The sequence below is a fragment of the Opisthocomus hoazin genome, chromosome 2, assembly GCF_030867145.1.
Source record: "Opisthocomus hoazin isolate bOpiHoa1 chromosome 2, bOpiHoa1.hap1, whole genome shotgun sequence".
Classification (NCBI taxonomy): Eukaryota; Metazoa; Chordata; class Aves; order Opisthocomiformes; family Opisthocomidae; genus Opisthocomus; species Opisthocomus hoazin.
This window is the reverse complement of record NC_134415.1, coordinates 27,012,305-27,156,483: the sequence shown is the minus strand read 5'-3', so window position 1 is coordinate 27,156,483 and position 144,179 is coordinate 27,012,305. Positions and strand designations below refer to the sequence as shown.

At 41.0% G+C, this 144,179-nt stretch overlaps 3 protein-coding genes across 10 annotated transcripts; 1 reads left to right on the top strand and 2 right to left on the bottom strand.

The window, feature by feature from the left end:
- Positions 1–55,353: 55,353 nt before the first annotated feature.
- NENF (neudesin neurotrophic factor) lies at positions 55,354–62,445 on the bottom strand. Of its 4 annotated transcripts, XM_075412967.1 has the most exons (6): positions 62,000–62,445; positions 61,755–61,885; positions 60,914–61,518; positions 58,926–58,986; positions 57,760–57,863; positions 55,354–57,050 (listed from the first exon to the last, which is right to left on the bottom strand). In XM_075412967.1, exons 3-6 carry the CDS (start codon positions 60,992–60,994, stop codon positions 56,874–56,876), a joined length of 423 nt encoding a protein of 140 aa, XP_075269082.1. In that variant the 5' UTR covers positions 60,995–61,518; positions 61,755–61,885; positions 62,000–62,445; the 3' UTR covers positions 55,354–56,873. The 4 variants fall into 4 exon arrangements, with proteins under 4 accessions (XP_075269082.1, XP_075269081.1, XP_075269083.1 ...); XM_075412966.1 differs by having other exon boundaries at positions 60,914–61,885; XM_075412968.1 differs by lacking the exon at positions 61,755–61,885.
- Positions 62,446–62,572: 127 nt separating this feature from the next.
- On the top strand, positions 62,573–84,902 carry PACC1 (proton activated chloride channel 1). 4 transcript variants are annotated; one of them, XM_075412959.1, is made up of 8 exons: positions 62,573–62,692; positions 66,369–66,465; positions 68,193–68,294; positions 70,329–70,483; positions 71,981–72,123; positions 78,015–78,159; positions 81,263–81,367; positions 83,151–84,902. In XM_075412959.1, the coding sequence occupies exons 1-8, from the start codon at positions 62,657–62,659 to the stop codon at positions 83,310–83,312; spliced, it is 945 nt and encodes a 314-aa protein (XP_075269074.1). In that variant the 5' UTR covers positions 62,573–62,656; the 3' UTR covers positions 83,313–84,902. The 4 variants fall into 4 exon arrangements, with proteins under 4 accessions (XP_075269074.1, XP_075269072.1, XP_075269073.1 ...); XM_075412957.1 differs by having other exon boundaries at positions 68,085–68,294; XM_075412958.1 differs by having other exon boundaries at positions 62,615–62,692; positions 66,306–66,465; positions 68,085–68,294.
- Positions 84,903–84,952: 50 nt separating this feature from the next.
- PPP2R5A (protein phosphatase 2 regulatory subunit B'alpha) lies at positions 84,953–134,029 on the bottom strand. Of its 2 annotated transcripts, XM_009932835.2 has the most exons (13): positions 133,078–134,027; positions 113,542–113,738; positions 108,053–108,154; positions 101,388–101,480; positions 98,970–99,100; positions 98,698–98,757; positions 97,368–97,476; positions 94,886–94,939; positions 90,886–90,936; positions 89,930–90,049; positions 89,721–89,848; positions 86,855–86,956; positions 84,953–86,167 (listed from the first exon to the last, which is right to left on the bottom strand). In XM_009932835.2, the coding sequence occupies exons 1-13, from the start codon at positions 133,226–133,228 to the stop codon at positions 86,035–86,037; spliced, it is 1,431 nt and encodes a 476-aa protein (XP_009931137.2). In that variant the 5' UTR covers positions 133,229–134,027; the 3' UTR covers positions 84,953–86,034. The 2 variants fall into 2 exon arrangements, with proteins under 2 accessions (XP_009931137.2, XP_075269068.1); XM_075412953.1 differs by lacking the exon at positions 94,886–94,939 and having other exon boundaries at positions 133,078–134,029.
- Positions 134,030–144,179: the final 10,150 nt, after the last annotated feature.

Genomic DNA, 144,179 nt, shown 5'->3' with positions numbered 1-144,179 from the left:
CAGCCTCTACACCTCTCCACGTTTGCCACAAGGCAACACAGTGGAGGTAAACATAGCACGTGCTTGCTTAAAAAGCTTCAGAAGTTACTAGAGATACACTAACAGGATTATTTTTCTCTTGAATCTTTGTCCCATCTTCTGTTTCTGACAAGAGGAATGCCTGGTGAAGAATCACAGGATTATATAGAATCATAGAATGCTTTGGGTTGGAAGGGATCTTTAGAGGTCATCTAGTCCAACCCCCCTGCAGTGAGCAGGGACATCTTCAACTAGACCAGGTTGCTCAGAGCCCCGTTCAACCTGGCCTTGAATGTTTCCAGGCATGGGGCCTTCACTACCTCTCTGGGCAACCTGTTCCAGTGTTTTACCACCCTTATGGTAAAAAATTTCTTCCTTATATCCAGTCTAAATCTACCCTCCCTTAGTTTAAAGCCACTACTCCTTGTCCTATTGCAGCAAGCCCTGCTGAAAATATTTTCCCCATCTCTCCTATAGGCCCCCTTCAGGTACTGGAAGGCTGCAATCAGGTCTCCCGGCCGCCTTCGCTTCTCCAGGCTGAACAACCCCAACTCTCTCAGCCTTTCTTCACAGGAGAGTTGTTCCAGCCCTCGAATCATTTTTGTGGTCCTCCTCTGGACCTGCTCCAACAGCTCCATGTCCTCCTTGTGCTGGGGGCTCCAGAGCTGGACGCAGGACTCCAGATGAGGTCTCACCAGAGCAGAGTAGAGGGGCAGAATCACCTCCCTCGACCTTCTGTCCACGCTGCTTTTGATACAGCGCAGGACACGGTTGGCCTTCTGGACTGTGAGCGCACCTTGGTGGCTCATGTCAAGCTTTTCATCCACCAGTACCCCCAAGTCCTCCTCCGCAGAGCTGCTCTCAATCCCTTTATCCCCCAGCCTGTATTGATACTGGGAGTTGCCGTGACCCATGTGCAGGACCTTGTGCTTGGCCTTGTTGAACCTTATGAGGTTCACACAGGCCCACTTCTCGAGCTTGTCCAGGTCCCTCTGGATGGCATCCCATCCTTCTGGTGTGTCAACTGCACCACTCGGCTTCCAATACAGATTGGAAGGGATCTCTGGAGATTATCTGATTCAAACCACCACTGAAAGCACAGCCTACTTAGATTAGTTTGCTCAAGGCCTTGTCCAGTCAGATACTGAGCATTTCCAAGGATACAAACTCTACATCTTCTGTCAGTAACTTGTTCCAAGGTTTGACTGTCTTCATGGTGAATAATTTCTGAATATCTGATCAAAATTTCCCTTGTTGCACCTTGCATCTGTTGCCTCATCTAATGCGCGTTTCTGGAGAAGTTTGACTTTGTCTTCTCTAACACGCTTCTATTAGGTCATGGAAGACAGCAATAGGACTCCTCGTGACCTTCTCTTCTTAAAGCTGTGCAAGCCTGTTGCTCACAAGAGTTCTGCTTTGGTGCTTTTTAAACTCTCCTCTGTAAGGTTGAAGGTACATGTCTTATCTTTGGACAAGAGAAGGTTTGTTCTGTCTTCAAGGCATTTTTGTAAGATTTCCAGAGCAGTAGCTGAGGGATCACTAAAAAGCCTCAAGACAGGAAAATATATTAGGATATCTCAGATAAAAGTGTCTGACCTTTACAACAGGGAATAAGAAGAAGACCCAAGGCTTGATGCTTTCCACAAACAAGACTGGTCCTGTTTGTCATTACAGCCAGACATAAGGACATAAAAAAATTGCTTGAAACTCTACACATCCACCCATCCACCTCACCTTTTGTTAATCTCTAGGACCCTTCTGGTGCCACCCCTAGGACCTTTCTGGTGCCACCCCTGCTAAAGATTTATGTCACAGCATTTGCTCTATGTAAGAAAATTTTTTTCTTACTTCCATTGTCTCCCTTGTTGTGTATCAAAGTATTCTTCCTGCTCCTGAGAGCTTGAGCATGTTCTTACCTGAGTATTCCTTTCCCTCCTTTGTTTCCAGTGCCACCACAGATTGAAGTGTAGGCTAGAAAGCTGATGTTATTTTTCTTTGAGGCAGGTGTCCGCATTGGCGTTGCAATATCTACTGATGTTAGAAGCAGCATTAAACTGGCAGCACCATCCTATTTTTACTCCTCTTCATATAGTCTCACCTGTGCCAGTAAACTGCCCACAGCTAAATTCCAGATGTGCTGGAAACACTACATGAGGTAGATCCAGGAGCAGTTCTCACGTTTTCTCTGCCATTCTCTATCCTTCCTCTGAGCTGGATACATGTTTTTTTGAGGTAGAGGGAACAGAACAGGATAAGATAAAAGACTGGCTATTACTCTAGATTGTGCTCTGGAGAATTGCCATTACAGGTACCTCTGCCTGCTACAGAACAAGGGTGGCTGCTGGGGGCTGCAGTTCTGCCACTCCAGCCCCGCAGTGCACACCGTATTCAGACCGTATCTCCAGGGAAAGGAAGATGCCAAAATGGTGGCTTTGGGCATTGTTCCTTACTCTGCATTAATGAGAAAGATCGTCTCCTTCGCTACTACTTCATAGGAAGCTTCATGCTCTTCTCTCCCCAGGAACACTTACTTTCAGTAGCTCTCCCCAGCAGCTATTAACTGCTTCACAGAAGCTTGGTGTTGCAATCAACTTGCTGAGCTGGGCCCAAAGCAACTTAAAAAACAGAAAAGGCTGCTGCTTTAAGAGATTTTCTGCTGGAGACTGATACCTGCTACCCCTTTTTTTCCTCCCAGATGCACAATTCCTGGTTTGTGAACTGCTAATCTGAACTGCTGGTCCAGATTATATCCAAGAAATTTATTTCCACAGCAGCGAATATATAGGCCATGGAGCCAGAGACAGGTCCATGGAACTTGTAGCAGCAGTCCTCTTTTCCATGGCCTAATGTGGGTTGTACCTATTCCTTTCTGTAGATAGTCCTACTTTACTAGTTTTTTTAAAGAAGGGTCATCTCTTCCGTCGTCTCCAAGGACTGTAGTCAGCTCTGTGTCTCATTTGTGCAGGGTTACCTTCCATATGTGAGCAGGTGTCTTACAAGGTAGAGTTTAGAAAACTTACCATCGTGTAGTCTGCTCATAGTATTTTCTCATCATCATGGGGTGAAATCCTGAAATAGTCTTTTGCTACATCAGGTGATGTTGACAGTTGCTAAAGGGTTACAGACGCATTGGAACTTCAAGATGTCTCAATGGCTAGTCTTCAGCCGCTGGCGCTAGGTAAGGTCAGGTCTATTTGGCAGTGGTCTGATTACTGTGGAAGACCTCATTCACTCTTAATAACTCCAAACTAATGTGCTTATCGCTAGTACCAGGGCCTTTTTTTTCTTGTCTCTTTTTTCAAGGGCAAAGACCTTTGAGGTTTTATCCAAATTTTTGACAAAAACATGTATTCGCTTCATTGATATTATTTATCTTCCATTTTCATGACCGAGCTTCATAGGCATAGGGGAGAGGGAAAGTTTACAGCCTCAACTGTTTGTCCAACCCTCTGTGTTATTCTAAACTGAAGCCTTGGCATTATTCTTTTTTTCCATGCATAGAAAAAATAAAATGTATGCCTGCCTATCCATAGATACTTTCTAACAAATATTTGCTGGATAGTATTCTCTTAATGAGGAGCTAAAATGTCAGCTTGTAAGTTTTTAGATTACCTTACCATTACATTAGCTAGATTACCTTACAATTTCTAAATAGCACATGTGATATAGTAGGGGAGTCAACTTTTTTTGTAATTCTGCAAACTAATTACTTGGTCACCCATTTGTGTCATTGCAGAGTACTGTCACTTTGAGGGCTGATGCAGACTTGGTAATGTTCATGTCTTCCAAATAGACTGTGAGTCTCAGGATCTGTGAAGTAACTTGTGGAAGTCCTATAAGAAGAATTATAAACACAAGCAAAGTATCAGTTATTGTTTTTTAGAATTGCCTGTTCTGTGAGGTGTGTTCTGCCTTTTCTTCCGTTACACTATGCATATCCATCAATAATTTCACATGACAGAATGGAAGACAGGTCAGAGTGGTATCTACTCTGGTCAAAAGCACAAAAAAGTGCTCGTTCCACTCAGTGTCAAGAAAAATATCTCTAGTGCCCAGGAGATGCCTGAACCAAGAGCAGAAGAGATGTATCTACTCTGAGAACAATATATGAAAAGGTTAGTAACCATTTTTCCCTACCACATACTACACATCCCTGGCCGTATAATGTTCCTCACAATGGAAATTATTGCTGTCTTTGAGAATAGTATACAGCTAAAAGTCAGTATAACAAACCATGACATTGCTTTTTAAATATAAATGTGCATCCGCTTGGGGGGATGGGCTACTTCTTCTGTAGTAGCAATACTTATTATTTCTTTGATTAATGTCGCTGTTGTCTTCCAGCCTAGGAAAAGAAATGTACTGAAGTAGATTATAGAGCGTATTTTTGTTCTGTGCGGTAATGTTGCTTTATGTCTTTATAAGAGACAATAAGATAACAAAGCACATCTTAGAATATTGTAGTGACATCTTTACTCACAGATTAAGTTTCTCAAAGGAAAATTTTCTGATGGAACTTCTTTAATCTTCTTAGATATTTGTGTTTTTCTTGATTAAAGTCTCCTGCCCTACCCAAGAAAAAAGAAATGGGTAATAACTGTAACAGGAAAAAAAACCCCCACGTTCTTTTAGTAACATGTAGTGATTGTGTACTGATTCTACATTTAGGAGCCATTTTTTGGTTTGCCTTACCCCATATGCAGATATCAGGGGACAAGAGAGCAAAAAGGTCTGTCCTCCTCTCTGTACACTGGCTCTCTGTTCTCCTCATAGCCACTATAGTGTCCTGCCTCTGCATTTCTGGCCCCTCTACACAGTCTGAACAGAGAAGTCCTTCGACAGGAGGGAGCAATCAGGATGCTTTTGTGTGCAGGTAGGCAGCTTTCTTTGTAGTAACTTCACAGGGACTACATCAAGAGCACAACTTGGGGAATCTGGAGAACTGCCCTAAGTTGTGCTGATGACTGTGCATGACCCTGACCCTCACTGAGGAAGGTGGAAGCCACCTTGCTTACATCTTTGTGCCATCACTGGCATAAGAACAGGGCCGAATCTGAGCTGATGTGGACAATCTGCAGGTACTGTGAGAAACCACACAGTAAGGACAGCCACTGTGAATTTGTTGTCTCCAGACAACGGGCTTTTTTTTCCTGCTGTATAACTCATATCCTCACGTTAGCCTAAACAGGGACCACGATGCCAAGTGACGTGTGAGATAATATGTCCATACAAGAAATCCACTTCTTTTTTTAGTGTGCTAGGGTGAATTCAAGTGCATATTCCCTGGATTCTTCTCTTACAGTGGATTTTGCTGCTCTCTGAATTATTAGTGAATCGTTTGTTCTGGAGACGTGGTAGTAATTGTGAACATCTGTGAAGTGCAAGTAGCATATGAGCATTGTGAGCAAGTATCCACGCTATGAAGTGGTGGTGTGAGCAACTGATGAGATGCATAAATTGACCTTTACCTGTCCTTTAATTTTCCAGTGCTGTATCAAGCTAGGGATTTTTATATATAGATAGGACTTAAATTAAGGTCAATATTTAACTTGCAACTTGAGCTAAGATTACAGCAAAACCAAATCTAATATCAAATTTCAAAGCAGTGTGCAGGAGTGGTTCTTAGATCAAAAAGTAATAGTTGATCTGACGTGCCAGTCCCATTCATGTATGAGCCTTTTGAAGAATGAAAGGATTCTTAATTCCTATAAACATAAAGGCAAAACCTGGGGAAGTGAAGGCACTTTTCATCCAAGCACGTAGACAGAATTAAAGACTATGAGGAGGCATAGTTATAAATTTGATTAGCAAATCTTATGTAAGAATTACAAACTGTATTGCTATTATGAAGCTTTCAGTTCCATTGAGCTCCTGACTGCCCGAAGTAGACCCTTTTGCTAGCCATTGCTGAGCTCCGTGCTGCCCAGCCTAGATCGCTACGAGTATCCCAGCAACTTATTCTGAAGCTAGAGCAGGCATGTCTAGATCATACTGCAGCCAATGTTATGACTGCGTTTTTAATTACTGTGAGCTAACATAATTTTTTCTTTATGAGGACAACTTTTGGAGACACTCCTCTTTCTCTTTGATTTTATTGTTTCTGTTGGTCTAAGATAAAAGCCACTCCGACTAAAGGAGTATAGAAGTTCTTTTTCTTAGGGAAAAACAACACATGCCAGTATGAACACATCTTACATGAAAAAGGTAGTATGTCAGTTGCACTTCACACTTTTAAAATTCTAAGCAATGATATACACGAGAGGTTTTAAAGTAACTTTAAACAGGACCTTATGATGCATACATCTTGGGTAATTCTGCACCTTTTGAAAGCAAATATTGTGTTACAGAATTATTTTTGCACATATGCTGATTTAGTCATGTGTAGATCAACTATAGATAGCTATGTAGATGTTTTGTGGTAGAGAAGTGACGTAGCAAGTGGTATAGAATGTAAAACTGAAATGGGCCATATTGAATTAATCTTCAGTGTTTGACTTAAATTCATAAAGGATTTAGTTAAATCTGTAAATTCACTCATTCTCAACAGGTGAGAATTAGAACATTGCTATTTATGGTGGCAAAAAATGGCTTGCTAGAATACGAAATGACCTGAAGTTTTCTAGTCTAAATGTCGTTTAATCTAAATATACCTATTGGTGACTCAAAGAAGTTTTGTGTTAAATAAAACCACATACTCAAAAAGCACTTGACTGAGATACAATGTATTTAGCGAATAGCCAATTTAAGACCAGTATGAACAACCACCAAAAGAATTGTTTAATGAGGACAGCAGTTCTGCTTTATAAGAATGCTCTTCTGGGAGCTAGTGGTACACTGAATTTACATTAATTGCCCACATTAAAGTGACTTTTCTCTTCACTTCATAGCTGCACATCAATATCCACTGTCTTCTTCATGAATTTTTGTTTACCTGTTGGCTGCATGCGCTGAGAGGTCCCATTGGCGTAAGCGGAATATAACCATGCCCTGGAAAAACAGGATTTCTGGATTTTTTTGTTTGTTCCCTGTACTGGATGTGCAGTGCCTGTTCTTTCATTGCTCTGAAAGCTGAGCAGGCATTGCGCTCAAATATTAATCCTGCATAGATAACTCTTCCTCCTAGGTCAGCAGGACTGTTCATGGAAAGGCTCGATACAGTTCCACGTTTCCATTTTCAGTTGCTGTTGAAATTGCCATCTCTTTTACCAGATGATGTGATTTTTTTCACAAAAAATCAGGCAACTCTGTTCCATTTGATGTTACCAGTTTAGAATTGAATTATTTTTCTTAATGCAATTCCATATATGCTATTGATAATTAAAAAGTATGGTTACTTAATTAATGAAGTACATTTCAAAATACGTACAGGACTGTTCAGGATAACCATCCAGTAACTCCTCATGTGTGCCTGTACTAATCTATAACCTTATCTCTGCTGCCAAGTTTTTCACAAAGTATTGTCAAAGTCACTATATTTTTGCATAACAAGTTATTTGGTTTATTAGGGCATAAAATGTGGCTAGCATTGTGTTGATGTATATATGAATGTGACTCTCCATATGACAGGGGGATATCAGTGGGAGTGCTGTTTTTAGAATGGGATCAGACGCTCTGTTCTGTATGCTAGATACAATATCTGTATTTCAAACAGGTTGCGTACAAATTGCAGATTATAATCTCTATGTTTCAGTGTACATATATCTTATTATACCTTGGTATACAAACCACTATTCATATATGTTCTTCACCAACCTGGTATCCTAGACGAGCACCAATCATACAGTTTGGTAACAAGTAATTTATTTTATGCATATGTATAAATACATATAAAAATACAATTTATATCTAACTATAATTTACTGCTATTCCAATGGATTTTATGTGTTTAACTTTTTTATTGTCTGTAAATTATATTAATTTCTCCAGTTTAATGTTTTCTGTATGACTTTCTAATCAAGAGCTGTATCATGCAGAAAAAGAAACCAAGGAAAGTTACTAAAACCTGCCTGGCACAGGTGATGTATTTAGATTTTCTTGTAGTGAATGTTGCCCCATATTGTCACATGCAAATGAAACCTTTTTACAACTGATTAATTATTAGAATTGCAGAGTATGTTGCAAAAAGAACAGTAATTTACAATATATCTTTAGTTTTCAGTCTTGTGTTCTAGTAAGACTGTCTGGAAAGAAACCAAGTGTTGGGATTTTATGTGACTCACTATGGTAGGTAATTCTTAATCTGTGAAGAATATATGTTCTACAGTCCATGGAAAGTACACTGTTGATTGTATAGGAGTTATTATTTGAACTGCTTAATGTGTTACCAAACACTTGATTAGTAAATAATACTTTACCTAAGTGAATTTTGCTTACAGAGAAATTCCATGCTGGGTACAATACACCACAGACTTAAAAGTAAATGAGAACATGTTTTGTATTTCTCAAATCTGTGATCTAGAATGACAGCATAGGAGGGAGCTATGCTGAGCCAGGAGCTCTTGGTAAAATCCAAAACCCACACAAAACACCTCTAGTTTCATGTTTTGTTATGTACCCTGGATATGAACAAGACTCATCCATGCTTGCAAATCTTTAAAAAAGGTGTTATTATTATTACTAATATGGATGTCTAGAAAATGTGTGCTAACTAATGTACACAAAAATGTAGAATACGTATTTGTGATGTTGAATTAGTACAGAGTTAATGCAATTGCATGGTCTTGCAGCAAGACTGGGAAAAATGTAATTATTCAGAGGCAGGGTTGTGAATGATTTTGGTTGTTTTTTGGCATAAAACTTGGTGAAGTTAATTTTGTTTCGTGAAGCAGTAAGTCTGTTTTCGGAATTACATATATGCTAGATTTTGTAAACTTGTTCACAGTATTTCCTCTCACTACCAATCATCCTTATACCGTATGTTCTAAACTAAACAGTCCAGATTCCAGGTGAAAGTTGATGTCAACAGTACAAACATCTGTTTTATCATCCTTTAGTACTGGTGAGTTATTTCCTCTCTTCAACTCTTGTCTATAGAAAAAGCATCCATATATTAATTAATCAGGTCCCATTATCCCCAGTTACTCTGGCTTCAGCACAGTTCTTCACCACATAAGATTCAGTGTGGGTATTATTTTAAACTGGGCCTTGCTCTGTTAATAGCGTTTGAAGTTGCTACTGCTCTTTACAGAAATGTTTTAAGTTTTTCATTGGTGAATATACTAAGCAGGTTTTTATAACCTACCTTACCTAATTTAACTTTTTTTTTTTTAAATTTGCTATGTTTTTGACTTATCTGGGTTATTCCTTCTCCTCCTATAATCCTATGTATTTGAAAGTTAGCTGTAGAAACCTTTGCTAAACTTCTCATAGCATGGCTTTCTTTGTGGAAGTCCCATCTCATATTTAGTTGCTCACTTCATTGGGCTTACTTGCTTAAATGCTCTGCTCTGTCAGGGTTTAAGGATTTAGTCCTTTACTACACTTAAGTATTGCATCACGTATTTAAGATTTAAAAAGCCAGTGACCAGGCTGGATAATGCTAGGAACCCAGTTTCTGTATAATCTGGTGAGAACTGTAAGTTAACAGTAGTCCTTCTCAGATAAGTTGATTTTTCCTCTCTGTTTCATTTCTGGTTTGAGACTTAGAGAGTTTGGATTTTTCTGAAAGGCGCTGAAAACTGGGGGTGTTCTCTGAGGTGCATGAAGAAGGAAGGATCAAGGTCTGTAGAAAAGTTCTGCACAGAATCAAAACCAAGAGTTTTACTGGAATATTTATTGCAGTTTTGTATTACAGTTGTGAGATTAAATTCACTCTATCAAATAACAAACAAATTACAGTCTCTTTCATGCAAGGATCTGTCATCCTTATATAAGCATAGATGCAGGTTTTCCTCTAAATCCATATCCAGTTGTTTTTATCACGCTTTTTGAATATCTGTCACGAAGGTTATCATTACACAGGCTTTCCAAAAGATTTCCATGTTGGCAATGAGCTTGCTGCCAGACCTCCAGCCAGATTCAGGAAATGTGTTCAGCCATATTTATTAATTCAATAGAATGATATCAGCGATACTGGCTGAGCAAAGTAAAGTCTAACGCTCAAGACATTAACATTTCTCTGCCTACAGTGTCTTAATTTTTAATGAAGCCATACTGTTTATTCCAAAACTTCAAGGAATGTCCTCAGGATTCTTTTGAAATTTCCAACTGAGTGTGATGATATATGAAAGATCTGGTTTCTGTCAAGTTTATTTGATTTTACTTTACATATCTTAGCCCTCTGGAGTATTTCTAGGTGGTCAAGCAAACAAAATCAGAAGCCTTCACTTAGAAAAATAGGGGCTTGTGTTTTGGGGTGAAGGAATAATGAAAGGCAAGGGAAGTTCTAGTTGGTGAAATGGGTGGAATTAGGATTGGTCAAATGAGGTTTCTGGTAGGATTTTTTTGTTGTCAAAAAATAGGATTGTTCAAATGTAAAATGTTTTCTTAAAATGAAAAGAATTTTCATCATGTTGTTGAGAAACAGATGAGCTGCTCCATTTTATCTGTGTTTTCCAGCCAAGCAAGCAGGAGCCTGGGGGAAGCATGGAGAGAGATACACAGTTATTTTATTTGCTAAAACTCAACTATTATTTCTTTATTTTCAAGGCTTCCTTGTGCCGGAAGCTTCCAGATCTGAAGATCGACATTCACTGCTTCACATATCCCAAACTGAATGATACTCCGCACGCGAAGTCTTGTAACATCTTGCAGTAAGACACTGGGAACCAATTTACACATTGCTCCATATGCAGGCTTTCATTTTGCCACTGTACTGTGGAAAGAACTACTGCCATCAGACAAGCTCTGTTTGCATTGGGAAGGCTTGCAGAAATACATCTAGCTGCTCGCAGTGCAGTCAAAGAATTGTGGAGCTGTATACCTTGGTCAATCAGCATTCTCCTATTCCAGTCTTTTTTTTTTTTTTTTTAATCTCTCCTAACACAAATGGCTTTATGTGGACTGGTTTACCAGTAAGAGTCAGTTACTTCAGACATGTTTCATAAGTCCCATTATTGTTTACTATTGGAAGTGACTCACTTCTGACTTCTTGAGTGAAATGAATAGCATTGTTGAAAAATGCAGACTCCCTCTGGTTTCATGATCATGATGACACTTACAGTTTATTAATCTCCAGCAATTTGAGCAAGGAGTTCTGAGGCTTGGTATGTTGGAAACTTAAATTATTCCTTTCTTGGTCCTTTTAGATGTAAGCAGTTTGTCTTTCACACATCTACTACTGCTTAAGGATGGCTTGTTAATTATATGGAGTTGAAAGTTCAGAGCATTATGTAATTTCTTCCTGTTTCAGCATTTCACAGTATGGTAGTAATATACAGACTATTGATGGAAAACTTTTAGTAAGTTAACAGTACAATTAATCCTTAATGTATATGTTTCCAGGAGTTGAAAAGAACAAATAACAGTCTATCAGCCTCACGCTTGAAATAGGTGCATGATGCGTGTGATTAACTGATATGGCTCACACAGTTTTTATCACTGTGCCTTAATTTTTATCACATTTTGTGAGTCAGGGTCCACTAGGTTCAGTAAAAACTTGGATTAGAAACATCCACTGACCATGTCCGCGTTCTAGGAATCGGTATTAAAAATTCAATATTTGGTATGCAACCTTTGAGTAAGGTGTAGTGGAATGTTGTGATACAAAGGTGTCTTTTGGAAAGAAGCCATTTGTGGTCAGTAAAGATTCTTTTCAAGGTTTCTAACCTCTGTATCCTTACATTAATTTGTGTAGCTGCCTAAATTATTTCTGCAGTTTCAGTTGGAATATATTCCCCAACCAAAACAATTGTGTAACATGGCTGTTACCTTTTGCACCATAGATTCCTACCTTTCAGATATGGCTGAAGTAATCTCTGGGTAACTTCTGAGATAGTTGCACTGGTTAAAATTTTTCATATGCATGTGTTTGAATATTAATTCGGTTGCTAGGGTTATTAACATTATTATTACTGTATCTTGTCAAGACATAAGACTGTCATCCAGAAAGTCTGTCTGTTGACTTACAATCTTGCCTAAGGAATATTGGCTTGACAACTGTTTTGTTAGAATTTGGAGTGTATTTGTTGCTAAAACGTTTAATTCTGTAGTATAAGTGCACTGGAAGGCTATGATAGATGCATGGATTTCTATTAGAAATACTTAAATTTCAGTCTCTTTTTTAAAATGAATGCATGTTATGTGCAACTGAAGATACATAATCATGCCTCGTTCTATGTCATTTTCTCTTGACAGTGCTGTATATTTTCTTCCTCTCTTACCAGTCTCAGTTTCTACATCAGAATGACATGTTCATATTTGAAAAGTTTTTCACTAGAGACTCGCGTCTTTTTCAGAATACTGATATCTTACCTGGAACTTGTCTGGTAGCTCCAGAGAACAGTAGTGTGTGAGCTAAGACAGCACGCTACAGTTTAAATCTTTCCAAAGTCCATGTTCCTCACTGAGGATCCATGTCATGATGAAGTATTTTGAGGTTAGTGTGAAACACCAAACTGGGAGGAGTGGTGGATACACCAGAAGGCTGTGCTGCCATTCAGCGTGACCTGGATAGGCTGGAAAGTTGGGCAGAGAGGAACCTGATGAGGTTCAACAAAGGCAAATGCAGGGTCCTGCACATGGGGAGGAACAACCCCATGCACCAGTACAGGCTTGGGGCGGACCTGCTGGCGAGCAGCTCTGCGGAGAGGGACCTGGGTGTCCTAGTGGACGACAGGTTAACCATGAGCCAGCAGTGTGCCCTGGCTGCCAAGAAGGCCAATGGCATTCTGGGATGCATCAAGAGGAGTGTGGCCAGCAGGTCGAGGGAGGTTCTCCTTCCCCTCTATACTGCCCTAGTGAGGCCTCATCTGGAGTACTCTGTCCAGTTCTGGGCTCCCCAATTCAAGAAAGATGAAGAGCTACTGGAGAGAGTCCAGCGGACGGCTACGAGGATGGTGAGGGGACTGGAGCATCTCTCCTATGAGGAGAGGCTGAGGGAGCTGGGCTTGTTCAGCCTGAAGAAGAGAAGGCTGCGAGGGGACCTTATAAATGCTTACAAATATCTGAAGGGTGGGTGTCAGGAGGATGGGGCCAAGCTCTTTTCAGTGGTGCCCAGTGACAGGACAAGGGGCAATGGGCACAAACTGAAGCAGAGGAAGTTCCGTCTGAACATGAGGAAGAATTTCTTCCCTCTGAGGGTGACGGAGCACTGGAACAGGCTGCCCAGGGAGGTTGTGGAGTCTCCTTCTCTGGAGATATTCAAGACCTGCCTGGACAAGGTCCTCTACAGCCTGCTGTAGGTGACCCTGCTTCGGCAGGAGGGTTGGACTAGATGACCCACAGAGGTCCCTTCCAACCCCTACCATTCTGTGATTCTGTGATTCTGTGAAACCTGAAGATAGATTTTTCTGACAAATGCCAGGTCCAGATTTGTACAGCGAATCTCCCTCTCATAGAAATCTGGGTCAGCTCATCTTGTCTGTCGTTTTGCTGTTATCACAACCCAGGCATAAGAGACCAGGGACTGATTTTTATCATGCAAGAAACATATGAATTAGGGTAATATCATTTAGCTTCTCCAAATAGATGTGCTTTAGGGGAGGGACTTGAGAGAACAATGATAGAAGTTTCCTGTTGAATACAAGAGAAGATAAGTGCTTAACTAAGTGCCCAAGGCAAAAGCATAAGAAAATAAGGGGCACTTCATTTTCCTAAAGCTCATATTAGCTTTTTAAGAGCAATTTCCAAACTCTGAACAACTGTAGTTTGTGTACTGTCACACTGACATTTTGTACTGCCCACAATGAGATGAACGGCTACAGCTACCCGTCCCGTGTTTTATCTAAATCTACCTATCCTGGAAGTGTCCTGTTGTAGTCTTTTTCTCATGTGGGAAAGTAAGTCAGTCTTAATTTTGGCACTCTAGGTAGGCTGCCTATCCTTTCACAGTCATATTGATAGTGGACAACGCTTGAGTTTTCCATGGGTGTGACTATAGGTGATGCTTCTGGAAGGTGTAACATCTGTGGGACTGGAAGGTGTTCACCATCTTGCCTGAGGCAATAGTGAGGCGGTTACATTACGTCAATGTGCACTGTGCATACCGTTTTTCCATATCCCTGATCCAAACTTCATAATGTAGCCAGACTCTTTTTTAAGCTGCATAAGTAAGAGCATTTCTGCAGTGTGCATTTTTAAGTTCTCTTCTAATGGAGAGTTATTTTGTCCTTTGCTAGGCCTTTTTACTTTAATGGTTGCAGAGGTTAATGGGATGTCTTGTCTTGATTTTAATGCTACCTTTGTATGGCTGCAGAAAATAGCTTAGTGATACAACCTTTATCTTTGTAAGCCTGAGGATCCCTGGAAGTATAGGTCAGTTGCAGTATATTAAGACTCTTCTTCACTCAGAGCCACTAAAATTTTAACCCTTTTTACGTTTGCATGCAAATAATCATGTACTGTTAGAGTTGAACAATTCCCAACTTCTCCCCCGCCCCCCAAGCCTTGTTATGATGTTCTGTTGAGCTGAAAATCAGATCTTGCATCCCCCTCTTGGGCTGTGTTCCCGCAGTGCTCAGGTACTCAGGAACAGATGAGTCTTTCTCATGCTGTCTGCTGTTGACTTGCAGTTGTTACTCAGTTCCTTTAAATCACAGCACCGAGATGCCAGCAATCCAGATACCAGAGGTTCTGCTTCATTTCCCCCATAAAGAAATCTGATTTGGCAGTTTTCTGTTCTCTGACTGGAACTTTTAAAGACACCTTAATTTTATGTATTTTGGCTTTCTGTAAAATACTTTATATGCTGTAAATGAAGATGTATCATCTCAGAATCAAGAGTCACATGTTTAATTGTAAATGACTTGAGCTTACTGCATTTTGTTGTAATTCGGTGATGTCCTCACCCAAGAAACAGCACATGATTATTTGTAAGCTTGCCATATCCACGAGGAAATTTGATAAGGCTTTCAGAATCTGCGTTGTAAGGTCAGTAATTGCTGTGATCCAATAAGGGAGCCCTCTGTGGTGGCATCACTCAAGAGAGTAAGCGTGGTGTGACTGCTGCTGGCTTCTCGGATCATGCTGTCTAATGAAAGATTAATGAGGAGATGATGCTTTGTAACAAACATCTAATACTGCCACCGGGTCACAAGTTTGATTTGAACCAATCAATATAATTCATTCTCCTAAAGGTAGCTAATGATAGCATACTTATGAGAAATGAAATGGCCTGCAATCTAAAACAGCCTGCTCGTTCTTACTGTGTCAGTTTTAAAGAAACAGTATTCATTTTATAATGTCATCTAAACCTTGGAAAGAAAGAAGAGTTTAAATTCTGAGGGAAAATATTAAGGAAACCTTTTTTAAAAAAAGAAACTCAAGAAAACTGGACTAAGGGAATCCTTAAATTAAAAATAAATTTTAATTAAAACACAGTGAAGCATAAGGGGGGGGGAAGAAAAAATTCTCATATAGAATCTAAAAGAGAAAAGAGAGTTTGATTTTACCTTGGGGTTTAAAGATTAGATATACATTAATGTCTGTATTCTTAGTCCTAGGAGTGATTCACTCACCTATGAAAGGCAGAGGGTCAAGTCCCCACCTATGTCATATTGACCCGTCTGAGGAGAGAGGGGGAGAAACTGGACCATCATTCTTCTCCTGTTCTTGTACTAGCAGAGGGCTGGATAAATTTCTGATGTAACCTAGACAAGTCTCTTTTTTTTTTTTCTTTTAATTATACCAGCTGTATTAATTCCAGAAGGCTAGTATAGGACACAGAGGAAAGTATGTATTCAAATATTTCCCTCAGAGTTGATCCTATGAGAGAATGGACAATCTGAGAAATAAAGGGCAAAATGAGGAAACACAAGGACAAGATTTTCTTCTGAACTTCTCGCTAAAACCTCTGAGCTAGATTTTGCATTCTTGCTTCTATCTAAGTAATATTGTGCTGTGAAAGTGTTGGCAGTTAGTTAACTGTAGCTACACATGGGATAAGGTACTGTAAAATATGAATAACGAAGCTTGACTTTTGAACTCTTGATTATGAGACTTCAGTTTTCCAAGCTGCAGAGTGGGAACTCCCTACTTTTCTCTGAAAAAAAAAAAGTTCAAATTCTTTAATGAAAAATTCTGACTTTCATAGCAAAATAGTATTGCTGTCCTCTAGGTATATATAGGACCATACTGACCTGGCTCCAGTTACTTCTTAGGTACAAAGTAATATTTTGAAAAATCATGACCATTTATTTCCTAAATGAAAGTAGTATTCGCTTAATATTTAGGATACTTGCCTGTGTGGTACTTTCTGTCTAGACTGGGAACATCATAAACTTTGTAGATGTTAGTGTTATTTTCATTAACAGCGTTACATTTTTCATACCTGGAACAATTTAAAATCATCACAAAAAATACCAATTTCTCATCAAAATATCAACACCAGATCAGAAAAGACATTAAAAGCCAGGAGATTTTTCATGCCAACATCATTTTCCAGGAGCACAGGTGCACCAAAACACTCCCTTGCAGTGAGTAAGCAGTCTGTTTGGTGAGTAAGCTACTTCTAAAGCACTGAATAGCAATTCTAATAGCAATTTCAGACTCATATTTTGCCACTGTTACACAGCTGTAAGAAAGACGTATATTGCCATTAGATGACATTTCTTAACATTTAGCTTTCTAGTTTTCATCATACAGTAGGGGAGAACAAATTAATCACCCCTAGCTGCAATTTGAGGATCTTTGCTTCAGTCACTGAGGCAGTATCTTCTTTATTTGATTTCTTCCCCTCTGTATTGATTGCATTTTCCTTCCAGGCTGCACTGTGATCAATTGCTATCGTGTTTCTTGGATTAACTTGGATTTCTCATCTTTTCTATTTCCATTTCCTTTTTTCTATTCCAGTAAGTGCTTTAAAGTTTTAAATGTTTAAACAGAACCTGTTTCCCATAAAGTCTGGAATTTGCCAGGATCCCTTCCAAGAAGAGGAATGTGGTCTAATGGTCAACACACACTTGGGAGATGGACACTGCAGTGTTCTTATCCTGGTTGATTTACTTTTGTGTCCTTAGGCAGGTCTCTCAACTACCTACCAGGAGATGCATGAGGTTTAATTGAACAGGCAACGTGCCATGTAATGCTTAACATTATGCCTGACTTTAAGAATACTGTACATTTTCTGCCAGCCTTGAAAACAAAGTCTGTGATGTTAGTGAGGGAAATCGTGTTTTTTCAGTGACCTTGCCTGAAGAATGATAGTAAGATTCCTGATTCCAGCAATATGAATTCATAACTGCACAAGACTTTCTTTTCATGATGGAATCAAATTCTGTCATTTCTGTTTGTCCTTGGTAACAGATATTTCTGCTAAAATTTCATGTAACTCTTAGAGAATAGTAGAAGTTTGTCTATATTTATGAGGATCTGTGTTGAAATAGATTTCAGAGTTTTTGCTATCCATAGTCCTGGAACAGAAGATGAGAAAAAGATACCCAGAAGAAAAATATGCTAAAGCTGACGTCTAGAGAAACAAAGTAGTACATAATGCTGGTCATTTTAAATTGTAATTATTAACACATGAAGGACATTGTAAAGGAGATGTTCAAAGTAGTGAATTTTGTCAGCTTGTTAATAGTTTGATGAGACTTGTCTTTCGTAACAGATATTTTATCTACATCTTTAGCATTTATCTTACTTTTATTACTGTGTTGTCTGGGAGCTCAAGTCAGACTTTTCTGTAATTGCTCTATTCTGATTTACTTTTTTCTTGAATATGAGTGACAAGACCTTACATGTTATGTTTCACTCTGATTAGCACTTTGTGTCGTGACATTAATATGTCTCCGTCTTTCCTGGTAATATGTCACCCGGAATATCTGAGTTTTATCTGTGCCACATCACAGTGGTTGCTCATAGTCATCCTCTGATGGACTAATACACCCTCTTCTTTGTCCTCATTTGTTATTTCCAACTTGTCACAGGAATTCTTACTCGTATGTGTGTGACCATGCACTTTATTTTGTCTAATGTCATTCTGTTCCTGTTACTGCAGAGTTACCCATTCTTGTTTAGTGTGGAATAAAGTCTTTCTTTGTACTAACAGCTTGTCACAGACCGAATTTCTGTGCCAAGGTCACAAGGGAAAATATTAACTATGTCCCAAGACGGATACTTGAGGAATTACCCTAACAGTTTCTCTCCAGCCTGATACTTTCAATTGTTTTCTCTTTAGCCAGTACTATAGAACAACAGGAACACATATTCCATATTTTCCTGTTAACTTCATAAGTATATGGATCTTAGATTATATAAATCAGACTGAAGTGTGAAAATGGAACAACAGTGATTCCTCAACAGGGATCAGAGAAGTCTCTAAGTGATTCCAGGAATTCTTCAGGTATTTGCAAAGCAGCTCTACTCAGACCACTGTGCCAGTACTAAAATTTCCAACCCGAACATCACATTTAAGAAGGCATCCCTGCAACTGTTATTTACTTTGTCTCTGCCCCTGTGTAACCAGGGCTGTGCTTTGGAGCTGACAGTGGTAGCATGTGTTTGTAAGCACCTTTCAATAGCACAACAAGCCACTCTTTGTCAGTAAATGGAGTTCAGGTTGTGGCATCCATATGCACTTGCTCAGGTCTTTATTCAGCCAGGTCCTGAACACTGCCGAGGATGGTGTCATGGTTTAACCTGGCAGTCAGCAATTAAGCACCAAACGGCTGCTCACTCACCCTTCCCCTTGCCCCTAGTGGGATGGGGAGGAGAATGGGCAAAAGGTAAAACTCATGGGTTGAAATAAAGACAATTTAATAAGGCAACAAAGGAAATGCTAATAATAGTAATGATCATAACAATGAAAATAGTATGTGAAACAAACTGTGTACAGTACAAGTTTTCTCGCCACCTGACGACAGATTCGCAGACCAAATAGAAGTTTGAAGTCTCCTAGTCAAGAGAGGATTCAAACTCACAGAAATGAGAAAAGCAGAGCAGATAGCCTCCTGCCCCCCAGGCCAATCCCTATTTGTAAACTGAGCACGATGTCTATGGTGTGGAGTATTTCCATTAGCCAGCTTGGGCTAGCTGCCTGGCTGTGCTCCCTCCCAGCTCCTGCACACCTGCCCGTTAGCTGAATACGAGAAACTGCAAAAAGTCCTTGATTTCATAGCAGCAACTGAAAACATCAGTGTTATCAACATTCTTCTTGTCCTAAATCCAAAACACAGCAGCTACTAAGAGGAAAATTAACTCTATCGCAGCCAAAACCAGGACAGATGGAGACTACACAACCTCTTTGGACGAACTGTTCCAGTGCCTGGCTGGTGAAAAAATTTATCCTTATGTCAAGTTGGAGCGTTTCTTGTTTCAACTTGTCCTTTTGTGTCTCATTTTTCTGCCATGCAGTGCTGAGAAGAGCCTGGCTGCATCTTCTTTGTTACCTCCTCACAGATACTGATAAGCTGCCATTACATCCTCTCAAAGCCACCTCTTCTCCAGGCTGAACAAGCCCACTTCCCTCAGCATCTGTTCACCCAGCCTGTGCTCTAGCCCTCGACCATCTTGGTGGTCCTTCAGTGAACTCACTCTGGTTTATCAACATCCTTCTCATACTGGGAGGCCAAAGACTCGATGCAGTATTCTAAAGGCAGTCTGAAGTGTGCTGAGTGAATGGGGATAATCACTTCTCATGATCTACTGGCTATGTGCCTAGTGATACAGCCCAGGATGTTGTTGCCCTCCTTTGCTGCCAGGGCACACTGCTGGCTCATGTTCAGTCTGCTGCCGGTGTCCCCAGCTGCTCAGCCAGCTGGTCTCCAGCCTGTACTGCTGCACAGGGTTTTTCCTTCCCAAGTGCAAGACTTTTGTTTGTTCTTGTGGAATTTCATGATTTCATATCAGCCCAACCCTCTAGCCTGTCTAGGTCCCTTTGACTGGTGGCCCTGCTCTTGATGATGTTTGACTGGTCTGCGCAGTTTGGTGTCACTTGGAAACTTGATGAGAGCACACTTCATTGCCTCCTCCTGGTTGCTGATAGATGTAAAGCAGAACAGGTCCCAGTACAGACCTATGCAGTACTCCACTTGTTACAAGCCTCCAGGCTGAGGACAACCTATTAACCGCTACCTTCTGAAACCAACTATCCAACCATTTTTTTACCCATGACATCAATTTGTCATCACTTTAAAAAAAAAAATTTTTTTTTACTAATTCAGTTATTTTATTGAGAAACATTTTATTGTAGAAATGCATTTAAGCCATGGTACCGAGGCACCAGGATGGTCTGGAGAATAGAAAGCTGTGGATGATACTACTGCTTTTAAATCTAAACTTTGTAAACGTAAATTGATTTCATTTATTCGTAGCTGATTCTGAGCTAAGAAATCTCTGAAACTGGACGCTCAGTGGAGCGCAGTGTAGAGACACCCAAGCTGGTGCATTGTAATAATTTGTAAAGAAATCTTGAATCTAGTGAGATTCATTAGCTCACATGAAGAGCTGTGTGAACCGTGTTACTTCTGAGCTCAGGCTTGCCGGAGAAACCTTGTAGTCATATTTGTGTGCTGTTGCTTAGGCATGGTGCAGTTAAGCTAGCATGCGCGTTTCTATTTGAAGTATCTCTGCACCTGTGTCCTGATTTGTCTGCAAAGTAGGTAGCCCACCCAGAAATTTGGCTGAGTTATTGGCTATGGGCTGACAATGAGGTCTCTTAGTAACTGGGTAGTTGAATCTCAGCATATGTCTTTAGTTCATATTTTCCAAGGCAACCTCCTGCTTGTATTTTGCATGTGTTTTGGCAAATATAAATTGAGTCATTTGGTAAGCTTGTTATCTGATGTCATTCACAAATTAAGCAGATGTTTAAATGATCCTGTTTAAATTTATAGTTATTTGCAATTGTAGAATAAACAGTGAGGCAAAAACTCCTTTAAAACTAGGCCCTGGACATTTTGCTCTTGATTTTGCTTCATCTGAAACTTCTGAAAAACTTGCTGCTAATGTCAATGGGAACGAGGTGGGGCATGTTTATAGAATAAAGACGTTATGTCGGTTGGTAGTGGCGCAATGTGTGTAAGCAAAAGTGGTTTATCTCACTAAATGTTAAGAGGTTTGCCTGAAATCACTTTCAATATCCTTTCTTGTTCTCTATACAGTAAAGTATGTAATTAGGGAACATGTTATACAGCAAACTCCGTTTGAAAAATTGATTTTTAAAGCATAAAAGAGGCAGTGACTGAAGTCCTGCCAGACTCCATCAAATACTCACATGTATAATATTATAAACATAATACAATTACACAGTATGTTGTCATAATAATTGGCAATGGTATTGGAGTCAGTCACTGAGTACTTTTTTCATGTGGTAATAGATGACAAGGGCTACAACGTTTGTTGGCAGCAAACTTGTTTTCCTTTCTATTTTTCTTAGTAAATGGGTTTCAAAATAGTTTTACGGGCTTTTTTAAAAAACCAACTGCCTTAGGCAGATGGCTTTATCTCTTTTTAATGAGATTTGGGACATTCTCTTTGAAAGTATTGTTTGCTCAGTGTTACCACAAAGGCTGCATTCTTCACTTTTCTTAAAGCATGGCACTGTGACAGCAGTGATAGGGAAGACTTAGTAGTGATCAACAGCGCAGAGGGGTAGCTTCAGTCAGATTCATTACGATCCAGGGCAGAAAAGTAGCATGAGTTGGGAGAACGTAAAAACTGAGTCTGGAGGCCAGCAAATAATTTTAGGTTACTGGATAGGAGCAGCTTATCCGTTAGTCTCCATAGGCTTGATTCTGTAATCCAAACTTGTGCAAGCCATGTCACTGGGTTCCAGCAGGCTGCCATGTCACAGGATTCATTCACTCATTCATCATGAGTAAGCGTAGCAAAACTGCTCCACTTATTTGCAAAGGTCCTGAAGGGGCAGACAGAGTAGGTAACAGCTGGGAAAGGGGCATTTTTCCTGCTGAAACTTCAAGACATTTGTTGCTGAGTTAGTTGTTGGAGTGTTATGGGACAAGACCCTCTTAAAATTATTTCTTTTAAGATCCAGACCGTATGTATGACAAGGTTCTGCAGGATCCTGAAAGGCAGTTTGTGGTGGCTTGAGGCATTTGCGGTAGACATGCATTTCAGTTATGATGAAGTGAATTTTGCCTAATACAAGTTTAACAGCTGAAAAAAGGCTACCTGTACTAGCTTTTCGTCTTCCATCAAATTCAGACTATAAGCCTCAACTACTTAGCTTCAGATTCCTGCAAAATCGGCACCAGCACACACCCTATGCATCACCATTCTTTTACCTTTACATATATCCTTCATTTTTTGCCAGTTTGAGTCAGCTCTCGCTGACTTCAGTTGCACATGATATAGCCATATGCTTCCACCCTTCCCAGGCTTCCGTGCCTTTTCTTGTACAATTGATGTGCCTGTCCTGCCTGTCGCCGTGTCAATCATTTTCCATCCCATTTATGCTATGTACCATTCTCTGTCTCAAGGTCCATTTGTGCCTGTCTTCATGCTCAGCATTATTCTTTAGTGCCTGACTCTTTTTCAGTAGTCTCCTTTGGATTACCGGCTGCAGAACAGGCCACCTGCACGTATCTCTAGTTCTGCCAGCAGAATAGGAGTTGCAATATAATCGGTTCTAAAAGAAAGTCTTGTTCCTACAAAGCAGACATAACTTTATTCTGTTTTGCACTGATGTGCACTTTGGCTTTCTTTGTTGACCACACGGTTAGTCTGAGTCTGCCCAGGTAGTTATGCAGAGGGGAAGATATTTAGCTGCAATGTGATTTCTCTACCAGTAGTCAGCATTTAGAAACACTGTATATCTGCGAGTGAAAAACAGCACCTTTAGCTGAATCTTCAGAGGGAAATGGAAATTGGTAGAATACTTGCCCGAAGTTATATTTATCACAGTCTCTATCACTCTTTTTCCTCTTGAAAACGCTAGTAGATGTGTGACCTCCTACGTGGTGTGGTGCAGTATGGGGCAAGTTAGCCCAGTACTGAGTCATACTCAAAACGACTCCGTTTCGAAGCAAAAAGGGGCATGCATTTCAACCACTGACACAATATCTTAGTTCTTTAGAGATCTCCTTTCCAGGGGATGTCCTTCTATAACTGTTTAGTTTGTGAACATCTTTTAAAAATCACCACTCAAAATGGTTTAGTAATTTAAGGCTATGTTGAAAAACAGATTAAATAGTTGTTAAATGCAGTATCTCAACAATTTCTAGTTAGAAAACGCAAAAATTGACATTGTACTGTGTTTTCAAAATTGTAAGGTTTTTATTTACCTGCTATAATATTGTCTGCTATCTGATGAAATTGCTGCAGTTTTTCCTTACCAAGATGTACCAAGATGTGCATGTGGATATTCTAATGCACAGTGGATTCTCAACTCGGGTATCATCATTACAAACTTCAGATGTTCTAAGTGCTTTTCTCCTCAATATTCTGATTGTTAATTATGTGGCTAATCAGCATTTTCAAAGAAATTTTTCACATTCATCCAATGGGGATGTGCTAACAGATTCTCTCCCTCCACAAGTGTTCCGCACAGTGAGACGTGCATTGGCTGCCTGGCACCAAAACAGAATCGGAACTGGAAAGTTTTCGTAGCATACAAGGTAGCTGAAAGTTGTTTTTCAAAACTGCTGTGATTTTTTCTTGGTGTACTTTATACCCTGTGAGGGGAAATGTATTCATGCAACAGAGCCCTGTGCTGTAATTGGGACTGATTTAACTTGTACTTTAACTATGTAAAAAAACCCCTGATATCTCTATGGTCTTTTATGACTTTTGTCCACTCTGCTGCTTTGGCAGTCAAGCTCTTTAGACCATGAAAAAACTTGAAGGCATGGCTATGCTTAGCCACACTTCTTTCTCTGAAGTGAGTGGCAGAATTTGATAGTAGGGTTTCGTGTACCAGAGCCAGTAACCAGAAGTTGGGCCTGTTTATATCCTCCAGACTGGAAAATTCAGAAAAGGTTAGGTTTGACATTCCTGCTATTCTAAGGTTATACGCTTGAAGGCACACAACAACCTAGTCTTAGGAAAATACACTCTCCAAATGTTTACAGCTTTTTTTGTACCTAGTACCAAAGAAGGAACAGAGCACACGGACACAGCTTTTCCTGGATGAGTCATCTTATTCCTTACAATTCTCCCTTTGATAAAAATATTTGCAAAGAGATTTAAAGCTGTTTCCTTCAAAGTGACACCACTTATTAGAAAACCAAAGGGTCATGAGTTAGCTTCTGCTTCTTGCACGTTGATAAATTTGTACGTATCTTGCTTTGGAGGCAACTCTAAGGGCAGATACGGAGTTTGTAAGCACAACTGCTGCACCACTTTGGAGTCGTGCTGAACTCTGTCTTTCGTAGTACCCTACCCTTTCAACGAGTACTGTGGAAAGTGTTGGTTGTCATCCTTTAAACAGTGCAGTATTTGCATTTCTCTTGATCATCTGTCCCAGAGCAAAGTTCAGTAGGTTGAGGAAGTATTGTTTAAGTGCGATTGCTCTAAAAATATATCAAAAGGAAAACTACTGTATATGAACAAATTATGGAGAGGCTTTATATAGTCTTGTTGATGTCTGTAAATAAATAAAACGAGGAAGCAGCAGCTTATGACATGGTTATTTCTGGAAAAGAGGAAGGTCTGACTTTCATTGTTACACCATATACAGAGCCAAGCAGCTGCTCCTGGAGAAATTGTGAGTAGAATTAAGAACCTGCAAATTAGAACTACTTCCATAGTGTTGTGAACTCTGCTCCAGATCGTGCCTCTGCAAATCAATGACAAATCACATTAATGTCAATGGGATTAGGCTTAGGATTTTTGCTTCCCTCTCCCCCCTACTTTTTCTTTAAACAAACCCCTTTTCATTTCCAGGGAATACCCATTCTGACAATAAGCCTGAGGATCTGACAATCTTTAGTGATTTCTGGCAGATCTCAACATAGAGTATTCCAAAATTAGTGATGTCAGCTCAGTTCTTCAGAAGAGAGAGTAAAATATATTTACTGTATCCACACGGGGGAAAAAGGTAGAAGGAACTACTAAGTCAGCTAATTTGCTCTCTATATCATAGGTCATTATTACCCCATTACCTGTGTGTAGAATATTTTGTGTTCAAGTGCAGTAGTAAGGATCCAAATACATGCTGCGCTACAACACGCGAAAAGGTAATCCAGACTTGAAGTCCTCAAGATCTAAAGATGCCACTGAGAATTCCCATGATAATTTGAGTTTAAAATAACTTGTTGTTTAATATGCTGTGTTTCCCACCTGAACTTTGTGTTTACGCTGAAGAACCCTGTAGGTGCCAGTTTTTTCTGTGATATGTTAAGTCGAGCTAGTTAATGTTAACAACTGAACTTTAAGTCTTTCCTTCAAAAGACTGTAAGATTTTCCTCTTCAAATCATTTTGTCTGCTTTTTTGTGTTCACTAAAATGTGAAACTTGGTGTGGTGTTCCACTGCAGGTTTCACAGGCGTTGCACACAGTTGTATAAAGCTGTTTTGCTTTTGTATCTATACATACAAGGATCATATTAGGGTTTGGGGTTTTTTTTTGCTACAATCTCAGCTGTTTGTCACCTGTAATCCTTGGTACCTTTCAGATCATGTGTTTTCCAGGGAGGAGGTTTGGCTGCTAGTGGAGCTTTTAGTTCTAATCCCTTTGCATTTGGCTGTATTAAGACATATTTAATTAGAATGTGCTTAGTTTATTAAGTGATTCAAATTGGTCTTCAGCTTTCATCCCCACAATTTTATTTATCTCCCAGATCTTATTATCATGGATGTATATATCTATTTCCAAATTACTGATGATAAGCCCTAAAGTTTGTTACAAGTCTCCATTCATTATTACTTTGTTAGACTTTTCAGTTTTCCGTCCATTTAACACATTTTATTGATATTGTTTTGTGCTAATTTTCATAATGAGAATGTCATACACTGTTAAGTCAGCTGCTCTCCACAAATATATTACAGGTATACAGTTACTTTCATCAGCCAAGCATCTGTCTCATCAAACAATGTAATAACTTTATTTTACAAGATCTATTTGCCACAAAACTGGGTTGACTGATATTAATTATATTCTGGTACTTTAATTCTTTATTAATTTTATAACAGCTTTGTTACCTGGAAGTAACGTCATACTGACTATCCATTAGCTCGCTGAGTCATCTGCTGGCCTTTGCTATTATTGGCACAACATTAGCCCATTTCCAGTCAAATGGAATTTCCTTGGAATGCCTTAATTTATTAAAATAAACATGATTCGTTCTCAGGCCTTCTCAGTCTTAGTTCTTAGGTGTGAGGCAGATGGATTGGCTGATTTTAAAATGTTTATTTCTAGTACCTGTTGTATAGCATCCTGCTTGGTTACTAAGGGACTGGAAAATAGTTCAACATCATCATCATGTGACATAAGAACATCTGCCCAAATATGGGACAGAAATATTTCTAAAAATTTCTCCTGCATTGCTGTTAAAAATCTCATAATTTCCATCTGTCAAAGGGTTTATATAACTGCTAGGACTATTGTAGTCTTGAGATAATTTTTTTGTTTTTTAATTCTTGGTCTTGTCAGCTGTGGAATTCCTGCTAATGTTTCTAGCTTGCCTTATCGATTTTGTTTCTCTTTGTAACTACTAATTCATATGGATTGTTACTGTTTATCTTCATTTACTATACAGTACTTTTTATTATGAACTACTGCTCACACTTGAATAGTGAAAGAAGACACAATTTTTAGCAAAAACTGTCTTCTCCTTGACTGAGGAATTACAAATTCTTGACCATCCTAAGATTTCTTTTTAAACAAACCTCATTTTTTACTTTCCCACATCAACTTCAATCGTCGTTTTAATTACTCTGGTAGGACACTGAGGTTGCAGGTTGCTGACAGCTGTCACACATGTATCAGGATCATGGCTTTATGCAGCAGTGTCTCCCTCATGTCTCCTACTCATTCTGCCCTCTTAGTGTGTTTTTCTTTTTAGCATTAAAATCAGGTAATCACTAATAATAATGGCATCATTATTTTGCGTTGGTGATAATTTCATGTTCTCTGTCTTATTACCTCTTCCATTCTCAATACATAAAGGCCTGAAAAATATAATCTTTTAATACTCATTGCCATGCTAATTCAAGTTCTTCAGGGGCAGTTTGAGCATATGCTGTATTTGCCTTTTTACCAACTGCCTCAGGTGTTGCCACTTTAACATTCTCCTGCCTACTCCAGCTTATCTCCAAATCAGAAAGAGGTAAGGTAACTTCCACCGTCTGCTTTTAGAGTTTTTTGAAGAGATAAAATTACTATGGGGAGTGGATTTTCATAAAAGCCCTGTTAATGAAGTATTCCCAACCCATGAACTTCTTTGTCTGTTATTCATCTGACCATACTTATTCTGATGATAATGCCATCTGTTCCAGAAGTGATGCTGCAGAAAGGAGATTTCAGATTTATTTCATCACAACATTGTGTTCTCTAAGCAAAATTTTCACCAGCACGCCTTCCACAGCTGTATACCAGCAGAAGCCAAAAGTAAGTATATTTTTTGTGTGTGTGTGTTTTTTATACAGCAGACCCTCCTTGTAATTCTGTGCATTTTGCGTCTGTGACTCAGACTCCTGTATATCTGGATGTGTCGGCTTTTTATTCCAAAGTAGTATATGTTTTTCTTTCTTGTTTTAGAATAGTGTGTGGTAAATTCAATGCGATGATAATAAAAGGTGTTGAGGGAACTATAGCATCCGGCTGATTTGTTAGTGATGTTAAAGGCTGTTCTCCAGGAGTAGAGCACACTGCGTGTTTTGTAGTGAGTGTTCAGATTTGGTCAGCATTTGGAAACAATAGCCATTGGGAAGTGATAAACAAAAAATGTGGCTTGCACATACCTCCTGGCTTTAGTATTTTAAATCAAATGCCTTCCAAGGGCAGGGCCCTTAGCCAGTTCTCCCCTCTGACTTCCTGAAATAAAAAAATCATCACTGGAGGTTCTCCTGGCTGCAGCAGGTACTCCTAGCAAAAACTGTTTCCTTAATAAAAGTATGTTGCAATTATGGGTTTTTAAAAATTATTTTGGTAGTATGCCTGCTTAAACCTGCAAATTAGCACATACTAGAGAGGAAACTGGAAGTAAGGAAATATTTCTTTCTGTGGGTTTTCCTGTCTGAGAACAGAAATATTGGTAGATGATGAGCAGAGAGGAAAAGACAGCTGACAAAATTCAACTGCACCTCTTATTTCATGGGCTTGCAGTCTGGTTTATAACTGAGGAAGGGGAGGAACAATAAGCAAGCAGAATTGGAACGTACAAAGAATTTTAAATGTGGTCTTTTCTTTTACTAATTCCTAGCTATTTTGTACTCTGTTAATATGGTCATCTTCTTATACAGATTTTGTCTGATATTTTCCAGTAGTAGAGACTCAAAATCTAATGATGCCTGAGTGTCACACGTTTAACCTGTCATCTTGATGTGATTTGTCAAGATCATGTTGCTGAAGAAATCTTTAGATCTTGTGAGTACATAAGAACGTTTATTTCCTTCCTGAATGAAGATCATAGAAACACATCTTGTAAAAGCCAGTGCAGTCCTACTGTAGTAGTAGCGGTGTTATATTTGACATGATAAATGTAGAAGTCCTAAGAAAGAGTCACGGCCGCTGAGCCACACAGTCTTTCTGAATCCAGACTTGTTTGGATGTTTTGAAAGAGAAAATGAAATTGTCACATGGCTGCTGATTACATAGTGACTGAATTGTTTCAAACTACTGTGTGCTTTGGGAGATAGAGTCTGCAGCTGGGAAATCCGCAGCATGTGACTGGTACAGCTGTGTTTGATAGTTTGATTAAGCTTTAATGTAGAGCCGAGTACTTCACCGCGTTGCATCTGTACCTGTGGGTGTCTGCCTGTTGCAACATTCGTGTAACTGCCAAACGTTCCCAGTCTTTCAGAATTTGCATCAGCATGTGAACAACAGAGCTGCTTGAACTGTGCTAATGCTTTGCTGATAAAGCAATGGGGAAACAGAGTCCCAAGTGAAGAAGCAAATTTCTCTTTAAGGGTGAATACAGTAGCTTTAAGTCATCTGAATTTGTCTCATGGTGCCAAAGGACATAAAATAAATGGTTAGGAAAAGGGGAAGCTTAGACTTCTGCTTTTCTTCAAGCTATTTTTATGCTTATCCATTCCTATCTTGTTCCTATGTTTCCTCCTCCTGTGGCGTCTTGTCAGCAGTTGAGATGGTGAGTTGTTTGGGATGGGAGCTCTTTGTTCCTTACTGGTACAGTGCCAAGGGTAATAGGACCCAGTTCCTTATGGGATTTATAGGATTTTTTGGTAATACAAATCTGTGATTTTGACTAATGGTTCATTGGTTGACTCATTTTGGCCCACCGCATTGTCTAATACGTCAAAGCGTAGTGCAAACAGTCACCACGTTCACATGGGAAGAGGGAGGTGCTGTACCGTGGCTTTGAAGTGACCCCTCAGAGGGTTGCAAAACAGGCCTCTGGCTGCGTGGTTGGGAATTTGGATCATTAACAATCCCAAAGCATCACTGTGATGACTTCACCTGGTTAGTAGTAAAACTCTTTCACAAGTCTGCCACTCCCTGGAGATTTTCTAAGACACCGTAGGCTCCGCTGTCTCTCCCAGATATGAACTCATAGTGTAACCTGTTAGTGAGCAGCAAGCTCCATGACAATCCAAGAAACCATCTCTCCTGGGCTTTAGGATACCAATTATACGGTCCCTAGGATACTATGATCCCTGACCAGACTGAGCCACTAAGATATAATTAATCTGATTTAGAAAAAAAATAATAATGCACTGAAGAACCAGTTTACAGAATTTTATATATTGTGAGAAAAATGCACCCTTTTTCACTGTTTGTGAAATATTTGTAGCATAGTGTCCCTTGAAAATACATTTAGACCTTGCTTCTTAGATTTATCATACGTTTCTTTTATATGTGTGATATACTGTTAGAATCCATTGTAGCTCTGATCTTCGTCCTATATCTCAAAACTTCTGTCTGTGGGTTTGGGTTATAATGATGCTGCTTCAATCTTCCTGGCAAAGCTTTGCAATGCATTTAAAATATATGTTTTCCTCTTGATGTATATCAGCTTATGTTTCTAGAGAGCAAGTAGGGCTTTTCCTCTGATACTTAAATTAATTATTTCAAAATGCCTGATGAGGTGAGATATTTCTAGTAGGTGCTTGAGAGGATTTTGGTCTAGTGCTTAATTTTATACCTGCAATTTTTTCAAACATTGTGGTGAAAAGATCTATGGTGGAATGCTGTTAACCTGCCTTCCCTAATTCTAAGTATAAGCTGTGTTTATAGACAAAATTTAATGTTTGTGTTCAGAGTTGCTTGTTATCAGCTTTACATTGTAAGTGGCAGAAATTTAGTTGTACGAATAAATGTCACTTTTAAAATTAGGACTAGCTTCTCTATCTACAGATTTGTATAGTATTTATTGGTACAACAATTTCTTTTTGTTATGTTTTTAAAAAAATTTCCCTTTGCAAGGCCTCTAGGGCCTGGTACTTCCAAAGTCTAGGTATTCTCCGCCTTCACTCAATTTATAACAAAGAGCAACCTATGCCTTAGTTGATCTGGTTAATTCATCGAAGGGTAGCAAGAGCTGACGCAAATGTTTGCTAGAGCATGTAGTAAGGATTAGCACAACAGCAAAAAATCATGAGATGAGCTATTATTATTCCCCTAATTTGTTGGTTCCTGATTTCCGTATGTTATATATATTCCTCTGTGTTGTGTTTGAAGAAGTAGTCAGATGAAAGGTCACAAGTGGTTCATGGAAGTGGGTGAATCATATACTGATTCACTGTGTACAGGCAGTGTATTCTCGATGTGTTTGGACTGTGCATTCCTGTTATTAGTTTGCCAGCTGTTCTACTGTGGGAACCTAACTTAAAAGCGATTAAATGGGCTGCAAATCAGTTAAATAGAGAAGGTGTTGCAATATAGCTTTAGGGACTTGAATGGGTAATTATATAGTTCATTTAAATTGCACACTCCATACGAGTTTAGGCCGCATCCCCAAAGTCTTTGAGATGTAACTTAGATGAGCAGGTATTTGCTTGACAGCAGTAGGATGTGGGGAGCGTGCCCATTGCTTTGGTCATGAGGTGGAGAACGTGCTCCCTTCACTGACTTTTATGAGCGTATGCGAGGGTTGTAGGTTACAGACACGTTGCCTCCCCCGATTCGCATTACGAGGTATACAGTGAGGTTGGGGCTGGGGACAGGTTCTCTGTGACAGCTTGTGTGACCCAGAGCAGCAGTTTCCCTCTTGCTTTCCCGTCATTGACACTTGAGGTGGGAAGACTTCCACAGCTGGCATTTGAGGAGCACAGAGAGGGAAAATCATGTGTCGCAGAAAAAAATTTGGAGTGAAGTAATCACTAAATACTGTCATCGGGGTGATGGATGAGTGTGGGTTAGTTTTGTTTGTTTTTTCTTTAAGATTGTCCAGGGCAAAGCTGACAGATTTTTAAATGCGCATCTGCCAAGTCATTTGGCTAACATGCCTAGTTCTCTGTTGCCACCAAATTATATAACGTGGCGGGGTTTAGCCAGCCTCACATGCTCCACCACAGCGTGGTAGGTCATTTGACAGTAAGAGGAACGTAATATGGTAATTAGGGAATCTTGCTTTTCTTCTTTTTTTCCCCCCTCCAAAACAGGCAATTTCATGCTTGTGGGAAGGTATCGTGCTAGCAGTTCTGGGAAGTGACACATTCTCTTTATCCCCCGAACAGACAAAATACATACGGTTACACTGGAGGCTTTCCTCTTGCTGGCATGACAGCGTCTCTGTTCTCATGTGGAAATGCGACCTTTAGGGCTGACAAAGCAGTTCAGGCCACCTCAGGCATTTAGCCTGTTATTGTGCCTTCTTGCTAAGACTAGAAAAACTTTGAAACTGAAGAATTCCCTATAACTTCAGCCAGACCAGACGAGAGTCCAGGTTATCAATGTTGATGCAAACGTGAAGCCCCTTCGGCTAGAGGTGCTACTGTCTTTTACTTCAGACAACCAATGTCCTTCTCATGAGTCACACAATCCAAGACTTTACAACTGACCAATACAGCCCCAGGCACAGCTGTGATGTAGGAAGGGGACTGCTTGTGCATTAAGCAGCCACGTGACTAGGTGCTGCTGTATGGAGTGGAGTAGAGAGAGACAGTCCTGTTTACAGTACTCAGAAATCCACTGTAAAGTACTTGGAAACTCAATCCATATTTAGGATCCTGTCTAGTACCATGGAACTTGTGTATGATACTCAGCAACTGAAAGCTAAGCAATTTCATTGAGACATTTCTGGACTGAGGCCTCGGGTTTCTTCTAATGACCAGTATAATTGCAGCTCCTCTGCTCTGACCTTTAGTTGGCTTAATGTAGGCATCCAAGCTTGAAAGTTGTACATTATACAAAGGGAGTTTGAGTTTGGTTTTCTCTTACTACACCTACAAGTGGAATGCCAGTCTGATGTGCTCAGAAATGAAAATAAACACTGAGCAGAACAAGTAGAAATACTGTTGGACACAAGGATTCAGTAAAACTTGGGCACCATAACTTCATTCTTAGAATGCCATCTTGAAGATTTTTTTTTTTTTTTAAAGCAGAAATAAATCTAAATAAATCTATTTTTCAGCCTTTCCTTTTCAGGTGATGTAGGATTAATGTATATGGAATTGAACATATTTTCAAAGTTTTATAGTGCGCATCTTTGGAATTACTCTACAACGTATTTATTGACTATTGCTTCATTCTAGCAGCCACTGTGTTTTCTGCAGCTAATTTTATAATGATTTGGAATATGAATTGACAGAAGTGGGAAGAGTCAGTATGTCTCTGTAAAATGTCTGTAATTACCTACCTTCAAATATGCAGGCATTACGCAATATAGGATCTTAAAAGTTATTTTATCCCCTCCTGATAGGCACAGAGCTTATCTCTTTTTGAAATCAAAATTTACAATATTCAAGGGCAAAAATTAGGACTAGAGATTCCCCTTAAATTTGTTTTTACAATTATTTGTGTAAATTCTCTTCTCATATGACCAATTTAAGCTATTCGTTTCATATGTGATTGTATCTAAGGAGGAGATACAGCTGGGTTAGATACCTCTCTGTGTGTGTGTGTTTGAATATTCCATTATTAACTAGTGAGGTGATTTCCTGAAATCAGGAGGTTTTACTGATGCCCTTTATTCTCTGTAATTCTATGTTAAAGAAATTGTATTGTATTTTAAAAGATGATCAAGCACATCAGCAATTCTGGAATAAGTGCAGGCTTCTCAGGTATTTGAACAATTTGGACTAATGAGCAATACTATAGCCTTGAGAGGGAGGAAGCACGTATGCGAAAGAAAAAGAGCTGAGTTTGGAAACTAAAACAGAAAAACCACAGAGTGGGTAGAAAGCGAATCTCGGGTGAGAGTAAAGCAAAGCTGAGCAGGAGCTCTTGGGGCAGCACCCTGCTTTACCAGCTGGGGACAATTGTAGCTGTCTCATTTGTTTGATTCTTGCACAGCTGGAAAAGATCTGACCCTCTAGAAGCGCTTGTTAGTTCTATCTTGGAAGTATAGCTGATATATAAATTGGGGGGGGAGAAAAACAAACAAAGAGTAAAGTCAGTTCTTGGTTTTGCCTCCTGTCTGTGGGAGGTTTCTACCCCTTCAGCTAGAGTGCAAGCACTCAAACAGGCTGAGTACCTGTGTTTGGCACAGCTGAGAGGCTGAAACTGCGGTGAGGGGCACAGCCTGGAAACAGCGTCAGAAGCCTCCTAAAAATGATCTGGCATCGATGCTGAAAGTTTCTGTGCTCTCAGCAGCAGAGGTGCTACAGGAGAGTCGCGCTCCTCCCCTGGCTGTGGCGAAGGCTGATCCAGCAGCCTCTGCAGCTGTCCTGTGGCTGATGGGCTGGAGAGTCCAAAGAGCAAGGTGGAAGTGGGTAATAGGCATGAGCAGATGGGGGAATGCCTCGAAATTGTAAATTAATACTAGTTACTAAAACTAACAGTTTAATTATTATTTGTGAACTTGATAATAATTAAGCCAATTACTATTTTAGAGGTAAGTTCTATTCCAGTATCTTCTAACTGGAAAGACCATCTGAGTTTTGTCTAGATGCTTAGGTTGAAAATGTTAAGAGCTGAATAGTTTAGATGGTACTGAAATTAAATGTGCTTCAGCAGTGACTATTGATCAGGTTCAGCCTCCACTGAGGCTGTGGTTTCACAAACACTTCTTTCTCAAGTAGTGCCATCCACTCACTGTTCGTTCTTCCTTGCTGCCTACCTTTACCCGCATACTTATTTATGCCAGTAGAACAGTTTGTGTGACTGCACAGTGAATTAGATTGGGAAACTAATTCAGTTTTTAAAAACCTTTTTTCTGGGGGGTGGGAGAAGATTGTTTTCCTCAACACAGTTCAACATGTTCCATACTAGCAGTTGTCCTGGCACAAATAAGGTTGTGGTGTAAGGTGGGAATAAGCTGGAGGGAACAAGGTATTAAAGCCAGAACTGTTGCTGAAAGAGATGTTTGTGAAAATACACCTTGTTTTGGTGCAGAGCAGCAGAAACAGGGTGTAACTGACTCTTCTGGGAATTGCTGGGTTATATGTCGTCATTTTGCTCAGAACAGAGACCTAGCTCTGAGTGCCTGTGGACCTCCGTTCAGATCCCTCTTTTCTGTAGCAAGCTGAAGAGAAATCTCATTGCTTCTAAACTCTGGAAGAGCATGCTGTGCTAGACTGAAAGGGATGTACATTTATTCACTGACAGAAAGAAAAAAAAAAAACAAACAAAAAAACCCCAAAAAAAGAACCTGAAATTTTCTGTGTGACACTGTTGTTCTTTGCAGTCACCTTGTTGCCCTTTTCTCCATTCTGCCCTGGGCACTGCTGCCACAAGAGATGCTGCAAGTGGCCCATCCTGCTGCACAGATGTATGTCCCTTCCAGATATTCAACTCAAATCTACCATTCCTTGTGCTGTAGATCTATCCTCGTGGACTGCAGTGGCTGCACAGCCAGCCTGTTCATTCCTTTCCTCTGTTATCTCATGACTTGCCCTGAACTGTAATTCCTTCAGGTACGGAGGTTCCTTGTCTTCCTTTTTCCAGGTATAATATAGTAAAATTTTGCTCTTTATCCAGTGCTTTCTACTTACAGTTCTCAGAGCTAGGTAAGCACCTTCTCATTTCTTACGCAGAAAAAAAAGACATAGGTAATTGTAGAAGCTTGACCAAGATCACAGACTGGTCTCTGTCAGAGCATGGAAGAGTTCAATAGCTCTCCTCACTTCAGGCCACTGCCCAAGTCATCTGCATCTTAGCAAGGGACCATTCCTTCTGGCAACTTGATTTGCTTATTTTTGTAGTTGCATGTTATGTTTCTGTGGTACGTCTTTTTCATTAAGATGGGCTAACTGGGTCATTAAATAATGTTAATGAGAGACAACCAAATTGTGCTGTATGTCTGCATGCACTTCTCATTGCACACCTGAGACCACGCTCACCTGTATCGCTTCTCTTAGTCCGGTCCTAAGTTCTTCCGGTGCTGTTATTGCCGAAGCACACAGTGCTGTCCTTGTGCAATGTAGACAGGTACCTGCTAAGCCCCTTTGCTGTTGTGAAGCTCACTTCACCTGGGCCCGAAGGAAGGAGGCTCACCTCAGAGTCGGAAATCAAGAGGAGCCTGCACATTGAATTCAGTGACTTGATTCAGAAACCTAAATGGGATCAGAGTGGTGTCATATGACACAACAAAAAGGTAATGATATTAAAGAATAAAGAACAGTAATTATCCTCTGCTGTTTTATTTATTAATTTTGTTATCAATTCCGTTATAAAAACTCGTTGACCCCTTCAGTCTGTGCATAGTCTGTTAACAGGTCAACTGCTTGAAGCCTTGCTTCATTTTTTACTCAGTTCTCACTTGGACAATTTTCCCATCAAAGTTGGTACCAGTTTGCCTGAGTAAGAGGACCATCAAAAAAGAGAGAGCATTTCAGGATTTGTGCCACTTAGCGGTTTTGAGTCTTTAAGGCTTCTCCTTAAGCCCCGGCCCAGCAGAACAGCGAAGACACCCCATCAGCTCTGCCCGGCGCTCACAAGCGTGCTCACACCCAAGGTCGTTGTTGCTGTGGCTGTACATTGCTGCTCCTGTTTACGTCCCAGTAAATCAGTAATGTGCCGGTTTTTTTCTCCTCACTTTACTGTACAGAGACCTCTACCTTCAGGCTGTCAGATTTCTGAGCAGGGTTGAAGGCACGACTCTCCTCTGCCGCATGCGGTTGTCCAGGAGGTTACATTGCACTGTCCTCTAGTGGTGCAACGTTCTGCTTGCAGGCCTACCTCACAAGCAGGGTGCTTTCAGCCACCTCCTGCCTCGTGTTATTCACACGTTAGTGCTGTTCTCCAAGAACTGTCTTACTTAGAAAAGGTTGCCTGATAATAAAAACATTTAGGAAGACGTTCTTAACAGAGAAACTTTGCAACAAAGTGGATGTGAACTGAGACAGTGGGACTTTGCTAATAGAATTCAGTTTCAGGTTTAGTTTGAAGTTTTGGTTGGCTGCCTCAACCATTCTTCTTTGTTGTTCCTTGAACTCAAATGGAAGAGTATTTGTTGGAAAAGTACAAAACATGAAGTCGAGGGACTGGAGTTATTGCTCTGTTTCAACCGTAAAGTTTTCATGAAACTTTGGATGTCATGTTTCGCTCCCATTTTCTGTATGGAAAGTGGAGTGACAATAACAGCTACTTCAGCACGACGTTTGAGAGTTGTTGATGGAAACAAGGTCCTCAGTGGAAAGAATATGCGGTGTAAAAAACAGTAATGCATTGCCTATTACAATAGGATGCACGCTCGTTGAGAGAATCCTGTCTCAGGAGTGGTATTTTTTAGATGCTTGGATAAAATCAGGGTGAGCTCTTGCCATATGTAGATCTCCATTTTTAAGTTCTTTGTTTTTCAGTGAATTCTTATGTAATATCACAGGCTCAAAGCAGGTGGAAGCTAAGGAAAAAAAAAAACAAACACAAAACCAGATTTCAAGTGTTTACTTTTCTTTACTTTTCCTATAGGCATATTAGAATATGTTTTGTTAATATGTTTAGACCTAAATGATTAAATCATTGATTAATTAGTGTTAATCAGTTATTGATTTAACCTTTGAGTTTAAAAAAATATTCATTCTTTTGAGATAACTAGAAAGTAATCATAATTTCAAGTTACTGTCTGGTATCCGTCTAAATGCAATGATATACAGGTGAAAATTCCACCAATTGCCCCATTGATAATTAACAACTCTTTCTAACAGATGAAAATTCACATGCATTTTTCTGCACACTTCCACAGGAGTAAGTATAGAAAGAAAGAAGAAAGAAAGAAAGAAGTTCATAAGAAAATGAGTATCACCTCCAGCCAGTGTCACTTTTTCCCTGCAATGGAGCAATAATCTGAGGGACATTAGATCTCCAGAGCACGATTAGGTAGGAATTAACGATTTTTAGGAATGCAGACTGAGGAAAAGGGGTGTCTCTGTCTCTCTGTTTTCTGAGGCCACTGTTCAGGACTTGGCCGGTGGACAAATCCTCAACTTAGCTCGTTTGGGTGAGGCAACTGGACAGTTAATTTAATACTGATTGAACCTAATTTGAGGAGTGGCAGATGTGTGCTAAATGGGCTGTAGCTCAATGTGTTACAAGGTATTGCTTTTGTTGTGATTTAACCCAGCAGCTGGCAACTAAGCTCCAGACAGCCACTCGCTCACCCCTCCCCTTCCCCCCCCAGTGGGATAGGGAGGAGAATGGACAAAAGGTAAGACTTGTGGGTTGAGGCAAAGACAGTTTAATTGGACAACAAAGGAAATACTACTACTACTAATAATAATAATAATGAATATGCAAAATGAGCTGTACACAATACAATATTTTTCTCACAACCCATAAACCAATTGTGTAGCCAGTCCTCAAGCACTGATTGCGCAACGTGTGAGTTTCCCAAACTCACAGAAAACAGAGGATTCCCAGAAAAGAGTGGATTAGTGGAAAAGAGAGGATCACTGCCCCTCAGCCAACCCCCATTCATAAACTGAGCACAATGTCTATGCTATGGAATATTTCCATTAGCCAGCTTGGGCTAGCTGCCTGGCTGTGCTCCCTCCCAGCTCCTGCACACCTGCCCATTAGCTGAATATGAGAAACTGGAAAAAGTCTTTGATTTCTTAGCAACAATTAAAAACATCAGTGCTATCAACATTCTTCTTGTACTACAACGAAAACACAGCAGCTGCTGGGAGGAAAATTAACTCTATCCCCGTCAAAACCAGGGCAGCTATAAAGGCATTAGTGGAGGATTTTCTGTGGAGGAAATAGCAGTAATGTAAGTTCTGTGATTTTTCAGAAAAAACACATTCTTCTGTGCCTGTGCCCTGTACTAAATTGCTGTTTGCTTGGGTGGCTTGCTTTGTATGTAATACCTTTCCGACCTAGAGGTTTCTAAGACACTGAAGTGTTGCTTAGACTTTCATACATGTATGGTCCACCACCACACAAGGCCCTGGAGTTAGCTAACAACATTAGTTCGACTCGCCATCCTTCCCCAGACTGGTGAAGGAGTGAGGCTTGCTGACAACTGGCTTGCTACTGCTAAGGAGGCTTGAGGTGAAGCTGCGCATCAGAGATCAGTGCCACAGACCTCCACCTGCATAACTGAATTGTGGGTAATGTTCACCAACAGCAGTTACTGTCTGATCACTTACAAACACAGGACACGATACTGAAACCAAAGAGCCCTCGGGTACATAGTCAGCACGGAGATACAAGCTCCTCCATTAGGCATTCTCAGTTGCCTGGGGAGGGGGGTTTTGCTGGTTGGGGTGTCCCACATGGGTACCGGGATAGATCCCTAAGGTTAGACAACATCAAAATCTCTGCCTTACAGCAAGTCCAAGATACATCCTCTTTTAAAAAAGATTTCAAGCTGAAAAATAGGTCTACTTCATGTCTAATAATTCTCCAAATGTCACCTACTCTGCCTTGCTCAGATACCTCCTTTAAAAACACAAGAAAAGCAGTGTTTTGATAAAATGTTTAAAGAACGAGATCCTTGTCCAAAGGTTATTGGTAAAGAGGCTGCACTTGATTTTCAGAACATGAGATTCTGATTTCAGCTTTTGATTTTTATTGATACTGCTCTGTTGCTTCAATAGAGCCTGTCTGGCTGTCCAATGACATCAAATATGATCTGAAATCATAAGGGAAAACTATTTGCTCTCATTTTTCAGTCACAGTAGTGTATATGCAGAAGTCTATGGATATATTGATTTAGAGCCTTTCTGAAAGTAGATTCTAATTATGTTAGCAATTGAAATCAACCCCCATAGACCTTTGGTAGTCAAGAAATGTCTTACTTAATTCAAGCACAGAATTAATGTTGATATGAAGGCTGTATCAAGCAATTCTTAAAAAGCAGCAGCGAGAAGTGCCCTGTGGACACTTCTTTCTTTACTTTCTCTGTTTTTTTTTTTTCTTTCTTCTCGTACTGGGTATGTCTTTTTTTTTTTCATAAGTAGCATATCCAGGTAATTTTGCATCATCACATCATATTACCTATTTTTACCCCATTGGCTGCATATAGTTTTCTCTTGAGAAGCTGGGAAATTTGCAAAATATCCCTAGCACCTAATCCTACATTGTTGTAAGTGAAGCCAGAAATTGCCTGCCTTCAATTCTTCGCTAAATGTGGAAGAATTAACCTATTCCTTGCTCCCTTGTCAAAACTTTTCATACAGATCTTTCAAGTTTGTAAGGGTCAAGCCCTTTAAAAATTAATTATTTAACACGTAGCAGTCACAAAGTTGATTTTTGCAAATAAATTACTTCTAAATTAATACTGCTAATACTTTGTCAAAAAGTTTGTCCCCATGTTTCCCTTATATTTATTCATCCTGTCTTCAGATTTTTGCATTTCTAAGCCCTTTTGTGCTGATTTATGTTTCCAGACATAAGCTGCATTTTTATATACAAGAAATAGGTTAGATGTGACAGTAAAGAAACAGCTTTTTTTATAATGAATACTGTAGATACTACTAATTTATGTTAGTAAATGTAATAATCTTTTTCTCCCTGCTCTTACCTGAAGATCAAACCATTTAATACCAGGATTTACCACTGATTCTCTGGAATTTTATATCAGTGATGACTGGGAAGTCTATTTACTATGCAGATAAAAATAAGTAGTACAAATAGAGTTAAGCTTAGAGCAAATATTTGAATAGAAGATAGTAGACGGGAAAAGTACGTGCTTGAACAGCAAAACAATTAGAATGAGATTCTGGGTTGACACAGACCGTTGTAGCTCCATGGAAGTTAATAGACCTATACTGATTCTGAGTTGAGAAGTCGAGCTTAAGAGAAAAAGGGAGAACTATGGATGGGGCTTGGAGAACACAGTGAGGAAGTCTGTAGGTCGCAGGAAAAATACACAGCAGCGATGACAGTAGTGCTTCAGCCACTGGAGTATTTTTTTCTCTGACTCTGTATGTCTGGTAGCTGGCACATAAGTGTTTTCTTTTACACGCAAGAACATGGAACAGGTAAGAACGTCGCTGAGCCTGTCCCTAGTCAGGTTGGTCCAGCCACTGGATGTCTCTCTTGGGCTGCCTACACAAATGAGGACTAGCCTTTCAGAGAGAAAAACCTGCATCTGGGAAAGATAAATGGGTCAGCAGAGAAAGTCAACTGCCCTGTGCTGCCCAGCTGACTGAAACGATATCACACCAGTCACCCCCACATAGCGGAAAGGCACCAGGTGTATTTTCTTTATTCCTGCCAGGGGTTTCTGGCTCAGGTCAGTTGAAGTGGGTAGTAACTTTAGCTAGATCCAAATTTCCTTTTTCTGGAAAAGTCTGCACCTTCTATTTATTTCTCTCGTCTGAAACAGAATTGAGAGAGGCACATTCAGATCTTCCCATGAAATCCTGTTCTGGAAAAATAAACGTTAGGAGAGACTTTTCAGTTACCTGGGTGAGTCAAGGGTACAGGACCTGGTCTCTGCTTTGCTCAGCTGCTTTGCTTAAGCTGTGGAAATCTTCCTGCATGCACGTTATCGGCTCTTGTTTGTTTGAGGCATCAAAAATAAATCAATGCAGGAAAATGCTTAATAAATTCTTTTGAGGTTAAGAACTTCAGGGTCTCTGACTTGCGTAGAATCAAAGAGTTTTGTACTGCTTCGGAGCACATAGCTTTCAGTAACGTGAAATATAGAGAAGAACAGAGTGAAGCCTCAGGCAGTGATTTCAGAAAGACCTGTGAAGACGAGTGCTGAGAATTTAGGGTTTCAGTGATTTAGCTAATATAATACAGGAATTTGGGTTTAGGGAGGAATATGATAGAGATCTTTAAGTTTCAAGGTAATGTGATGACTAGATAATTATTTCCATTCTTCAATTCTCCACACTATTTTTGGAAAGTTTAATCTGTACATTGTGAGATAGTATGTTTCCTTATATTCCTACTATTTGTTTGATTAAGTTAAAAACCAACTTAGATTACAAATTCTAAATACTTAAAGTCTGATATCTTTCAGAGTTTTGCTGGATTTTTTCTCTATATCTCTCAGCAGTGTACATGAAAAGTTACATAAATTCTTACTTCAATGGCTGGCCAATAATTGAACTCTTCTAGTTTATTTCTGTCAAAAATGTTGATACAAAGTGATATATCTTTGTGTACATTCTTTGTAATCAAAGTAGGATTAAACTGAGTTTCTGTTTCCCTGAATGCAGCAGGAAAAAAGACAATAGGAAACAGCTCCTTTGGCAGTAATCCAAGCCTCTCTTCAATCAGTGCTGCACTCAGAAAACTGTCGCTCCCTCTTTTTCTCTCTGTGTGGGAATTCAGGATCATTCTACAAAGTAGAATGATTTGGGCGGGTTTTTTTGCCTGCACATGTAACATTTCTAGCTGGGTCACTTACACCATTTTGCTCAATTTGTATCTACACCTTTGTGTTTGCTTCCATGTGGCTCAGACTTTTTTGTATTTGATGGTCTTGTGGCTGGTGCCTGGGAGGTGATACCGATTTGTCTGCATCTTCTGTTTGCCCACAGTTACATTTCAAAACCATTTTCCTCTCTAGGACCACAAACCGGTTTCGTTCCACTCTGTTGCCTGTCGGTTTTCTCCATAGTCATGAAGGAAAACAGGCAGGGAAAGTATGCCTCCCACGCCTTTGTAAAATTGTGCTATTGTCAATTTTTTTGAGCTTCACTTCTTTTCAAAGGACCTAAATGGTATTTGGTCATCCAAGAAATTTTGCTCTCTCTTATCTCGGACAGTGAAATTTTAAGAATATCAGAAGTGTTGCTTAACAGTCAGAACTAAGCCTTAAGCAAGGGATCACAGAATGTTCGGGGTTGGAAGGGACCTCTGTGGATCATCTAGTCCAACCCCCCTGCCAAAGCAGGGTCACCTACAGCAGGCTGCACAGGACCTTGTCCAGGCAGGTCTTGAACACCTCCAGAGAAGACTCCACAACCTCCCTGGGCAGTCTGTTCCAGGGCTCTGTCACCCTCAGAGTGAAGAAGTTCTTCCTCATGTTCAGACGGAACTTCCTCTGCTCCAGTTTGTGCCCATTGCCCCTTGTCCTGTCGCTGGGCACTACTGAAAAGAGCTTGGCCCCATCCTCCTGACACCCACCCTTCAGATATTTATAAGCATTTATTAGGTCCCCTCGCAGCCTTCTCTTCTTCAGGCTGAACAAGCCCAGCTCCCTCAGCCTCTCCTCGTAGGAGAGATGCTTCACTCCCCTCACCATCCTCGTAGCCCTCCGCTGGACTCTCTCCAGTAGCTCCTCATCTTTCTTGAAGTGGGGAGCCCAGAACTGGCCAGAGTACTCCAGATGGGGCCTCACTAGGGCAGTGTAGAGGGGAAGGAGAACCTCCCTTGACCTACTGGCCATACTCCTCCTAATGCATCCCAGGATCCCATTAGCCTTGCCATGTTCTTAAAGTCTAGGGCAGACAAACCTGCGTTTTGCTATACTGATTATTTTAAGGCCTCTACTCCTTCTGGATTTTAACTTTTCCAGGTTGGTATTGGGAAAGATCTTTGCCTAATCCTGATTATGTATAAAAACAGTATTCAGAAGTGGTTATTTAGTGCAAGAGCCAGATTGTATAGTTGTTATCTTAGGCTGGCCATGAAACCCCTGGAGAGTTATTTAATTTTCTAAATTAGCATGCAACTAGAAAAGGAGTTTTGCTTCGATTTTGGGGGGGATGTTTGGGTTGTTTTCCCCAGCAAAATCAAGAATAAGCGTCATCATAATATATGGTTTCTTTCTGTAACCTTGAGCTAGATCTAGCGATTGCTTCAGAGTCATCATTAATTATCCTGTACTGTATCTTGCAACAACATTTGTCCTAGTGTTGTCAGAACTGCCTGTACTGCAGATCTACTAAAATTCTGCAAAAGGAGATGTGAAGGGAAAGGGATAATAACGTACGCAGATGACTGCAGCACAGAACTCTGAAGTTCCAGTGTATGTTTAGTCAAAAGCAAATGTCTGTCTAATTCAAGAATTATGGAAGAAAAGTGGATCTGTAATTATGTTCATAATTAGAGAGGTCCTTTTCTGGTGCTTAATCCAAATAATGTAAAATATGTAGGTTTCTGAGCACCATAGAAAAGATCAAAGCTGATAATGTAGGAGGTTATTGTGGTCCAGGGAAAGGAGGGGGGACTGGATTCTAAAATAGAGCAAATCAGCACAGCTCAGTCAGAGCTCTTTATTTCTATTGACGTACACTAGTTGAAAATTGGTTTATGACTTCAAGTTGCATACAAACAAAGCAAACCAAGGAAACTGTTATGAAAGCATCCATCTAGGAAAACACTGGGGAAAGAAAAATACAGTGAAAACAGAACTCTTTCTAAATTAAATTTACTATAAAATTTAATAAAGTTTCCTAGTGGGGAGTTCCTGGAAAATGTGGACTGAAATGTGAAGCAAACTTTGATTGCTCTTTTAGCTGCATTGACGGTATATTTACAAGAACTAAATTTCTTTTTTTTTTTTTTTTTTATTACTTCTAAAGAAGCTTTCTACAGAAAAATACTCATGCTTCATAACCACCTTAAGAAGCATTTGCTATGGTTGTTTCCAAAGGAACAGCTTAAGAGTTTCATAAATATCAAAGTTAGTAGGCTCCTAAAAACAAGGAAATTTGCCTGTAGGTGATTTCTGCTTATACAGAGATCGCTACTCTCTGAACTGAAACTTTCTCTATGCCTGTTACCTATTATTGCATGCTTTGCTGTCCTGTTCCGACTTCCTTTAGCTGTTTTGAATCAGCTGTGGGTAGAGCAATACTTAAATGAAATGTACTTGAGGGTAAAACATGATCTGACAAATTATAGAAAATAAACAATATTAAGCATAGCTTATGACTGTAAGGAGATCAAAAATAGTCTAATGGTGACATGCTTTTTTTTTAAGAATTCAACAGCTATGCCACATCATCATAAAGCCATACTTATGGCTGGCTTTGAAGGAAGGATAAAATCTTTCAAAAAGTGGCTTCCAGAAAGGAGTCTGAGAAAAAATTTTTTTTTTTTTTTTTGTACCGAGTTGCTGTTTGGTATGCAGTAGGAGCTGCTTCTCCTTTATTTTTGCTGCCTTTTTATCCTCAATTTTAATTTTAATGCTGTTAAGGCACGTAACAGTCTTCATAAGCAGCTTTTACGAAAGATACAAAATAATTATTTTCTGCATAGACTTGGTAATGTATACAAGCCTCATAATGGTCATACTTGGAGAAAACAAGTGCTCTTTCCTCCTCTTAGAGGTGCAGGAAAACCCAGCTGCTGGCAAATTAGCTTACATTGTGCTTTACTCTTCTTCCATTTAATATTTGTGTTGTACTTGGTGGGCTTATCATTATTAGACTGCTCACAGAATCATGCTGGTGAAGGGACAGGCAAAGTATGAAAAGAGATGCTAGAAAATGTGGTGTTCCCGTTAGGATTTCATAGCAGGCTTTGAGCCCTGGTGGACTTTCTGCTGCTAGAGACTTAAACCAGTCTAAATGCAGTAGAGCTGATTTTGCAGAAGGCAGCAGGAGAGTGAAACAAGGCTGAGCTCTGCTGGTTTATGGCATGGGAACAGTCTGGTGAAGGCTGCTGGTGCTCTTCCCATCGCGACTGAGCTCTTTCCACCCAGGAAGTGCAGGTAAACTATGATTTAGTTTGGGATGTCTGCATCCCCATTTGGGGTGCCCATTTGAGAGAAACTAAGAGGCCCTTGCCCTACCCTACTGTTCCTGGTTTTGGTAATTCCATTTTGTGTGTAGACAGCTGTTCATCATGTTAGATATTTGTATTTTGCATTCCTCGGGTCTCCTACATTCTTTGTCAGTGGGGAAGAAACATTCATGAAGTTGTTTATCCACTGGAAAGTTTTAGAAATCTGTTGTCTAAAGTTTTACGTAGGGGCTTTTATCAAAATCTTTTATTTTTGAAAGGTAATTCTGGAAGTATATTGTTACTAGTAACACCCCAGGGAGATTGGTTCCCTCTCGAAAACGTATGCCTCTTTAGAAAAGATGATGAGATGTTGTACTTTTGACTTAAAAGTGGGCTCTTAATTCCTTCAGATGCTGTTTTTAGACAAATCCATCCCTGATCATCTGTTGCAGGATATAGTGTACAATAAGGAAAAATATTTTTTCTCCTTCAGGAAACAAGTTAGCCTCTCTCCCTGTCCCTCCGTTCAACTGCAGTTGAACAAAAACCATCACAGAAACTTAGAGGGAGAAACAGAATTCAACATATGTTTCTTCTAATCACTAGGTATAACATAAATCAAAACTTAATCCCCAACGGTTCTCTCTTTGAAATGTGTGCATCTTCTTTCTGCTCTACACTCGTCTGAAATTATGAGGCAGGGACCAACCACGCAGTTTGGCTGGCTCTGGTCTTCTCTTACTCTGGTGTGACTGTCAGCACCAAAATTTCTGTTACCTCTGTCTCTCTCTTTCTTAATTTTGGGGGTCCCTCTCTACTGTTATTCTGCTTCTTCCACTGGTCACTCCTTCCTCCTTGTGTCACTCTTTCCTTTTCCTGATTCTCTGACAGCTTTTCAGTTTGCTCCACTTTGGCAGGATTGGACCTACTGCATATTTTGTTCTGCCTGACTGGGGAAGCTGAAACTTGGCATCCCTTGGATTTCTCTGGGTGTTGTGTAATTGAATTGTCTAGAGTGTTAATCATCATTTGATATTCTGACATTTGCGATGAAAAAATGCGTACATTAAAATCATAATGTAATTACAGAATTTGCTTCTAGCATGAATATATTTCTTCTCAGTGACACTGAAATTATTTACTACTCCCAATACTTATTTATTATTTTGACAGATATGCAGTGGGCTATGAGTAATTTTAAGGTGGCACCGTTTACTCCACGCAGCTTAAAAGCAAGGATTTTCCTCCTCCCCTTTTGCCCCATCACATTTTATTATTAATGGACACATTTGAATTGTCAGCTTTCCCAAAGCCTTGGTGTACGGGCTGGAATGATCAGATTAATTGCTTAACCATGTCGTTGCTAACTAGGAGTACTGAACACCCTCTTGTTCTTGCCTTATCTTTTCCCTAGCAGTTCTTCTGTGGGTTTTTTTTTAATGATTTATTCGTTCTGTTAGTTTAAACATAAGAATTCCAAGCCAAAATAGCCTGTAATGTGGAAATGTAGGCTTCCAGGAGCTGTGTGGGCTAGGAATAAACTTTTGACTTTGTCTGGAGGCAGGATGCTAAGACGGCTCAGCTGGCAGGTTAATGATGATTGTCATGAATATTAAATGATAGAACCAAAACAAAACTCCCAGAGAGACATTTATGCATGAATCTTACATAGCAACACAGCCAGCTCAGACAGCTGGCTCTCTGTAGACTTTCTTGAAAGAAAACAGTGCTGAGGCATATTAGGATGATTTTTATAAACCGGAAAGCCGATTTGTGATGCACTGTTTGAAAGTCAAAGGTCTTAATGATTTATAGCTTGAAGCAGAAATCTGTTTTCTGAAGTAGATAAATAACAGGTAAATTATATCTGTGCTATTCTCCCTTGTATTAAGTGTTTCAGAATTTATGAATATTTTTGAGCTTTGTCCTCGCTAAATATGTGTACAAGGGGCAAGCCTTAAAGTTCATACCAGCTCTCTGATGTGCAGCTATAGTCCCACTTCGTCCTTTCAAGGTCCTCTAATCCCTTCTTTGGCTGTTTTCCTCTCTAAAAAGACCACATTGCAGGGCACAGAGTAATGAACTACAGTTGGTTTTGTTTCTTTCTTGTGATATGTCCCAGGCAGGATAAGAGCTTGCCATCCACAGAGTTCCTCCTTCAGCTCCAGTGGTGTAAAGCTAGCTCCTGCTACATGGAAAAATTGCTCCAGCGCATGCAAAAAATTAAAATTCAAGAAGCTTGGATTTATTTGAAGTAACACCAACATAGATCTGGGATGATTCCATTAACAGCACTGCAGTCATGCTCTGTTTCTAACGAGGTATCTACAAATGAGATGTTCTCTATGGCCCTAGAGAATAATCTTTGTTGCACTTTATAAGTTGGGGTCAGATCCTTGCACATAACTTCCTTGACTTTTATGGTTATGTAAATTTATACCAACTTAATATGTGGTTCAGTGATTTTCAGACATTAAAAAGAATCAGCTGAAATAACAGAGTAGGTTTTCTCAGATAACTGCATGTAGGCAACATCCATTTTGTGGTGTTATTCTGAGTATAAAAAGATAAAGTAAATTTAAACTATTTTTAGGTGCAATGAGTCAGTCTAAATGAGTTGATAGAAAAAGATATAAATGAAAGGACAGTCCAGTTAGAGGAAGTTATGGAGAGTAATGCTTTCATATAAACATTCTGCAGAATTCATTTGGCTTTCCAAACCCAATCTGTAAATCAAGAAGTGCTTTCCAGTGGCTCGTGGAGACCTCTCTAGTCATATGGTGCTAGCTGGCTTTGTTTTCAGTTCAATTGCATTAAAAACAGAACATATTTTTAAAAGCAGAATTTTAAAAGTATTTATGTAAATAATTGATGCGGTTCTTCCAGTGATATTACATGACTATGAACAGTGGGCACAATCAGAAACAGAAGTGGCCAGCAGGTTCCCAGCTGTGAAGAAAACACATTCAGCGAGGTAATTTTTCAGCTAGTATCAGGCCAACCCCTGATTTATTTCTGTTGTTAAATCAAACATTCTAGTGGAATGGGAGTGATTTTTTTAAGGGTAACATAAACCAGATACATTTAAAATACTGACTTAGACTAACTTAATATTTGTGTTTACACTGTACTGGTGAGGAATTTACAGGCATAGCCTCTGACAGGGCTTGCAATAAGGTGAGCTACAGTATCATGGAATAATAGTTTGTAACTATTCCCCTATGTGTTAAAGTTTCCGATAAATACATATTACTTTGTGAAGCAGACACAGCCAACAGTTATTCAGATAAAATCTTGCTAAAGACTTGACTTTTTTTTCAAGCTGAGAAGCTCCTTTAAGTGCTTAGGAAGTTCAGGTTAATGCATCTTAGTCTGCAAAGGCTACAGACTTGTTTTGCGATGAGAGGCTCATTTCGTTCTTATTTGAAACATCTAGTCTATTTTATCATAAACTAGCTAAGCCTAGTGGATGAAAAATTTACCTCAAGCTTCCAGCTGCACCTTCATGTTGCACATTTTGAATGTATCATTAAAACTCTTGACAATGTTGTGAAATACCTTTTATACAATGTCTTTTAAGTGGCTGAGCCAGAAATTTTGTTGGGATCATCATGGTTTCTACCAGTGCTTCAAATAACAAACGACCAATGGACATACAGGCAAATTCCAAGTGATGACAGATGCGGATGAACATGGGTAAAATATACTCGCTTCAGCTGAAAGATGAAGTACCTCAAAGTGATACCCCTTTGGAGTAAGAGAATTAAAGCTAGAGCTTCAAAAAGTAGCATTCTTGATATTCCAGCCATCTTAGGGTCCCACCAGCCCAAATGTCCCACCAATGCTACCTTCTTCAAATGGCTGAAAGTCCCAATAGGGATGAAAGACAAAGGGAATTTTCAGCTCATTTAACAGCCAGGAATTTAATAATATTCCTGGAATATTATTGAGCTGGAGTAACAATCCAGCTCACTTAACAGGTGAGAACTCCACCTTCATCTCTGTGTTCCAGGCCACCTCTTCAGCAGCAAAACTCCAGCCTTCTTTCTTAAGCTAGAATGTTATCTTTATAATAAAGATAAACTGAGAAAAATTGGTAAGTTATGGACTGAATAGCAGCAGCATGATTTTCTATGAATCCAGGCACCTGCAAGGTATCAAAGCAAAAGGCATCAGTATTTTTGGAAAATGAGGCTGAGGATGTCAAGCAAGCAGCCAGCAGTCACGAACTGTTTAATTCATGCTGATTTTCCCAGAACTGTATCCAAGGAGGATGTCACACTTTTCCATTCTCAAGTTCAACCTTTTCTCTGAGTGCATCATCAAGTTTCACCTCTTCTGAAACTGTACTCTCCCGTGAGTTATTTATAATCTCCTGCTGCTTCCCGTAAGGAGAATTTCACTCACCTTCCTTCTCTCTGCCTCGGACTGTTGTATTCGACTGATGTGCATCTGCTTCACATCTAAACCTTCCAGCAGCCTGTTTTCTTCCAGCTCCAAGACACACTAAACTCAAAGGAGACCATTCAGAGAAACGGGAAGGAAGTATTTACCCTTGGCAGCAGCAATTTGGGGACACATGTAATATTTAATGTGTAGAATCATAGAATGGTTTGGGTTAGAAGGGACCTTATAGATCACCTAGTTCCAACCCCCTGCCATGCATAGGGACACCTTTCACTAGACCAGGTCACTCAAAGCCCCATCCAGCCTGGCCTTGAACACTACTACGCTAATCGGAGAGGCTCAGCCAGACTCAAACATCCCTCCTAAGCATGTGCTCTTAGAATCCTTTCAAGTTCACTAAAATTGATAGGTTGGTCTTTCGCATGCTGCTACTGAGAGCTTTTCAGATATCCCTATAAACTGCCATCACCATTTCATTTCTCTCTACCATTTTTGTTGTGTCAGAGGTCAAACCTGCAGGGCATTATTTCTGACCTGTTCAGTGTAAGAAATACATGGAATAGAACACGTTGTTGTAAGACTGTTGCCTTTGTCTAAATTGCTAGCTCTTTCTGTAACATGAAAATACATCACAAATGCCTTGAAAGTCCCGCTGTCCTATTCTTAAAAAGTATTGCCTAACTGTTTTAAAGTACAGAGCATAGTTAAACAATACAGAAAAGATCAGTAATATTCTTGACACACTTCCAAGCATAAAGTAGGACACAGACATGTTACCTAAGAATATAATCTCAATTTAAACATGTAATCCCTTCAATTAACACTTTTGCTCTAAGTATACTTAGGTCTGATGCACGGCTGCACAGTACTGCAGTTCAAAATGAACACTTTGCTTTTTGTGGAGCAACATTTGTTCTTCTTAATGAGACTGTTTTTAGGAGCTTTGCTCAAACATAAAAATTAATAAAGGGTTAAACATAATAAATAAGTTTCAGTTACCTAGCCCTTATCTGTGATCGTTACCAAGACAGCACTGCAATGTAAAATAAAGGGTATGTAGCTGCAGCCTCCAACAAGAAGAGCAGCCTCCTAGAATACTCTTGATCTGCCACAGCTCTTTCAAGCCAGTAATCAGTTTAATCTATAAAGTTATCCTCTGGGCAGTCAATTGCTTGGTAACTAAGCTCTGCGTATCCAACGCAACTGATTTTAGCATCTGTGCAAAGAAGCGTAGAATCAGGCACAGGGAAGTTTTCACTTCAATCGCCCTATAACTCTATCTGCTCAAGTGCCAGAAAAGAAAATTCCCTTTCCTCTACTGGCTGAAACAAATGCTACCTATAAGGGTTTGGGGTTTTTTTCATTCAAAGATTCTGTTGTTTACAAAAGAAGGGTGCAAGGCTTTAAGTTCAGCTCCGTGTTCAAACATTCCTACAAGCTTAGGCCTGTTTGGATTCAGTTCATGGGTTTGACTCTTTGTCATCAGTCTATTAGCTGTGTTATCGTAATCTCTAAAGCCCAAATAGATACGCCAAGAAGTGGACTCAGACTTTCACAATGCGAGGGTTAGGTCCAAGCCTCTGCTTTATCTGTGCCTTTGCACAATATGAGAAAACTTTCAGCGAAATCTGGAAGGTAAAATACGGACATTGGGACACCAACTTCTTTTCCTTTTTCAGAGAGATTTCTTTAAGTTGAGGTAAAATTATGTCATATTTTGATTTTTCTTGAATAGCTTATCTCCAAGATGGCTTGCATCCGGATTCTTCTGAACTTTTCACTTTTCAGAAGGATAATGTCTCCTGTCAGAAGGATAAAGGCTCATGTCAAGAAGTACTGCAGAAGTCGGTAATCTGAACATTCATTAACAGTGCAGAATTTCTGATTGCAACAGTTACAAATAAACTATGGGAAACAGTAAAAGGAATTGTTTATTCAAGAATATTTCCTGTGCCTCTGCAGTTCATCCAGGTGCACAAGCTTTATGTTTCAAAGAATGTTAATCTCAGTTTCTGTGTGTTATTTTGGATTTCTTGTCAACAGATAACCCCAGAAGATCTAAGCTTAAGTTTTGTAAACAAGTAAATTAGGACTCGCCTTCTACTGAACAGGAAGAAAAAAGCCAAAACAGAAGGTGTTACGTAAAGACCAACAGATGGGTAAGGGTACAAGTTTACATTGTTGTCATTGACCATATTTGATAGAAGCAAAAATAGGAAGCACTGTCTGTTATCAGACCTGCACGTACTGCTCTGCCAAATCTACCTTACCAGTATAAATTGTCTCAATAGCACATGAAGGTACAGTCTCATTTCCCACCTATTCTGTTTTCTGGGTTAGGGGTTTTTTTGGTCATGCCAAGATCAAAATCATGCCTGTGTTATTAGACTACTTCTAGCAGTGATACCTACCTACGATACGCTTAGTTCTTTGAGACTCTGATTGAATGGAGTGGAAAAAAACAATCCCCTTTTGATATAGCACTGATTTTCTGTCAAAGCAGCCAGATACATTCCATATTATAACTATCTGAATCAGCATTCCCAGATAGGACTCCAAGTGAAGTAACTATTACAAATCTAAAAGTTAAGGGGCTTTTTGTGTTTGTTTTAATCAAAGCATTCACAGACAAGGACTGATTTTCTTCAAAAACGGCCATTCTGTACACCATATAAATAGCTTTCAGGTTATAGGTTCATGTGTGTTTTACTTTATCTGAATATTACTTATGGTGCATGGATTTCTCATGTAAGTTGTATGGCTTATATATAGTTCCCTGTATGGACAGAAAAACATGAAGCAAAAGCATAAATGGATGACGGATAACAAAATGTATGATTGTCATCACTTACCTCAGTTCTAGGGATTTCAAGATATCCCTGAGAATATCCAGTGTTCATCTGAAAATATGCAAATACTAGTCAGAGCTACTCAGCACATCTTACTGATGTGCAGCTGAATCCTACTGAATGGCAGCTTTTTCACTCACAAAAGCAGTCAGAATGGTTTTTTTAATGTTTCTCCTCTCAGTTTAGTCAGATCTGCTGAAAAATTAGCGTCGGACTTCTAATATGAAACTTTTCATCTCTCTTTTTTCATCTCTCTTTTTTTCTTTTGAGCAGATGCAAATTACACTGAACACATTTCAGATAAGTATATTTATTTACAAAAGAGATAGAATACATTTAGAAAAGTCAGCTAAAATATTTTTTTCTTATTTTTTCTCCTGCGACGTCAAGTGTGTTCTAGATGTTCTTGGGAGTCTTGCAAAGGAAAAACTGCAGCAGTTAAACGAATTTCCAAACTATCATTTGTTGAGTATGTAGTCCACTGGTGTTTTTTAAACAAAAACTAAAGGAGGTGATTTACAAACTGTGTTGAGGCTTCTCCCACTCCAAAGCACTGTACTTCAACAGATAAGCATCCTCTTTCAATTTTTACTGAAATGTGAAAGTCTGGCAGGTCTGACAGGTGCAGCCTGAAACATGATCCTGCACTGATTCCTATGTTGTTATGAATTCACAGCTGATATCATCAGACCATAAAGACTGTTCGCCTAGGCTGCAGTTTTCAAAGTACCACAAGGCCTTTCCTGCATAAGAAAACTAATAGAGAAACTGATTCACTTAAATCAATGAAACGCTCATATTTTGTCACAGGGCCACAAGAAGTATGGTGTCCATATAGACAGTACAGTTAGAAAAGAAGTAACTTCCGTTTATGTCTAATCTCAAATTCTTGGAAAAACCTCAGCTATTCAATCTGCAGGATTCGGAGTCCCTGCATTCTGGCGGGTGATCTTGTTTAGATTAGGATGCAATAAGTAGTAACTGTCACTAGCAGCTGCTAACACACCTTACATGTTCTTCGTAGGGTTTCACTTCACTGCAGTCTCTACAGCTGCGAAAACAAAGATGATTCTTTGATCTGCATTTCATAACCCCTTTACCAAAGTTTGATTGCTTGTATTACTAGTCCTCTTGCTCCAGTTAGCAATCGGAGAAGTCCTTCTTAAAGTACAGATGATAGAATCTATCCTGTCACAAAAGTTAAGTCAAATGTTTTAGGATCAAAGTGAGGGATGACTGAAAAAAAGTGTCGGGTGGGAAAGAGCAACTCAGGTTACACATCCTCTAAGCAATGAACCCATCCGATAATTCTTAACATTCTGAAGAGTAAACTATTATTAAATCCTAAAGTAAGGTAATTCTCGGCGCAACATTCATTAAAACATTGACCATTCAGATACCCATGTTAAATTAGCAAGACACAGATTAGAAGCAGCACAGCAAAAATAATGACATTTGCAATGTTATCTGGAAGCAGCAAGTAAATTGAAAAGAAACTGTTCACTCTCCAAAGGAGGTGGGGAGTAGTAGGAGGGCTATAATAGGGCTTTACACAGCTTGTTTGTTGAGAGTGCAATTTATAGATGGTGAGGGCACCTGTTTTACTGGAATAATAGAGGTCAGGGAAATGCAGCTGACTGAAAAAACAAGGATAGCATACAATTTGTTTTGATTGCAACATATAGATAGTGAGGACACCTGTCTGACTGGAATAATACAGAGGTCAGGGAAATGCAACATACTGAACAAAACAACCATAGCAGACAGTTTGCTTTTAAGCAAAATAGATTTCAGGCTGTTGGCAAGTAACAACCTTGGACATAAAACAGTGTCATTAAATTAACACTGAAAGAAATACTGAGGTACTCTGAATTAATTTTTAAAAAGTAGTCAGTGAAAACGTGCTATGGATGTATGCCCACTTAAAGCCTTATTATCTTAACACTCTTCTACTGAGTGGGAACCTCAAGTGAAGTAGCCTAGGAAGCAATTAAATGCAAATCCTTCAGTTCCCAAACTGAAATAAAAACAAAAAGGAAGCGTTTCGCATTCTAAAATGCAATCAATTGTGATAATCTTGTCTTTAACAAGAGAAAGGAAGGACTAGCGCATCTCCCTCTGAGCGAGGGCAGGTTGCATTCACAGGGATCTCACGCTGCAAGAGCGGGGTTTTTTGTCACCGTTGCCTGTTGCAACGGGAGGGTTTCTTCACCGAAACGCACCCAAAATGTAGCACAAACAGAAGCAGAGTTATCCGCTTCGAGATCAGCAAAGGCGACCGTCATAGTGTGAAAAGGAAAAGCAGGGAGAGAAGAGTAACAGCAAGGCACTCCGTGGTGAGGAGTTCAAATCTAGCTACAACATTTTTGAAATGCAGCTGGATATGCTGATCCCAGATGAAGCCAAGACTATTACAGTAATCACGGTAGCACAACTGCTGAAGTTGTCCCATAAGGAAGAATGTAAGGAAAGGAAAACAAGGGAAGAAAAAAACCACAACAAACAACGAGTAGGCACTGGAAAATTATTTCTGAAATGCTGGCAAAAGAACAACCACCGTTACCACCAAACCCACAGGCATTCCTGCAAAGATGGCAGGTGTACACCATACCTGTGGGCAGGCATCATCACGGGGCCAACTCCCAGCTGTTGTTGGTATCTAATCAAGAGGTCAGCAGTAGTAATAATAATAAACCAAAAATAATTCTCTGAAGCAACAGTATTCTTTTAAATGCTACATTATTTATTCCACCCCAGAGCACCATCCAACAGCAGGGGGGCCATGGAGTGCCTCCTGCAAATTAAGTGGTCTGATGGTTAAGATACAAAACAAGTTTAGAGCAACATCTGTAACACTGTGAAAGAAATGATAAATAAACAGAAACGGCTTTTCTAGTTATTCAACTGACAGGCAGCTGTCCCCCACAAACCATAAAGTGGAGAAACATCTAGTAAGATCTTTCTTTCAAAGAAAATGGCCAGAATGCTACAGAAGCAGAACAAAACAGAGTTGTATTTTTATTATATCTATATTATTAATATAGAATTGGGAGCAGCTGCTCAGTTCTTCCATGTCAATTCAGCCTGTCTCAGTGGCAGACAAATCCACATACATGACAATTTACATTCTACCTAAGTTAGTGAAAGTCAGTGGTTAGCAGCAATTCATATGGCGCACGCTTTTACGGCCCACTTGTTGATGAAAGACTACCAGAGAAACCCAATAAAGGGGGTCTGCTCTCACCCCACAGGATCTGCAATTTTGTATTAGGTTAAAAGGAGGAGGAACATAGGAAAGCAAACTTCACTGCAACAGCAATAACGAAGCCAGAGTAAGAACAAAGAAAAACTAACAGAAATTAAAAATGAGAGCTGAAATTGTCAATAATAAAGATGCTAATAATACCCACAGGATACTAAACTACTATGATAAACTTGTGCTGTAAGAGTATGTGGTGAACAGTGGGCTACCATTTCCTTTCTTCGTCAGAGAGAGTGGAGGAAGCTAGAAGGAAATCATCAAAATCTAATACAGATGGCATCTTTGATAACGATTTTAAAGAATTAGTGTCATTTATTCAAAACTAACATAATAATAGTCTTACTTAAAATAGTCACAGTGGTTCTCATGGGGAAAAAAAGATTTACTTTTCTTGGTTTACAGCTGTAGGCTGTGTATAAATATTCCAAAGTAACTGCATTTTAAGAGATTGAGTGGTTTTATATCCAGTATCCTCAAACCTATCAAATATTAAATCCCACGGTGCTTTTTAAAATGTCAGCATCTATTACACCTGTTTGTACATATGCTCACATGAAGCACAGAGAATTGATGTTAGCTTGTCCAGATAATGCATTCACACCCTTCCAAGGGGAAACAACTTTGGATTTACAAAAAGACCAGTCACATTTCAACCATTAAAAACTTCCTTATCTCTTCTAAGGAATGTCATTTTACATTACACACTTGTAACCAGAGAAATCCAGGCAGAAAGAACTTTCATATGAAATAATTCCCGTAATTCAGAGCAAGCAGCCCAAGTATATGACACTAATACAGATCTGTTTGTTTCCTGGAAGGAAGAATGCTATGTAAACTGTGTGTGTACACACACACATATTTTCTAAACAGAAAACTGACTCGTGATAGCTAACTGTTGTCATGATCTCCAGAAAACAGGGGATCTATCTAGTATTCTATCATGCTTCTCCCCACGCATTCTCTAGGTCCAAAAATGTTTCTCAAAATTCATCTTTAATGTTGAAATGTGGCTGATCTTCAGGTTTAAAGTCTAGATTTGGGCTGCCATCCTCATTCAGAATTCGTCGAGAAGTATAGCCAACAATTGGATATTTGGCCTTATAAACATTATTGAAGATATCATCCAGGGACTTCAGTTCCTCTTCTGTGAGTCCTGTCTAAATGAAATATGGAAATGAAAGTCCTGTCTCAAAGAAATAAAAATACAGATATTTACATGCATTTTTCATTTTTATTGATTGCTATAAAATTTAGGGTTTACTTTGGGTAAAACCTTTTGGGTTTACTTTGCAGAGCATGGTTAACAAAATTGATAGTATAACCTGTAATTTTATTCTTTTCATTCAAATTCAGCCTTGACAAAACTTTAATATGTTCAGGTCAAACAACTGTTAATCTCCCTTCATTTCCCCTGCGTAAGTACATCGCACCTCAACCAAGCAACAAGCCACTGCCAGAGGTAGCGTCCACTGCCACATCAGTGACACAGGCTGAACTAAATCAATTAATAAAGTGATTTACTCTCTTTGGAAGCATCTTTCTAAGCGGCAGGTAATTTCCCCTTTACATGCTTACATAAATTGTATTGGTTCCACAGATTAAAAACTTTCCTCTCCAAAACTGTTAGCACCGCAGCTTTCGTGAGCATTAAATACATATCCATTTTATGTATTTAAAGAATATTAATGCATTTCGGTTTTAAATTATATTGATCAACTTAAATGAATATAAATACATTAAATATTATAATTCATCATCTTGCAAAAGAATAAAGCTTTGCAAAATGGAATTAAACTAATAGTCCAGTTTCTTACCAAAAGAATAAAGCTTTGCAAAATGGAATTAAACTATAGTCCAGTTTCTTACTATGTCATGCATAAGGTCCGCTGGGTCCAGAGACATCTTTGCAACTCCTCTTGTTGAGTCTTTTCCAGCCAAAGCATTGTATGGGGCTCCTTTTCCGTAAAATTCTGTCAGATTAAAAAAAAACAACAAAAATCCAGTGATGATCTGACAATGTACAGGGTATGTTCAGCCCCTGCGTTTCACCAGCGTGTTACGCTTGTCAGTGAACTGAAAGGAACAAATCGACTCCAAGGCTCTTCTTTCCAAAACTGACTTTTGATTTGGTACTTTGTCATAATATATCCCAGTCCTTAAGAAACAGAGGGCAGAGATGTACAACACAGTGCTGAACGCCTATACTGTGGTCTTAAAAATTACGTATTTTTCAGGGAGCTGTGCTTTACATTCTCGCGAGGGGTTTGCAGACTCCAGAATTTGCAGTGGCAAGCCTCGTCTCCTTTAGATCTGAAGATCACCCAACGTGTATGTCCAGACGAGCTGCGTTTACAAGCTTAGTGCAAACAAAGCAGCGAGCCATTGGTTTGCCTGTTCCCACACGGAGGCGAGGCACCAGGACCCCTTTGGTCCTTTCAAGCATTTTACAGCAAGTGATTTTACAGCAAGTGCGCTACCGTTCCTCATTTGCATTAAAAAAACCAAACAAACCAGTAAAATCCCAAGATACAATTCGTAAAGATTATTTCGGCTAACTCACAGTTAAAAGCATTACTGTCTTTTCATCATTAGAACTGCAAATTGGATTAAGCAACAGAAGTTCAGATGAAAACATTTGTATTTCTTAGGGAAGGCACAAACAGCAAATACAGAAATAAATCATTTAAGTGTAAGAAAGTTTTAAAGGGGAAGAAAATGACTTCTCTCTCCTCTCCCCTTCGGAATCACAGTCAACTCTTCCAAGAGTTCTGTGGACAGCAGGGGTAGGCCAACACCCGCGCCACAGGAGGTACGAAGCTGTGGCAGAGCTGACGCTGTGTAAGCTCTAGACAAAACCGTAGCGGGGGAGGTGTCAGAGGAGGAAAATCGAGGGGGTTTTTTGAAAAGGAAAAAAGTATATTCTTTTTGTTGCGACTGAACTGCAGGCTTCTAATACATTGGGAATATTTAAAAACTAATGACTGAATAATAGCATGAAAACGAAAGCAGACAGCAGAGGAGAGCAAACTCACCTTTTCCAGAAGTGACATCAAATACTACTCCCTTCACGGCCAGGTAAATGGGCTGTCCTTCCTGGAAAGGAAGCCATCAATACATCTGCAACGCTTCAGCGCAGGTGACAGGCAGATAGTTTTAGCTCTGAAATCCATAAGCTCTCAGGACACAAAGGAGAGAATTAAATTCTCTGTTGCTGGTATTCTAGTTTGTGTGTGTATACAAGCATACACGTTAGCTCTCTTGAAATTTCTTGCTTGTGCTTTAAACTGTCCCTGAGAATTTTTTTTGAGGATTTAAGCATCTGGAATCAGAGAATCTTTTGAATCTAAACGTCACCATCATAGAAGACGTGTCCCTCTTGCAAGTCACCTCTTGCCTGCACACTTGTCTGCTTGAAGATGATCAACTGCACCTTTCTGTTCCTAATGCAGACGGATATTGCCCAAGATAAAAGGGTGTTGCAGCCAACAGCGTTCTTTATTCGATCAAGAGAGTAACAGATAAATATGTAAGCACACACAAATCTGATCTGCTGACATCTGTTTCACTTAATAAGCCAGTTCTGCGTTGTCTTTTAGGTGTATTTTTAGTCAGATAGTGGTTAGTGTCTTTAAAGTATTCAGAGAAGACCCCGAGAAGGTCAGCCAGCAAGTTTTTCAACAGAGAAGACATGTTATGTATCAACATAGCACGCTGTCATTTTGAATGGGAAGTTCTGCTGAGATTTCTGTGCCACAGAGAGCTAAAAACTCTTAAGCTGAAATTGCTCTGTTATTTCTATAATCTTGTAGGGGGGAAAACAGGCTCTAAATACCTGGCTTAATGAATTATCGAGAGAAAATTACTGTGGCTCCAGCTCGTGGCAACCTGAAATGCACTGGCGCGGGTACCTGGTCAGGCAAGGCAACAAGTAAAAGGGGATCTGCCAGCGCAGGCCCCCGGCCGCCCCAAACCCGCCGGGGCCAGCGGAGGGGCCGGCCCGCTCCCGCTCCGACCAGCGCCCGACCAGCAAGCCGCCCTCCCCGCTACTGGGAGGCAGGGAGGGAGGGCGCAGCGCACCAGCACCGCACCAGTAACCCGAGTCCTGACGCCGTTCCGGGGCACCGAGCAGCGGGGAGGGTGGCAACCGTGCCCCACCGGGCCTGGCGCCGACCCGTTGCCTACACCGGGCCCGGCCCCGACGCTTGAGAAAGGACCGGCCCGGGGCCCTGCCGCCCGCCCCTACCTGCTGCCCGCCGTATCTGGCCAGCTCGGGCTCGGTGAAAAGCCGCACCGGGGCCTCGGCCGGCGGCCTGAAGCGCAACTCCCGCTCGGCCGCGGCCGCCAGCAGCACCAGCAGCAGCAGCGGGCCCGGCGCCCCGCCGCCCGCCATGCCGCGCAGCGAGCACCCACCGCCCGCCCCGGCGCGGCCCCGCCTCCGGGCCCCGGCCGTCCCCTGCCCCGGCGGGGCTCGGGGCTGGGGGCAGGCGGGAGGGGGGCAGGCCAGGGCGGCCGGGCGCGGGCAGGACGGCGCTCCCCGGGGAGGGCCCGGCGGGGGCTCAGAGCGGCAGCTGCTGGGGAAGGGAGTCCCCCGCTTCCCCCCCCCCCCCCGAAGTTTCCCCGCTGGCCGTTTGAAATGTTTATTCACAAAATCAGCACACGTGGGGCAGGCTTCGTCGTTATGGCTTTAAAAAAGAAAAAAAAAGGCCCAGCAAACTGACATTTTTAGCCTAAGGAAGGAGGGAATAAATAGGAAATTTTTCAAATGCCGTGATTTCCCCGCCCTGTGAATACAGCATGGGGAAACATTCTGGGCTGGCAGAAGAAAAAGCAGTTTGATGTTTGTAATTCTATATAGAATTAAGAAAATTAGAAACTTTTCACTATATATATATATATATATATAGCATGCCTGGGTAGCACTGGCAAGTGAGGACTGGCAGGGTTTAAAGCCTGGACGTCTGAGGCTGCAGCGCCCAGCCTTCCCGACTGCCGCGCTTCGATTCACCCCCCTGCCTGGTACCTCCGCTCCTCGCACAGCGCGTTGTGAAAGCTGAACCCGGCGGAGAAGGATCTGGACAGTAAACAGCAGATAGAAACGCATTCGATCTTGGCTTTACGGATCGTTTATAAACTCTTCTTGTATGAAATCCGTACGTCCACCTTGGAGGACACCTGCTCCACGCTGCCTGAGGTAAGACCCATTTCCACAGGCTGTCCAAAGGCAGCTCTGTGTGTTGGCAGAGCCAAAGCAGCTTATCCAACATCTCCGTAGTTCTCTTGCGGATGACAAAGGCAGCACAAGATGAGCGGCACAGGCGAGCGAGGGCATGTCACCGCAGTATGGGGGTGACGACCAAGGAGCCACGTCCCTGTGCGAGGAGCCAGGCCAAGGCTGCGAAGCCAGGGCACGGGGAAGGTGAGCTGCCGTCGTGGCCATCTGGGAGCTGAGTGCTTGCTGCAGGCTGCTGTCCACCGCGGCAGGCGGAGTATGGGTGCTCTTAGGGCAGAGGTTTACAAGGTTGTTACCATGGCTCTCCTCAGGCGGTGAAGTTTGCCCGCGCTGCCTGAACAATAGCTGGGCTTCGGAATGGGCTTCCCATCCTGGCTGTCCATCACGTCCGTTCGCTGACCCCACACGCCACGAGACAGGTATGAAATGTCAAGCAGAAAAGAGACCTTTAGTAAGGCTTTGGGCAAAACAGCTCCGGAACGCTCCCGTTGCGCACGAGGGCGGGCTCTGGCATGTGCCTGCTTGCTCTGCCTGCAGATACCCTGCATGGCTTGCCCCAGAGACCCACGCTGCTGGGAAACATGTAAAGGTCTAATTTGTCAGTTTGGTTCAAGTCACAGCATAGATTTACCCTTTATTCTGTAATTATTATTTATTGGTGTCTCCCCAGGCGAGGGCAGCAAGTGCTGAACACTAGCCAACGTCTGTCGGAAGTGTTAGTGATTTGGGGTGAGTTAGAGCCCACCTTTGAACCACAGACATCTGAAAAATGAACAACAAGAAATAAAATATTTTCCCTCTGAAAGGAGAAGCTGTGTGTTAGGATTGTATTAGGACTTGAAGTGAAAGGACTTCAAACCTTGGTTATTAGCTTACCAGGTGTGTGTCTTAGGCACAGGGAAATGATCCGCTGAGCAGGGACTCCACTACAGCGTCGCGTCTCCACGCAGGAAACGTTGCGCGTGCTTTTTCTGGACGATGAGCCAGGAACAACCACTTCCACGCCAGGGAAGAAAAACGGCTGCGTGGGTACGTGCGGAGGGACGGCTGGGTCCGCTCTGAGGTGGTCTGGGCTCTGGTCCTCCCCGAGCACCCCGTTGCTGCCGGCGCAGCGTGGGTGCGTCCTCCGAGGAGCCCGGCAGAAGTTCTGCCCGGTGGCTTCGGCGTCCCTCAGGAGGGAGGAACCTCCCCGTCGCCCTGGCCTGAACGCCCCGCTGACGCGCGACGGGCGGCCGCGAGCACGGGAGCGCGGCGGCAGCTGCGAAGCGAGCCCTGGGGCTGCCGCCCGGCGCCAGGCTCCTCGCTGGCCGCCGCACGCCCCGTCGCTGCGTGTCCAAGCGCCGTGCCCTGCGGCCCGGGCCTCCCCGCTGCCCGAGGCGAGGGCCGCGGCCCGGCCCCACCCGCCGCCGGACTACGGCTCCCGGCAGCCCCCGCGCCGCGGCGCCGGGGCGGGAAGCGGCCGGCGGCTGAGGGGGTCCCGGCGCCTGCGTGGCCCTGCCCGGGCTGGGCTGCCTGCCGGCCCCCACCGGTGCCATGCTAAGGCCGGAGGTCTCCGCGTCCTACCGGGAGGTACGGCGGGGGGGCGAGCGGGCGGCGGCCCCCAGCGCGCCGGGAGGGGTCGGCGCCCGGCCCGGGGCTTGCCGAGCGGTGGGCTCGGTTCGGCGCCGGTCCCCGGCGGTGGGGCGGGTCTGGCCGTGCGGCTGGCGCCGTCCCCTGCCCGGCGCTGCCCCGGGACGGCGGGCCGCTCCTGCGCTCGGCTGAGGGAGGCGGGCGCTCTGGGTTGCGCGTCTTTACCTGTGCCGCTCGGTGACCGGGGCTGTGCTCCCGGGGCGGCGGCACTCGGGTGCCAGAGCTCTCGCACGGGGAGCCGAAGGCCGCGCCGCCGTCCCGCCGAGCGTCTGCGCGTCGGCCCGCGGGCTCCGGTCTCTCGCTGGTTCCCGTCTCCCGTCCCGGAGACACGGGCCGTGCGTGCCGGGTCCGGCAGCGGTGGAGGCCTGCAGCGGGCCGCTTCTGTGTGCGTCCTGCAGGTGAAAGGAGTGCGGGTGTCTGCCTGGCTCTGCGTGCGGTGGGTGGCTTGGGGCTCTGGTTTGGTTTGGTGCTGCCTGCTTCGTGTCGGCTGCTGGTTTTCGTGGCAGGCCCGAAGGCATTGGAAGGTGGCAAATCGGTGAGCCAGCAGCAAGCCTGGGTGGACAAGTCCTCCTCTTTTTACATCTGAGGGTTTCATCCAGTAGGAAGGTTTTATCCCGTGATTATCAGGATGAAATTAACTCGTGTAAGAGCTTGTATTTAGGGGAGGTACCCGAGAGAGTCAATGAGGCCCCACTGGTGCCTGAAGAATGGTCTGGACTGTGGATGTTACATCTCCTCCATGCATGTCGGCCACCGCTGACACTGCTCCCTGCATTTGGGATTGTCCCAACCTCCGTGGTGCAAGTCTGGGTGGTGTGTAAGTGCAGCAGCTGCGTTTCCGTCCCTTCTCCGGCACCTGGGGCAGTCTGTGATGCTCCTGGCCCTAGCAGGGATGCTGAAATATCTGGAATTGCCTTCTTCTGAGCTTCTGTTTGTCCGGTGGCTTTCTGCGTGCAGGACTGGAGAGGAACTGCTGGGTGGCATGCAGGCTGCTGCAGTTGTTTCTTGGTCAGCTGCACATGCCAAGCCCAGAGGAATGCTGAACAAAGGTCTGTTTCATGCCCTTCCTGCTCTTGATGATCTGTCCTGTCTCTGCATCCTATTGCAAGCTTAACTGCCCTGCAGGTTTGTGTTCCTTCTGCATTCGCACCGTGCTTTACTGCTTCATCAAAAATAGCATGCAGAAAGAGCTGGCCTGCGAGGGCGAGCACCGTTGGTATATGCCGGGTTCACCGTTGCCAGTTGCCTTGGTGTGGGGACTCTGCCAAGTGTGGAGAAACTCAAATGGGCTGTCATGCAGTAGTGCTGTGCTGGCTTCCCAGCCGCAGGCAGACCATAGCTTGATACGTCTGTGAGTTGTTGGGTTTTCGGGTCTGTGCTGCCGTGCCTTGCAGAGTCAGCGTGCTGCACGCTCGGACTGCGGCGGCTGAGCTGTGAACAGCGCCAGGCTCTTGGTGGCCTCGGAGGGTTTGTGCAACTTCATCTCTGGTCAAGCCAGGTGTTCAGGGTTTGTAGTGAACTTAGTTGGTTTTAGGGGGGTCGTACACATCAGCTCAACCTATTCCCTGCACCCGAGGCAATGTCAGCACTCCTGCTTTTGGCTAGCTGTCCTTCACTGGTTTTAGGTGTGAAAAGCTTATAAACTATGTCTGCCTTGTGAGCAGAGATAAGAAAACATAGTTGCATATTGTTTATTTTTTTGTTTTACTTCTAAGGAATGCTGAAAGGTTACATGTTTTGAGTTCTCATCTCCTACTTGTTGAAGTGTTGCAGTAGGTCCTCTCGGGAGGATAAGAAATGTTGCATGTTGTGTTCTTATTTAAACTTATGTTGGGATCTCCTTGCTATCAGGAACAGAATTCTCTTACCCTCTCCGTAGCCTGGGCTGAAGAGCTGCCTGTGCCTGGGGAACCGTGGCAGAACCAGAGAGATGTGGGGAGTCAGCTGAGAAACTGCAGTGACTTTGTAACTAATGTTAAACTTTTTGGATCACTTCTGGTGTAAGGAATTTGCAAGAGTATAATTTGAACTGGCTTCTTAGCTGATTTAGCTTAACCAGTACAAGAGGTTCAGTGAACACTCTTCTTGTGTCAGAACAGCTTTAGGTCAAGTAAACAAATAGAACTGGGGTGTCCCTACAGAAAGGAGCAGAGTGTTACTTTTCCCTTGTTTTGTGAAGAGAATTGAAAAAGGTGTCTTCGGTCGGAGCCTGGTATGTCTCCTGCAAATGAGATGAGTTTAGCCTGTTGGTTACCTGTTCGCTCCACACCTCACACCATGGGAAATCATGCTTTATTTATGTCCAAAGCATTTAAAAACAACTGGGTAACTGCTTTCAACTTGCTTTGCATGGTGGAAATGAATACAGAAATACAGCAGGAGGTGATGGAGGCTTTATGTCAGACTTGGAAGACGTAAAATGAGTGGACTCTTTCCTCATAAGTGCAAATAATGATCTGTTAATGGTATAATGATGGTTTCAGTACTGAATTAAAGTTGGGTGAAATAAAAGCACTTCCTTATGGATACATGCATGTTACTGTTGAGTAAGTTGGGGGTGTAAAGTTGAATAGCATTCAGTATGGCTGCTGCATTAACTGCGCACCCGTTTTCCTTGAAATAGGAACAAAGCTAAACTCCCTTGCCTGATTCGGTGGGTGACGCTGGGTGTTGTGCTTGGACAGTTGCTGTGCAACACGTGATGTGCTGTGAGCTTACGCCCCAGTTCGTCTGGCTGCCATTTGTATGTTGTTGCCAGCCATAAAAGAAATTTGGAAAACATACAGGAGAAACTATATATATATATATATATATATGTATGTGTGTGTGTGTATATATATGTAGTCTAATGCTTCATGATCTCTTGTGATGTCTATCTGATGTGACAAGGTTCTGACTATGACAGAAGTGTCTCGGCTGTTTGGGCCCAGAGCTCTGAACAGGAAAACAAGAAAACATCTGGTCTCTGTTGCTGGTTTAGAAACAGTGGAAGACTAAGTTGTTGCATAAGCACTAATATATAATAATTTGCACAGTGAACTCAAATGAGTACCAGAAATTTAGGAGTGTTTGGCTGTTGTCTTGTAGTGACCCACCTACCTCTGTGGCTGGGACTGCATTTGCGTTACTGTCGGAATGTAGCTCACGCTTTATGCACCTCTTCATTAAGAAGTGCTAATGCTCTGTTTGCTGCTCTGTGCTGTGGTTTGCTTATGCCTAAAAATACGTTCTTGAGTGACAGATCAAAGTTCCTGCTTATTTCAGAGGGCATTGCCATAACTGGAGGTTTAAAGTGAGCTGAAGCAGCCAGGAAAACAATTGCTTTGATCTTGAAAGAAAAGGTGATGTTATTGCTGAAGGAGCAGGGTAGAAGTAGGTTAAACTTAATGTGCCATCTTTGTCTTTTTGCAGTGTGCAAGCCACTTAATTTTTAGCTGTAGGGTTATAGGAATGTGGCTCTTGTGAACAAGTGGAACAGATGTTGGGTGCTTTTGGACTGGGGGCATGTTTTTGTGTGTTTGGTTAGTTGGAGCCTCTTTCATTTGTACCATAGAAATTCCAGCAATTGCAAGTTGAGAGCATGTTTGGAAATTGAACCACTGTTTTAACTACACAGCTGAGTGAAGATGTGGAGCAAGTGTCTGAAAACCCAACAGATGAGAGAGGAGAAGAGATGGAAGTTCATGAAGATGCCAGCTCTGTTATTTTACCAGGTGAGAACTATTGACCCAGAAATTACCAATTTGAGGTGCTTGATAAGCTGCTTCTGTGTGTGGGTTTGGTTGTTTGGTTTTTTTTAACTGCACTTCTGAAAGCAGACAAAACACTAAATTACTTATTTTGGGGAATAAGTGCTGATGGAAAGCCAAGGAGTTTTTCCAAGGACTGACATGAGAACATTTCTTTGTCGTGAACTGTGCTCAGTCAAAGAAAATTCAGCACATCTGGTTCTGAGGTAGCTCAGTGTGTGATCTTCCCTTATGTTGTATCTGACCTGAGCTGCAGTGTCTGTGATGGCAGTGGATTCCAAGCAAAGTCTGTGCCGGAGTTACGTGGGCAAGGTGCAATATTGAACAGAGGTGCTTTTAAACAGATTTCAGTTAGACTGTGTGGACCTGCTTTTGAAGGGTGCGGGGCAGTGTTAAACGGCCTTATTGCAGCTCGGATGTAGGCATTAAGGTAAGCTAACCCAAAATTAATATCCCCTAAATGCTGTGCAGGTGTTCAAGACATGTTTTTATAGTGCAATTTTATGCTTATTAATGTCCTAATTTCCTTGGCTGCCATCTCCTGGCAATGAACTTCAGAACACGTTTGTGATCATGGACTTTTGTGAGAGGTTGTGTGTTCAATCGGGTTTACTAAAAGGCTAGTGTTTGCCACGGCAAGGAATGAACACCAAACCGTGCTGTTACAGTTGACAGGCAGAGTGTGGCATGGCCTGAGAGGCCTGACTCATTAGATTACAGACCACAGAAAAGTCAGCATAAAGTATGCTTACTTATCTCCTTTCCTGTCTTGGGCTTTAATGCTCCTTTTGCGTGCTCAGCAATATATCACTCGCAATCAAAACATGACGTGTAACTCAAGAGCACATGAACTTTTTCCTGACAAGTATTGCCAAAAGAAATGGCGAATGCAGGGAGTGTGGGAAGGCAGTGTCTGTGTACAAGTGAGGCAGGTATGAAGATCTTCAGAGAATAAGTTTTGAAGCAAGGAGACTGTGAGAGAATTGGGTCAGACTTTTTCTAGCTGTGACTGGAAGAACCCTTTTGTGAAACTTTATGTAGCATACACAAGGAGTTAAGAACTAGAGTCCAAAAGTGAGAGGGTAAAAAACATCTAGTGACTTCTGCCATGGTGGAGATGCAATGGAGGTAGCTGTGTAAGAGCATTAGGACATTAAATCTGTCTGCGGACGCATAGGCTGAGTGTGTAAGAGTCACTTGAGACTGGGAGCGGGGGGAAAGAGTTGTTTTTTTTCCGGGAGGAAAGATTGACCACCAACAGACTTTTTTCTTGTGAAATTTGAACTTAGTTTCTGAATTGTTCTTCTTGAAAATCAACCTTGTTTCCTGCCTGCAGTGTCCTTAAGCAGAGTGCCAAATTCAACACATGAGAGAGAGGCATAATCTTTGGACAATTATGCCCCATGCTTGAGAAGGAAGCAGCTGTCTGATCATCAAAACCAGCAATAGTTGTGGTTTTTTAAATCAAGCTGAGTTTGAGGTTTACTTTCCTCTCAAGTGATTGATCTTTAACTGAACACTGCGTAAATTCAGCCCAAATATCTGTATTGTAAAGTCCTAATCTGTATTCTGTTTGGTTCCAGATAGTGAACTGGGTTCCACTACCCCTTCTTTGCGTTTCAGCAAGACCTGCCTAAAGAATGTTTTTTCAGTAATTCTCCTGTTTATTTATCTGCTGCTCATGGCTGTAGCTGTGTTCCTTGTCTACCAAACCATCAGTGACTTCAGGCAGAAGCTCAAGCACCCAGTGATGTCTGTCTCATACAAGGAAGTGTCCTTGTACGATGCACCTGGTAAGAGTGGTAACGAACAAAATGGCTGACGTCGTTGTTCACATTTATCTTAGATTGGTTTACATTTTTTGTGTTGATTCTCCAGGACCACAGAGTGCCTATAATGCTTTGACCCTGGTCTTTCAATTGCTCTTTTTTAATCTACGTTGTGTTGACTTTGCATGGAAATGTTAGTGTTGTACACAAGATTTGGGGGGAGATTTTGGGAGCTTTCATGCCACTAACGTGAATGAGAGAAGCTGTGGAGTATCGTGCAAGGTTCGATAGAAAAGCAGAGTTTGCAGACTCTAGAATGGGCCCTCTTTTAGGGAAAGAAGATAATTCCTTATGGAAATATTCCCAAAACTGTATCGTTTGAGAGGGTAGCACATAGGATGTGTATTAGGACCTCAGCGCTGCGCTGGACAGTGAGATGCTGTTGACAGTAGAGAAGGTGAATTTCTCAAACTAACCACAAAACAACCACAATGCCACTTCTGCTTCTGTTCTGCATTGTTTACAACTTGGTATTACATCAGCAGGCAATGGAAATGTGATGTGACTGCAGGAAACAATGTTGGCATAAAAATGCAGTGTGGCATCAGGGAACTGTGTTGCAGTTTGCAGGAGGGATTACTCCACAGAAGCATTTTTGAATAGTGAGTTCTATCATTATTTTTTTAATTTTCCAGTAACCATTCATAGAGCTGTGGTAGCAAATGCAGCTCAAACAGTAATATGTCAGTTTCTAATTTAAAAATAACACTTTTGTTTGAAGTGTTACCACATTTGACAAATAATCACTCCGGTAATTGTGGCTGAAAGGTGAGCGTTTTGAGTTCTTGCCATGTTCCTGTGGTTGTTTTTCTGCATGGTCAGTTAGGCTCAGCTCTGTAAGTAGGTCCTTGCATTTGGACTGTATGGATCTGACTGTAACAGCAGGCTTTCCCCCCCTTCACGTGGGCTTTTCACACAGGAACAGGAGGAAAATGTAATTTAAGAAGTAAAGAAACATACATATAAATCCAGAAGTATTGTTGGGGATCCCTGCCAGATCAGAGAACCTAAATTAATGTAGCCCTTTACTTCATTGCTCTACGAAAGTGGTGAGATGGCAAGTTGCAAGCGTGGAGCACTGAAGAAAGCGATGAAGTATTTTTAGACTGATACATGCTGACTGCTCACCATCTCGCGTTTTGGCGGTCACGTCATCTCAGTTGTGTGAGTTAGTCATATCTGATAACTCAAACCATGCTTCTTTTTGGTAGTTGGTCTAGATCATCTTCAAGCAAGCTTGCTTGCAGTAATAAATGTGGCATGTGTGGCATGACAGGTTTTTTTGTTTTGGGCCTTGTATTTTGCTAGCCTTCTACAGCTGAGTGACAGAGGTTCTTCTAATGCCTGCCACTGCTCTGAAATGGTAGGCTTATGGTATATCTGAATTCCCATGCAGGTGAAGTAGTAGCTCGCCTACCCAGTGATATAAGTAATAAGGGGTGGTAGCAGTACTTTTTGATGGCTTTGATTTTTATTGTGACATTGTATTTGATGAACAGAAGGTGCAAGATGTTCTGAAGAGCATCTTTTCACTTTTGTTAGATCAGCCAGTGATCTTTGATCTGTCGTGTATTGTAAATACGTTATTTCTAGTTAAAATTTGACATGTTACTTGATAATATCTGAAAACATGTTAATGCTGAAGTGTTACATGTCCCATTTGACTTCTACATATTCATTTCATTTCGGGCAAGAGGGACTGATGTATTAGCAGCTGGCTTGTGGGGACACTAGGGAAACTTAGTAGCTTTTGTGAATCTTGAATTGTTGTAACAGAACATGAACCCTGATTTTTTTCAACACGTCGCGGAGGTTCTGTCCTGATGCAGCTGGCACTTGTCCTGCTCCAGAAAAATGCTGAAGCAAATGGTTTAATTTTATTTTTTTCCTGGATCTTGAGGATACCTCGGTATCCTGTGGGATTAAATCCCAGAATGAAAATCTATGTACTTGGAAAAGAAATCAGCTCTCTTCAATGTTTTTTTTCTCCCGAAACAGGTATTGCCTTTTACCCGGGCAAGGCTCGGCTGCTTAGCTGCAAGCATCATTACTATGATCACATTCCGCCTCTGATAAATCCAGGTCAGCCAGGAGACATTGAGTGCACCACTCAGAGAATCAACTACACAGATCCTTTTACTAATCAAACTATGGTAATAATAATATAATAGAACAAAGCTTATTCAGTGGGGGTTTTCTGCTCGTAATAGTATTCGAAAGTAAAAATAGTTAAAGTGCTGCAAAAAATCCTTGCTTTTAGTTTTTTTTCAAGCCATCTGTCCTTTTGTTTTCAGAAATGTAAAAGACCCCAGTCAGTGCGTATATGTGTTACGGATGATCAGCTGTCATGTGGGCGTGTGCAGCGTGAAAACCTGGATGGGACAAAAAAAGTCATTTTTCACAATAAAACTCTTGCTTCATTCCTCTCCTGAATGAACTGGCAAGAGTACTCCTTGATATAGTGAATCTAACTTTGATTGAAAGCAGTAGCAGTTATTCCATTAAAGCAGGATAGCTTAGCTCTTTTTGTATATTTGCTGGGAATTACATACTATTTTTGTCACGCTAGGACACATCTTAACTGGGCATGGAGTGTTTCGTTACACTGAAATGCTGTGAGCCAGCAAGATGGGCACATTGAGTGACAGTCTGCCTTAAATTGCCCTTAAAAATGCAGGGAATCTAGCTTCTGCATAAACAGGTGTTGAAAAAATAAAGTATTAAATATGATAATTTGTATCTAAAGTGGTTGCTCAGATAGTTTTTAAGGAAACTAAGCATGAACAAACAAACTATCTAGGTATCTGTTTGGTCAGCTTTTTTCCTCTTTGTGTTTTGCCTTTTGTCTAGTCACCATTTCTTTCTGGGAAGCAGCTCCTTAGTATATTTGAAAGTAATGTTCTAGGTGCAAGTCCAGTTTAATTTCTGCCACTAGTATGTTCCGTTTGCATGTGTTAACAAACTAGGAGCCTGCATTTTCTGCTGTGTGGTAGATTCATTTCGAAGCTTGCTGATCCAATAGTCTGTAATCCCACAGCTGGATGGAGAGGCGCTGAAGCAGAGACCTCTGAACCACGCAGAGCCCTATTCAAACTGGCTGAGTCCTTCTGCAAGCAGCAGTTTGCTGTTTGATCTAATGCCTGCACTGCTTTAAGTTGTGTTCTCCCTGCTGGCATTTTTTGTTGTGGTTTTTCTCTTTTTCCCTTTCAGCAGTTTACTTGAGGTGCTGGGCGCTGTGAAGCTGTTCCTCTTTCTCAAGGAGAAGCCTTATATCCTCTGTATCAGACTCCAAATTCACTTGTTTCATCTCAAGAGCTGAAAGTTCCTAGGCTTTAATGCTCAAACCAGTTTTGACTGACCTTCTGCAGGGCCTTGACTGGTAAATCCACATGAACCCAAAGGACTATGATAGAACTAAAGCAGATTTTTTAGAAAGACACGAAGTCTTGATGTAAAGATAGTTTTTAAACTAAAAGGAGGGATGCAGTTGGCATTCTTGTTAGATATTTTAATAGACGTATACTTAGTAGTGGCCAAGAAAATATTGGCGTGTGTTAGATTTCTACAGAGTATTAGTGACAGATGGCAAATTCATGAGCAGAAAATGAGGATTCCTCTGCTACTCTCACCATCTCTCTGTTTGCTTACAGAAGTATGCTTTGGTTGTTCAAGGCCCTCGTGATGTGAAGAAGAAGGAACTGGTGTTTTTGCAGTTTCATTTGAATGGAACAGACCAAGATTTTAGTGCCATTGACTACCTTTTGTTTTCTTCTTTCGAAGAGTTCATCAACAGGTATGTAAAGAGTTGAGCTTGTAACTGCATTGAACTTGCTACAACAATATGGCTTTTTAAATAAAAATTGGACAGGCTTTTCTATTCGTATTATTTTCTTTTTTTTTTTTTAATGTGTGGGTTATGTTGGTGCTCATTCATGTCTTAGGTTACTAATGTTACTTTTTAGAAAATGAATTGAGGACTATTTCAGTGACAGAAACTGCCCTTCAGCCAGCCATTTGTTGCTGCACTTTCGAAAAACTTGAAGTTTGTGCTGGCTTACCACTGTCGTCTGCTGCTGTGGGTGGTCGGGAAGTGTGCTGAAAACATGGGACTAAAAGAAAGAAATTACTGTAAAGATCAGATCCCTGGGTTGATTTGTTGTGATTCTGTTGAAAGATTAACTATATTTCTGTGTATTACTGCCTTTGTATAAGATTCTACAGAACGATGTAGTTTCATAGATGGGGTTTTCAAAATTGCTTCATACTGGTTTGACATTGGTGCCATTGGAGTGGCTGATCAACCTTCTGATTGTAACAGCAGTGGAATTAATCCTGTCTCAAACTTTCTTGAAAGCCCCACCCTTTTTCCCACCTTGAATAATTTCCATACTTAAATGTTTAATTTTTACTTCAATTTAAATTCAAGTTTTGTTCTTCCCTCTGTGATCCAGATTAAAAGCTAGACAAGAGATACTAGTCACAGTGAGACCTGATAGAAAGCCTTAATTTGGTAATAGTCAGATGCCGAGTGAAAAAGGGAAAGGGGCTAAAGGCCATTTGCAGAACAAAACTAGGTGAGGGAGGGGAAGATAAATAACAGATTTTATCATAACAAAGCATTCTTGAAGGCTTGGACGTGGTCATACTGATGCTTTTCAGATGGAGCAAAGACTGGAAGTGTTCAGTCACAGTATCTCTGGGTGGCCAAAGACCAATTATCTGAATTTGCTTTTTACAAAGCATTTCTACTTCAGTGAAAGAGAGATCTTAAGTCAGTAAGTACTTTCTGTAACTGTACTAAAACACCTTATAAAATGCTAATGTTCTGGGTATTTTAGGCGTTGATATTTTAGGGTGAGAAAGTACCAGTCAAGAGTAGTGATGTAGAAGGTGCTACTTGTTCCTTCGGGGTTGCTTTTTCTCAGTATTTTTGGCTTGTGCCGCGGTTAGCAGTACATACAGTGGGACCGATTCCAGCAAGGTGCAAGGCTGTTTGGTACTTCCAGATGCAAGCACTGAGACCACCCCCTGTGAAACGGAGCTGGAGGCACAGTTGGGTTGCATCTGGTTCCTGTCTCTTTGCAGAATGAGCCAGCTTACCAAGACACCGCTTGGTCGATGCATACTCAAGTCTTGGAGGCCACATTTCTGTGCTCCGTGTATCAATCTGCAGATAAGCCGTTTTAAAGAGCTATTTCTTCCCAAGTGAAAACATGCGTGTCCTACTTAAGCTGGCAGTGTTTCTGCAAGGAAGCTGCAAGTGTGGATGCTGCTGTCCCAGACGCTTGTGCCACACGTCGTGTGACGGTGGGTTGGATGGGCAAAGCAACAATAAGCAGCATTGCAAAGGTCCTAGCTGGAAGGCTGTGTTTGTGCTGGTGTAAGTGAATCGGTAACGACCATCTGTAAGCTGCCTGGGAGAAGCCTGGATCGCAGCCTCCTGCCTCCAGGTTTGCCAGGTCAAACCGGTTAGATGGCAGAGTCGATGCCCAGAGAGATGGGGAAGTGTCGCTTTCTTTCTAGAGAAGCTGCCTTGTCTTGGTGTTGGGAGGCACTGGAACCAAAGTGGGAGGGTGAAGGCTGAGCCTGGGTTGTGTTTGGAGCGAAGTGAAAAGGTGGGAAATGGTGGCGTCTGTTTGGGGATGCATCCTTTGTGCCCGTGTGCAGCAGGCAGTAGGAATGCGAATTTAAACTGGTTTTGAACTAACCCAGATAATGGTAAAATTGGCAAAGGTATGTAGACCTTTGAACTTCTTAGTAAATGATCTGCGTGTCTAGGTGAAGTACAGCGAGAAAGCCGCTGTGTGCAAGAGGCCGGTAGTGTCTCTCTTATAGCATCCTCCAAAGCCTGGTACATACTGCATGGCTGGCTTGCTCAGTATTGGGTATTGCTGTCCTGGCGTCGCGGGGTGCAAGCTGGACAGGCTCGGGGCACGTTGGAAGTTTACATTTTCTCCTGGCTATGAAGTGCATGTGAAACTGCGTGCATGTGTGGAACGTACTCGTTCTGTCCAACTTCCAGCAGAAGAGAAAATAGCAATGATTTCCGGTTCGTCAGCAGATGCTAAATTTAGTTGATGGGAAGTCTGGACTAAGATATCTGTAGGAACTGTTGCGCATTGACAATGCAAATTTTGTCTTTCCATGCAGCTTCTAAAAACGTCAATTACTGGGCGCTGTTAACTGCTTTTCCTGACCAAGTGTCTCGCTGGTTACAAGAGCGTTATTATTAGCACCGTGTCCAGCAATTCATGTAAAGTGTTCTCAAAGATGCCGAGATGATGCTAAAACTCAGGATACATCATTGTTACCTTTACAGTTTTTTGCCATGGCTGCAAACAGCTTAGGTTGGGTTGGGCAGGCAGACTGCTGTAAAATAGATGTGTAGGGAATTCCTTTATCTTAAATGGCAATCCAGATGCCCTTGACATTGGTGAGAAGAGTCCTGCTGTATCTGCACCGCAGTTTCTGCGTAGACAGTATTATGCACAGCTCACGTCGCTGTAAATAGCAGTAATCGTATCGGTGAAGGCTGCTGCAAGCATCAGCCACAAGCAGTAATGAAAATGGCATCTAGAAACTTGGGTCTTTAAGGGTTTTTCGAGGCATAGCAAGTGGTGAGGATGCAAGTAAGGTCCAGTTGTTTCTGTCAAGGGGTTTATTCTCTGCAGCTCTTCTGTTGAAATTGGATCGACAGACTACATGAAACTGGCGCTGCTTGCTAGGTTTGTTCTGGCCTCCACAGAACTATGTGCTATTGTTGGCCTGTGAGCTGGAGGGATACGGCCACCGGCTTTTCTCTTCTTTCTTTTTGTTTTAAGACTGTGGCAACTGCTGTCTGTACCATATTAATTGGAGGGAAGGAAATAATGAAACCCTTGCAAATTACCAAAAAAGTGTAGCTCAAAATACAAGTTCCTTTCCTGAACTGTTATTAGTGTAATACATGGGTTTAAGAAGAAAATCCTCTGAACATATTGCTGACAAAACTATTGTTAGCGTAGCACGTAAAATAACTTACTGTCACGTGAGGTGATGAATACCAGTCTGAACAGATCGGAGATTATTTCGGGGTCTAAACAGAGCTCCACGTTCACACGTCTGGTCTGGATTGCTGCATGCAGAGAAATATGTCATTATAGAGAAGGGCTGAGACTCTCGGTACCACACCATCTGAGCCTTTCATTGGATCCCGTGGCTGTCAGAGCTCCCCAGGCTGGGGAAAAGCGAAAGCAATGAACGCGAATTGGGTTTGACCCATCTGTGGTTCTGGCTCTTGCTGCTGTTGCATTGGAATCTGCCGGTGGGACGCCCTGAGCTGCCTCTGCCTCTTGAGGGCTGGTCCGTAGAGATGGGCGGTAGAAGGTTCCACTGCCAGCTAGAGCCTGGTCCAGAATGCGAAGAGCAGCTCCCACAGTTGGGACAAATGCCACCTCTCATGGTCTGAGGGCAGCGGGCTCCCTCTTAGTGGTTTGAACTGTCAGTGGTGACCAGGGAGCGTTGGCAGAGGATACCAGGGCTTGGCAGCTCACCTGAGCGGGACAGTGGCCTCTCGCGCTCCCCGTTCTCTCCTGTGCTCTAGGAATTGTTGCGCAATCTTGAGGTACTGTCAGCATCTTGGGAGAGCCTGGTGCAGAGCATTCCAGGAATCTTACCATACATCTAAAGGACAGTGTAATAGTTAGAATATCTTACTGAACAGAAAAAAATAAAATAATGTGGAGCCTTTGCAGGTTGTCTGTCTCTGGGGTGCAGAGGGAGTTAAAAGAAACTGTCTGCCTGGAGAATTGTTCTTCAGATTAAAATCCCGTGCCTGTCTTGTGTTCACCTAGCTGTGTGTGGTTTTTAAGCTGCTTTATTTGCCCTCTGCTATTGTTTGTGGAAAGCTTGTGCTCTGCTTCCCCTCTCCCCCCTGCCTTTTTTTTTTCCCCCCTGACCCTGTGGCAGCAGTCTGAGTTGTGGGCACATGCAAGGAGAAGCCTTTTCAGATCACTTCTCCGCAGCTTCTCCTAAGATATTATTAATCTTTCCTTTCCAAGCCTACAATTACTGTTGAAGGCAAAGTATACTCCTGCCGTCTGCTTACCATCTAAGTTGTGGCTGTAACATTCAGCTCTGTGTCATAACTTCCAGCCTCAGTTTTCCACGTTGGTTTGGAAAGCTTTTCTGGGATGCTGTGTTTAGTCACGCATTAGGCACATGACTGGCTGGCAGGGTGCTAATTATGTATGTTCCTCTTGAGCGGCAAAGCACCGTGCTCTTCCATACTGCCCCATCAGCTGCTGCTGTACCCATGGACCGAAGGGGAAGAAATCATGGTCAGATTAGGTCTCCCCGTGTCATTGGTCTGTATGGTGAGGAGCAGTCAGGCAGTGGGCTTTGCTCTCGTGCTTTGCTCCTGTCTGCCTTGTGGGGGTTAGAGGGGTGCACTGCCATCCCGTTGGGATCACTCAACAAGCAGCTAACGTTACAAATCCATAATGGTATTCCTAAGCAAAAACCCTCTTGGAAGATCATCTGCCTTGGTGGGCAGCAAAGTGTATTAGTTTTTCTTTGCAGAAACGCTTCTCCTTTCTGTTTGTATGCACAACGCAGTTCTGCGTTTGAGCCCATCAGCTGAAGCCCTGAGTTGAGAGCAATGGCGTTGCTAGGCGTTGCCTTCCTACGAACATGTGCGTATTCATCTCTTAAGCCTGAGCAGGCAGTGTAGTACAGAGTGGCCATCAGTCCATGCTCGTGCTGTCTGGTAGACGAGACATTGTGGTTTGTAGGATGAAAAGGAGCCCTGATTCTGAAAACTAAGGAAAAAGACAGGAAAATTGCAAATCCAGTCAGTTCAGGTACAGGACCAATCTTCCTGACTGGTCTGTTCTCTGGGACAAGAGCTTCTTCAGCTCTGCTTGTCTTCTCTACTTCTTTGCATCTTTCTCCTGAAAGACCAAAATACCCTAATCTCCCGGCAGACCTAGCCACGCGCTCCCTCTGCCATATGACCAGAGCGAACTCTTTCCCTTCATCTGGGAAGGTGGATTTAATCTGAGTGAAAAACCCTTTCCCTTGTCTCAAGGACCAGCATACCCTGACATATCTCTGCAGCCTGAAATCTCTCTTTAGTAAAAATCAGCAGTCTGTGCTTTAATGACTCATGACTCATCACAGTGGCTTACCCCTTCCTTTCAAATGAAACCTTGCTGAAAAGCAGCTGCGAGGCCAGGCTTGTTTCATAGAGATGACATGAAAGTGGCTAAAATCACAGTACCGAGGAGCTCCAAGTAAATAGCGTGGTTAATGCGCCATGTCCTGTGCAGCTGGTAGAGAAAGGATGAAGATGAGGTACACCTCAGAGCTGCCACTTTACCACTTGCGGTGTGAGGGGTATTGGAAGCCTTAAAATGGGTTAGAGTCACAGTATTTAAAAAAAAAAAAAAAGTACAAAGTGATTCTGCTGTTCTGGGGCTACAAATATCTGGGATTGCATATTGGGAAAACAGCTGTGTTATTGCAGATAATTTGCCTAACACCAAAGGTATAGTGTTCCCAAAATACAAGAAATACACTGAATGTAAATTTCAAAGCATTTTAAGTACGTCTGCATTGCAGCCAGTAGATCTGACATTCTCCTGCCTACAGTGGTCAGGTACCGCTCCCAGTTTGGTCAGGAAAGTAACGGTCTTTTTTCTTTAGTCCAGAAAAAGCAGAATTCATGAAGGACTGCGAAAGTTCATACTCCAGCTGGAAGTTTTCCGGAGGCTTTCGAACTTGGGTCAAGATGTCCTTGGTGAAAACAAAAGAAGAAGATGGTAGCGAGACTGTTGAGTTCAAACAAGAGGTAAAAAAAAAAAAAAAATCTCAGGAAGGGTTTTCTGGGACCTGTTAGCTCATTAAGAACGGGTTACTGCCACAGTTTTAATTGTAACTGGCCAACAGAACCAGTTCTTGGGGCAAACAATATGAGTGGGAAGAAGGGTGGGTGGATGTGTTGGTTGGTTAAGTGAGTGAAGCATCAGGAGCTTGGTTTTTGTTTTGTTGCATCCATCACGCCACTTGCCACTGAGCAGTTTTGGCTGTAGGGTGACTCGCGTTCTTTCTTAGAGAGAGGTTTTGTAAAAGCGTAAATGTCTCGATGTGTGCGGCGGTTGGTACGGCCCAGTGACGCACTCTGGAAAACGGCTCCTACTGGGGAGCCCAGAAAATCCAGGCCTTGAATGTGCTACAGAGTGACACCCGTAGCATGAGGTAAGGGTCTGGAGAGACTGACATAAAAATAGTAACGCAGCTCCCTTTAGTTCAAGGCAGGGAACAACTGCCAAAGGAATTGTCTAAATACTAGCTAGCACTGGAAAAGAGGTATTGTTCAGGTTGCCATGAGGGCTGATGTTAGGGCGAAGAGGTAAATGTCAGCCTTGTATCCTTTGTAGCATTCTCATGTCTGCTTTTTGTTTAGGTTTAGGATTTTTATCTGCTGAGTATCCTCAGAAACATGGAGGAAGTTAACTTCTTGCATGAATTAAATTCAGAAAATACGCCAGTGGGAGACACAAACTTGGCTAGAGATGAAATTAGTTTGACTTTCATTCCTGTTCTGTTCCCACTAATGGACAGGAGAATAATTGTGTTTTGAGTTTGTTACCTTGCTCCCAGTGTTGGTTGGAGAGGAAGCATCTCATCGGTGGTGAAAAATAGATATTTTAAGAGCAGCCCTTTCCAGGGAGCGTATGTTTCAGAGACTACGCTGTCTCTTAGTCCACGGTACGCTTGGCAAGAGCACTGTGTGAGATCAAAATGAAGCAGGATCTTCAGTTCTGCCAGTAAGGGCCTCATGTGGCAAAGACTTCAGGGAAGAGCAGAACTGTGACTGAGGTGGGTACCTCCTGGCTCCACTGGAGGAGGACACAAGGCAAATCCCCAAGTCAGGCAAGTCCCGAACTAGTGCCTTAGTTTGGAGAGGAATGGATGCATGGGCTGGCTGCTGCCACGGAAGCACTCACAGCAGTTGTCTGTCCGTCCGTCCTGCATCACCTACAGGTCTGTCTCGCTTGCCGTTTGGTACTTACCTAGTGTAGGATTTTTGGAAGTCCTCCTCTGAGTGCCCAAGTCTAATGTGTCGCAAAGTGGAAACAAAAGGCTGACTCAGAAAAAGCTGAGCTTTTTGTGGCCATAAACGTCCATTTAGTCCAGTAGTTATGGACCCTGTGATCATCTGGGTAGGTGAACAGTGGGAGGTTATTTTGGTTTTTGGTGGTGGTGTGGTGGGTAGGCGTGTATTAAACCCAAAACTGGGAAATAGGAATCAGTATAAATGTGAATTTTGGGTTTCAGATCCCTATTAACAATACAGTAGAAGCTGAAATAACTCAGAGGCAAATTGCACTGGCGTTGTTTGACAGAACAACATCTGCTCAAATTGCATAAGGAAGTCCATTAGCCTTTCAGAGCTAAAACTGGGAAACAGCATACCAGAAAGATGGGTGCAAATAATAGGTCAAATAGCAGGGTCAGACTGCTAACGAGCCCAGGAGTCATTACTTTGTCTTTTCTTCCTTTCCCATTTCCCTCAGTTCGCTTTGTGTACTCTTTGTTTCCTGGTGTGCAGTTTTCTTGAATGAGCACAGTTAGGGTGATGCTACGCTGCACTAATGAAATGAGCTGTAGAGGTGTAGGGTCAGTCTGCAGCAAAGGTGTTTGAGCAGAAGACACAAGGCAGTGAAGCTCCCATCTTGCTCTGGATGGACACAGACACTGTTCTAGCTCCTGCTTCTACATGTTTGCAGCCTAAAACCTGCTCAGGGCAGGGTGTGGGGAGAAGACTGAGAGAAATCTTGAAGTATTTGTAAAGAAACTAAGCCATGGTAGACAGAAGGTTTTTGTAGCAGGGCATCCCTCATGCTGTGTCTGCTGAGTCGCTGTTTTCATGTCCATAGCTCCTGTCATAATCATAAAGTGAAGTTACAGTAGTGCTGGATTCATTGCTTCCACTGCAGTGTTACACTGATGTAGGAAGAGCAGCCATGCTCCCGCGTGCGCACACCACGCTGTAGATACTCCTCTGAGGGCCGGAGAGGGGAGCGGTCCTGCCATCGCTTGCTCAGCTGCAACTCCTGTGTGCTGGCATGGTGGGGAACTGCCTGGCTCCGGAGCAGCTGATGTTGGCTCCTAGCAGCAGGGGGGTTATTGCGAACCGTGGTATTATTACTGCCCATGTGCAAACCCCATATATTTCCTCTCTGGGCTGGGGGCTGTGTTACAAGACAAGAGAAGTGTTTTTCTTAGGCCTGATGTCTTAATACATTCCTGATTGTGGGCCTTAAGGCTGTGGTTTCTTGTGGCTGTAACATCGATCTGGTAGCCTGGACTGTTCCCTGGTTATCCCAGCTCTGCGGAATTGTGCTAAAGCGCTACGCCGGTCAGTGCTGGTTTCATATGGGCAGTACTGGGAAGTGTGGGTTTAATTGTTACCATCTAGGTTTCTTTCCCTTCCATTTTTCATTCTGCACTTGCTGGCATCTTCTAGTTTATTCCACAACTGATTTTTCAAAAAAAAAAGTCTTCCTGCCACCATCATGTAGTTCTCTGGTAAATAAAAGTAATTTAGCATTCATTCAAGAGAACTTTCCAAATGCTGTATTACTCCAAGTAAATGAATTTTGTAAATTAAATTTCCTCCCTTGAAAGGGAAAAACTACGTAATAAAATAAAGGCCCTGGCTACCGGTGTAAAAATGGTATTGCAGCGTTTTACTAAGTGAGAAACAGGAAAAGAATGTGAACATCAGACAGATGGAGGAAACTGCCCTTCCGTCTTTTGGGAGTCTGTTGTTCCAGGTAGAAGGAAGGCTGTTTTCACCTTCTTAGGAGCCTCTTCTGTTGCACAGAAGACTCATTATGTCACTGAAGAAAGTAACCTGCACATCTGGTTTTTTCCTCTCCCTCCAGACTAGTGTGGTGAACTATATCGACCAGAGAACTGACCCAAGAAGTGACCAGCTATTTTTTGTGGTATTTGAATGGAAAGATCCTTTCATACAGACTGTTCAAGATGTGAGTAACCCACTAGTCCCTTTTTGACGCGCTGTCTGACTGTACGAGCTTGTGGTGTGTCTGTGTGTGTGCGCACCTCTGTCACCTCACTCCAAGCAGAAATGCAGAGGAAGAGCGAGGTTACTTTTGAAATTTCAGTCTAGGCTCTTCCTTATCTTCAGTAATGCATATTCGGTGGGGGTCAAGACCAGCTGATGCCTCTCCCTTGGGTTGGTGACAGTCAGTGTTGTTTGCAGGTAGCTGAGACAAAGCACATGTCCCCTGTGCTCTTGCTTCAGTAAGCGTAGCTTCAGGTCAAGTCTGAACTTTTTGCTTAAATAATTGTGCTTGGATAAACAGATTTAGTGACTTTTTTTATTGACAAGAAAGAAACCTAGACTTAAATTAGAATAATAAAAATAGACTAGTGTATTTTTTAATCTCTTATTTGAATAGAATTTGGTACCGCATTGAAACGCAGAAAAAGCACTTTAAAATTTAGCTCAATATGCTGCAGCCAGAGGTGTATGATGTGCCAGACAAGACCCCTGTCAGTCACCGGAGTGCTCAGAAGGCGTGCGCTGCGGGTACATGCGCTTTAAGTACGGGAGCTAGATCTTGTTTCCCTCGCGTTCTAGGGGAGAAGGTCGGGTACATTTTCCCTCCCCAGAAAGACGCAGAACGGCAAACCGTGCAAAGACAATCTGTTGCAAATTTTGCACTTAAAATGGCCCTACCTGACAGCTGAAGTCCATCACCAGCAAAAGGCAGAGTTCTTGTTTCCTTGCCCAAAACCAGAGCGTGAACGCAGACCTTGCAGGGCAGGAGCTGGTCGCTGCTCCTTAGCACTCTCGCTGTTCTGTCTGTGCCAGGGCTGGGCACCCCGGCCCGGAGAGCCCAGACCTTTTCCCAGCCCCTGTCGCTCCTCTGCCAGCTGGGGCTCATGCCGCTGCCGCCTTTGAGCCGTGAGCTGCCCTCGATCCAGCGGATGGGGGAACGCTCGTTTCCTCTTGCTGAGGAGGCCGGGGTTCACAAGCACTGGCAGCCAGCGCTGCGCTTTTGGGAGGGTTAACAAATAAGGGAAGCCTGTGTGAGACCTCCTGGCTCGGGTGGTGACCTAGCAAGGCCGCGCTCATGCTGAGTGACATCAGAGGCGCAGGCTCCACAGCGAGTCCCAAAGCTGTGTGCTACTTCATTGCTGCCTAAGCCTAGCTCTGCTTGCTTCATCTGAGGCCCTAGAAGCCATCCTTGTGCCTAGAGGTGCGAGGAGAACTGCAAACTATGAAAAAAACTTCACTACTCTTGAACTAAATGCAGTTAAAAATAGAAATGTAAAATACTTGCTGTAGGTCTGCAGAAACGGTTGCTGCTGTCAAAAGCTGGTTTAGCATTACAGTGCTGTCTTGTTAAAGCTTTCCAGTCGCAGCTTCTTTTAGCTTTGTCTTCTGGAAGACCTTCTTTAGTGTGACTGCTTATTTTTGTATATCTTTAAATAATATAGTAAATTTAATTTATAATCTTAAAATTAGCAATTTAATTGTACCTCTAAAGTTTTAAACATTTCAATATCTTGAAATAGTCTAAAAGGAATTTAGCAGCTCGTACAGTGGGTTTTCTTCCTGATGGAAGGAATCGGAAAACCACGGTGTGAGGCAGCGGTGTGGCGAAGGCACTACAGGCCACCTGCGGAGCGTATGGGACGATGCTGCAGAACGCTTCAGTCTGAAATGGAATTGCTTGTTATTGAATAGGTATAATATATGGAGTGTCACATGAGGGGAATAATATTTTTAATCTCTTTCAGATAGTCACAGCAAATCCCTGGAACATGATTGCTCTTCTTTGTGGTATCTTTTTGGCTCTGTTTAAGGCAGCAGACTTTGCTAAATTAAGTGTTAAGTGGATGATCAAAATCCGAAAGAGACATCTGAAGAGGAGGAGTCAAGTAATGAACCACATAAGCTGAGCCTAAGACTGCCTTTTAACTATTCACAGCAAAAGGGATAGAAAATAACTGGAATAAACTTCTATCAGCAATTAAAGATGCAAAACAGGTAGGTTTTCTTCAGGAAAACCAAAGGCTGGAGGAACAGTTCTGATGAACTTCAGAAAGGAGCTAACTCTAGGACAGGTCTAACAAACTCATGCTTTTCTACTCCAAATTAACAAGCTTACCTCAATATATGATATGGTGGGACCAAGGGAAAAGGAGAGAACTCACTAATGTTCAGAAAGTCAACACTGTAGTGGTGAAGTTCTGGAAAAAAAAAACCAGACGGTGTTTGAATGCTGCTCACCTTCTGCATGAGCTGTGACCTGCATCTGCCACCGTTACCCAGTTACTTCCTTGACTGCGTTTCATGGAAGGTAAAGCACTCAACATAACAGTCTGGCCTCCCCTCTCCAAAGTATGCCTTAAAACAAAATACACTGGAATTCTATTACATGTCATTTAAAGTATGTTGACTTTAATATTAAAAAATACTCTGATAAGATACTGTGTACATTCTCTGAAACCATCTGCTCTCAGATTCAGCTGGAGTTTTACGGTAGGTAGTCTGGGCAGGGGTATGATGGCAAGAAGGTTAAGTAAAAAAAACAAAAACCTCTTTGTGATCAGTCCAGCTCAAAGTAAACTCAAGCAACTCAACACCTGGGCATCTGAACTGATGACAGGTTTCAGTCTGTTCTCTTTCCCCCAGTCTTCACTAAGGAAGTAAAAAATAATCTTTCATCAGCCTGGTGTTTAAATGTCATTGTCTATAATAGAGAGCATGCGTGCTAGCAAACTGTGCTGTGGTGGTGTAGTTGTCTTCACCTTTCTACGTCCCCTGTTAGTCTAGATGCCCACCTCGGAGTTATGGAGCCTGCGATGCAGCAGTGCACCACTCTGTTTGCTCCAGAGACTTTGCTGGAAGGAAACGAGCATGCCACGTCATGTTTTGCTTCTTCCCTCCTTTACTAATGAGGTATTAATGTAGTAGTAAGTGGATCAAAAGTACCTCGTCATTCTTTTTTTTTTTTGCCTTCAAAGGCAGAAACAAAACGCAGGCTGTCCCGCATCCAGGCAGGCGAACCTACCATGGCAGAGGCTGTTTCGGCCAGCTGATTACGCTGTCTTCTTCCATAAGCTGAGAGGGAGAGAGTAGCAGCAGCTCATCGGTTGTGCTCAGACGGTGCTATTACCAGCGTAGGCCGCTTCAGGCAGCGTTACTCCCGTTTCCTCTGTGAAACACAGCTGCTTAAGAGACAAAAATACAGCAACAGTACAAGTGTAATAAAGTCAACTCGGACAGTGTAGTGGAGACTTTCTCCCCCCAGAAGCTGCTGGCATAAGGTCAGTAAACCGGCCAAGCAGTAGGTAGGACAAGCCCAGGACACCTGCCTGGGCTGGCCTGAGCACCACCTGCTCTGAGCAGAGCAGAACCAAGCCTTCCACCCTGCTCGTAGAAATGAAAGCCCGGCAGCCTGCACCTCCGACGCTTCTGCCCCTCAGTGAAAAGTCACAGGTCATTGGGACACGTGTGCAGTTAAAAGGCTGCTCATAAAAGCCGTTCTAATTCTCCCGGTCTTTAGAAAGACAAAGATGTGATATACAGCACTAAATACAAACATAAAGACTTTATTGAATGCTGCTCAATTCCCCAAAGATCTTTCATTACAAAAGTTTTCCACACAACTGCAATTTAAGAGACTGGAATGGTACTCTGATAAAAGATGTGAAAAATACTTGATCAAGTAAACAGACAAGACTTCTGTTGTCAACTTTCCACCTTTAAGAAACACTGCATTTTCTTTAAATAAAACAAGGAACTATTTCTTGACATCCTTCCCTCCTGACTACAAGAAAAAAAAAGTAATGCCAATTTGGTCTCATTCTTCCATCCATGAGATGCTAAAACTAATGCAGAAATATCTGAGAGGGTCTCTGGGAGACCTGTGCTACTCTGCAGGAAGTCCGTGGGCTGGTGAGGAGCATCATTGATGGGCTCTCTGGAGGAAGCTCCATCCTCAGCTGTGGCAGGAGGAAATCTCTAAGTAGCCCAGCACCAAGAGGCAGCAAGAACAGGGTGGAGGCACTCACGAAGCGGTAGGTCGGACGCATGGGCCACCCCAACCTGGTCAAGCTGACTTTCTCTCCATACTTTGCCTCATTCTAACATGAGCATTATATAATCTTAAATCTGAATCCAGTTCCTTTCAGTGCTGCAAGGGGCACATACTGAGTATCTCAAGTTACGGGTAACATACCTTGGTTTTATTTGAGAAAACACAGCACAACTAGAAGCCTTTTCTATCATCTTAACCAAAGTATGCAGCGATGTGAAAAGCACATATAAAACAAGGAAAAAAAAAAAATGTACATAACAAACCATACCACCTATGTGCAACACAATCAAAAATTCAAGTCATAATTCTCACCACTCCCGTAATTATTTCACTCATTAAAGATGATAATTCAGTTCTATGAAACGTTGGAAGTGACAGTATATCAATAATTAGACAAATTTACAATATGCTGTGGTAACGACATCACTTAAATGCTGTATTTAAATTCAAATCTTTACATTTGCCAGAGAAAAAAATTGGCTGTTTCTGCTATACTGCTGAGGTTTCTTTTGCATATCCTTATATATTTCAAAAGGGTACAAAAAAGTGTGTCTGCCGAGTCGAGGTGGTCATTTCTTTTATTTGGCACTTGTATTGTGTGCGTTTAGCACATTGTGAGTGCTGTTCTGCTTTTCTGCCATAGCCTTCTTAAGCTTTAACTCCTCTAGCTTTCTCCACAACTCTTCACGTTCCAATTCTTTCTTTTTCTCTCTGTGGAAAAGAGTGAAGGGTCAGTTTCAGATGTGCAATGTAGAGATGCAGTTACTTAAAAACTGTGATTTACATCTAGTAATTCCTCTTGTAAATTCTTCTCCAAAGCTATTGCTAGAGGCAATTCGTTTTCTCTGTTAAAAAGTGAGGGTACCAATTGTTGTTGGTGGTAAGACCATAGCTTTGCTCCAGCAAACCCAGACAATTGCTGTAGTGTGGCTTTGCGTAGAGGACTGCAGTTCTCGGGAGGTTCTTTATCACATGCAAAGAAATTAAGGGACTTTGGAGGGGAGCAAAGAACAGCTGTTGGAAGGAGACTCAGCACGTGGTCTCAGCTGGCCTAGGACAGTGTGTGCCCTGCCTCCCTTACTCCAGCAGTCCCTCTTTGTAGGTTGGTGGGCTAAGGGGGAGTTTTTAGCCGAGCTAAGTATTCACCAGCTGGGCTTTGTCCAGACCCCAGCCCCTGAGGCAGCAGAGCCAGCAGCAGCAGGCAGGACGGGCGCTGGGGCCTTCCCGCCACACCACTGACACACCCCTGCATGGGTGCTGCGCACGCCAGTGACAGCCGGCGTCTGATGGGCAGGTCCGCTACACAGCCCCAGCGCCCCAACAGTGACCTTTTGTTTCTTTTGGTACATTGTAGACACGGATTCAGCAACACCCATCTGGAAGAAGAAAAATCAGTACCTTTGTCTTTCTGCTTTATATGAGCTTGTAAGTTCATCAAAAAGCTTGCCGTTCATTTCCATCAGGGTTTTCAGCACGTTATATACCAGTGCCACAATAGTGCTAGAATAGAAGGAACATTTCCATTAGAATTACTCAACACAAAATTAACTTCAGTAAATAAGCCTTCAATTTATTTTTTGGACTCTGAGCTTCGTATTTAAGGTACTACTGTAATTTCAGTGACTTTCTGAAACCAAATCCTTTACTATAATTTCATCTGTAAATTAATAAAATGCAAATTTAAATGTTTTTTGAAATGGCTGTTTAAATTCCCAGCTCTTGTGATTGCACAGGATAGTACTGTGGCTGTACTATAAAGCCATTCAATTATGTTAACGTTTAGTGAACCAAGTTTCAACAACAATTTTGTAATATTTGAGTAATGAAATACGAGTCTAGAAATATCAACGTCTGGCTAATAGCTTCAAGACTGGGCAGAAGAATGGGGCAGAGGAACCACAGGCGCACAGTTTAACCCAGCTACTAAAAGCTCGACTAGAAGAGTTTTGGGGGCAGCAGACAGTTCTGCTGCTTACGCCCCGTTAGAGAACTGCATTGAGAACATCAGATAATGGTTCCCGGTACCTTCGTTGCTTTAAGAAACTGAACAGCTTGAGCAGTACTGGCTGTGTCTTAAATGGCTGTCTATTTCCACGTTAGGTATTACTCTTCTTTTTGTGAAGGCATTCATATTGCAATAAGTTATCTGAAATACTATATTGCTTATCTCCTTTAAGCCCACTCTTAATTATACAAAGAAATGCAAAAATAGCAATAAAACTAAACATTTAAAAGGTGCCTGTCATTAAGCTTATCACTAATCAAAAAAGCAGGTAAACTGTCTTCCCCATCCTTCCCCTCACTAGCAGTTCACCTTCACAGCAGTGATTGTAAGGCTGTAGAGCAGGGAGCCATGCAGTCTTGTGACCTTGAAAAATGAGTGCAAGAAAAATCTAAGGAAGTAACCAAAGGACGAGGTTTTGCCTTTTCAGTACCCTTTGTCCACTGTAGCACTAAGAACTACATCCCCCAAGTACTCAGCAGAGGCCCTGTGCTCGCTGACTCACAAGGCACAGTGCACTTAGCCTGTCTGCACACTTTTTTTTTTTTGAACACTGGCTTTTATGTGGTTTGAAGACGAAAGCTTATTCAGGGTTTTGGTTTTCTGAGTGGAAAAGCTCGATTTTGAGTGAGTAGTTCAGTCCATTTCGGACAGCTAGAGGGATATAATCATGTTTCTCTGCCCTCCAAAACAGATTAAAACCAAAGGGTTAGACTTCCTTCCCCAAACTTCCTGGTCCTCAAGGTAAACAGTTATCCTGTGCCTTTCACTTCCTGCGTAAAGGGCAACTTTGGTCTGCAGCTAGGGAAAGAGGGACATCCTGCTTCTTTCAAACACGGTACAAAAATACTAACATTTACCCTGTAGTATTAAATGTAAAATGAATTAGTCGCTCCTACCATCCTTTATAGCAGGAGGTAACTGCTCTTCCTTGACAGCATCTTTCCCCTTCTTACCTCACTGGGCAGCAATAACTACTTACAAAGACACTGACAGAATTTTGTTCATCTAAATTTGTTGGCAAGTTTGCCAGTGACACCAAGCTGAGTGGTGCAGTCGACATGCCTGAGGGACGGGACACCATCCACAGGGACCTTGACAGGCTGGACAGGTGGGCCTGGGCAAACCTCAAGAGGTTCAACAAGGCCAAGTGCAAGGTCCTGCACATGGGTCGGGGCAATCCCAAGCGCAAATACAGGCTGGGCAGAGAATGGATTGAGAGCAGCCCTGAGGAGGAGGACTTGGGGGTCATGGTAGATGAGGAGCTCAATAGGACCCGGCAGTGTGTGCTCGCAGCCCAGAAGGCCAACTGTGTCTTGGGCTGCATCAAAAGCAGCGTGGCCAGCAGGTCAAGGGAAGGGATTCTGCCCCTCTGCTCCACTCTGGTGAGACCCCACTTGGAGTCCTGCATCCAGCTCTGGAGCTCTCAGCATAGGAAAGACATGGACCTGTTGGAGCGGGTCCAGAGGAGGCCACAAAGATGATCCGAGGGCTGGAGCACCTCTCCTGTGAGGAAAGGCTGAGAGAGTTAGGGCTGTTCAGCCCGGAGAAGAGAAGGCTGTGGGGAGACCTTATAGTAGCCTTCCAGTACCTGAAGGGGCCTGCAAGAAAGCTGGAGAGGGACTTTTGACAAGGGCATGGAGTGATAGGACAAGGGGTAATGGCTTCAAGCTGAAAGAGGGTAGGTTTAGGTTAGAACGAAGAAATTCTTCACTTTGAGGGTGGTGAGGCACTGGAACAGGTTGCCCAGAGAAGCTGTGGATGCCCTCTCCCTGGAAGCATTCAAGGCCAGGCTGGATGGGGCTTTGAGCAACCTGGTCTAGTGGAAGGTGTCCCTGCCCATGGCAGGGGGGGTTAGAACTAGGTGATCTATAAGGTCCCTTTCAACCCAAACCATTCTATGATTCTAGAGTAGTAAAGGACAGCGAGGCATAAATATATCAGAAGCATCCCTTGGAAATTATTTTGGTTTAAGTAGTACTAATTTGCATTTTTAACTGACACATAAGATCAAATGTGATTAAATATCAAGACCATCATCCAATTTCCTTATATTTTTTTAGTAAATTCCAGTTCTCCATCACAGCAATGCAGAACAGTCAAAGCATGATATAGCTGAAAAAGACGTCCATTTTAGCACCCAGAATCTCATTGATTTAATCTGATTTAAGCAAAAATGAAATCACATTTACAAGCTTACAATCCCAACCTGAAACAGTGGGCAATTTGTTTATGGTACTATAGAAGTTAAACATTACATACGGATTCCAGTGTTCTTTGGAGATCTTGTATAAACTGCCAAACATAATTGGCAGAATTTTATCAATGTTCTCCTCAATCAGGCTAAGAATATATTCATTATTCCAGAAGTACAAAGCTCTTTCTGCAACCTGTAACATAAAGTTTAAGGGTCAACAACCACAAAATAAATTACTACAAGGGTTTTTTTTATGCCTTTTTTTTTTGTTTACCTGAAAATGTGAACTTGACACAGACTTGGATATTTGCTTAAATAAAGGTTCTTCTATTTTTTTGAATTGTGTCGGTTCTATTACATCTAAGATTTCTTCAATTTCACCTAAAAACATTATCTGAATGAAAGAAACATATCAAAAAGTATGGAGAATGTTTTATATTGCCACTGTAAACAAAACCAAACCAAATACAGCTTATGCATTAGTCATGAATCCCGCAAAGAACATTGTACGCAATTACAATCCATTAGAGACCACAGGTTTCTTCAGCCTGAAAGAAGTCAAGTTTCAGTTTCAGCTACCAGAGCTACAGGTCTCGTCTTGGATTTCTTCTTCTGTGTAACTGCTCTAAACACCGATCTGCTTCTGCAGAATATGTTTTTTTTACATTTTAAAAAAAAAAACGCTAGAACATTTTATTTCTTCAAGAATGGCTGCAGAGGTTACCATTACCCGAGATCTCCAAAGTAGCTTTTGAAGTGGTAAATAGTTAATTTCCGTTTTAAATTACAACGAGCAAACACTAGGTAGGTGCAGAGAAAATTTAACCATTTAAATTTATTTTTATACTACAGAAAAATAATGTATTTATGCTTTACCAGATACTTACTCGGTATCTCAATTGCTAAGTCTGTGACACATTGCAGATGACTACATCCTACCTGCTCTATACCTAATAAAATACTTCTCAACTTGGAAAATTGTTTCTCTACACAATATCTTAATTAGAATGCAAATTCTAATATAGTTCTAACATAGTAACACCATCCTAAGAACAGACACACTAAACAATTGCACTGATTTGCATGACAGAGATGAGCACCTCAAGAAACTTCAAGAACTGCAAGTTTTCTGCAAGATCTCTTCAAAAGCACAGCAGAGGTAAGATACATGAACCCGTCACGCTACATTCTACATCACAGCAGACAGAAGCAGCAAGAGACAAAACCAACCTCTTTCTGACTGCAAGTTTTTGGCCAAAATTTGAGCAGTCCTCTGATTACCTATATTAAAAATACAAACAAGTTAAAGCATAACAAGTTTCTATTACGCATGTGATAAGATTAAAACAAAAGTACTAGTTTGCCTTTCCTTATCCAGAAGTTCAGTGAAAACTGAATACAGCTAAATGTTACTCCAGTGAAAGTAAACACTGTGTTGTCTCATTTAAATATTTATCTTCTTTAGGTTATCCGAAAAATTTAGACCCTTACCACTTCACAAGTCTTTCATTATCTGTTCACACTCCACTCCCATCCCAGCACATATTAATTGATATGATTTGATGCTGATAACATCAAATGAACTTAACTCCCGTGTAGCTAGATTTCCCAGATTACTTTCTGTCCTCTACTCGTACATACTTTGGGGAGTACCTGAACCGGCATCAAGGTTTGAAGCCTGAGAGCAAGAGGTACCCACTGACTGCACAAACAAGGCTATACAGAGGAGTCATGGCCTCCACCACTTCCATTTTTTTTTTTTTCTTGAATTTGAAATGTTAAGCCTACAAACTGAAAAAGATGTGAACTTAGAGAGAAAAAAAATATTCCAGTATCTGCACTGGAAACTACCTTACACAAGACTGGAAAAAAGCCTTCTGGAAAGTTAATTAGAAAGTACAGCCGCCAAGAGGAAGGAGCACAACAAACAAAGGCTGGGGGCCTGTTTCCTAGAAACAAACATCTGACATGGCATCTAAATTACGAAATTCATGCTGGCTAAAAAAAACCCAACCCCATAACTGCATGTTTTGGAAGCAGAATGTTCTCAGAGCCTACAAACTTTCATTCTGAGGAAAGGACCTCTATTTGTATGATACAACAGCACCTAATTGATCATATCCAACTGTAAAACTTCCTCAACTACCTGAATACCTTCCATATTTGACTTTTGTCATGTTGATTTTTTTTTTTTCCCAGCTTCCCAGCTGGCTGTTTTATTCACAACTATGTGTACTATCAAAAGTGACTTTCCAGAGAAAAAGTTAACATGATTTTAAGTGCCCACAAGTCTTTATCCTAGGATACACACATATCCTCCTATGACAAAACTGAATGTCGCTTCAAATGACCCGAGGAAGTGCAGAAACCTCAGGCAGCTGGTAAAGTCCTATGCTCGAACCCACAAAAAGAAAGCAAGTTACAAGGAAAGACCAGATTCCTTACAGACTCTTGAGCATACAGTTCTCCCTAGCTGGCTGAAAGCTCCAGACAACGGAAATAGCATTGCCCTCACCCGACAGCTGAACTGCTCAGCTGGTACGGATCTGGCCTCCTCCGACACAGTGGAGGAGCTGGGGCAGACCGCATGGTCAGCGGGGTGAGGAGGAATTTTGAGCTCCCCTCCTTGCACTGCAGCTACCTGATCTGGCAGTTCTTCACTCACCCACTTCTCCCCCACCCTCAAGGAGTCAGACTTGGATGAACTAATTACACTTCTTTCTCTAGATTCACTAAAGTACTCTCTGTAAATACACTTTAAATCTAGGGCCATTTTCTGTTAAGTAGCTCGTAACTGAATGACTCAGTTATATACTACTGAGATTTTGTATTTTTAAAGAACAAACACAAACATTTACAGGTATAATAACTTATTCTGCCGATACCTTCCCTTCCCCCAGAACAATGCAAGTAAGCCAAAAAATTTCAGACAAGCATATTTGCCAAAGAAAAGCTGTGAGACCTGCCATACACCCTTAACTGAAGCATGAATTTACTGGTCTCAAAAGCATAAAACTGAGTTAGCTGGAAGAGTCCAGTTTCCAGCACTTGTTATTGTAAGAGAGTTGAATATACTTCGCTACCCAGACTCATATCCTCAACTTGATGAAGAAATAACATGTTCCCAGTAAAACACTGCAGACCTCAACAAGAGACGTTGATCCTCAGAGAGAGTATCAGTTTCCAGCTTGACAATGCTTTCATATTAAACAGCTGATACATGCACATTTATGTTCAAAGATTTTATTCAAAGAAATATTCAACATGAATGCAGATCTGAAATCTTCCTGCTCTTACTACACACAACTCATAATAACTCTCCCTGAGCTACAAAATTCCCATGAAGTGACTTACAACCGCAAGCACCTGCTAGAAAACTTATCTTACATGTAAGGCCTGCATGCTTAGCCTGATTTCTTCAATGTAAAGGCCATTGCACTTAGCAGGGTTAGGTAACACACTCTTCTTGTCAGCTTCGCAAACATCAGGACTGACCTAAGGCAGACTACCATAGTTACAAGACCTCGGATTGAATTTCCTCTAAACTGACCCTGAGTGACAATTCCTGCCAGAAAAATAACAGTAAGGTACTCCTGAAGACAGCCTTCTGATGGTGTTCTTAAAATATTACTTGACCTAAAGCCCAAAAAAATTTCCAAATGCTATCTCATCAGTTGCCCCAAATTTTAATATATACTTCTCAAGCATTTCAGAAAGTTTCTTAAAGCTTCACTTCTTATCATCTTATTAACTTTTACTCCTTTATAAAGCCGATGTTACTATATGCTCGGAGTAAGGACCAAAGCAAGCACAGGCAGTGACTCTTCAGTGAGTTCTTGTATCTTCCCCATTCTGAATTCAGCTTTACTGATTCAGAGGCGGCTAGAACTGTGTATACTACAGTGCAGATGAAGTCTCAGAATCGCACTACGGAACCCCTACTTCAAAAAGCTCTTCCTTCTCGCTTCAAAGTTTGGGCTTGGAACCTGCATCACAGTTCTCTAAACGCGTATCAGGAAGTTCTGACTTTGTCACGTTGTCACTTCATTCAATCTTGCAGGTTTTTATGTAATACTACACATTTTCTGCTCACATATCGACTGTAGAAATGCCTGGATTGTTTTATTGCTTGGCTTAAGAAATAAGGCTTATGCAATTCCTTTCTCCTAGCCCTACCCAGCAAAATAAGCTTATTGGCCAGTGTAGCTGCCAACACTGCAGTACAAGTGGAAAGAAGAGGCTTCAAGCAGACAAGGCAAATTTATAGACAGTCAGGTCTCCCACCTTCCACCACCTACAGAAGAAGCTGTCTTCTCATGGGGAACATCAATACTTCAGTGGCTGTGCAGAAAACAAGCTTCCACTGAAAGAGTGGTGAAGATCTACATTGTTCCCACAAAGCTGTTTATCTTTTTTCTTTATAGAAATAATTAGATTTTGCATAAGCTGTTTGTTTTTCTGTCGCAAAAAGGGATAAAGTATTTAAATATCAACATACACCTAACAGAAAGATTTCTGGTTGTTCTACAAAAGCCATTTTCTGTTCTATCTGGGCTGACATCAGTCTGTGTCCCCATGAGCTGCTACATTGCCCTGAGCCTGCATTCTTCTTTATGGGCACTGCCAAAGCCCTTGCATGAAGTGCTGCAAACCCCTTTTTAGCTGAGCTGTCAATATGTATCACAGGAGACTCAGTCTGGCAAAAGCCACTGATGCCTGAAGCACCTGTATTATAACTGCCAAGAGGCACCCCAGTAACTGAAGAGACAGAACAGAAACATCACATTTGGAATTTCAGAGTTCTTTCTGTCTAAATAAAGCGTTGTTATTGTTTCCAACTTTTATTTTGGGATTGTTTATTCCCTAAAATATTTCAGCTTTATGCAGTGGCTAGGCCAAGCCATCAGCACCAAAAATATCAAAATTTTAGTTCTTACCGGGATGGAATACAGTTGTTATATGCTTTCTTATATGAGCTAATTTGCATTATATCAGTTGTTCAAAGTTTTATTTAAATTTGTGCTCTATCTTGGTCACAGATCAAGAGATAACTGCCCTTTCAAACCCAGAATTTTCTTCACTGTTCTAGATTTTTTTTTTTTTTCCAAAAAACACACCTATGGATCATTAATCAAGATAGCAGATAGCACTGCTAACAATCCTAACAAGTTTCACTGAAGTATTTAGTTGAAATTAAAAATAGAAAAACATTCAACTGAAAAACACTTACGGGCTCTGTTAAAGTTGTATCTTTTTCCAGGAACTGTACAACACAATAGGCGAGCTAGAATGTAAGTCATATGATTATTTAGTTTCAACAGACACTGTTTATTTGCAGCATAACTGATTATCACAGCCTATAATGGAAGCACTTCAGATCCTGGAGGGGAACCCAACTCAATACACCTTTACAGAGCCATTTTAAATTCTTCCAGACTAAAAAAAAATAGCAATTAAAGCAGCAAGATACACAGGCCTACTCTATCTTACAAAAACTTCTCACATACCAAAAATCTTCCTTTTTTTTTTTTTTTTCTTCATTCTAGTAGAAAATTATTTAAGCTTGACAGTTTATTTCCCTAACTTACATCCAGTATCCCAAAAGATTTTTCTCAACATCAGTTCCTGTATTAACATTACAAAGCTATAATTTTCAAACATCTATATTGGGGTAAAAAAGTGATACTTTTAGTCAAAAAAAAGGTTGTTTTAAAACAGGTTTGACTGAGCACACATTGCCCAAGTACTAGACATCTACCCCTACTATTCTGTGATTCTGTGATCTACAGCACGCAACATTCAGTGTTAAGATTACAGATAAAAGAATTTTAACATATTTACATGGCCATAAGAGAGCAGGCAGCATCTGTCCACCCAGCAATGGCCAACAACAAATGCCTCTGGAAGGGTGTATGAAGTGGGACAAGCATAATGTGATTAAGCCACCAGCATGCTCTCTCAGCCTCTAGTGATTTCTGTCCAGGAGTCTTCTCAGGTCAAACAGATATTATAGGTTATATACCTACTTATTGTTTAGTTACTCAGCATATAGTTAAGTAACTAAACAATCATACCTCTAACCCACAAACCATACAATAATCCTATTACTAAAGTAGTTACAATCCCAGATTCCATTAAGGCTAATTTTAAGAAGCCACAGTATTTTTCATCTCACAATAAGGCAAAGACGAAAATTATTTACATGCATTACTTGTATGTTTCAATACTTAGGATGCTTGAATTCAAGCATTACCTTTCCTTTTTTTTTTTTTAAAAAAAAAAAAAATCTGTTACCCTGATGCAGATAATTACAATGCTGTAATTGCAACAGGTCTAATTTATTTCTTTTACTCTTAGGCTACGGATATGTATGTGTAGATTCAAAAAATAATAAATGTCACACATGAATCTCATAAAATCCCATTATATATATATATATAGTACAGTAATGCTTTATTGTTCAAAGACACAAAGGCTCAAACTTCATTCAGCTTCAAGGCTTTAACTTTAAGGGTAGGCCAAATATGTATTGTCGCAACAAAGCAAGCAGGCCACTCCTGACTGCAAAGCAGCTTTAATGCTGGTTTACACCTCCAGGATGATACAAAGCCAGAAACAAACAGTGCTGAAACTGCACATGGCACTAGTGGTTTACGAAGGGATAGATGAGCAGCCTGGTCAGCAAACCAAATGCTACTTTCAGGTATGCAGTACAGCTGAATTAATAGGACCCTTCTGGGTACTGATGAACTGGATTAAACATACCATAGAAAAAAAAGATGGCTTGCTGTACTGATCTATGAGAGAATACCTTTGGCAAGTGACTGGCCCCTTGCATGGAGCGGCCTATTGCATAGCAATAAACCACAAAGACAAGTGATTTAATTAAATTAAAACTTTATATGAAAATTGGGAATTAACTCAGCTCTTGACTTGATCCTGTTTGTAGGCTACATAGTCATAACGATTTCACTTTAATTAGAAACTCATTTCCTTGTATCTTGAGTCTACAAGGAGCTGTATTAGTGAGCTCAGTTAACAAGGCAAGTTTTTAATTAGCCACAGCAGAATTACCGCAAGTTTGCATCAAATGTATTCAATATTGAAGTGCCATATGTCTGGAAAGGACACACATTGTTCCTCAAATAAAACGCTAAATGTCTGTGCAAAGTATGAGAATGGCAGTCAAATGAAGAACTAAAGCATTCTGACAGCACGTCATGGATCTACATAATCTCTAGCTGATCCAGAGAGCTACTATACACTTCTGCCATTTATATCGAACATTCTCCTCCCCTCCCCATCACAGGAATGGTTTTAGAAATAAAAAAGCATTTCTGAAATAAGTACCTGGCCATACTCCAGGTTCCTTTACACACAGCATTTAGGTTACATAAAGGAAGTGATAACAGCACAAGGTCCTGGGATTAAATGAAGCTTAAAGTGTGACACGACTAGAAAGCAAAAAAAGCTTCCCACTTCAGTTGACATGACTTTGACTCGCTGTCATATTCTTTCATTTTTAATATATGCTGAATATGATGTTGAAATTAACATTTAGACACAAGATCTGTAAGATCTTTTAAAAAAAAGTGACTGAATTTGCAAATATTTTGGAATATTGATATTACAACACATGCTGCTTTAAATGTCATTAGTTTCAAATGAAATACAAAAAACCCCACCATTCTTAAAAATAGGCAAAAGCTTACCTGCGCATGAAACAAAGCTAATCCCTTTGCAGTATGCATGGGAATCAGAACTTTCATAAGGAACTGTTTGTGTTCTGCTTTCAGTGGCAGTGCAAAACCATTGATAATACTGAAAACATGAATAAGCAGGATTTATTTTTATTAAAAAAATATTTTTTTCCTAGCAAGTCAAGAATTTCTGTAAATTCAAGAGACACTCCATTTCTGATTCAATTTCTAAACGTGATTATTTTGAAGCCATGAAATAGCTCTACATACGCACAACCTTTAAAGTGTTGGTATCATGCAAGTTTTAGACTTTTGGTAGGAATACCAGAGAACCATAGTAGAAGTCAAATAATACTCATTAGATGAGCTGAATTATTTTTATTGTGACCTCCATTAAGTAAGATCATCTACAGTAAGTCTAGCTGTATAATCGTAAAGCTTAGACAGATGCATCAGGACGCTGATCCATTTCACCCACAACCACTAGCAACTTGCAGAGAAAAAAAGACATAGACTGCATAAAATTTTGAACTATTTTAACACTGCAGTTTGAACATTTGTTTTGAGATTGCTGAACAATGTTTTCCTCCAAAAACCAAGTTAATAAGTTGTCTCATTGATTCAATTATCTTATTTAAAGAGTTGTCGTAGAACAGACAAAAGTCCTTCAGGAAAAGGTTGTGGTTCCTCCCCCCTTGCTAGATTTTAGATAAATCTGAGCAAATAATGGTGCCCCTTTTACTTGATTTTAATGAAAACTTGTTCCACAAGTTTCACAATCTTTGGATTTTCAGTTAGACCAGTAATATTTATAAAATTTTCTACTGTGAAATATGTGACAGTTTTAGAAAAACAGTAAAATGCTATCACAAAAAACTTCAAAGTTAAAAATTATATTAGTGAACTGATGTCAAAAACGATAACTAAAAAAATCTAGCACTTACAAGGCTGTTCTGAATAGAATTTAAAGAAAAACAGCCTGCTAAAGATTAAAGCATTTCATTCAGCATGAGGGCAAAAGTTAACATTCATTTTGTGAATCAAAGAACAACTCATCTATCAGAGATAAGATAAGCAAGAGTAAATATTCCTGACAAACAAGGACCTTTGAGAAATATTTTGTCAGTCATCTTTAAAACCTGCACCGAAAAAGGATAATTTATACTCTATATCCTAATTTGATATTCACATGGTAACCCAGACAGTATTAGATTATATCAGTGACTGCACTTCATCACTAGTTACTGTAATAATTCTCTTTCCCTCTCTCCATTCCCAAAGCAAGAAAGCTGAAGCACTCAAAACAAGATTTTGTATTTTTTCTGTGTCAGATAAAACTTACCTTCCTAATATCTCAAGAAGTTCAGCAACACCATTGAAGTGCTCCGTTTCATATATAAACCTGTCACAGAAATAAGGCAACCATCAAAAATCAAAACAGAGGATCATAGATTCCAAAGAAATAACCTTTAATAACTAGAAATATTTGAAAGCCAGATCACAGATCAAAACCAGGTCTTTTACTTCAACGGTAAATCACTACAGACGCAGACCATGAAGTCAAGAGAAAATACTCCTCAACCCAGTCAACACACGCATACATACACAGCATACCTGAGGAAAATGTTGTTAATCTGTTTCCTGATGAATGCTCTTAAACCAAGGAATTTTCCGTAAATTCGATGAAGAACTGTCTTTAGGAAATCACGTTCTCGTGGGTCTTCACTATCAAAGAGCTCCAACAACTTTAAAAATCGAATTGATAAGTATTACTTTTGAAAGACTTAAATTTTGTTATGTTACTGATTCAAATTTTATCTTTAATTTACAGGTTTATATTAGAAAAATTACAATCAGTTTAACCAAAAATTTTGTTTGGATATCAGTATCATATTTACAAAATTAGATTTTTAATAAAGCTGATTATTTTCTAAAAAAAAAAAACAACTCAGTAGCTTCATTCCCTTCGAAAGTCTGCATACAACAGATATCAAAGCCATTCCAACAACTACTGCACTATCAAAGTAAAGCGGAAATTGTGAGAATGAGATAATCAAACCTTAGGCAAGTGGTTTACACTTGGTCTTTAAGAAATCAGAATGAATCAACTATGTGTCAGATATTTACAATTTCTTAATTAAAATCCTGTACTACTCATCTCAAAAAGCTACTTGTGTCTTGAAGGTTAAGCAAAAGTATAATTCTTTGCAGAATCATTTTGCAGGCTAAGTAGATGATAAGACTCACGCACATTTCCTCAGGGGGAGAAGAGGGAGAGATACATTTAATAGAATGATAATGCGTTAAAAATGAGCCATTGGGAAAAAAATAGAAAAAAATATCATTGCAAGTAGAAGTTGGTTCATTTCTGTCCAAATTTACCACTAGTATTTCCACCCTTCCCCTTTTCTTTTTTTTTTTTTTTTTAAACACACACCTTTCACACCCCACCCCCCCCCCCCCCCCCCCATTTTCCTCATACATTCTGGGTGGTGAGCATGCTTGGTTTTGTTCCTATACAAGAAATTTCACAATTAATGACTGAATATTGGGGGGGCTGTGTTATAAAATAAGCATAAGGTATGTAATCATTAACTGATTCTCTGCTAATAAGGACTAAATGCCGCAATAAGCTAGCAAGATTTTCCACACATTTTTTCTCATAGAAAGTTTTCCAAGGATACAGAAAAGACCATACTCGCTTGAAGATATCAAAAGATACTCAAATTCCATTACAGACCATTATTTTAAGTTTGGGATTTTTTTCCCTGCATCTCCAAGTGAGAGCATATTCAGAAATGCTAACTGCACTGAACGATTTTGTAACTTAGCTCCAGCAGTCACTACAGTCTCCTGCTCAGCCCGGGTCTGTGAGCTTTAGGTATGTCTACACCAAGCAGCATAGGGGACTGGAAACAGCTGTTCAGGAACTTTGTTCAGGCTCATTTCATTTTTATATTTAGAATGCATTTCTCAGGGTCAGTACTCCACTATTTTTCCATATACAGCTAGCTGTTCATTGCATTGTCTTTCTTGTACTCTAGAGAAAGATCAAGTGAAATGTCAAGAACTGAAACTCTGCAACATGGCTCTTAAGAACCACGGGTCAATGAGTAAACTGGATACCCACAGCCAATAGTTCAGCAGCAGCTTCAGGCCTAAATTTTATAGGAAAGGCCAATAAAGCAGAGAAGAGGGAAAAACCTCTAAACAAGAACAGTAAAACCATACAAGTGGAAGTTAAATGCAGTCATTGAAGGTGGGGAGGGAAAGCGTCCATCTATGTTTTTACTTTCCATTGCTGTACTGTGATGACCTGCCAGCAGTCACTCTTCAGATCCTGAGATTTTCCTTGACAAACAAGTATTTTGACATGGTAAAAAAAAAATCCCCAGCGAGATAACCTTGGACAAAAATTGTTATAGTATTCTACAGCCTAATTCCTTGAGAAGTTATACTTAAATTGAAAGCTCACTTCACTTCTTGCTCATAGTTACTTTGCATGGTGAAGCATGTACTTTCTTACTTGATTCTCCTTCTGCGGTTAAGACACGATAGTAAAGAGAATGACACTACCTAGTCACGTTAACAGATGTTGGAACAAATTTCACATACAATAAGTACATGATCTTTTTACAGGAAAAAAGTAAGTTCTCCCATGATAAATTGATAAAAAAACCCAAACACAAAAGCACTACAAGAATTTAATCAGCACATTGCTGATCTGACTGGAAGTAAGTTACAAATCATTAAAAACACAACTTGCATTTACAAATTACAAACACCTTGCATTGCAAAGCACTGAGGTTGATATCTGAAAACGAAGTGTTTCTGGAGTTACTAATTACATATAGCCTGTGTGGTGTGATGTGCTGTTTGTCTAGTGTTTGGCAGAAAACACTGTTGGAACAACCAAAATTTAATCCGCTGTCAGCATGAAAGCTTTAATATCTCCTTGGCTGTACAGTCATCTGGCAAGTTAAGCTTGAGAGATGATCTTTAAATCTGGAAGTGGGAAAGCTCTGTACTTACCTGCTGTACAAATTTCTGGTCAATATATCGCTTTGCAATGCTAGGCTGAAAATCTGGGCTCTCCAAAAACCTCAGGAAAAATTCATACACCAACTACAAACATTGAAATGAAAATGTTGAAGTTAGTAAGTACACCGTAACACAGATCTCAGCCCCATCACTACCACAAAGTCATTATTCACATGCTTAAAAGGTACAAAAGGAAACTGAAGCCTAATACACTGCTGCTTAATCGCAGCCTCTACCAGAATTTACGGAAAGAATTACAATAAGTATCAAGAACACTTTAATTCCCAAAAGAGTCAAAGCTTAATAAATAATCTACTGAAAATACCAGTATTAGAGAAGAAACAAGTTTTAAGTATTACACATATTCAGATTTCCTACTATATTAAGAATTTATTGTGTCGAAATAATTTACCAAACACTTCTCAGCACCGAGGGTAAAATTAAGTGCTCTAACATCACATAATTCCTTAAACAGATGAAGAAAAGTCTGCTAAGTAAGTGTTCCTGAAATTAGGTTTCAGCTGCAAACTCAAAAAATGAGAAGTCATATTAAAAAGCTGAATGAATACACAGAAACTTAATAGCTCAGCTTAACATTTGGTTTCTATATCCTGGGCACCCAATTCAAGCAACAGGACCCTCTGCAGACTGATCTTCAACATCCTTTGTATTTCGTAGTATACTATTTCTATTGAGTTCAAGTCCCCATTTGCTATGATCCCACAATGTCCACAAATGGAAAAACAGACTGGAGATGGAGCTAGTGAGGGTCTGAGGTACCAGAGAGAGGCATGAAGAAGCCAGAGAATAAGTCCTGTATTTTGTTGGTCATCAGAAGTCCAAGACAGAAAATACTCTACTTCCATAACAAGGCCAAATTTATAAAATATGCATAAGGCATCTCTTAACTAAGACAGAATTGAGAGGAAAGATGTCTTACGTTTAGATACATTCAGGGCTGCTTATGTTCTCAATGCCTATTTCTTAATTCCATGTTAGTGAAACAACTGATTAGTAATAATACTAAAATGCAATTTAGATACATAATGACATCACTGACTGGACTTCTAAATAAAACCTACATGGAGCTATGTTCATACTCACAGGCATGTATTTCAACTACTACCACTAAGAGTACTTCTTAAACTCTGAGTAATTCATGATTGTAATTATGAAGTTCACTTGAGAGAAATGCTTGACAATAAGTACTTTTTATCTAGAACACTTGAGATGACAGTTACTTCCACATAGCCTCAAGGAGGGTATGCTGTTTCCGCAAAGTGGAAGCTCAGAAACACAAGTTCCCCCTCACTCTGTCATGGTTTAACTCAGCAGCTGGCAACTCAGCACCAGAGGCCGCTCACTCACCCCTCCCCTTGCCCCCAGTGGGATGGGGAGGAGAACGGACAAAAGGTAAAACTCGTGGGTTGAAACAAAGACAGTTCTATAAGTCAAAGGAAATACTACTACTAATAATGAATATGCAAAGCAAGCTATACACAATACAGTTTCTCTCACTGGCTGGTGACTGATACACAGCCAGTCCCCGAGCAGCAATCGCGGAACATGAAACTTGCGCATTTTGTGGAACTCCCCAAAAAAAGACCAAACGCATGGAAAAGTCTGAACTCCCAGAAGAAAAAGAATCCATGCCTGCCCAGCCAACCCCCATTCATAAACTGAGCACAATGTCTATGGTATGGAATATTTCCACTGGCCAGCTTGGGCTCGCTGCCTGGCTGTGCTCCCTCCCAGCTCCTGTACACCTCCTCATTAGCTGAATATGAGAAACTGCAAATAGTCCTTGATTTCATAGCAACAACTAAAAAAATCAGTGCTATCAACATTCTTCTTGTCCTAAATCCAAAACACAGCAGCTACTGGGAGGAAAATTAACTCTATCCCAGTCAAAACCAGGACACTTCTCCTCTGACAGACTGTAACAAGAGCTTTTCAGTTCAAATGTATACAAATTTAATGTAACAGAACTGTGTTAAAACCCAAGCTTCCCTGCACAGCCCTAATTTTTCTTCTTGTGCATAAACACAATAGCACACAGTTGCACAATAGGCAACATAGGACAAACTTTTTACAAGCTTGGTAACAGACAATCCACTAATATAATTTTAAATATTTCCATACTCTACCCTCTGTCTTCAAAAGACATCAACCATGGCTGTTTAGTATCTTCATCAATGACATAGACACTGGGATAAAATCATAGAATCATAGGCTGGAAAAGACCTCTAAGATCATCAAGTCCAGCCATCCACCCAACACCACACCATGCCTGCTAAACCGTATCCCGAAGTGCCACATCTACACGTTTTTTGAACATCTCCAGGGATGTGGACTCAACCACCTCCCTGGGCAGCCTGTTCCAATGTCTGACTGCTCTTTCAGTAAAGAAATTTTTCCTAATATCCAGTCTGAACTTCCCCTGGTGCAGCTTGAGGCCATTGCCTCTCGTCCTATTGCTAGTTACCTGGGAGAAGAGACCAATGCCTGCCTCACCACAACCTCCTTTCAGGTAGTTGTAGAGAGCAATAAGGTTCCCCCTCAGCCTCCTCTTCTCCAGGTTAAACAGCCCCAGCTTCCTCAGCAGCTCCTCATAACACTTGTTCTCTAGACCCCTCACCAGCCTCGTTGCCCTTCTCTGGACACGCTCCAGCACCTCAATGTCCTTCTTTTAGTGAGGGGCCCAAAACTGAACACAGTACTCCAGGTGCGGCCTCAACAGCACCGAGTATAGAGGCACAATCACCTCCCCTACTCCTGCTGGTCACACTATTCCTGATACAAGCCAGGATGCCGTTGGCCTTCTTGGCCACCTGGGCACACTGCTGGCTCATGTTGACCAACACCCCCAGGTCCTTTTCCGCCAGCCAGCTTTCCAGCCACTCCTCCCCAAGCCTGTGGCATTGCCTGGGGTTGCTGTGACCACAGTGCAGGACCCGGCATTTGGCCTTGTTGAAACTCATACAGTTGGCCTTGGCCCATCAATTCAGCCTGTCCGGATCCCTCTGCAGAGCCTTCCTACCCTCAAGCAGACCGACACTCCCACCCAACTTGGTGTTATCTGCAAAAAAATACGGAATGCTTCACGAATTTGTGTCAAAGGCTGCAGATGACACCAAGCTGAGAGGTGCAGTCAACATGCCTGAAGGACAGGATGCCATCCAGAGGGACCTGGGCAAGCTGGAGAGGTGGGCCTGCGTGAACCTCAAGAAGTTCAACAATGCCAAGTACAAGGTCCTGCACCTGGGTCAGAGCAACCCCTGCTATCAATATAGGCTGAGGGATGAATGGATTGAGAGCAGCCCTGAGGAAAAGGACTTGGGGGTACTTCAGGATGAAAAGCTGGACAGGAGCCGACAATGTGTGCTTGCAGCCCAGAAGGCCAACTGAGTCTTTGGCTGCACCAAAAGCAGCATGGCCAGCAGGTCGAGGGAGGTGATTCTGCCCCTCTGCTCTGCTCTGGTGAGACCCCACCTGGAGTCCTGTGTCCAGCTCAGGAGCCCTCAGCAGAGGAAAGACATTGACCTGTTGGAGCAGGGCCAGAGGAGGGACACAAAAATGATCAGAGGGAAGGAGCCACTAAAATTGTCATGGGATAGAGCACCTTTTATGAGTGAAGACTAAATTGGCATGTTTTGTTTCCTCTAAGGGACGGGGGGGGAAGGACAATTATGGCTTCTTTCCATGAATAGATATAGGGACTATACTAAAGATCAAGCAGGAGAACTAAGTTAAAGCCTAACACTAACTTCTTAGTACAAGCTGTCCAAGATTAAGTTTAGGGAATTCATTAGGGTCAAAACCAAGGTACATCTCATCTGTAAAATAGAACAAGTCAATATTAATACAAGATTCTCAATATACGTCGACAAGTGCACCAGTTACATGTCTCATTTCTAATACAGGGAGAGTATGCATTAGTCACCATTTGAACACTTCATATAAACACATCCAATTCCAGAACCACGATTGTTGCTATTGTTCTTAAAGAGCTTTCAGAAAAACAAAATTTAGCACTCAAAAATCCAGCTTCTGAGCTGCACTGCAGGGTTTTGTAGGCTGAAGGAGTATTTATGCAGTTCTGATTCTTACAGAATTGTCTGGTTTCCTGGTAAGTAGTACCGCTGCTCATAGAACGTGTACAGCTGGTGAAAGGTATCAAATAAATTTGGAAATGCTTGGGAAATCCATGAAGCTTTATCCAAGGCATTTCAGGAAGCAGTCTGCAATGCCCATTTCTGGATAGCCACCTACTCCCTTCTCCTGTATGCTAATATTTGGAAACTTAGAAGCGTAACAACAACAACAACTATCAACTAGGGGGCCAAGAATGGATTCTAGCCACAGCAGACACTGGCTGCTCCTACTGAAAAACAAAAACACAACCCCCAAACATTAGAGAGACAGGTATGCTCAAATTTGAGTTTAACTGAAGTATTACCATTGGAAATACTAAATCGGGGGAGAACTGTTCGATTTAATCATTTTCGTTCTCAAAATTGGTCTGCTTGGGTCAAAGAGCTATGAAATACAACTCCTTATTACTTCAGTGATTCAATCTTCTGTCTTGCAGAGTCCACTAGAACATTGCTGCTTTAAGCTAACAATTCCACCAATTTAGCAACTCCCTAAGCTCCAGAACATGCAGTGGCTTTAACGCCAGCCTGTTCAGCCTGGTTTGGCTGTTAAAACCATCCTGAGTATTGCTTTAAAGCAACATCTTTCAAGAAGCACTCACTTTACTGAAGGTCTAGAGACTTTTGTTGTGACTGCCCACACTGATAGCTTACTAAGCAATTACCTATCATGTTATTTTATAGAGAAATGGCAACAGATTCAACCAGAGAAGTGATTCAGATTTTTTTCTTTTCCCTCCCAGAAAACTGGCTACCTGTCATATCAGGACAGAATTTGGAATCTGTTTGTAACTGAGCAATCACAATCACAGCCAGCAAAACATCCACACACCCTCCTCCTAGCTGTTCTTTAAACGATACCAAAAGTAATCATAATTGGGGGGGGGGGGGGGGGGTTGGGTGGGTGTGCGTGCGTGCGCGTGCAAGAAATGGGTGTGCACACCCACTTGCGCCATGCACAGAACTTGATACTTCCAGTAGCTTTGTGCTTCTGGAGGGCAATTAGTAAGGTATCAAACTCAGTCTTCTACCATCCATTAAGACGTGAACTGTAAAAGAAAGGTGAGGAAAACACAAACAGAGTGAAAGCCACAATCAATGATCAGACAGCCTGGCCAAAACTCATTTAGAAAAGGGCAAAGAAAAAAAACTTAAAATAAATTTCAAATAATATCACAGACTACAAACCTCTTTCAGTTTATCTTAGACAAGCCTAAAGGACAAGTAAACCGGTCACAGAAATCACAAGTCATTTTATAGAAAAATAACTAAAGTTTACATATGACCTAAAGTGAACGGAGCAAATATTTACAAATTTTACTCCTGAGAGACAGGGGCATGTTGAAGTCAGATGATGCCACTACCGACCATAAGAGATATTTGCATAGCCCTTCCACCCTCCAATCCCTCCAAAATCAACCCTCTGCTCTAGTTCAGTTATAGCCGTTTCTCCTACGAATTAGAAGCAGATATATATGAGAGAGAAAATAATTATCACAGCCTTTAGCCTGCAGAGTTATTTTTTGTGGTAACTTGTTTCTCACTCAGTTTAAGTCTCAGATACTCTCCCCTGAACATGTACTTTTTAAAGCCAATAAAGTCCAGTTTTTAAATAAGAGCATTTGTTGATACATTTGAACTGTAATATTATAGGGACAGAGTAGCATTTTAACTCCCTTCATAGAGGGAAGAGAATGGTATGCAGATGTGCGGTAGCTATTCATCTTCTATCCACTAGAACATGCTACGTAATTTTTATTTAACAGATACTACCTATTTAAATTCGGCAATGAACTAACTGAGATATAAACTTGTATGATTACACGTGATTTAGGTTTGTTCAACTTTTAACAGTCAATTGAAAAAAAATCAGTAGTACTGCAAGTCAATCACATGACTGATACAGCAATGTTATAAAAATCACAAGATTGGCACCGGAGTGCAACAATAGAATAACTAACCAACTGTTACAAATCAATGCCTATATTGTAAAGTTTTTGCAGGCAGGGAGGAAAAAGGATGGGAAGAACAACGAGATACCTATTTCTTGTTCAAAAGACAAATAAAGGCTACTGCTCCATTTTTTGTTACCATCTAAGAAACCAAACTGTTAACAACCACCTACATTTGTTGAAATCACACAAAAAAGTTGCTCAAGTGCGGAAAAAAAGCCTCTTAAGTAAAGAACATAATTAACTAAAATATCCATATATTTTTAAGACATACATATACTTCAACACTTCAACAGTGCAATCATTCCGCTTAAAAAACAAAACAACCAAACCATCCAACACAAAAGTATTTCAGCAATTTGGAAGACTTGCATTCTGCCACATTTATACACATTTAGAAAAGCACCACTTTTTTCCCTTCCAAGTATAGAAACTCAATTGTATTATAAAAGCAATTTTGACATTCTTACCAAAGGCACAAAATGATTCAAGTATCCATTCACAGTTCTCACCTTACAAGGGAGGGCTTGAAAATAAAGAAATCCCATACCTGTATGTGGGGCCATGAGGCTTCTAGAGTTGGTTCATCTTCTTCTGGATCAAAATCCGGGTTATCACTAGGTGGAAGTGTTCTGAAAATATTAGAACTAATCTGCAAGAGGAAAAAAAATATTTAATTGTATGTTTTAATTGTATACATAAAAATGTAATTTTTATGCTTCCACAGGCCACGCTCAGCGAGGTACTGCTTTTAGCCTAAAATTACATGAAAAAAACCAGCTTAAAAAAACCCCACACAATAATAACTTTATTTTTTCAAAACTACCAAATCCAAACAGCCAGAAGTCTGAAACGTGCCAACAAAAATAATAAGAATGATAATAAGAATGTAATTTTTGTCTCAGCTGTTCTACAGGCTTGTAGCTAGACATGGTCAAAATTTTTCTCTGAAACTATGAAAATTAAAAGAAAATTTCAGTTTCCCCTTATAAATACCATTTTTTAACTATGTGAAATCGAGAGCTGAGGTTTTTTATAAAACATCAACTACAGTATGACTAACTTCTTTACTCCAATGGTGACGGAGCACTGGAACAGGCTGCCCAGGGAGGTTGTGGAGTCTCCTTCTCTGGAGATATTCAAGACCTGCCTGGACAAGGTCCTCTGCAGCCTGCTGTAGGTGACCCTGCTTCGGCAGGGGGGGTTGGACCAGATGACCCACAGAGGCCCCTTCCAACCCCTACCATTCCGTGATTCTGTAACCAATTGTGATTTAAACTGAGCTCTCTTCACACACAAGGCAGCCAGTCCCAAAAATATATCTAATTTTAGAGTTCTTCACTTAATTTCAAGATATTTCTCACTTTAAAGAACTGAAGAAGCCTTTACAATTTTGCACCTTCCAGAATTTTAAGATGCCTCAATGTTCTGGAAAGTCAGAAATAAATAACAATTGTAGCTTTTTCATTTAACACAGACTAACTCAGAAAAAAACTAAGATAAATAGCTACCAAATTACCCTAAGTATGATCTAGTCATATCAAATAAAATTCAAAATGGCAGCTCAAAAGGTTTCTTCAGGGATTTTTGAAGTATATAGAAGTCTGGATAAAACACCAATCTTTCAGATGTCAAAAGAAAAATAAATGTCATCTCTTCTGCCAGATGTAACATACTGGATTTTAAATCTCTTTAGCATGAACAAAAGAGAACATTGTTAATTTTGTTTCTGCATTTTCTACTGTTTTTTCAGGAACATGTTTAGCCCAACTTTTCCAGTCATCTTTCAGACTCTGAAGTCTTTTCGATCAAATCTGCTTCAAACAGCTGCTAACCACCCAAGCCTACCAAAAACATAAGAAAGAATGTTTGACGGTTTTCAGCAAATGCTACTGCACAGCTTCCATAGAGTCTCCAAGGTGTTTCAAGAATCTTGCAAGAGGACTTTAAAAGATCCTGCAGTCACCCAGCTGGCTCTGCATAAAAGAATCCGCTGCCTCATTAAACCAGATATAAAGCCATTGCGTAAACTGACTTTTCATTTCCCACAATGCACTTTGTTCGATGACCTGTCACTGTCTCCTGTTGGTACACGGTAAAGCTGCAGGGGCTTCTGCTCTAGAGTAGAAGGGCAATGACGGTCTGTACGGATGGGCACTACAGTAGTCTTTTTTAGTTTACTGCACAGCAGGAAAAAAAAACCAAAACAAAACAGTATAGTTGTTAATGCTGTGAGCACAAGAGAAGGGGGCAGAGAAGGGGGAAACAGGAGTCTGAGAGAATGTGAATTTTAATCAAGCTCAACAACCAAGACTACAATCTTGTTTCTGTTATTTGATATTGTCTACTCTTTTTACGTATTCAACAAAACCATCCAACATACAAATCAGTGCCCTACAGAGACTTCCTTACCTCTGCTTGCAAGTCTTCTGGTAATGACTCTTGAAAATGCATCCTTTTATTTCTAGACACATCTTGCTGAACTGAACCAGTCAACCCTTTAGCACAGAACCTCAGAGTACAGAATGCAAAAGTTTCAAGTCCAAAACAAAGGTACTAACTACTGAACATACTTCTATAGCAGAAACAAATAGCAAACTTCTCCGCCAGATCTTTAGAAAACTAATTGTCTGATTTTCAGAGTATTCAGTGCTTTTACTAGCATTACTGGTCTCCTGAGAACAGATGAAACTTAGAACAAACTGTGTATCATTTTTATGTACTAGCCTGCCTCCCTAAATAACTGGTTCATTTACTTTATTATGTTTGAAATACTTTTGCTTCCCCGTCTCATTTGCTTCTTTCTAATGTCTTGCTAATAGTATTCATCAAAAATGTGGTTTGGGTTAAAACCCTTACTGTTTTTCTATGGGCAAATTCTTCTCTATATCCTCTCATATTATTTAAAACATCCTTTTTCCTTCATAAGTGGGGTCTTATCCCAAAACTGTGATTTGAGAAACACAAATCATAAAAGGCTTTTACAGCTGGAACAGTCTCCAGAGAAACACAGCATTAGCTTTCTAAATTAAATCTCAGAAAGTTTTGTGAAAGTGACATCTTAAAATGTGCCACTTAAGGTATTAAGATACAGCAGTTATATAAAAAAAATACCAACCAAAAACAGAGAAGGAAAAGAAAAAGAAAAAGGAAGTCCCTTAATGTCTGTGTACTTCCCAAGGAGGTAAGCCTTTGGAGAGATACTAGGTTCAACTCCAATTTTTGAGCGTACAGATAGGGGTACTTGATGTTTTTTGAAATTCTGAATTCACAGCTTGTGCAAGCTGCTAGGCTAATCTCATTGACATTGGATTTTTACATGCTGGTGGGGAGGCTGGCAGGCACAAGGAAATGGAGAAGTAATGTGTACTGGAGAGACATTTCTGTTATGCTCCCAAACCTTATAAAGGCTAGAGCTTTACAACTTCCCAGGAAGTTGTAAAACTTAAAATATTCCCAATGCCAAACCATAATTTGCTGTTAGATTCAGAGTACTGTCAGTTGAGAATTTCCAAACAGAGAAGACACTAATTTTAGATGACCTAGAAAGGAGGTGCACAGACCATTGTGCTATCCCTTCAAAACTATTTGTAAGCAAAATTATTCCTCAGTTCCTAATTAAAAGGCTTTGGCAAAGGAATTATAGGAAAATCGGGTTGCCTGGGACACCAAAAAGATAGCCTACAGGAGATGCCCTCCACATCTGCCTACACAAAAAGATTTATATTTTTTCATGATCTTGTTCCTTCCCTGGTGTTTTGAAAAGACATTGGTATGATGTCGACCAGTGCTCCCTACCTCAGGATCCAAGCAGAGCAGGGACAACTACACAAGCCATGACTGTGTGGTACTGGCCCAGCAGCTATCATGGTAAAAGAGACCATGTGAAGGGAAGGAATGCTAGGAGACCTCCTCACCTGCACAGACCCTGCCTATGCACTGGTCACGAACAACATTTTTTTCCCCTTGGTATCTGTAAGGGATTGTTGACTTTGCCTCCCCAAGACTCTGGTGACTCCAAGAAAACTGGACTGCTTCCTCCGCAAGACAGAGGAAAAAGGTCCCAAGCCTAGAGAAGGACAAGGGGCTCTGGAAAGAAATTAGCTCTGCTTCTGCCACTGATGTCACTCTGGCTTTTTTCAGGGAATTTTCACAGTCTGTTCATGCTTCACTACCAGGCAGGTGGTAGTTGGGTTTCATTAAGGCCGATTTGTACTTTTTCGTCTCAAAAACACTATCCTTCAAACTCTGTGAAAAACTCAAATGCTTTTTCTTTTAATATAGTAACACTGAAGAGTCTGAAAAAAATCAAAAAATAAAAATAAATATCTTTTAAATCTCATAGATGTTTTGCTACAAAGAAAGGCCTCAAGTCTAGTACACATGTTGTTTGGAGAGAGACACCCATCCAGAATTCTTTCTGAAAGCTGGTACTTAGTCCTAATTCACAGCAAAGACCTTTTCTTTTGCCAGTTGCCAGGGAGACTAGAAATACTATTCAGGCTTGGAGGGATCTTTTGTCTCAAGCTCTGAAAAAGCTCTCACTGAGCATTTAAGGCCTTCTTCATTTTCTGTCATTTTAGGGGAGAAAAGGAGATGGAAATTTGTTATGGAAGGAAAAACAAGCATCCACAGAGTCTAATTATTTGCACAACAACAATAACCTCAAAAGAACAGCTCAACAACACCTTATCTCCAAGAAAAGAAAACAACTCCAAGATAAAAGAAAATCTCCCTTCAACAAGTACGATGCGCTAGTTCGTATACTCTTTCTTCTAACAAGAGGCTACAGAGGGCACACAGAGTAACAAAATACTGCAGGGATTCAGGCTTGCTGCCACCAGCAGCGAAAATAAAAGTCAAAGTAGAGGTGGACATACTCTGTCCTTTATTTTCTTGTGTAAAAAACATTTAGGACAGAAACACAGATCCTTTAAAACCAAAACTACACAAAAAACCCCAGTGTCCTAGATCTTTTGTAAAACTTGATAATCATCTAGTGAAACAGCCAAAATGATTAAAAGGGTTTCAATAATCCTAGCCCTTCAATATAATGGAAAAATGTCTGTGCTTATTTGTATTAAAGATCTGATCTTCCATATCAGTTGCTCACAGAAAAATACCAAAACCAAAAATTACCAAAAAAAAATCCCAAACAAAACCTTAAGAAAAAATAGCTTGCACTGCACAGAAAACTGCAAAAGCCATAGGCTGTATGTTTGAACTGGTCTGCTTACATTCCTGATAACTACTTTTAAAGTCAGCATTGTGCCTATGTAAACCTAACCGAAGTTTAGAGAACCATTAGCCTAAATGTATGACCACTAAACACATTCTTTTTACATTTCAAATTTATAGAAAAAACAATTTTGCCAATAATCTGAAACGTTGTAAACGTCCTTCAGTTGCATTCCCTGCATGTGAAGTACAGGCACATCTAAATTGCTTATGTAGCATTTGAAAATGCATATAAAAAACCTAGGAAAGTCAGCAGATAATTACCACAAATATTTCGTGGCTTATTCAAGAAGCCATTTGTAGAAATTGCACAGTACAAGTCATTCTGTGGTTTACAGCTCCAGCAAACCACTTAGACTACTCTAGCACAGCTCTCCAAGACAAAACCAGTAACAAACAGCTGTATAAAGTATTTACAAAGTCAAGTTGCTTTCTTACACTGATAAACCTTTCTGTTGACACTAGTACCAGCAACAATCTTTACCACAAAACTTTAGCCTGTCACTCCACTGCCATTCTTAAACAAAGACAGCAGCACCAAAATATTTCTGTTTTCTGAATAAGAACAACTTCAAAACTTAACCAGAATGCAAGCATCTGCGCCATATACTGGTTTTTTCATTTTAATTAACCTGAATGCAACATATTTCCGCTAATAATTAAAAGTTACAAGTTGTTTGATTTTACAAGCCTTTCTAAATAATCTTGTAAGCCAAGTTATCATTAACGAATTATATTTTATAAGCAGAATAATTTAAGGTATTTTATGAAAATTCAAAATGTAACAAGCATTCTACTTACCATTTTCACTATGTCAGCATAAGCTGATTCAACAATCACTCCACGATTTGTTGAAACATATTCAACCAGTTCATTCAGTGTTGCTCTCTTAATTTCTTTGCTTTTCAGGTCTGAAACAGAGTCCATGAAATCAAAGAGTACACAGCACTGTTGCAACTTCTGACAAAAGAGATCTTGCTGTTCATTGAAGGTGGCATCTATGAAAGAAAAAAAAAAAAGAAATCAAACCAACACTTAAGGGTTTAGAAGCAAACTCAGGATTTCTAAATCTATTTCGGTGACTAAAATTTGCATAGCTATCAGGTTTTTATTATGGGGAACAGTATGCTCTATAGTCAGCAAGTTAATAAGCAATATTGTCAAAGCTGAAAATATCTGTTTAAGTATGTTAGAATGAAAGATCCAAAGATCCTCCATTCACAACTTGTGTTTTATACAACAAATAATGAATAAATATGCAGCATTAAATATATTTGTGGAAAACAAGTTCCTGAATTAACTTTATTTTGAACACAAGACATTAATTAGTATCAGCTCTCCCTCATGAAAAGTCATATACAGAAGCAGTGCATCATGTTAACCTTTCATTCATCCGATTTGTCTCATTCTGTTCCCTAATCCTTTATTATGTAACCTGCTTAAAAGCTGTAAAATCTGCTTTGAAGGAACCTTGTCTTTTTACCCCAATGCAAAATACTTCACATACTTTTGACATCATGTGATGAATGTTTCTCTGAAGAATCAACTCCAATATTCCAAAAAGGATTAATCCTGAATTTTCATGCTTTGGTTTAAAAAAATTCATTACAATCTCCATCATGTAAGGTTTTCCAACTTTTTTGGCCTACTAAGACAATGTGTTTGGCTATGACTTGCATTTTTATTTTGGAATGCAGTTTCTCCATAAACTGATAAGCAAAATTCCTCCATTAGTATTTCACTTCAGCTCTAAAAAAGATGGATTATAAAGTACTGTATATTTCAAAAATTTAATACATCCTTAAAATATTGTAACTGTTCAAAAGTTGCATGATCACAACAAAAGCAGCCACAGTTTTAACTGAGAAATTGGTTTGGTGTGCCCTTCATTCTTGCTTTTATTTGTTTGTTGGGGTTCTAAGCCACTCCAGCAACATAGGTTCACCTCATCTATCAGTCAGTTGGGATTTCACTTGTCCTGCTGAAAAATCTTTATTTACAATTTTATCTGCGAATAAGGAATGCTCTCCCCCGAAGAACTTTCAAGACCTGTCTATAGCCAGACTACTAATTCCTTAGCTCCATTCATTCACTGCACTATTGATATTAGCACTGCTGTTTCATCATAAGGAAATTATCAAGACAAGAAAAAGGCAATTACTTTGTAACACTGAGTATTGAAAATCTTAAGTCTCACTTCAAAATTTGAACAAATCGCAGAGATCACATGCTTGTCTTTATCATTTCAGGATTATTCTCATTAAATGAACTTCATTTTAAGTTCGTAAGTTTAACTCCTCAAACACTCTTTGATAATGCCAGTTCCTCAAGTTTCTTATCAAAACACCCTACATTCAGTGGCTGGAACAACAACAGTCAACAGTGATTTTAATATTCAATGATTATCTGATAGAATTATTTCATTTCCATAAGCAAAAAGTAATTGCTAAAATGGAATGAAACGCCTCCACTGTAATCCCAACTGCTCACTCTACCCTGAAAGTTCAAACACCAGAGTACTGTATTGTATTCCCCCTTTCCCCCTCCCCATCTGACAGTTATGATCTTATTAACTGAGCATAAAAACTTCAGTGAGCTTTTGAAAAAGCTAGCAATTACTACTCCCTCATACAGAACAATTCATACTTCTGCAATTTTTACTTTTTTTTTTAATAAAAATCTCACAAAATGCTTATTTCACTCAGATAACTACAAAGACGTGAATTGTTACACTCTGCAAAATAATGAACATCAGCTGTAAAAACATTCGTAAGTTACATAACATTTCAGCTCAGATCTTCTAATATTCTACAGTGGATTGCATGAGTAAGTATTGTATCATAGCAACAAGGCAATAACAGTGACACGCTGAGGATAAAATCCAAAAAGCCTAGTTTAAGGAACCAACACAGGGATGACAGCTTTTTTTGACACTAGCCCCAAGACGATAGCCAGACTCAAGCAGGACTGAAACCTACTCTTATTTTTCCTCACTACAAACTTCACTATACTCCAAGCTACAAAAGCTCAGCAGTAAGGCACAGCTAATACAGTGTATTTATTTGATGTTCAATAAAACAAAGTATCATCAAACAAGATTTCCCCAGAAGTTTTAAAAAACAGCAGACAGCATCTAAGTACTCCTAACAGCGGTTAAAACAGACTCTAGACCTCAGGTTAAAAGCAAGTAACAGGACTTCAGACAAAATAAGAAAATAACTTTTTACCTTCCCTAGAATATTAAAGAAATCCCTGCATTAGCCACTTTTAGTTAGACATTAGAGTAACAGAGATCATATCTCTCCTGCCATGCATCACTAGTCCATTTCATTAGCAATCTGATCTATCTCAATTAGACGTGTTTTCTCCTATGAAAAACCTGACCATTAATCTGTTTTGTTACTCTTATCATTTAAAGCAAAACAAAGGAAGTCTTTTCTTCTAAGCATACATCCATTTTCCACACTTATAAGGGGAATCATAAAACAAAGACATCTGCAAGAGATGAAAATTATGTGCAACCATGGTAATAAATAAGGTAACAAGAAAGCCAGTTCTGTTCTATCAGCACTACCTGTCTTCACGTGCTCAATCCCTGTTTGACATATAGCACATTTATCCCAGGAATGTTATGAGAGGTACCATGGGAACCATCAAGCGATTTGGGAAAATTTGTTTGTCAGACAGTATTCTTAACTCTTTAAAGCTTTGTCTTTAACTGTCTTTAACTATCCCAAGTACAACAGAAGCTATACAACTCTACACCACAATAAAATCATATTGCTAAAGTTTATTCCGGTTCTATGAATAAACTGTGCCACCATAATTGCATCAACACCAGAGCTTTTTATTTTTGTAGCTTAACAACCTGTGACAAGACTTTTAAACCAGTTTCAATTTAACATCTATCAAGATTTACACCATACATCTGAAGCTCAAGATAATTACTTTTCTTCAAACACACTAAATACAATGAGGACCACAGAAGATAACGTAGGTTCAAAGAAGACCGTGGATGCTTCAATAAAATAACCTTCTTGACAGGCTGTATTTTTAAGTGGAGGGGTAAAAAAAAGAAAAAAAAAAAAAAGAAAAAAAAAAGAAAAAAGCCTGAATTCTATTACCAGCCTGTCCCTGAATAGCTGCATGTTTTTGGAAAACACACTTTAGGAAAAAAAAAAAGGGGGGGTGGAGATGAAGGAAACAAAACATGAGAAAGCCTAAAGCAGGGAAAAAAGGAGCAAAGGCATTTAATCCTATCTGGAAGAGTGTCAAGACACATACATTAAACCACACCCCAGAAAATGGCCTAGACACCATCTGATCGAGGTTGTCAAAATGCCAGTTGCCTCAACTTTATTTTCTAGAGGCTGCTCAACAGAAGTGTGATTTTGGGAACTCTTTAAATCATCTGTTAAAATTCTTTGAAAGGCTGGTTGTCAGTTGATCTGAGATCCTTGGGAAGGTAGTAATGAGACGTTATGCAGCCACAGAAAGCCAATTCTTAATCAGATATGATGGTGGAAAACCCTAAACACAAAAATTTCCATCCAACACCATAAAAATTATTGTAAATTATGACCCACCATGACTCTTTCTAAGGATATTAATTGCCTCTGGTCATTTCCACAATAGATGGTAAAATGTTTATAACTGAGGCAAATAGTTCATTTGATCCTTGAACCTGAGAATACTGAAATTCTCAACAGACTACTTCTACTATTTAGAAAAACCTGAACATTACAGACAGTAGCCACAACACCAAAGGATAAAAAGTTACAAACAAGTTGACTTGGAAGTTCCTCTTGAACAGAAGTTATTAAACATTAAAACTGCATGATTGTACAGATTTGTCTCTAAAGTGAGTGCTTTCAAATTTATGACATCATCAGTCCAAGTCTAAGCATGGAATATGGAGTTAAAAGATGATTTTTGTCAGGGAGGTCACAAACAAAATATAGATAGGGAAAGAGAGTTCAGAATCACAGAGCTACCTCACTAGTCTATAACTAGAGTCTATAACACCACCTTATCAGGAGCCAGGGGACTACAATGACATCTTCCAACAGTACATTTATCTTGCATGTTTACAGACATTTCTCCTGGAAAGAAAAGATAGATATTTCTCCTTTCTCCACAGAATTGTTTACCCAAGACCTTCTGTACAAAGCCAGAGAACCTAACATAATCCTTGCTTCAGTAGCAGGAATCAGAATCTAAGTCCACAAACACTCCTCTCTCTCAACTATACAAAATGGAAGTTCAAAAAACTTACTTTTCCTGACAATACAAAATAAATCCTCCCAAACATCTGCAAGAAGTTTCCAATTTTATTTTTTTTAAATATCTCTAATTAAACATTTCTATTTTTTCCTGCAAAACCTACCCCAGGAATATGCAGAAGCCAGAGAAACAAGCAAAAAGTTTTCCTCTGACAGCCTCTTAAAGTAGTTCACATACAGCCCTGTCAAACACTTGGAGGACAATGATATTTTGAAATAAAGTCCAGTAAATTGAACTTAGTGGTCAACTCTACACCTTCTACATAATTCCCTGACAAACTGAAATACAGACAAGGATTGATACGTGACAAGGACTGTGCCGTAGTTATGTCATATTCCACAGTGTGAGGTTTAGCATTCAGTCTCTGTTATCCAGTTACATTTAAGCAAGATCTTAGAGATCATTTAAGCAAACAATCTCAGAGATAATTTAAGCAAACTGCACACCCACAAATCCATGGGCCCTGATGGAATGTACCCACAAGTGCTGAGGGAGCTGGCAGATGCCATTACTAAGCCACTCTCCATCATCTTTGAAAGGTCCTGGAGAACAGAAGTGCCTGAGGACTGGAGGAAAGCCAATGTCACGTCAGTCTTCAAAAAGGGCAAGAAGGAGGATCCAGGGAACTACAGGCCACTCAGCCTCACCTCCATCTGTGGAAAAGTGGTGGAACAGCTCGTTCTGGATGTCATTTCTAAGCAAATGAAGGAAAATAAGGTTATCAGGAGTAGCCAACATTGATTCACCAAGTGAAAATCATGCTTGACCACTCAGATAGCCTTCTATGATGGCACGACCAGCTAGGTAGATGAGGGGAGAGCAGTGGATATTGTCTACCTCGACTTCAGCAAGGCTTTCAACACTGTCTCCCATAACATCCTCATAGGGAAGCTCAGGAAGTGTGGGCTGGATGAGGGGACAGCAAGTGGGATTGAGAACTGGCCGAATGGCAGAGCTCAGAGGGTTGTCATCAGCGGCTCCGAGCCTAGTTGGAGGCCCGTAACTAGTGGTGTTCCCCAAGGGTCAGTACTCGGCCCAGTCTTGTTCAACTTTTCATCATTGACCTGTATGAAGGGACAGAGTGTACCCTCAGCAAGTTTGCTGATGACACAAAACTGTGAGGAGTGGTGCATACACCAGAAGACTGTGCTGCCATTCAGCAAGATCTGGACAGGCTGAAGAGTCAGGCAGAGAGGAACCTGATAAAGTTCAACAAGGGCAAGTGTACGGTCCTGCACCCGGGGAGGAATAACCTCATGCAGCAGTACAGGCTCGGGGCTGACCTGCTGGAGAGCAACTCTGTGGAGAAGGACCTGAGAGTGCTGGTGGACAACAGGTTGACCATGAGCCAGCAGTGTGCCTTTGTTGCCATGAAGGCCAACAGGCTCTTGGGGTGCACTGAGTGTGGCCAGCAAGTCTAGGGAGATTCTCCTCCCCCTCTACTCTGCCCTAGTGAGGCCCCATCTGGAGTACCGTGTCCAGTGCTGCGCTCCCTAATTCACAAAAGATGAGGAACTACTGGAGAGAGTCCAGTGGAGGGCTACAAAGATAATTAGGGGACTGGAGCATCTCTCCTATGAGGAAAGGCTGAGGGAGCTGGGCTTGTTTAACCTGAAGAAGAGAAGACTGTGAGGGGACCTAATAAATGCTTATAAATATCTTAAGGGTGGGTGTCAGGAGAATGGGGCATTTGGTTTTGTTTGCTCTTTAGTTTATTTCTTCACATCAGTAAATAATCAACACTGTTGTACAACCTGTTCTTCTCAGAGATAAGTCTGGAAGGGAGTTAGTCTGGTAAATTCTGCCCTAGCCTAAACAAATCAAGCATCGGGAGCCCTGTTTAACCTAAATTTAAGATTTATTTGTGTCCTGGGAGTTCCTTTGTGCATTATTGTTGCAATCTCTCATAGTATCTGAGTGTCAGTGTTTATGTTATAGGCATGGTAAAGCATTGCTAAGAAATGGAGTTTTGATGCAATTGATGTTACAACAGGGGACAGACAGAGTATGTTTCCAGGTTCTCAGAAGTCTACATCTGCAGCAGTGCAAAATAGGTGGCTGACAATGCCAAGGGGAGAGGTCTCTCTCCCCACTACCCCCGTGCCATTTATTCCCCCCTTTCCCTCCTCTGCGCCCAGTCACATCCATCCCTCAACACTGGCTCTGGAACTTCTCAGACTTCCTGCAAGCTGCTTTAACTCAATAACATGGCCATATTAGTGAGGTTAAATGGCTTCTGGAGGGGCCTGATGTGCATCAGCTTTGGCACAAGATTAGTGACAGGAGCAGAAACTCCTCTTTCAGCTGCAGTGCACTGTTAAGTTAGTTCACCATCTTGTTTGGAACCATATCATCTAATTATAATGGTATGAGGTAATGTGTAGGTAGAATTTTTCAGTTAATTTAGCTACTTTTTTGAATAATACATTCTGTTTTTTTGTTTTGGGGTTTTTTTGTTTGGTTGCGTTTTTGGTGGTGTTGTTTTAAATCACTTTAAGCTCCTTTTTAAACAAAAAAGTAGCCCCTGTATAAAATCTCATAGGCCACCTGGCTGTATGGGTAGTCTATAACATTCTCCAGTAACTCTGTACCCGTAAGAGAAGTTCCCACAATTCCAACTTCTGGTAGCTCAACAGCCTGACTGAAACTGGTGGGGCTGCTCAGATGAGCACTCTTGGAGCACCTTAAGTATCCAAGGAATCTCACCATCAGTTTTTTCAGGTTTTCCATATAGCAAAACTTTGCCACCCTAAGGAATAAGTAACATTTCTTAATAGACTAGAGTTGTCAGTTTTCCCCCTGCCCTCTCCATTCAGAGTTCAACAGCGTATATTTTCAAATTACCTGTCTACAGCTGCTGCTGGAACTCTGGAAGGGACTGAGTGAGTTCCTCTGCGTGTTTTCAGTAAATAGAGCTCTGACTTTCCAAGTCAGATAAGGTAGTCAGATAGAACAACATTATATGTATGTATCTTAAAAGTTAACTAGCTCCCTATACAGTAGTAGATTTTTTCCACAACAGAAGGAGTTTTGAAAGACAACCAAGTAGAATAGTATTCTCAAACATCATGCTACAAGGAAATTCATACTACATATAGGAGATAACCAAAACAAAGACTTGGCACAGAATTAAAGTCACAGAAGGGACATTGGTTAATCGTGTCTAGGACTCGTGTGCTCTTGCTAACATTTAACCTCTTCCTTTCAGAAATCAAAAGGACTGCAAAGGAGCAATCAAGGTAACAAGCTGAGCTTCTGCTGTAGGTCCGCTTGTAGGTAAGCTATTCTGCAGATGGTCATCAGGCAGGATTTGCACTACGAGATCCACATGAACAACACTTCAAAAATACACTGTGACACCCTACTTACTCAACTGTCCCTATAGCACATTCTATCCAAGTTAATATATACCCTTCTCCAACCAGTTGTGCAAAGTCAAAATAAAACTGCCAAAAACAACTGATCTGTTAAAAAACATACCACCATCCAAGTAAGTATCCAGTTTCTTTTTAAATAGCTAAGAAATCACAGGTTTTGCTCATTACAATATTCTGGATTTAAGATTAATTCTGTGATACATGCCAGAGAAGAAAGGGAAGAAAAAGAAGAGAAAAAAAGAAATCACACATTAGAAGGAAAAACTAGGTGAGGACAACAATCAACAATGACTTTTTTCCACACACAGCATTGTGGTTTACAAAGTTAGTTACAAAGCCTAGGCTATAGATAATTTTAAATTCATTTACTAAAAGTAGTCCTAGAAAGCTATCTTCCACACAGTAACAGATATTGTTTGTTCAGACAGTCTCATCTGCCACTCAGCATGGCCAGCAGTTGACCTTAGCAAATCAGTCCAGAAAATCTGAAAAGCCCATGCTGATCTGACAACATCTGTCACAAATTCTGTGACATGCCTCCTTGCAGTGATGGTAACCTGCACGTGTCTTATCTAGATTGTTTCTACCATCTTCCAAGCTTTCTTATAATCTCATATAGTTAAGAGTCTCTAGCTACCACTACATTAAATCCCTTCATTTTAGTGAAGACTTGAGTCAACCAAGACATTTCAGGCAGTAAGAAAGTACTCTGCTGAACTGCTTTCATATTAATAGCCCTATTTCCTACTAATTACAGAAGAAAACATGCAGTCAGATGCAAAAAACAATAGAAGTTATCCTCTTGGTCCTCAAAAAGTTAAATAGCAAGACTTTCGTAACGGGGTCTGCCACAATTCACCTCATTACCTCATTTCTACCACACTTTCTCAAAAAGGAGAATTAAAGCACCATTGATTCATTAAACAAACAAAAAACTAGCCAAACATACCAACAGCTGGAACGGGAACATAAAACACCCTGAACTCATCCTTAATAAAATGTGCAACTTGAACAATACAAAAGTTTCCTCAAGAGCACACCACTAGTTGAGAATCTAACCAAAATTCAGCTACATGCAACAATAAAAAAAAAATTTCCAGAAAAATAAATTGTCCGATGACCTGACACAGGTGAATCAATGCTGCTTTTCAAAGTACTGAGTAGTTGAGCAATTTGCCTATGGTTAACTGTGTGCAAGTTTTGTTCAGAGTGATATTTTATTTATTATAAAAAGCAAAGAAGTTTCAGTTCTTATACAGCTGAAGGCTGTGTTTTCAAAAAACAATTATGCTACTCCTCTTGCATTTGCAGCAAGCTTTCTTCCACCAGTAAGCCAACTATTATGTTCCCCAGTGCTTTCATTTATGTTTTTGGCACACACTGCTACTGTATTTACTGTCTTCATTTAGAAACCATCGAGCAGTTTCAATGACTGATCATATGCCAGGATGGGCCTATCTTGAACATAACCAGAGGCTTTAAGAGTTTACCACTCTCTCCTGCATGCATGACATTAGACCAAATACTGATTTCCATGGCTTGACGAAGGTGTAATAACTCATGATTATTAAGTAACTGCAATCTTAAAATAATTTAAAATAGGAACCCTAACACTTTAAGAAAGACAGAGCTAAATTTAAGGGTGATGAATCCTATCACAGAATTAACATGCACAGCCAGGCCATAAAACTGGCAGAGAGGGGAGAGTAATTGATTTCTGGAATGGGAAGATGTGAATATGGAATAGTTGCCAACTTTTAAGTTAAAATTACAAGAGCTGACACAAAGGCTTGAGAATTAAAATTGCTTTCCCAAAACACAAAATAAAACTCCTAAATAGCTCCTGTTATATTGAAATGCAACAAAGGTTTCTGTTATGGTAAAACACACATGCTTTCAAAAAGTCCTCCTAACAACAGGGCAACTAAAGGTCAAGGTAAAGTCCTGGGTATATAAACTCATCCTTTCTTTAAAGTCTAACTCGGGTTACATTGTATTAGCCGCAAGCCAAAAGCACCCACGGAGAGGCTGGCACATAGCAACTTGTTACTCCTAGTAACTCACTCACTCATGTGCCAGGAAAATTAACCACCAGCAAGACCCAAGAGACTTTTCAGAAAGGGGAAGAGGCTACAGACTTAAGTTTCTGAGACTGTCAAATCAAAAAGATCAGAAGGGATAATCGGTATGATGCTTCTTGTTCCCGACACATGAACTGTTAATCACACTTTTCACCAAACACAAGCATTTGCCTTTAAAGAAATACTATTAAAGTGTCAGGGTTCAATACAATTCTGGATTTTTACATGCAATTCTGAAGATATAGAACAACCCTTCAGGTTGTGACAAGGTAGACTCAAGGAACTGTTTCACATCTACGCTGCTAAGAGTTAAAAGAAGAATAAACTGAATAGCTCTGCTCCCTGCTTTACCCCCTCAACAGCTGTAGTGGTCTGTACGTGCATTACCAGGGGATAAAGACCGCTGAAATGCTAGTGACAAAGTTGTGTGCCACACAGAGCCAGTAAAAACTTAAGCTCAATACCCATTTTACTGTACTTAATTAAAAACATTCTCTAGTCATAGGAACATAAACATTTTGCTTGACCAGAAGACCAAAACAATTTGATTTGGACCTTTTAAGCTTGAAAGGACAGAAATTATATTTACCATTTGAATAAGTTCCCTTTTTATTAACCCAACCGCAAAACTCCTGTCTGATTTAAATTGTCATATTCTATAATTAGTGACCATTGATAACAAAGTATGCCATAAGTGGATCTGGTATGGGATATTATTTTTTACAATATCTTAACTTGTATTCTTCCCCAATCATTTCCTCACCTTATCTAAGAATAAAATTAATTTTGTATAAGATGCTGAAATTGCTTCAGTTTGGTATGACACTAGAAAGCGCAAGTCAACATTACAAATCAAGTTTGTTTGTATTTTCCCCAGAAACTGAAGAAACACTCATGTCGTTTTCACATGGCAAAATTAGCACTGAATGCAATATAAAAATACCTTTTATTTGAAACGAAGGGGTAGCTGTTAAGCATTACTTCACAAAGTACAGAAACTCATTTTGCAGTTAATGTAGCACTTAGCTATTTTAAATGTGTGAAGGGGATGTACAGGGAGGTAATTTAATAGGAAAACAGTGCCAGAGAAAATATGCAATCTAGCTTTCCAAAAGCCAAGGAAAAACCTCTTCTTCCCTTGAATCCCTGTGTAAATCCAGGTGGAAGTTATAGGTATTGGATTAATTCCTTGGACAAATATATACTTTACAAATCAGCTAAACCAGTGCTGCTTAATTTTCAAAGTTTCCTCAGACAAATAAGATAATGAGATATTTTATAACGATAAGTGTTACAGCAGATAAATTTAGACTGGAAACACAGGTGAAACCCTGATTCTGCTGCATTCAGTGACATAAACCCCACTGACCTCGACTGGAATAGGTCATACTAAGCAGATGAATATTCAAGCACTTGCAGGATCTCTTCACCCACTTCACTTGAATTAAGCATTTAGCTTCATAATTAAAAGGTTGAGATACTTTTTTCATCAATTTTAACCATACTCTAACAGTTATGTTCTTTCTATCAAAAACTGTAAACATCAAGTGTTCAGTAACGAGGGACCCTACACTTAAGTATATTCCCATCTGGCAAAATCTCTTGGCTATTTTTAAACTCAATTTACACCATTTTGATGTACTGAGTTTATTTTGCTCCTGCTTCCTACTCTTAAGGGAAAATACAGAAAATGGCAATTACCAAGCTTTGTCCGTCCTGACCATACTATGGGACCCAGCCTATGCCTCTCCAGGGGGTTCTGACATTTGCATCTTACTTTTCCTACAGAATCCAACAGTGGTGCAATCTAAGTTCAGTTCTCATCATATGTTGCTGTTACATGCACGTGGAACCAAAATTTATGCTGCTTAACAAGACTTCAGTCTTACATGTACACTATATCTTAAGTACAGAATTTTTAATGAAAAACATAATATGCTTTTCAAAAGCTTTACCCAATTACACTAAATTGGAACTTTTTAAAAAAATAAAATCATCATTTTATTCGCCCACACTTTCCCATAGAATTTTACTTGGGAAGAAATTAATAAAATAAGACCTGTGCTTTTATTTTGTAAAGGACCAACCACCTACAGAAACAAAGAAGTAACCTATTAAATCACTTCTAAAAGTTCACTTGGTTATGCAGCGATGCACCATGCTATTTTTCAAATACAGCAATAGCAAAAATAAAGCTCTTTCCCCCTTCATATTCAGACAAATTGCTGTGACTTTTTATTCCTGCTTTCCTTCAGATCAGCCTTCCTGGCCCATGCTACACTGTCCTTCTTTAAACTTGCTCATTCCACCTCCTCTTTCAGTCCTTCTGAGAAAAATCTACTGTGCCGCTTTCACCTGTTATCCAGAGATTGTCAACTCTGCAAGTGTGTGATTGTCTCAGATACAAACTTTTAATCTGTAATTTGAAAAAGTAAACTTTTATAACATGTAGAAAGTTTTCCTGTTATGGTGGGGAGTAGCTTTAATGCCTTTAATTGTCAAGGGTGTAAATATCACTTACTAGAATTGGAACTTCTTCCTTTTGCAGCACTATTCTTGAATATACACATGCAAATATAATTTTTGTTGTTACTCGCACCTTGACCTCCCAGCTCCACAGCAAAACTCCTATTTCTGTACTAAACCCTGTCATATCAATGATCGGACAAAAACTACCAGTTTCACCAAAACTTCGCTTGGTAAGATAGTGAGAAACAGTGGCAAAGAGAAGGAACTTCAAATGAGAATGAGACAGAAATCTTTTCCCAATGGTAGCTGGGTAACACAACAGCACAATCTTTTTTTTTTTTAAAAAAAAAAAGCCTTTTCCCTTCACCATATTCATAGCACCAATTTTACTACTATTTTAGCAGGCTATAGGTCACCTACAACTCTGCTCAGACTGCTGTCTCTTCCCATAGCTCCCACACCCTTAAAATACTAAGGCCTAGTATCCTGCTTCTACATTTCATCAGCCTTTCTCTGCTTCACCCCCCCCCCAAAAAAAAGAAAAAATAGTAGCCAGAAGCAGTACTACTAAACATAATGATATAAAGTGAATTTCATGCTCTAATCATGGTCACTGCAGTTATGTTCTTCTCATTTTTAAATTAAAGACTCTCATTTGATGATTCAACTCATCCGCAATCAATTCCTGATGTACAGAGCAAAAACCCTAAGCCCATGAAGTTTCAGGAAGATCATGGGAAGTTCAAAAACCATGGTTGCAATGAAAAACTATGAATATACTAGAAGAGAGTATGATAAGAAACATTTCCAGAAAGTTTCACAGCCAACAGGAGTGTTTAAATACTGAACTTGGTGCAGCTACTGGAGAGGAGATAGCTTCTGCTCTCTCTCCCCACTGAAGCTTCTCTAATCAGCCCACCACTTCCACACTGTCCCCTCACCTGTAAAGCACTTCTGGGTTCTTACTTGTAGAAAAATACATTAGAAGTTTTCCATACACTTAGTTGCTATGCCTAGCACTACTATAGACAAGAAAGCTAAAGAAAAGCCATGCATAGTAGACTCACAGAGCACAGCAGATGGGAGTAGCATAGCAGATACTGAACTATCTACGCAGAACAACACAGAAGATACTGAATCACCAGTCTCGCTACTGAGCTACAATAGCTACTGAGCATGTCTTAGAATTTGGACCAAATTACATCAATTTTCATTAAGAACTTTGTGCTAAGCTCCAAAGTACAGCAAACATTAAACCTTGAGACAGTTTGGGTTTTTTTTTTTTAATACTGACAATATACAAATTATTTTTACTCTACTCTTAGAAGCAGTTTGAACCCTTTTTGCTAAAACTAAGAAAATTAGTCTGAGGAACAGTTCCAAATAAAACTGTCCATACTTGGCATGGAAAACTTTAGTCCAAACAATTTAGCAATGCTGTTAGCAGCTGAGAAGAAGGTCTTGTGAAGAAACACTGTAGGTGACCATAACTATGATAAGCTCTGCCTTTAAGTCAAAAGTATACTACAAAATAGGCATCTTGTAGACAACATACTTCACTGGCCATGATCTCAGCAAAACTTAACAGAAACTAGTTCAGTGACTCTCTGATAAAAATCAATGATTTGGACATGAAACTGGACTAGCAGTGACAGCTTCTTTTTATAGTAGAGCATTTTGCCAAGGGAGTCTTATACAACAGACATTATTTACTAGTTATTCATCTAGTTCGGCTGTGGTTCTAACCTTCAAAATACACACACTGATATGAGACTATAAATATAATTTTAGCCTGACAGATTAAAACAGGAGTCAGGACTACAATGGTATAGAAGCTGAAGGGAAGTGTCTTTTTTCATAAGACCACAACACATATCCCTTCTCCCATAAACAGAATATTAACCTATCCAGAATTGTTGGTATGCCACCTTTTCAAAAGCACTGAATGATTTTAAGATAGATAGATATTAAAAAACAAACAAAAAAAATCTGTAGATTGACGTAATCTTCTTTTGATCAGAAAGCCTGGAGCAATAAGTAATTCCATTTGTTTTTCCTACAGCAACTAACATTAAATTCAGCACCTGCAAAACTAATATCTGACTAAACTAGAAAGCAACGAATATGGAAAAAGAAATCTGATACCAAGCTGGCACACAGAAGATGTGAAAGATTTAAATAGAAAAGTTCATGTGAAGACTGTCAATAGGCTCTATATTTAGGAGCTGCTCTTGATGGAAGTAAATTCTAAGACCAAAAATTCAAATCTAAGGATAAAAAAGGTCAATTTGTTAAGAATTAAAGACTAAATGTTCCACTCCATAAACTAGGAACAGTTCCTTAATATAGAAAAAAAAAAAACTAAACAGCCCATTTTTCACAGAACTACATTAGAATATTTAAAAAAATCTTGAAGTTTCTTCAGCTATTATAGGTTCTCTATTTCCCAAGACTGTAACTTCACTAAACAGAACTTTTGACTACTTTGTAGTGTGCCCTGCTGAGATTATTTGTAGGATTTAAACCTAAATTCCTCACAGATCATCCTTATTCTTCATCTGAAATAAAGATTCTCTCTCTTAGGAAAACTTGCCCAAGAAGATCACAGTTGCAGGGGATGTTGAATACAAAAGGTAGAGGATGGGCGACTACAGAAGAGGAAATAACAACAAACCATTAAGGACACAAAAAAGTGCAAATCTGAGACAAAAAACTGTCATTTCACTCACAAATATTAAGGCTGCAGTAAAAGTAAACCATTCTAAAATTTTTAAGAACATTTTCCTCTAGGGAACATAGACAACTTAATATGAGAAAAGAATTAATCTCAGCTGCTTTAACTCCATTTACTTTTGTCACCTGAAGCACACACTAAATGACTCCAAACATTCCAAGTTTAAGGTTTGAACTGACCCTGACAGATTTAATAACGTTGAAATTTTCCCCATAAGCAAGCTTATTAGGCCTTCCTATAATCCTTCCACAAAAGCTTAGCTTGAAGACAGCACCTGGTTTTCAGTCAAACCCAAGCTCTCTCTCAAGGGTTTAAGTAAAGAAAATACTATTGTTAACACCTATTTTAGACCCCATATTTGAATGTTGAAACTACACACTGGAAGGTCTTCTTAAAAATGTCTTATTACGGTATACTTTGCCACTGTAAGTCTCAGCCCCACAGAGATTGTTATAATCATCGCTAGCCTATGGCTGAAAGATTTTTTGACCGCTTTCCAGTTCTGTGGGAAGACAGTTTAATTTGGAAGTGAATGGTAAGAATTTCTTTTCATATTACTTGTTCTTTGAGCATGATATAGGAAACAAGCCTGCAGTGACACGCACCTTCCCAAATGGATATTCTATACTATTAAGAAGATCACAGAAAAACATCAGGAAACGTTTACTCATTCCAGCTGCACTTGACATCTTGGTACACAGGAAACAAAATGTATATTTGCTTTACAACCTGACAGACCATATTAATTGTGCTAAATAAAAGCAATTAATTGTGTTTTCTATTCACCATTTTCCACCTGTATTTTTACATGCTTCTTCAACTAAAAGTGACAGAAACAAGCATGGATACTGTCACCATAAGGAATCAGGTCAGGTTCCAAGGTCAAATTGTAACTTTTTCAAAAATTAAGGTAACTGCATGTGCTATTCCAGTCTTTTAAAAAGACTTGCTATTGAGACAAAATTACCACTTACAATACTAAAAATAACAGTTCCTTTGCTAGATTTCTTGAACTCAACACTCTCAGAATTGTCCATGAAGTGATAAAATCCTGCTGTTAAGTTATTTTGGCTGCAGATTTGTATTATGTAAACTACAAAGTAACAGAGTAAAAAGAAGGTGGGGGGAAGCAACTTCAACTTCTAACAGGTTTAACAAGCTTTTTTTTTTGCTTTTTTTTTTTAATACAGTCACTGGATCTTCAGTATTTCTTATTCAACTTTTAAATAATACAGCAAAATGGACACTCTCCTGAAAAACAAACACATAGGAAACCTGCTAACTTAACTGAAGAGCACGTTACTAATTTATTTCACGTCTCCTGACATCAGTCGGGTTTTGCTGAGCTTTTACCTAAAAGCAATGGATATCACCACACACGAAAATAAGCTGCACATTAACGACAACACACAATCTTGCTGCCCCTCCTCTCAATCGCACTCCCTCAGCAAAGCCTCCGAAGGGAAGATTGGGACTGTTACCTACTCGTTACAGATGTATTTCTTCTCCTAGCTGTGATACAATACGCAGGCAAATTAAGAAAGTTTGGTAATACACAGCAGCAGTACAATTAACTTCAGAAATATGTACTTTTAAGATTATCTGTCTACAGGCTTTCAAACAACACAACTATGAAAGCGTGTTACACAATCTGATCTGGTCATTTCAGCGGCAAACAAAAAATAGTCCCTAGATAAAAAGGAAAAAAAACACAACACTGTCTACCCAAGAAGGTACTTTCTAAAGTGGAAGGATAATTTTTCTTTTTCTTCTGGAACATCTCTCCTTTCAGTAAAACAGATGCAAGTATTTTAGGCCAGTCTGACAAACCTATTGGGGAGTTTTACAATACCGTTTATACTTACTTTAGAATATTTTTTCTTAGAAGTAATGAAACAAGACAGTGACTATAAACAAGATGAAGTACTTTACAGCAGCATAATACCAAACTGCTTTTTCGTCTACAAAAAGCTACTTTTCTCCCAATACAGGCTTCAAACACCTCAGAAGTAATCATTTATTTGAAGATCTCTGAAAAAGCAAAAAGCCTTAATGTGATTTCTTAAGTGTATGCTGAGCACCCTTAGGCATCAGTATAATGACTGTACTTTCATTTTTCTGCCCCTCCCTGGGAACGCTGGCTACTGCTCCACAGATTATACTATGCTGGCAGCATCACAACTGTTACCGAATCCCATATCAGCTTTAGAGAATTAAAGCAAAGCTTCATCTTCCCAAGACGTATGTGATTAGAACAAGAAGTTTTACAAAACTATATGTTTAAAGAGAGAGGAAACACTTTCTAGAAGCTTTTATTTGTTTGTTTGGGGGGCAGGGGAGGTTCAAGAGAAGCAGGGAGAGAGGGAGACTCAAGCAGATGGAGAGATATCTTCCTATGTCCATAGCTACATTCAGGTCAAATCTAACATCACAAACCAAAGGGAGAAGACACACGGAAGAGTGCTGCTCGACTGCTAGCTGGGATACTATAACACATAAAAGTATATTTTGCCCACAGTTTATGTTTCGAAGCAGGTTTGGAGGGCAAGTCTTTAAATATAAATCATAAGCATAAAGACAGATGTGAACTTCCTTTATGAATTTAAGGCAATTCAAACTACTATAAGACTGCATAACTGAAGAAATTCCTCTGATAGTTTATGGCCTCAACTTTCTGAACATCTGAGCTGCTGATGCCATGCAAAACGTCTCTGTGTTGTAAGTAAAGAGCTGTAAAACTGCACTCACAAAACTATAAGACTTAATCATACAGAGTTGAAAATTTAATATTAAAGTCCCAGCTCAGTGAAGAATGTAAACTTGGATATTTGCTGATTTAAGCTGGAATTACTCCCTGTGTAAAGTATGTGTGTTTATCCTTTTGCTGGATCAGGACTCAAACTTTCTGAACTCTGCCACCTATGTGCGATACTTACCAAGTGCTTTTACAAGGTCTTAAGTGTGGTTTTATAAACGTGATCTCCGAGGAAAACATACTGTCTAAACAGCACATGAACAGCAGAAACTAAAGTTTGATTTCAAACAAATTATTCCGGTTATAAATCCCTCCTATCAAACTAGCGTACCAAGACAGGACACAACTTCACACAGAAAAGAAAGCCCAAAACAAGCAGCAAAAACATCCCTGCTGTTGTTCACAAGTAACACCCAAAGCTGCTGCAACAAACATGACAAAAAAAAAACCCTCCCCTTGTTACTCTCCTGCCCAAGCTTATTTGCATTTAATAATATTTCTGCCAACAGCCAGTTTTATGGTTCGTGTACATCTGCCACTCAGGAAAAAAAAGCTCTTGAAATACTACAGACATGAATGTAAAAGCCACAAAAATCAAACAAAAAATTGCTTATTATTTTTAAATTTGCTGTATTCCATTCAGATTTTGGATATTTGCTGCAAATCATCAGAGATTTTTTCAACCATTGTATGATGCAGCTTCAAAAACCTTACATGGTAGGTTTTTAATGCTAGTGGTAGTAAAATTAATACACTGGGTCACGCTAAGGCCGTCTCTCTCCCTTATGTTTCAGGTCCCTGTCAAATACTTTAATAATAAGTTTATATTCTCTGCCTAATAACTATTTCTGTAGTTTTAAAAGAAGAAAAATACAGAAGTTTATTTTGACATTCAAAGGTGTGGAAGCTTGCAATTAACTTTCATTTCCTTTTTGTAACCTAACGAAGTGAGTCCTTCCAGACTTCAGCTCCCGTACAAAGGATAAAACCTTCACTACCTACTTTAATGTCCGCGATGCCAGCATCTACAATTTTCATCCACTCGTGAGCGTTCGCACACAGCACTGTATGCAGGAGAAGGTCTCCGAGGCAAGTCCTGATCGTTAGCATAGGACAGGCGAAACGCCATTCAGACACTGTTGAGAAGCGACGGGAAGGAACCAAGCAGCCAAACGCGAACCCCTCTCCTGTAGCTCGGGATATTCTGCCACAGGCACAGAGCTCCTCTTCGCAAAATCCCCCCGTGGGAGGAGCCACCGCTCGCTGCCCCCCGGTTTTAGTGCTCATCTTGACCCTCCTGAACTCAACTCACCGTCTACGCTTCTGGGCGGCGAGCCCTCCACCCGCACACCTGCCCGCCCACCGCCTACCCCCAAGCCCGGCAGAGGAGCGGCGGAGAGTCGGCGGAGACAGCCCGCGGGGCGGCGAACGGGAACCGGCCCGCACCGACGCCTGCGGACGTGAGTAGGGGAAGCGATCCCGCCGGCGCACGGCGCTCCCCACCGGGGAAGCAGCGCGGAGGGTGCGGGAAGGGGCCGAGCCGCGACGGGCAAAGCGGTGTCGAAAGAGGCAGCCGCGGACGGCCGAGGGAGCCGGCACCTGTAGCCCGAGGGCTGGGGGGGGGCGAGGGACGGGTACCTTTGAGCTGGGGCAGCGGCGAGAGCTCCACCTGGCTGCTCTGGCTGCGGAACTGCGAGGAGCCCTGCGAGCGCTTCTGCCTCTGAGCCTTGCGCACCGATTTCCGTGTGAAGCCATCCACTTTCTCCGCGGCAGAGATGGCCGCCGACATGGCTGGGCGGTGAGGCGGCGCGGGGGGACGTCGCTCTCCAGAAGCATATATTAAAGCGGAGGGAAGAACCGGGCGGGCAAAAAAAACCCCAAAACCAAAGAGGGCTTAAAAAAATAAAACCCGAAGGCAAGTCCTCCCTGCTCTCGCACGCCGCGCCGACGGGACGAGGGGAGCAGAGGGCCGGCGTCCCAGCGGCGAGCGGGGCGGCGGCGGTGCCAGCGCGGGCTGACGGGCGCGGGGGAAGGCTCCGGGGTCCGGGCTGCCGCCTGGCTCCGCAGTTCCTGCTTCCCTCGCCGCTTCCTCCCCGCGCGGAGCCGGCTGCCGGGAAGGGGGGGCGGGAGGGGTGGGGGAAGAGGAAAGGGAAAAATAAACAAGCAAACCCAGCGGCAACTTTGCCCGGCGGGCGCCAAACTTTCCCGCGGAGGGGGGGGGGGGGGGGGGCGGACTGGGCTCCTGCTCTCCTCAGAGCGGGCGCGACGCGAGCGGCCGCCGGCCGGGCCCCGCTGCCCCGCTCCCGCCTCGCTCGCCCCGCGTCCCCCTCAGCCGGGTTCGCCTGCGCCAGCCCGCGCCGAGCCCGCTGTCATCGGCCGGACTCGCCCCTGGGCCGAGCTCGCCGGGGAGGCGGCTTCCACACGCCCCTTCTCCGCCTTCAGCTGCCGCCGGGCGCTCCCCGCGCCTCCGCCGTCATCCTGCCCCCTCCCGCTCCGCCGCGGGCCGCCGCGCGTGTCTCCGCCCGCCGCAGCCGCGCCACCAGAGCCCCGCAGCCAGCGGGCGAGCGGCCGCGCAACTTCGCGGAGCGAGCGGAGTTGAGGGGAGGAAGGAGGGGAAGGGGGGGGGCGGGAGCGACCGCCAAGGGGGCAAGAAGGGGCGAGAGGAGCGGCCGGCGCTGGCGGCGGTGGATGATTGACGGCGCCGGGCCGCCAATGAAAAGAGAAGATCCTGGAACACCCCACACCCCTCCCGCGCAGGGGCTTGGGGAAGACGCGGGAGATGGGCAGCGCATCGGGGACGGTATGATTGACAACAGGCTTCTCCAACCGAAAGGAGGGGAGGGGACGGGAGGCGGGCGGGGTTTCTGGCTAACGTAAAACGCGAGGAAAGGGGAAGGGGTGGGGATGGCGGGTGGGGCGGGCGCCGGCCAATCGTCGTCGGGGGGCGGTCACGGGGCCGGGACTGGGAAGCGGCAACCGGCGGAGCGGGGCTGTTGGGTACGCGACGCCGCCGTTAATCGAGCCGCCCCTGGCCGCGGGCGCGCTGGGCGAGCCGGGGCTCCGGTGTCCCCCGAGGGCTGCGAGGCGGGGCAGGGGCTCGCCCAGCGGTGCCAGCGCTGCTGGGGTAGGCGGCAGCCGCGCTCGTTGCCCTCAGCGAGCCGCACGCGGTAACCGGCGGTGCTCCTGGCGGGGGGGAGCCGCTAAAACGGGAGCGGTTCGTGCCTTCCTCGGCGTGCTTCCGGCTGCTCCCCCCTGGAACCTGAGCGTGTGTGGTGTTCCTTCCCTCTCCGGACGAGTTTGGCCCGTGGGGGTCCGCGTTGCCGTGGCGTCGGCTTTCCCACACGGAGCCGCGGGCTGGAAGCGCGAAATGGCCCGAAACGAGCCCGCGCGGGACTCCCGGTGCTGATGGAGTTATTAATTCTTCGGTTTCGCGCTGTTTATGTGGCTCGGGGTGAGGCTGGGCTGCGAGACGTGAGAAGCGTGACCGCTGCAGCGTGCGGAAAAGGCGGCTGCGCGGGGTCTGGCTCCTGCCTGGTGCCGGTTCCGTGTGGGAACAGCCTCCCCCCCTTCGGAACTGCGGCCGTGTGGGGAGCCTTGGCTCGTAGTCACTCACGTGGAGAGGAGTCTTATGCGCATCAGCACATCTCTTCTTAACTGTCTAGTTTTATGTACCAATTCAGCAAAGAAGTATTGGTAGTATTTTAAACGCATGCTCAGGTTTCCAGTAGCTGGTGTAGGGCATAAATAAGGTAATCATATGTGTCTGTTAAATGCTTTCACGAGTTAAGCTTTAATCTTTATAAACCAAGAATCAAAACCCACATGTAGATTATAGCTTTGTGAGAACATAAGACTGGAAGCCTGCTCCATAGAAACAGTTGCCTGTGTTTCTTTCTGTCATTCTTGCCGTTTTCCTTTCCTCTGTCAGCACAATCTCTACAAACTTTTTAATGTGTGATTACTTGTGTACCTCCCATCTTTTTTTGCCTTTGGTGAAATAATTTTTAGTGTTTGGAAATAGAGAGATGGAGAGTACTCTAAGATAATTCTTTTCTGTATACTTTAAATTGTGGATGCAGCATATCTAGAGTTGATAGCGGACAAGTGCAATATACTGTTACCTTGCAGGTGTGTCAACTTTTTATTTCTTTTTTATGTATTACAAAATCCATTTTACAGACAAAACAGCAGTCTTCAGGCACTTGTCCTTTAAACTGACAACTCGTGTATTCATTGTAGTAAAGGAAATCCTTGCATTCTTTTCTTGCTTAATGCACATTTTGCTTCAGGGCCCACAGCTCCTGTTGAGAGGGCACTAAGGCCCAGACCCTGTGTCAGTGTGTTCCTGTGTTCCTGCCTGCCCTCCAACAGCTGTCATTTTCTTCTGCACCCATTTTTAGAAAGTGACACTGCCCAGTGTGTCCTGTATACAGTTTATTGGCAACTCAAGCACTGCTGCCTGTTCCCAGTGTAAAAGAGTCTACCTTAAAGCTTCATCAATTAAATATTTTGGAATTTGTTAATGAAAAGCCTTATGTAAGTTCTAAGTAAAGCAAAAATATTTTTTTCTGAGATTTAAAACATTTTCTTCAGGCTAACTAGGCTTTGGAATGGTTGCCATGCTGTTTAAACGTAGGTTGTATAAATCTGATGGCAGTTGGAATTCATGACGCAAAGACCTCAGTAAATAATAGATATAGTCTTGCAATGACAGGATTTTCATGTCGATTGCACTCGGAAGGTATTTTCAGACCATATCTTCACGTATCACTCATGAAAGAAACATTGCTGAAATCCAAGTCAGGCAAGCAAAAAGAAACTGTTTTATTCTCTCAAATAATAAAAAGTATTTTAAGCTGTTGAGTTTTCTTTTGTCTTTTTAATAGAACTCTTCTGTTTCAGAAAAGAATCAGCAGCAGCTCTGTAGACCAGCTAGTTTCCCAAACTGAAATGGTAATGTTTGAGTACACTTGAAGTCAGTGGAATTACATGGATGTATGAAGTCATTTGAACATAAAGGCCTGCAGTACTGGGATATGCAAAGAAAAAAATGAGAGCAAGAGCTCCGACTGGCAATCTGAAATAGCTGCATTTGAGAAGGTTGAAGATTGTCCTTCCCCGCTTTCTGCACATACTGCTTCCTACACAGCTGTTGGAGCTGCTCTGAGTCAGCTTCTGAACCCCCTGGTTTTTAGAGTGTATTTAAAGGCACACAGCGGTGATGCCAGGTTATAAACTGCTGGCTCCAAATCCAATTCATAAAAGCCTGAGATGTCCACAGAGAATGTAATTTTATGCCAAGCTATTCCCACTCTTAAATTAGAGCCCTCAATATGCACTGAAGTGTTGATTCTGCAAAACCTGACACATGTATCTAACTTGGAAGAAAGCTCATTATCATTCATGATCATTATTCAAAACGGAGAGGCAACATTCTGGAACAGATTTAACTAAAAGTCACATTTGCAGTTCTTTTCATTCAATCATTGAGATTTATTTCCTGCAGCTTCTTAGCATCTTTTTACCCAGGAGCGAAACCTTTGGAAAGGTGAATGAGAATGTGACGTATCATCAGCTTTCAGAATCCTGACCAATTTGGCTTGGAAGTGAGTAGCAGGTTGCTGCTGAGTTTTTGCTACAGGGAGTTGTCTGGTTGCCAGCAGACGAGGAGTTAACTACAAGTTTTGCCTTCCCATTCTTCTTTACAGATTAAGCATCTGTAGAGGCCAAGTTACAAGAAATCTATCTCTTCTCAGAGGCAGTGGGAGGAATATTTGAGTAAAGAGGATGCCCTAGTGGGTGAACCCTCAGCCAGGAAGGTTTGTGGAAAAAAGTTGTGAAAACTTACTTTTATTTCCTTCTCAAAATGAAAATCTTCAAGGAAAAGGCCTGTTGGCTGCAGCCGTGCTTATATTTACTACTGCACCACTCCATCAGTTTTTCAGAGTATTTCAACTAACTTACAATACTTTCTGGGCTAAAGCTGTGCTCTTTCAAGCAGGTGTGGAATGAAGTTTAAGCACTTGGGCTGCCCCAGTAAAAGCAAGTGAGCTATTCACATACTTCAGATTAAATCGTATGTTTACATGTTCCATGGTCTGCACTGACTAGCTGAACACTACTAGCTGAACACTTCTAGCTGAAGTGTTCCCAAGTCTTCTGTGTGATAAATCCTTAAATAATATGGAGTCGGTTGTCTCAGGGACCATCTGTCACCTTCCTCCCAGAGCAGGATGTGAAATTCTGGGATTGGAACTCAGAGATAAGTTGGTGAGAACTTCTTTGTTAAGGGCCCTGAGTTTGATTTCCTTTGGCATGCCTATGAGTACGTCATTATAGTCTTTCCAGGCAAAACTATATGTATGGGTATGTGCGGGCAACGGATTGTTAAAACTGGCTGTGATTCATCTTGTTATTTTAAAAACCTTTTAATTAAATCTTCCATCAGACAATCCAGCATAATTGTGTTGCAAATAAAAAATGTATTTTAAGAAGTTCGTACACGCAGGCACACGCACACATACACGGATTATCATAACTGATAGTCCAATGCAAATAGATCCCAATTTAACTCCTTCATTCTGCCTGTGTCTTGAACTGTCATTTTGGGTGGAAACAGTGCTGTCTGAGAACTCGACAGCAGTCTTTCTGGCTCAATAAGATGTAAAGGATCCCTCAGGGATATAGGTTTACAGTGAAGTTTTCAAAGTCAGTTAGCATCTTTGCCATAATGACATTTCCTTAGCAAAAATCTGCAGAACATAAGGATACAGGTATTTATTAATCTGTTCTACGTGCTGAAGGTTTGTTTGGTTTGTATGTATAAAATGGGGAAAGATCTTCAGCAAGAGGAGTGGATTCATAGTATTTTTAAATGTAACAACTGGCACCTATATTTACTGAAATGCAAAAATAAACCCCCAACAACCAACCACCACTGCCAACAACAAAAAACACTGTAGCCTTTCCATTACCACCTTCTAAATGCTTTTGTCTGTGGCAAACCAGACCTCTGTAAATGCCAGCGAGTGCTATCCTCAGCTTTACAATCTTCTGTAAAGATTGTTCGACACAGAGTTTAGAAAATAAAAGGGAACTATTTCTGTTATGAAATGTTTGCATGTAAAAGCGAACACCTGGAAGCTTGAATTCTTTCAGAAATAATTCCTAATGCTCAGTGAAGGGAATTAAACAAACAAACAGCGAGGTTTATTCTGTCAGCTCCTCAGCAGGCGAACAAGAATTACTGCGTGCTAAGAATCAGCTGCTCTTGGAAACTTAATGACTGTGGCAGCCAGAAACGTACAAGACGTGGCCAAGAGATGGAAACCAGATATACAGGCTGTAGCAAAGAGAAATGAAGAGGATGGGGAAATCTCTCTGTGAATCCAAGCTGGAAAGGGTTCATTGTACTGGGGTTTCCGAGCACTTTGACAGTATAGAATGCGTTTGTAAAGAATTGGTTTTGCATCTTGAATTGTAATTCTATTCCCTTGTAATTATATTCTCCTTGGAGAATAAGAGCAGCAAAGTATTTTTATATTTTCGTCTGTCTCTGCTGTAAAATGGCAACTGGAAACAAAGAGCCAAGCCTGCCAAACAGCCAGTTCTCCACGGCCCGCTAGCAAGTGGGCTGGCACCCATCGCCTGCAAATCTGCCCTCTCAAACAATGCTCAGGTTCAAACTATACTTTTTCAGGGGCACTCTGTAAACATACTTTTGCAAAAGCAGAATGAGTGCCACTAGTAAGGAGGAGTCTTAGATATTGATTAATTATAACCAATCCTTTCACTCCTCAGTTAATGAATGAAATCATGTCATGTGCACTTGTGGATACTATTAATTTGTCACATAGGTTACACAGCTTTTGTGTGCAGTTTTTTCATGTTTTCAAGTTTTTCTCAGGTGTTTTGAGAGCTGCAAAAAAGACTTTAAAGAGACAGCTGTGGTTCTTATGTGATAACATGATTCCCAGAGCTGGATCTTTGGGGGAGGAAGAAGTAAGACTTGAGATAAAGCAGTAAGTGTGGGTAAGCACACAGCAGAGACTGACGAGAGCTTTAGGGAGATGTAAAGAACGTTTATAGTAATTCGGTCATTTGTCTTTTTGTCTGTAACATCCAAAAAGATTTATTTTTGCCACCAAATGAAATAAATGGTCTTGCTGAGATTTCAGAAGTGTGTGCCTCCATGTTAGGGCTTGTCTGCCTTGGGGAAATGTGCTGCCTTTCCTACAGCAGTTGAATTAAAGCAGCATAGAAATGCCCATGATTTTTCCTGATGTAGACGTGCTCTTAGTCATGGTGGTAAAGGCAGCGGCGCTTGTTTCTGCCACAGTGAAATGTGACATTATAGCAAAAGCTGTCTCTCACAGGTCACCGTCTAGAGCAGGATCCCAGCGTTTCCCTGCTTTGGCTGAAGGATGGAGCACCTTCAGTGACCTGACTTGCTCTCCTTCGAGCGGATCTGACACCACAGTCACTAAGCACAGACCGTGCAGCAAGCTCACTTAATCCTACCCAGCGAACACATGAGCCACAGTTTGCGTTTCAGTCCGTAAATTGTTCTTTTGTTTTGCAGGCTTTGCTGAACACAGTTTTATTTCATGTGACTGTGCTATTTATGGAGGAGTAAATATTGCCGGGGGTCTATTTAAAAAGGCCAATGACCTGGATTTTTTTCCATTTGGATTATCTCCAAGAGTCAGACATGTTTAACAACTGATTTTTTTTCCCTTGTTGCTGGAGATTGCAGTCATTTCTAATGTCTTAGATCAACACCAACTAAAAAGACAAAGATTTTGAGACAGATAAGACTTCATGTAGTATGAATGTGATTAGACAGTATGTGACCTTGCCATTTTTGGAAGAGATGAATTCCGTCCTCAGTTACCAGTTATCAGCATAGCATGTTTTTAACCTCTGTATATTTGCCTTTTCATACCGTTATGGTAATTTCAGTTCATAACTCTGGTTTATTACTTTTTTTAAAAAAACTTTTTTTTTCCAAATATGTTTCCACATATTATAAATAAATAAATAAACCATGTTTTCAGAAAGTGAAGATTTAAACAGAGCAAATGTTCTTCTTGCTCTTCTTGCAATCTAAATAGCAGTATTGCTTTACTATTTAAGAAGCAGAAAGTTAAGCATTGTTGAGAAAATAGTGGTGTATTTTCACTTTCAAGAAAGAGCTTTGTGACCCCAAACAGGTAGCGAAATGTCGGGAAGATTAAGTATGTTTGAGTATACTTAAAAGATAAGCCAACGATATTTTTTTTTAATATATAACATTTTTAACAGTACAAAGTAAGTTGATCACAGTAAGAATAATGGGCTCCAACCTGAAGTTTTGCTGTAGACATACTTATTTTTACCCAGTCATGTAAAAGCATAAAAAGATACCATTTTTATACTGAATGTCATTCAATATATGTTCTAAAGTTTGTGGGGTTTACCATGCCGGTACAAGGTACTCTGGCTTCAGTGCAAAGCCAACTTCAGAAGGCACAACCCACTTCTCCCCCGGAGAGGTGGAGCAGGTGGATAAGGATGGGATTCCCTCAGGCCAAAGCCATCATCTCACCTGACCACATTTCATCAAAAGCTTGTCTTTACTGGGGAAGAAACATAGAGGAAACACTTCGACAATTCAACAACCTTACGAAGTAAATGATGAACACATCTTTAATATTATTCTGTCTTGAACCACGCTACACCATGGAGCAGCCATGCTATACAAGATGCCCATGCACAAGTCCTGCTTAGCTCTTCAGGAAAATGCCAAGAAGCAATGGCAGAACTTCTTGTCCTGTTGATATCTTAGGAGAGACAGTTAGTTCAAGGTGTTGGGAAAAATATTCCACATAGCTAGCCAAGCTAACAGAAATTTGCATTGACGTTTCTTCAAATGAAGCAAAACTGAATCCTCAGACAAGATGTTTTTCAGAGCATAAAGCATTTTTTGAAGGTTTTCCACTCAAGCCCACTACTTACTATTTCAAGCTTCTCATTTTTTAGTGTCCCTTTTCAAACATCAAACACCAGTAGACTATTTCACACACTAAAAAGACGTTTTCTTCCTTGAGTCAAAATTGTTACTGCGAAAGGAATTGCTGTCAGTAACACCTACAGCCTCCATTAAGATGAGCCGTACAAGTGCTGTTTCATTCTCAATTGTAACATATGTTTTCAGTTCTCGTTTGTATTACTAAACAAGAGTTTTCAGATTCTAACTCAAACCATCTTTCAAAATTAAATTAGCTAAAGCCTTAATTAGCCAGTACTGATCAGAACAGATTGCAATGACTACATGTGCTACTTCAGTCTCTTAGTTAAAAAGCTGCTAGCTTTTAAGGAAAGAAAAAATTCAGACCACTTTCCTTCTGAATAGACCTCAGAACTGTCTGGGGCAAAGCAGAATAATTCTAGTATAATCAAGCCCCTGCTGTAATTTTTTTCTAGATCATTTCTTACTGATTAATGAGTTAAAACATAAAACAAACCTTGAAGTAAATATCTTAAACTATTTGGTCATGTGTGCCCTCATACAGGGGTATCTCAGATTCCTCTTCCATTTTTTCCCCTCCTGTAAAAACTGTTGGCTTGATTGTTCTCTGCTCTAGTTTTTGGAGACCATAGAACTGCCAAAGTTGACAAAGTTACATTGACGTAAAATTTACTAGCTTATGTTATTAAGGACCCACTCCTCAAATGAGCCTGAAGGCCAGAATTTATAATTAAAACTGTAATTTTCAGTTTTCTGAAATGAAAACTTTAAAAAAAATATTAGATTTTCCTTTAAAAATAACATTAAAGTGGGTATCTGGAAAGAAAAGCCATCTATTTTCTTATAGAACAGGTAGGCAGCAGAAGTATGAGCTGATCTGTCAGTGAAGCTCAATGCTGTTCTAAGAGGGCTGCTTTTAGAGGCAACTCATGATCCTAATCTCCTTGCCACAGTTAAAAACATCAAATACATACTGGGATAGGACCGGATCAACACTATATATATAGACAATCTGAAGTATATATATAGGGTATATATATTTATACATTCTAAAATACGTGTACTTTGGACCAGGACACTTCACTCTCTGAGTACTCTGTTGGCCTGGGCTAGACATCTTGCTGACTATGGAGCATCCAGCTCCATTGCTATTGCACATCTGATTACTTCTAGTGTCCTACCACTGTATTATGTTAAATGACAAATGTGTGCTTAGTTTTATACTGTATGTTCTATTCCAGTTATTCTGTGAAGATTAAGTTGAACTCAAGACAATTACCTTTTCCATAGGATGCCTCAGGCTGTTACTGCAGGCACTGCCTGCTCACTACCCCACTGTTTGTAGAAGCTTCTTGTCTTCTGGGGAGCCACCACTGGGGAAATGTCTTTGAAGCAGCTGAGAAACTTATGAAATAGAAATGGCTGATAAATTAATGCAATCAAGGAAAACCATAATTGGGTTTGGACATGGATTACTTTGTAGATTAAAAACATTTCCCATGCATTTCTCACAAATAGTGCCAATGCACCTGAGCTGATACTTGATAAACTGTGAAAAATAAGGCAGAAAAATATTAGGTGTTCTTTCAACGTAAGCCTTGGTAAAACAGGATCTTCACTGATCCCAAAATACTCAGTCCTGTTATGATTTCAGCAGTATGACTTCAAAAAACAGACAGTGGTGCATAGGTCTTGTTCCTTGTCTGTAGCCTAAGAATGATTGATCTGACTTTTGGATTTTTGTGGCTGTTGAGAAGAATCGCCGATAAGTTTGCTAAGTGAGAGGAGCATTTCTGCAAGTAGTGTTGCCGTGCCCTGAATTTCCTGTGTAGTATGTTTTTATTCTGCCCATGTCCACAGTCGTACTGGGCCATGCATCAGGTTTCCTGTGAAACCTGCACCTGCTTTTCCACTGTGCAAATTGAAGTGTTCAGAAAAAGAGGGGAGTGTAGTTAAAAGATGTCTGCCAGTTTTGTTCAATACAGGCATAGTCAACTATTTTTCTAGGTCACTGTAATGGGTAGAAGATGGGACCTCTTCTTCTGACAGCTTCTGTTGATATTCACTGCATTTCCAAAATAATGTAGAAAAATTGCTATAATAATTGTACGTATTTGAATTCTGTGGTTGGAAATGACCCATTCATACCTCCGAATATATGGTCTAGATCAAAAATTGTTTCCTGTCTTCAGCAATTTTTACCACAGAGGTTTCAGAGGATGTATAAGTTCTCGGCTTTTTATTTAAAAAGGGTCTTCACTGTAGCCCAGTGTTGAATGTGCTGCTGTCTACACGTAAAATTACTAAACACTGCAAAACTATTGTCACTTAAACGCCTTTAGTATTTGTTTGCCCTGTCCAACAGGGCAGTGGGAATTTCAAACACTTGCATTTGTTTCTGCAGTTTTATTATTACTATTGACTACCTTTTTTATAGCAAAAAAAAAGGGTGAAATTTCAAAATCATTGTTACCAAGTCTTACTCAATATCTGTGTTAATTGACTTGGCGGGTCAGTTGCTGTTTTGGATGTTAAAGTAGGCTCAGGCCTGCACTCTGTATTAGAAATAAACCCTAGAGCATCCCTTTTAAACGACATTTAAACTGTATTTGATCCCAGGCATATGGGGTGGCCAGCATGTTCTACACTTCTTATGAATTTTGGACAACGTTATTATGAATGTCATATTTTTAATGTGGAACAGACCGTTTGCTGACTAGGTCTGTATCAC

Excerpts from the sequence above, each read along its gene's own strand:
- NENF (XM_075412965.1), bottom strand. The coding sequence starts at position 60,283 with ATGGCGGGCGGCGGGGCGCCGGGCCCGCTGCTGCTGCTGGTGCTGCTG. Across the intron at positions 58,987-60,136 it reads CCAGATACGGCGGGCAGCAG|GAAGGACAGCCCATTTACCT; the intron begins GTAGGGGCGGGC and ends CTTCCTTTCCAG. Across the intron at positions 57,051-57,759 it reads CGGACCTTATGCATGACATA|ACAGGACTCACAGAAGAGGA; the intron begins GTAAGAAACTGG and ends TATTTCATTTAG.
- PACC1 (XM_075412957.1), top strand. The coding sequence starts at position 62,657 with ATGCTAAGGCCGGAGGTCTCCGCGTCCTACCGGGAG. Across the intron at positions 68,295-70,328 it reads GTCCTTGTACGATGCACCTG|GTATTGCCTTTTACCCGGGC; the intron begins GTAAGAGTGGTA and ends CTCCCGAAACAG. Across the intron at positions 72,124-78,014 it reads TTCGAAGAGTTCATCAACAG|TCCAGAAAAAGCAGAATTCA; the intron begins GTATGTAAAGAG and ends TTTTTTCTTTAG.
- PPP2R5A (XM_009932835.2), bottom strand. The coding sequence starts at position 133,228 with ATGTCGGCGGCCATCTCTGCCGCGGAGAAAGTGGATGGCTTCACACGG. Across the intron at positions 86,957-89,720 it reads TCCAAAGAACACTGGAATCC|CACTATTGTGGCACTGGTAT; the intron begins GTATGTAATGTT and ends CTTCTATTCTAG. Across the intron at positions 86,168-86,854 it reads TATAAAGCAGAAAGACAAAG|AGAGAAAAAGAAAGAATTGG; the intron begins GTACTGATTTTT and ends TCTTTTCCACAG.